The following is a 144,179-nucleotide window of genomic DNA, read 5'->3' on the forward strand; positions in this document are numbered from 1 at the left end:
GTCGCCATGACGACCATCATGACATCACCGTTGCCATGACGACCATTATGACGTCGCCATGACGACCATTATGACATCGCCGTTGCCATGACAACCATTATGATGTCATCATCGCCATTACGACCATTATGACATCATCGTCGCCATGATGACCATTATGACATCATCGTTGCCATGACGACCATTATGACATCACCGTCGCCATGGCAACCATTATGACATCATCGTCGCCATGATGACCATTATGACATCATCGTTGCCATGACGACCATAATGACATCATCGTTGCCATGATGACACTATGACATCACTGTCGCCATGACGACAATTATGACATCACCGTGTGCATGATGACCATTATGACATCATCGTTGCCATGACGACCATTATGACATCAGCGTTGCCATGACGACACTATGACATCACCGTCGCCATGGCAACCATTATTACATCATCGTCGCCATGACGACCATTAAGAAATCATCGTCGCCATGAAGACCATTATGATATCACCGTCACCATGACGACCAATATGACATCACCGTCGCCATGATGAACATCATGACATCACCGTTGCCATGATGACCATTATGACATCATTGTTGCCATGACTACCATTATGACGTCACCGTCGTCATGACGACAATCATGACATCACCGTTGCCATGACGACCATCATGACATCACCGTTGCCATGATGACCATTATGATATCACCGCTGTCATGACGACCATTAGGACGTCGTCATGATGACCATTATGACATCATTGTTGCCATGACTACCATTATGACTTCATCGTCGCCATGATGACCATAATGACATCATCGTCGCCATGACGACCATTATGATATCACTGCTGCTATGACGACCATTACGACGTCGTCATGATGACCATTATGACATCATTGTTGCCATGACTACCATTATGACTTCATCGTCGCCATGACAACCATAATAACATCATAGTCGCCATGACGACCATTATGACATCATCGTTGCCATGACGACTATTATGACATAATCGTTAACATGACGACCATTATGACGTCGTCATGTTGACCATTATGACATCATTGTTGCCATGACTACCATTATGACTTCATCGTCGCCATGACGACCATAATGACATCATCGTCGCCATGACGACCATTATGACATCATCGTTGCCATGACGACTATTATGACATAATCGTTAACATGACGACCATTATGACATCATCGTCACTATGACGATCAATATGACATCATCGTCGCCATGACGACCATTATGACATCACCGTTGCCATGATGACCATTATGACGTCGCCATGACGACCACTATGACATAATTGTTGCCATGACGACCATTATGACATCATCGTTGCCATGACGACACTATGACATCACTGTCGCCATGACGACAATTATTACATCACCATTGCCATGACAACCATTATGACATCTTCGTCGCAATGACGACAAATATGACATCATCGTCGGCATTATGTCATCATCGTCGCCATGAGGACGATTAAGAAATCATCATCGCAATGACGACCATTATGACATCATTGTTGCCATGACGACCATTATGACATCGCCGTTGCCATTACAACCATTATGATGTTATCATCGCCATGATGACCATTATGACATCATCGTCGCCATGACGACCATTATGACATCATCGTTGCCATGACGACTATTATGACATCACCGTCGCCATGGCGACCATTATGACATCATCGTTGCCATGACGACCATTATGACATCATCGTTGCCATGACGACACTATGACATCAATGTCGCCATGACGACAATTATGACATCACCGTTGCCACGACGAACATTATGACATCTTCGTCGCCATGACGACAAATATGATATCATCGTCGGCATTATGTCATCATCATCGCAATGACGACCATTATGACATTATCGTCGCCATGACGACCATTATGATCTCAACGTCGCCATGGCAACCATTATTACATCATTGTCGCCATGACGACCATTAAGAAATCATCGTCGCCATGAAGACCATTATGACATCGTCGTCACCATGACGACCAATAAGACATCACCGTCGCCATGACAACCATCATGACATCACCGTCGCCATGGCGACCATTATGACGTCGCCATGACGACCATTATGACATCGCCGTTGCCATGACGACCATTATGATGTCATCATTGCCATGACGAGCACTATGACATCATCATCGCCATGATGACCATTATGACATCACCGTCGCCATGACGACCATTATGACATCATCGTCGCCATGGCGACCATAATGACATCATCGTTGCTATGACGTCCATTATGACATCACCGTCGCCATGACGACCATCATGACATCATCATCGCCATGACGACCATTAAGACATCATCGTTGCCAGGACGACCATTTTGACATCATCGTCGCCATGATGACAATTATGACATCATCGTTTCCATGACGACCATTATGACATCATCGTTGCCATGACGACCATTATGACATCATCGTCGCCATGACGACGAATAAGAAATCATCGTCGCCATGAAGACCATTATGTCATCATCGTCACCATGACGACCAATATGACATCACCCTCGCCATGACGACCATCATGACATCGACGTTGCCATGATGACCATTATGACGTTGCCATGACGACCATTATGACATCGCCGTTGCCATGACAACCATTATGATGTCATCATCGCCATGACGACCATTATGACATCATCGTCGCCATGACGACCATTATGACATCATAGTTGCCATGACGACTATTATGACATCACTGTCGCCATTGTGACCATTATGACATCATCGATGCCATGACGACCATGATGACATCATCGTTGCCATGACGACACTATGACATCAATGTTGCCATGACGACAATTATGACATCACCGTTGCCATGACGACCATTATGACATCTCCGTCGCCATGACGACAAATATGATATCATCGTCGGCATTATGTCATCATCATCGCAATGACGACCATTATGATCTCACCGTCGCCATGGCAACCATTATTACATCATCGTCGCCATGACGACCATTAAGAAATCATCGTCGCCATGAAGACAATTGTGACATCGTCGTCACCATGACGACCAATATGACATCACCGTCGCCATGACGACCATCATGACATCACCATTGCCATGACGACCATTATGACGTCGCGATGACGACCATTATGACATCGACGTTGCCATGACAAACATTATGATGTTATCATCGCCATGATGACCATTATGACATCATCGTCGCCATGACGACCATTATGACATCTTCGTCGCCATGACGACAAATATGATATCATCATCGGCATTATGTCATCATCGTCACCATGAGGACCATTATGACATCATCATCGCAATGCCGACCATTATGACATTATCGTCGCCATGACGACCATTATGTTCTCACCGTCGCCATGGCATCCATTATTACCTCATCGTCGCCATGACGACCATTAAGAAATCATCGCCGCCATGAAGACCATTATGACATCATCGTCACCATGACGACCAATATGACATCACCGTCGCCATGACGACCGTCATGACATTACCGTTGCCATGACGACCATTATGACGTCGCCATGACGACCATTATGACATCGCCGTTGCCATGACAACCATTATGATGTCATCATCACCATGACGACCATTATGACATAAGCGTCGCCATGACGACCATTATGACATCATCGTTGCCATGACGACTATTATGACATCACCGTCGCCATGGCGACCATTATGACATCATCGTTGACATGACGACCATTATGACATCATCGTTACTATGACATCAATGTCGCCATGACGACAATTATGACATCACCGTTGCCATGACGACCATTATGACATCTTCGTCGCCATGACGACAAATATGATATCATCGTCGGTATTATGTCATCATCATCGCAATGACGACCATTATGATCTCACCGTCGCCATGGCAACCATTATTACATCATCGTCGCCATGACGACCATTAAGAAATCATCGTCGCCATGAAGACCATTATGACATCATCGTCACCATGACGACAAATATGATATCATCGTTGGCATTATGTCATCATCGTCGCCATGAGGACCATTATGACATCATCATCGCAATGACGACCATTATGACATCTTCTTCGCCATGACGACAAATATGATATCATCGTTGGCATTATGTCATCATCGTCGCCATGAGGACCATTATGACATCATCATCGCAATGACGACCATTATGACATTATCGTCGCCATGACGACCATTATGATCTCACCGTCGCCATGGCAACCATTATTACATCTTCGTCGCCATGACGACCATTAAGAAATCATTGTCGCCATGAAGACCATTATGACATCATCGTCACCATGACGACCAATATGACATCACCGTCGCCATGACGACCATCATGACATCACCGTTGCCATGACGACCATTAAGACATCGCCGTTGCCATGACAACCATTATGATGTCATCATCGCCATGACGATCATTATGACATCATCGTCGCCATGATGACCATTATGACATCATCGTTGCCATGACGACCATTATGACATCACCGTCGCCATGGCGACCATGAAGACATCATCGTTGCCATGACGACCATTATGACATAATCGTTGCCATGACGACACTATGACATCAATGTCGCCATGACGACAAGTATGACATCACCGTTGCCATGACGACCTTTATGACATCTTCGTCGCCATGACGACAAATATGATATCATCATCGGCATTATGTCATCATCGTCGCCATGAGGACCATTATAACATCATCATCGCAATGCCGACCATTATGACATTATCGTCGCCATGACGACCATTATGATCTCACCGTCGCCATGGCATCCATTATTACCTCATTGTCGCCATGACGACCATTAAGAAATCATCGTCGCCATGAAGACCATTATGACATCATCGTCACCATGACGACCAATATGACATCACCGTCGCCATGACGACCGTCATGACATCACCGTTGCCATGACGACCATTAAGACGTCGCCATGACGACCATTATGACATCGCATTTGCCATGACGACCATTATAATGTCATCATCGCCATGACGAGCACTATGACATCATCATCGCCATGATGACCATTATGACATTATCGTCGCCATAGAGACCATTATGACGTAATCGTTGCCATGACGACCATTATGACATCATCGTCGCAATGACGACCATAATGACATCACCGTCGCCATGACGACCATTATGACATCATCGTCGCCATCATGACCATTATGACATCATCGTTGCCAGGACGACCACTTTGACATCATCGTCGCCATGACGACAATTATGACATCATCGTTTCCATGACGACCATTATGACATCATCATTGCCATGACGACCATTATGACATCATCGTCGCCATGACGACAAATATGACATCACCGTCGCCATGACGACCATCATGACATCACCGTTGCCATGACGACCATTATGACGTCGCCATGACGACCATTATGACATCGCCGTTGCCATGACAACCATTATGATGTCATCATCGCCATTACGACCATTATGACATCATCGTCGCCATGATGACCATTATGACATCATCGTTGCCATGACGACCATTATGACATCACCGTCGCCATGGCAACCATTATGACATCATCGTCGCCATGATGACCATTATGACATCATCGTTGCCATGACGACCATAATGACATCACCGTCGCCATGGCGACCATTATGACATCATCATTACCATGACGACCATTATGACATCATCGTTGCCATGACGACACTATGACATCACTGTCGCCATGACGACAATTATGACATCACCGTGTCCATGATGACCATTATGACATCATCGTTGCCATGACGACCATTATGACATCAGCGTTGCCATGACGACACTATGACATCACTGTCGCCATGACGACAATTATGATCTCACCGTCGCCATGGCATCCATTATTACCTCATTGTCGCCATGACGACCATTAAGAAATCATCGTCGCCATGAAGACCATTATGACATCATCGTCACCATGACGACCAATATGACATCACCGTCGCCATGACGACCGTCATGACATCACCGTTGCCATGACGACCATTAAGACGTCGCCATGACGACCATTATGACATCGCATTTGCCATGACGACCATTATAATGTCATCATCGCCATGACGAGCACTATGACATCATCATCGCCATGATGACCATTATGACATTATCGTCGCCATAGCGACCATTATGACGTAATCGTTGCCATGACGACCATTATGACATCATCGTCGCAATGACGACCATAATGACATCACCGTCGCCATGACGACCATTATGACATCATCGTCGCCATCATGACCATTATGACATCATCGTTGCCAGGACGACCACTTTGACATCATCGTCGCCATGACGACAATTATGACATCATCGTTTCCATGACGACCATTATGACATCATCATTGCCATGACGACCATTATGACATCATCGTCGCCATGACGACAAATATGACATCACCGTCGCCATGACGACCATCATGACATCACCGTTGCCATGACGACCATTATGACGTCGCCATGACGACCATTATGACATCGCCGTTGCCATGACAACCATTATGATGTCATCATCGCCATTACGACCATTATGACATCATCGTCGCCATGATGACCATTATGACATCATCGTTGCCATGACGACCATTATGACATCACCGTCGCCATGGCAACCATTATGACATCATCGTCGCCATGATGACCATTATGACATCATCGTTGCCATGACGACCATAATGACATCACCGTCGCCATGGCGACCATTATGACATCATCATTACCATGACGACCATTATGACATCATCGTTGCCATGACGACACTATGACATCACTGTCGCCATGACGACAATTATGACATCACCGTGTCCATGATGACCATTATGACATCATCGTTGCCATGACGACCATTATGACATCAGCGTTGCCATGACGACACTATGACATCACTGTCGCCATGACGACAATTATGACATCACCGTTGCCATGACGACCATTATGACATCTTCGTCGCCATGACGACAAATATGATATCTTCGTCGGCATTATGTCATCATCGTTGCCATGAGGACCATTATGACATCATCATGGCAATGACGACCATTATGACATTATCGTCGCCATGACGACCATTATGATCTCACCGTCGCCATGGCAACCATTATTACATCATCGTCGCCATGACGACCATTAAGAAATCATCGTCGCCATGAAGACCATTATGATATCACCGTCACCATGACGACCAATATGACATCACCGTCGCCATGATGAACATCATGACATCACCGTTGCCATGATGACCATTATGACATCATTGTTGCCATGACTACCATTATGACGTCACCGTCGTCATGACGACAATCATGACATCACCGTTGCCATGACGACCATTATGATATCACCGTTGTCATGACGACCATTAGGACGTCATCATGATGACCATTATGACATCATTGTTGCCATGACTACCATTATGACTTCATCGTCGCCATGATGACCATAATGACATCATCGTCGCCATGACGACCATTATGATATCACTGCTGCCATGACGACCATTACGACGTCGTCATGATGACCATTATGACATCATTGTTGCCATGACTACCATTATGACTTCATCGTCGCCATGACAACCATAATAACATCATAGTCGCCATGACGACCATTATGACATCATCGTTGCCATGACGACTATTATGACATAATCGTTAACATGACGACCATTATGACGTCGTCATGTTGACCATTATGACATCATTGTTGCCATGACTACCATTATGACTTCATCGTCGCCATGACGACCATAATGACATCATCGTCGCCATGACGACCATTATGACATCATCGTTGCCATGACGACTATTATGACATAATCGTTAACATGACGACCATTATGACATCATCGTCACTATGATGATCAATATGACATCATCGTCGCCATGACGACCATTATGACATCACCGTTGCCATGATGACCATTATGACGTCGCCATGACGACCACTATTACATAATTGTTGCCATGACGACCATTATGACATCATCGTCACCATGACGACTATTATGATCTCACCGTCGCCATGGCAACCATTATGATATCACCGTCGCCATGACGACCATTAAGAAAACATCGTCGCCATGAAGACCATTATGACATCATCGTCACCATGACGACCAAAATGACATCACCGTCGCCATGATGACCATCATGACATCACCATTGCCATGACGACCATTATGACATCGCCATGACGACCATTATGACATCGCCGTTGCCATGACGACCAAAATGACATCACCGTCGCCATGACGACCATTATGATGTCGCCATGATGACCATTATGACATCATCGACGCCATGACGACCATTATGATCTCACCGTAGCCATGACGACCATTATGACATCAAAGTCGCCATGACGAACATTAAAAAATCATCGTCGCCATGACGACCATTATGACATCATCGTCACCATGACGACCAATATGACATCATCGTCGCCATGATGACCATTATGGCATCACCGTTGCCATGATGACCATTATGACGTTGCCATGATGACCATTATGACATCATCGTTGCCATGACGACCATCATGACATCATCGTCACCATGACGACAAATATGACATGATCGTCGCCATGATGACCATTATTACATCAACGTTGCCATGACGACCATTATGACGTCGCCATGACGACCATTATGACATCATTGTTGCCATGACGACCATTATGACATTATCGTCGCCATAGCGACCATTATGACATCATCGTCGCCATGACGACCATTATGAGATAATCGTTGCTATGACGACCATTATGACATCATCGTCGAAATGACGACCATTATGACATCACAGTCGCCATGATGACCATTATGACATCATCGTTGCCAGGATGACGAATTTGACATCATCGTCGCCATGATGACAATTATGACATCATCGTTGCCATGACGACCATTATGACTTGATTGTTGCCATGACGACAATTATGACATCATCATCGCCATGACGACCCTATGACATCACCGTCGCCATGACGACAATTATGACATCATCGTCACCATGACGACCAATATGACATCACTATCGCCATGACGACCATTATGACGTCACCGTTGACATGACGACCATGACGTCACCATGACGATCATTATGACATCATTGTTGCCATGACGACCATTATGACATCATCGTCGCCATGACGACCATTATGACATCATCGTTGCCATGACGACCATTATGACATACTCGTTGCAATGACGACCATTATGACATCATCGTCGCCATGAGGACCATTATGACATCATCGTCACAATGACAACCATTATGACATCGTGTCCATGACGACCATTATGACATTATCGTCGCCATGACGAACATTATGATGTCGCCATGATGACCACTATGACATCATCGTTGCCATGACGATCATTATGACATTATCGTCGCCTTGATGACCATTATGATCACACCATCGCCATGGCAACCATTATGACATCATCGCCGCCATGAAGACCAATATGACATCACCGTCGCCATGACGACCATCATGACATCGCCGCTGACATGACAACCATTATGATGTCATCATCGCCATGACGACCATTATGACATCATCGTCGCCATGATGAGCATTATGACATCATCGTTGCCATGACGACCATTATGAAATGACCATCGCCATGATGACCATTATGACATCATTGTTGCCATGATGACAATTATGACATCATCGTCGCCATGACGACCCTATGACATCACCGTCGCCATGACGACAATTTTGACATCATCGTCACCATGACGACCTATATGACATCACTATCGCCATGACGACCATTATGATCTCACCATCGCCATGGCAACCATTATGACATCATCGTCGCCATGAAGACCAATATGACATCACCGTCGCCATGATGACCATCATGACATCGCCGCTGACATGACAACCATTATGATGTCTTCATCGCCATGACGACCATTATGACATCATCGTCGCCATGATGACCATTATGACATCATCGTTGCCATGACGACCATTATGAAATGACCGTCACATGACGACCATTATGACATCATTGTTGCCATGACGACAATTATGACATCATCGTCGCCATGACGACCCTATGACATCACCGTCGCCATGACGACAATTATGACATCATCGTCACCATGACGACCAATATGACATGACTATCGCCATGACGACCATTATGACATCACCTTTGTCATGACGACCATTATGACGTCGCCATGACGATCATTATGACATCATTGTTGCCATGACGACCATTATGACATCAGCGGCTCCATGATGACCATTATGACATCATCGTTGCCATGACGACCATTATGACATACTCGTTGCAATGACGACCATTATGACATCATCGTCACAATGACGAGCATTCTGACATTTTCGTCGCCATGATGACCATTATGACGTTGCCATGACGACCATTATGACATCATCATTGCCATGATGACCATTATGACATCATCGTCGCCATGACGTCCATTATGACATAATCGCTGCCATGACGACCATTATGACATCATCGTCACAATGATGACCATAATGACATCATCGTTGCCATGACGTCCATTATGACATCACCATCGCCATGACGACCATTATGACATAATCGTTGCCATGACTACCATTATGACATCACCGTCGCCATGACGAGAATTATGACATCACTGTTGATACCACAACCATTATGACATCTTGATCGCCATGATGACGAATATGATATCATCGTCAGAATTATGACATCATCGTCGCCATGAGGACCATTATGACATCATCGTCGCAATGACAACCATTATGACATCGTCGCCATGATGACCATTATGACATTATCGTCGCCATGACGACCATGATGACGTCGCCATGACGACCACTATGACATCATCGTTGCCATGATGACCATTATGACATTATCGTCGCCATGACGACCATTATGATCTCACCATCGCCATGGCAACCATTATGACATCATCGTCGCCATGGAGACCATTATGACATCATCGTCACCATGACGACCAATATGACATCACCGTCGCCATGACGACCATCATGACGTCGCCATGATGACCATCATGACATCGCCGCTGACATGACAACCATTATGACGTCATCGTCGCCATGATGACCATTATGACATCATCGTCGCCATGATGACCATTACGACATCATCGTTGCGATGACGACCATTATGACATGACAGTCGCCATGGCGACCATTATGACATCATCATTGCCATGACGACCATTATGACATCATCGTTGCCATGGCGACACTATGACATCAATGTCACCATGACGACAATTATGACATCACCATTGTCATGACGACCATTATGACATCTTCGTCGCCATGACGACAAATATGATATCATCATCGGCATTATGTCATCATCGTCGCCATGAGGACCATTATGACATCATCATCGCCTTGACAAACATTATAACATCACCGTCGCCATAACGACCATTATGACGTCACCATGATGGCCATTATAACATCATCGTTGCCATGACGACCATTATGACATCATCGTCGCCATGACGACCATTATGATCTCACCGTAGCCATGACGACCATTATGACATCAAAGTCGCCATGACGAACATTAAGGAATCATCGTCACCATGACGACTATTATGACATCATTGTCACCATGACGACCAATATGACATCATCGTCGCCATGGCAACCATTATGATATCACCGCTGCCATGACGACCATTATGACATCATTGTTGCCATGACTACCATTATGACTTCACCGTCTACATGACGACCATCATGACATCACCGTTGCCATGACGACCATTATGACGTCGCCATGATGACCATTATGACATCATTGTTGCCATGACTAACATTATGACTTCACAGTCGCCATGGCGACCATTATGACGTCGTCATGACGACCATTATGACATCGCCGTTGCCATGACAACCATGATGATGTCATCATCGCCATGACGACCATTATGACATCATCATCGCAATGATGACCATTATGAAATCATCGTTGCCATGGCAACTATTATGACATCACCGTCGCCATGGCGACCATTATGACATCATCGTTTCCATGACGTCCATTATGACATCATCGTTGCCATGACGACACTATGACATCAATGTCGCCATGACGACAATTATGACATCATCGTTGCCATGACGACCATTATGACATCTTCGTCGCCATTCGCCATAACGACAAATACGATATCATCGTCGGCATTACGTCATCTTCGTTGCCATGAGGACCATTATGACATCATCATCGCAATGACGACCATTAAACATCATTGTCGCCATGACGACCATCATAACATCACCGTCGCCATGACGACCATTATGACGTCGCCATGATGACCATTATGACATCATAGTTGCCATGACGACCATTATGACATCATCGTCGCCATGACGACCATTATGATCTCACCGTAGCCATGACGACCATTATGACATCAAAGTCGCCATGACGAACATTAAGGAATCATCGTCGCCATGACGACCATTATGACATCATCGTCACCATGACAACCAATATGACATCATCGTCGCCATGGCAACCATTATGATATCACTGCTGCCATGACGACTATTATGACATCATTGTTGCCATGACTACCATTATGACTTCAATGTCGCCATGATGACCATTATGACATCATCGTCGCCATGACTACCATTATGACATCATCGTTACCATGACGACCAATATGACATCATCGTCGCCATGACGACCATTATGACATCATCGTCGCCATGACAACCATTATGACATCACCGTTGCCATGACCACCATTATGACGTTGCCATGACGACCATTATGACATTATCTTCGCCATAGCGACCATTATGACATCTTCTTCGCCATGACGACCATTATGACATCGTCGTCGCAATAATGACCATAAAGACATCATCGTTGCTATGACGTCCATTGTGACATCACCGTCGCCATGAGCACCATTATGACATCATCGTTGGCAGGTCGACCATTTTGACATCATCGTCGCCATGACGACATTATGACATCATCGTTGCCATGATGACCATTATGACATCATCATTGCCATGATGACAATTATCACTTCATCGTCGCCATGACGACCCTGTGACATCACCGTCGCCATGACGAAAATTATGACATCATCTTCACCATGACGACCAATATGACATCACTTTCGCCATGACGACCATTATGACATCAGCGTCGCCATGATGACCATTATGACATCAGCATTGCCATGATGACCATTATGACATCATCGACGCCATGACGACCATTATGACATAATCTTTGCCATGATGACCATTATGACATCATCGTCGCAATGACGACCATAATGACATCATCGTTGCCATGACGTCCATTATGACAACACTATCGCCATGACGACCATTATGACATAATCGTTGCCAGGACGACCATTTTGACATCATTGTCGCCATGACGACAAGTATGCCATCATCGTCGCCATGATGACCATAATGACATCATCGTTGTCATGACGAGAATTATAACATCACTGTTGCCATCACGACCATTATGACATCTTCGTCACCATGATGACCACTATGATATCATCATCGGCATTATGACATCATCGTCGCCATGAGGACCATTATGACATCATCGTCACAATGACGACAATAATGATATCATCATCGCCATGACGACCATTATGACATTATCGTCGCCATGATGACCATTATGACGTCGCCATGACGAACATTATGACATCATCGTTGCCATGACGAACATTATGACATCATCGTCGCCATGACGACCATTATGATCTCACCGTCGCCATGGCAACCATTATGACATCATCGTCGCCATGACTACCATTAAGAAATCATCGTCGCCATGACGACAATTAAGACATCATCGTTGCCATGACGTCCATTGTGACGTCATCGTCGCCATGACAACCATTATGATCCCACCGTCGCCATGGCAACCATTATGACATTATCGTCGCTATGACGAGCATTAAGAAATCATCGTCGCCATGAAGGCCATTATGACATAATCGTCACCATGACGACCAATATGACATCACCGTTGCCATGACGACCATCATGACATCACCGTTGCCATGACGACCATTATGACATCTTCGTCGCCATGACGACAAATATGATATCATCGTTGGCATTATGTCATCATCGTCGCCAAGAGGACCATTATGACATCATCATCGCAATGACGACCATTATGTCATCATCGTCGCCATGACGACCATTATAACTTCACGGTCGCCATGACGACCATTATGATGTCGCCAAGATGACCATTATGACATCATCGTTGCCATGATGACCATTATGACATCACCGTCGCCATGACGACCATTATGATCTCACCGTAGCCATGACGACCATTATGACATCAAAGTCGGCATGACGAACATTTAGAAATCAACGTCGCCATGATGACCATTATGACATCATCGTCGCCATGACGACCATTATGATATCAACGTTGCCATGACGACCATTATGACGTTACCATGACGACCATTATGACATCATCATTGCCATGACGACCATTATGACATCATCATTGCCATGACGACCATTATGACATCACCGACGCCATGGCGACCATTATGACATCATCGTTGCCATGACGACACTGTGACATCACTGTCGCCATGACGACAATTATTACATCACCATTGCCATGACGACCATTATGACATCTTCGTCGCGATGACGACAAATATGACATCATCGTCGGCATTATGTTATCATCGTCGCCATGAGGACGATTAAGACATCATCATCGCAATGACGAACATTATGACATCATTGTTGCCATGACTACCATTATGACTTCATCGTCACCATGACGACCAATATGACATCATCATCGCCATGACGACCATTATGACATCACCGTTGCGATGACGACCATTATGATGTCGCCATGACGACCATTATGACATCATTGTTGCCTTGACGACCATTATGACATTATCTTCGCCATAGCGACCATTATGACATCATCGTCGCCATGACGACCATTATGACATAAGCGTTGCCATGACGACCATTATGACATCATTGTCGCAATGACGTCCATTATGACATCACCGTCTCCATGACGACCATTATGACATCACCGTCGCCATGAGCACTATTATGACATCATCGTTGACAGGTCGACCATTATGACATCATCGTCGCAATGACGACCATAATGACATCATCGTTGCCATGACGTACATTATGACATCACCATCGCCATGACAACCGTTATGACATAATCGTTGCCAGGACGACCATTTTCACATCATCGTTGCCATGACGACCATTATGACATCATCGTTGCCATGACGACAATTATGAATTCATCGTCGTCATGACGACCCTATGACATCACCGTCGCCATGACGACAGTTATGACATCATCATCACCATGACGACCAATATGACATCACTTTCGCCATGACGACCATTATGACATCAACGTTGCCATGACGACCATTATGACGTCGCCATGACGACCATTATGACGTCGCCATGACGACCATTATGACATCATCGTCGCCATGACGACCATTATGACATCATCATCGCCATGACGAACATTATGTCATCATCGTCGCCATGACGAACATTATGACATCATCGTTGCCATGACGACCATTATGACATTATCATCGCCATGATGACCATTATGACGTTGCCATGATGACCATTATGACATCATCATTGCTATGATGACCATTATGACATCATCGTCGCCATGACGACCATTATGATATAATCGTTGCCATGACGACCATTATGACATCATCGTCGCAATGACGACCATAATGACATCATCGTTGCCATGACTTTCATTATGACATCACCATCGCAATGACGACCATTATGACATAATCGTTGCCAGGACGACCATTTTGACATCATCGTCGCCATGACGACAATTATGCCATCATCGTCGCCATGACGACAATTATGCCATCATCGTTGCCATGATGACCATTATGACATCATCGTTGTCATGATGACCATTATGACATCATCGTCGCCATGACGACCTTATGACATCACCATCGTCACGGCGACAATTTTGACATCACCGTTGCCATGACGACCATTATGACATCTTTGTCGCCATGACGACCATTATGATATCATCGTCGGCATTATGACATCATCGTCGCCATGAGGACCATTATGACATCATCATCGCCATGACGACCATTATGACATCACCGTTGCCATGACGACCATTATGACGTCACCATGATGACCATTATGACATGATTGTTGCCATGACTACCATTATGACTTCATCGTCGCCATGACGACCATTGTGACATCATCGTCGCCATGACGACCATTATGAAATCATCGTCACCAGGACGACCAATATGACCTCATCGTCGCCATGATGACAAATATGTTTTCATCGTCGACATTATGTCATCATCGTCGCCATGAGGACCATTATGACATTATTATCGCAATGACGACCATTATGACATCATCGTCGCCATGACGACCATTATAACATCACATTCGCCATGACGACCATTATGACGTCGCCATGATGACCATTATGACATCATCGTTGCCATGACGACCATTATGACATCATCGTCGCCATGACGACCATTATGACATCACAGTCTCCATGACGAACATTAAGGAATCATTGTTGCCATGACCACCATTATGACTTCATCGTCGCCATGACGACCATTATGACATCATTGTCGCCATGAAGACCATTATGACATCATCGTCACCATGACGACCAATATGACATCATCGTCGCCATGACGATAATTTTGACATCACTGTTGCCATGACGACCATTATGACGTCGCCATGACGACCATTATGACATCATTGTTGCCATCACAACCATTATGACATTATCTTCGCCATAGCGACCATTATGACATCATCGTCGCCATGACGACCATTATGACATAATCATTGCCATGACGACCATTATGACATCATCGTCGCAATGACGACCATAACGACATCATCGTTGCTATGACGTCCATTATGACATCACCGTCTCCATGACGACCATTATGACATCACCGTCGCCATGAGCACTATTATGAAATCATCGTTGCCAGGTCGACCATTTTGACATCATCGTCGCCATGACGACAATTATGACATCATCGTTGCCATGATGACCATTATGACATCATCGTCGCCATGACGACCATGAAGACATCATCGTTGCCAGGACAACCATTTTGACATCACCGTCGCCATGATGACCATTATGACATCATCGTCGCCATGATGACCATTATGAAATCATCGTCACCATGACGACCAATATGATATCATTGTCGGCATTATGACATCATCGTTGCCAAGAGGACCATTATGACATCACCGTTACCATGACGAACATTATGACGTCGCCACGATGAAAATTATGACATGATTGTTGCCATGACTACCATTAAGACTTCATCGTCACCATGACGACCATTATGACATCATCGTCGCCATGACGACCATTATGAAATCATCGTCACCATGACGACCAATATGACATCATCGTCGCCATGATGACCATTATGAAATCACCGTTGCCATGACGAACATTATGACGTCGCCATGACGACCATTATGACATCACCATTGCCATGACGACCATTATGACATCACCATCGCCATGGCGACCATTGTGACATCATCGTCGCCATGACGACCATTATGACATCATCGTTGTCATGACACCCTATGACATCACCGTCGCCATGACGAAAATTATGACATCACCGTTGCCATCACGACCATTATGACATCTTGGTCGCCATGATGACCAATAAGATATCATAATCGGCATTATGACATCATCGTCGCCATGAGGACCATTATGACATCATCGTCGCATTGACGACCATAATGATATCATCATCGCCATGACGAGCATTATGACATTATCGTCACCATGACAACAATTATGACGTCGCCATGACGAACATTATGGCATCATCGTTGCAATGGGGAACGTTATGACATCATTGTCGCCATGACTGCCATTATGATCTCACCGTCGCCATGGAAACCATTATGACATCATCGTCGCCATGACTACCATTAATAAATCATCGTCGCCATGGCCACCATTATGACATCATCGTCACCATGACGACCAATATGACATCACCATTGCTATGACGACCATTATGACGTCACCATGACGACCATTATGACATCGCCATTGCCATGACGACCATTATGACATCATCGTCGCAATGACGACCATAGTGACATCATCATTGCTATGACGTCCATTATGACATCACCGTCGCCATGACGACCATTATGACATCACCGTCGCCATGACGCCCATTATGACATCATCGTTGAGAGGACGACCATTATGACATCACCGTCGCCATGTCGACCATGATGACATCATCGTCGCCATGACGACCATTATGATCTCACCGTCGCCATGGCAACCATTATGACATCATCGTCGCCATGACGACCATTAAGAAATCATCGTCGCCATGAAGACCATTATGACATCATCATCACCATGACGACCAATATGACATCACCGTTGCCATGACGACCATCATGACATCACCGTTGCCATGACGACCATTATGACATCATCGTCGCCATGATGACCATTATGACCTCATCGTTGCCATGACGACCATTATGACATCACCATCGCCATGACGACCATTATGACATCACTGTCGCCATGACGACCATTATGACATCATCGTTGCCATGACGACCATTGTGACATCTTCGTTGCCATGACGACACTATGACATCACTGTCGCTATGACAACAATTATGACATCACCGTTGCCATGACGACCATTATAACATCTTCGTCGCCATGACTACAAATATGATATGATCGTCGGCATTATGTCATCATCGTCGCCATGAGGACCATTATGACATCATCATCTCAATGGCGACCATTATGTCATCATCGTCGCCATGACGACCATTATAACATCAACGTCGCCATGATGACCATTATGACGTCGCCAAGATGAACATTTTGACATCATCGTTGCCATGACGACCATTATGACATCATCGTCGCCTTGACAACCACTATTATCTCACCGTAGTCATGACGACCATTATGACATCAAAGTTGCCATGACGACCATTATGACATCATCGTCACCATGACGACCAATATGACATCATCGTCGCCATGACGACCATTATGACATCACCGTTGCCGTGATGACCATTATATTGTTGCCATGACTACCATTATGACTTCATCGTTGTCATGACGACCATTATGACATCATCGTCGCCATAACGACCATTATGAAATCATCGTCACCATGACGACCAATATAACATCATCGTTGCCATGACGACCATTATGACATCGCCGTTGCCATGACGACCATTATGACATCACCGTCGCCATGGCGACCATTATGACATCGCCGTTGCCATGACGACCATTATGACATCACCGTCGCCATGGCGACCATTATGACATCATCGTTGCCATGACGACCATTATGACATCATCGTTGTCATGACGACACTATGACATCACTGTTACCATAACGACAATTATGACATCACCGTTGCCATGACGACCATTATGACATCTTCGTCGCCATGACGACAAATATGATATCATCGTCGGCATTATGTCATCATCGTCGCCATGAGGACCATTATGACATCATCATCGCAATGGCGACCATTATGACATCATCGTCGCCATGACGACCATTATAACATCACCGTCGCCATGACGACCATTATGACGTCGCCATGATGACCATTATGACATCATCATCGCCATGACGACCATTATAATCTCACCGTAGCAATGACGACCATTATGACATCAATGTCGCCATGACGAACATTAAGGAATCATCGTCGTCATGACGACCATTATGACATCATCGTCACCATGACGACCAATATGACATCATCGTCGCCATGGCAACCATTATGATATCACTTCTGCCATGACTTTCCTTATGACGTCGCCATGATGACCATTATGACATCATTGTTGCCATGACTACCATTATGACTTCACCGTCGCCATGACGACCATCATGACATCACCGTTGCCATGACGACCATTATGACGTCGCCATGACGACCATTATGACATCGCTGTTGCCATGACAACCATTATGATGTCATGATGACCATTATGACATCATCGTTGCCATGACGACACTATGACATCAATGTCGCCATGACGACAATTATGACATCACCGTTGCCATGACGACCATTATGACATCTTCGTAGCCAAGACGACCAATATGATATCATCGTCGGCATTATGTCATCATCGTCACCATGAGGACCATTATGAAATCATCATCTCAATGACGACCATTATGACATCATCATCGCCATGACGACCATTATAACATCACAGTCGCCATGACGACCATTATGACGTCGCCATGATGACCATTATGACATCATCGTTGCCATGAAGACCATTATAACATCATCGTCGCCATGACGACCATTATGATCTCAACGTAGCCATGACGACCATTATGACATAAAAGTCGCCATGACGAACATTAAGGAATCATCATCGCCATGATGACCATTATGACATCATTGTTGCCATGACTACCATTTTGACTTCATCGTCGCTATGACGAACATTATGACATCATCGTCGCCATGACGACCATTATGACATCACCGTTGCCATGACGACCATTATGACATCGCCATGACGACCATCATGACATCATTGTTGCCATGACGACCATTATGACATTATCTTCGCCATAGCAACCATTATGACATCATTGTCGCCATGGCGACCATTATGACATAATCGTTGCCATGACGACCATTATGACATCATCGTTGCCATGACGACTACTCTGACATCATCTTTGCCATGACGACAATTATGACATCATCGTCGCAATGACGACCTTATGACATCACCATCGCCATTACGACAATTATGACATCATCGTCACCATGAAGACCAATATGACATCACTTTCGACATGACGACCATTATGACATCACCGTTACCATGACGACCATTATGACCTCACCGTTGCCATGACGACCATTATGACATCATTGTTGCCGTGACGACCATTATGACATAATCGTTACTATGATGACCATTATGACATCATCGTTGCTATGACGACCGTTATGACATCATCATCGCAATGACGACCATAATGACATCATCGTCGCCATGACGACCATTATGACATCATCATGGCCTTGACGACCATTTTCACATCATCGTCGCAATGACGACAATTACGACATCATCGTTGCCATGACGACCATTATGACATCATCGTTGCCATGACCACAATTATGACATCATCGTCGCCATGACGACACTATGACATCACCGTCGCCATGACGACAATTATGATATCATCATCACCATGACAACGAATAAGACATCACTTTCGCCATGAAGACCATTAGGACATCACCGTTGCCATGACGACCATTATGACATCATTGTTGCCATGACGACCATTATGACATCATCGTCGCCATGATGACCATTATGACATCATCGTCGCCATGACGACTATTATGACATACTGGTAGCCATGACGACCATTATGACATTATCGTCGCCATGATGACCATTATGACATCGCCATGACGACCATTATGATATCATCATTGCCATCGTGACGATTGTGATATCATCGTCGCCTTGACGACCATTATGACATCATCGTCGCCATGATGACCATTATGACATCATTATCGCCATGACGACTATTATGACATACTCGTTGCCATGACGACCATTATGACATTATCGTCGCAATGATGACCATTATCACGTCGCCATGACGACCATTATGACATCATCATTGCCATCATGACCATTGTGATATCACCGTCGCCATGACGACCATTATGACATAATCGTTGCCTGGACGAACATTATGACATCATCGTCGGAATGACGACCATAATGACATCATCGTTGCCATGACGTCTATTATGACATCACCATCGCCATGACGACCATTATGACATAATCGTTGCCAGGACGACCATTTCGGCATCATCGTCGCCATGACGACAGTTATGCCATCATCGTTGCCATGATGACCATTATGACATCATCGTTGTCATGACGACAATTATGACATCCCCGCTGCCATGACGGCCATTATGACATCTTTGTCGCCATGACGACCCTCTGACATCACCGTCGCCATGACGACTATTATGACTTCATTGTTGCCATGACGACCATTATGACATCATCATTGCCATGACGACCATTATGACATCATCATCACCATGACGACCCTATGACTTCACCGTCGCCATGACGAGAATCATGACATCACTGTTGCCATCACGACCATTATGACATTATCGTCACCGTGATGACCAATATGATATCATCTTCGGCATTATGACATCATGGTCTCAATGACGAAAATTGTGACATCATCATCGCCATAACGTTCATTTTGACATCACCGTTGCCATGACGACCATTATGACATACTCGTTGCCATGACGACAAATATGACATCATCGTCGCCATGACGACCATTATGACATCATCGTCGCCATGACGACCATTATGACATCATCATCACCATGACGACCAATATGACATCACCGTTGCCATGACGACCATCATGACATCACCGTTGCCATGACGACCATTATGACATCATCGTCGCCATGATGACCATTATGACCTCATCGTTGCCATGACGACCATTATGACATCACCATCGCCATGACGACCATTATGACATCACTGTCGCCATGACGACCATTATGACATCATCGTTGCCATGACGACCATTGTGACATCTTCGTTGCCATGACGACACTATGACATCACTGTCGCTATGACAACAATTATGACATCACCGTTGCCATGACGACCATTATAACATCTTCGTCGCCATGACTACAAATATGATATGATCGTCGGCATTATGTCATCATCGTCGCCATGAGGACCATTATGACATCATCATCTCAATGGCGACCATTATGTCATCATCGTCGCCATGACGACCATTATAACATCAACGTCGCCATGATGACCATTATGACGTCGCCAAGATGAACATTTTGACATCATCGTTGCCATGACGACCATTATGACATCATCGTCGCCTTGACAACCACTATTATCTCACCGTAGTCATGACGACCATTATGACATCAAAGTTGCCATGACGACCATTATGACATCATCGTCACCATGACGACCAATATGACATCATCGTCGCCATGACGACCATTATGACATCACCGTTGCCGTGATGACCATTATATTGTTGCCATGACTACCATTATGACTTCATCGTTGTCATGACGACCATTATGACATCATCGTCGCCATAACGACCATTATGAAATCATCGTCACCATGACGACCAATATAACATCATCGTTGCCATGACGACCATTATGACATCGCCGTTGCCATGACGACCATTATGACATCACCGTCGCCATGGCGACCATTATGACATCGCCGTTGCCATGACGACCATTATGACATCACCGTCGCCATGGCGACCATTATGACATCATCGTTGCCATGACGACCATTATGACATCATCGTTGTCATGACGACACTATGACATCACTGTTACCATAACGACAATTATGACATCACCGTTGCCATGACGACCATTATGACATCTTCGTCGCCATGACGACAAATATGATATCATCGTCGGCATTATGTCATCATCGTCGCCATGAGGACCATTATGACATCATCATCGCAATGGCGACCATTATGACATCATCGTCGCCATGACGACCATTATAACATCACCGTCGCCATGACGACCATTATGACGTCGCCATGATGACCATTATGACATCATCATCGCCATGACGACCATTATAATCTCACCGTAGCAATGACGACCATTATGACATCAATGTCGCCATGACGAACATTAAGGAATCATCGTCGTCATGACGACCATTATGACATCATCGTCACCATGACGACCAATATGACATCATCGTCGCCATGGCAACCATTATGATATCACTTCTGCCATGACTTTCCTTATGACGTCGCCATGATGACCATTATGACATCATTGTTGCCATGACTACCATTATGACTTCACCGTCGCCATGACGACCATCATGACATCACCGTTGCCATGACGACCATTATGACGTCGCCATGACGACCATTATGACATCGCTGTTGCCATGACAACCATTATGATGTCATGATGACCATTATGACATCATCGTTGCCATGACGACACTATGACATCAATGTCGCCATGACGACAATTATGACATCACCGTTGCCATGACGACCATTATGACATCTTCGTAGCCAAGACGACCAATATGATATCATCGTCGGCATTATGTCATCATCGTCACCATGAGGACCATTATGAAATCATCATCTCAATGACGACCATTATGACATCATCATCGCCATGACGACCATTATAACATCACAGTCGCCATGACGACCATTATGACGTCGCCATGATGACCATTATGACATCATCGTTGCCATGAAGACCATTATAACATCATCGTCGCCATGACGACCATTATGATCTCAACGTAGCCATGACGACCATTATGACATAAAAGTCGCCATGACGAACATTAAGGAATCATCATCGCCATGATGACCATTATGACATCATTGTTGCCATGACTACCATTTTGACTTCATCGTCGCTATGACGAACATTATGACATCATCGTCGCCATGACGACCATTATGACATCACCGTTGCCATGACGACCATTATGACATCGCCATGACGACCATCATGACATCATTGTTGCCATGACGACCATTATGACATTATCTTCGCCATAGCAACCATTATGACATCATTGTCGCCATGGCGACCATTATGACATAATCGTTGCCATGACGACCATTATGACATCATCGTTGCCATGACGACTACTCTGACATCATCTTTGCCATGACGACAATTATGACATCATCGTCGCAATGACGACCTTATGACATCACCATCGCCATTACGACAATTATGACATCATCGTCACCATGAAGACCAATATGACATCACTTTCGACATGACGACCATTATGACATCACCGTTACCATGACGACCATTATGACCTCACCGTTGCCATGACGACCATTATGACATCATTGTTGCCGTGACGACCATTATGACATAATCGTTACTATGATGACCATTATGACATCATCGTTGCTATGACGACCGTTATGACATCATCATCGCAATGACGACCATAATGACATCATCGTCGCCATGACGACCATTATGACATCATCATGGCCTTGACGACCATTTTCACATCATCGTCGCAATGACGACAATTACGACATCATCGTTGCCATGACGACCATTATGACATCATCGTTGCCATGACCACAATTATGACATCATCGTCGCCATGACGACACTATGACATCACCGTCGCCATGACGACAATTATGATATCATCATCACCATGACAACGAATAAGACATCACTTTCGCCATGAAGACCATTAGGACATCACCGTTGCCATGACGACCATTATGACATCATTGTTGCCATGACGACCATTATGACATCATCGTCGCCATGATGACCATTATGACATCATCGTCGCCATGACGACTATTATGACATACTGGTAGCCATGACGACCATTATGACATTATCGTCGCCATGATGACCATTATGACATCGCCATGACGACCATTATGATATCATCATTGCCATCGTGACGATTGTGATATCATCGTCGCCTTGACGACCATTATGACATCATCGTCGCCATGATGACCATTATGACATCATTATCGCCATGACGACTATTATGACATACTCGTTGCCATGACGACCATTATGACATTATCGTCGCAATGATGACCATTATCACGTCGCCATGACGACCATTATGACATCATCATTGCCATCATGACCATTGTGATATCACCGTCGCCATGACGACCATTATGACATAATCGTTGCCTGGACGAACATTATGACATCATCGTCGGAATGACGACCATAATGACATCATCGTTGCCATGACGTCTATTATGACATCACCATCGCCATGACGACCATTATGACATAATCGTTGCCAGGACGACCATTTCGGCATCATCGTCGCCATGACGACAGTTATGCCATCATCGTTGCCATGATGACCATTATGACATCATCGTTGTCATGACGACAATTATGACATCCCCGCTGCCATGACGGCCATTATGACATCTTTGTCGCCATGACGACCCTCTGACATCACCGTCGCCATGACGACTATTATGACTTCATTGTTGCCATGACGACCATTATGACATCATCATTGCCATGACGACCATTATGACATCATCATCACCATGACGACCCTATGACTTCACCGTCGCCATGACGAGAATCATGACATCACTGTTGCCATCACGACCATTATGACATTATCGTCACCGTGATGACCAATATGATATCATCTTCGGCATTATGACATCATGGTCTCAATGACGAAAATTGTGACATCATCATCGCCATAACGTTCATTTTGACATCACCGTTGCCATGACGACCATTATGACATACTCGTTGCCATGACGACAAATATGACATCATCGTCGCCATGACGACCATTATGACATCATCGTCGCCATGACGACCATTATGACATCATCGTCACCATGACTACCATTATGACATTATCATCGCCATGATGACCATTTTGACGTCGCCATGACGAACATAATGACATCATCATTGCCATGATGACCATTATGACATCATCGTCACCATGACGACCATTATGACATAATCGTTGCCATGACGACCATTATGACATCATCGTCGCAATGACGACAATAATGACATCACCGTTACCATGACGTCCATTATGACATCACCATCGCCATGACGACCATGATGACATAATCGTTGCCATAATGACCATTATGACATCATTGTTGTCATGACGACCATTATGACATCATCGTCGCCATGACGACCCTATGACATCACCGTCGCCATGACGAGAATTATGACATCACTGTTGCCATCACGACCATTATGACATCTTCGTCGCCATGATGACCAATATAATATCATCATCGGCATTATGACATCATCGTCGCAATGAGGACCAATATGACATCATGGTCACAATGACGACCATAATGATATCATCATCGCCATGACGACCATTATGACATTATCGTCGCCATGACGACCATTATGACGTCGCCATGACGAACATTATGACAACATCGTTGCGATGACGAACATTATGACATCATCGTCGCCATGACGGCCATTATGATCTCACCGTCGCCATGACAACCATTATGACATCACTGCTGCCATGACGACCATTATGACATCACTCTTGCCATGACTACCATTATGACGTCACCATGACGATCATTATGACATCGCCGTTGCCATAACGACCATTATGACATCATCGTCGCAATGACGACCATAGTGACATCATCGTTGCTATGACGTCCATTATGACATCACCGTCGCAATAACGACCATTATGACATCATCGTCGCCATGACGACCATTATGACATCATCGTTGCCAGGACGACCATTTTGACATCATCGTCGCCATGACGAAAATTATGACATCATCGTTGCCATGACGTCCATTATGACGTCATCGTCGCCATGACAACCATTATGATCTCACCGTCGCCATGGCAACCATTATGACATCATCGTCGCCATGACGACCATTAAGAAATCATCGTCGCCATGAAAACCATTATGACATCATCGTCGCCATGACGACCATTAAGACATCACCGTCGCCATGGCGACCATTATGACATCACCGTCGCCATGACGACAATTATGATATCATCATCACCATGACAACGAATAAGACATCACTTTCGCCATGAATATCATTAGGACATCACCGTTGCCATGACGACCATTATGACATCATTGTTGCCATGACGACCATTATGACATCATCGTCGCCATGACGACCATTATGACATTATCGTCGCCATGATGACCATTATGACATCGCCATGACGACCATTATGACATCATCATTGCCATCATGACCATTGTGATATCATCGTCGCCATGACGACCATTATGACATCATCATTGCCATCATGACCATTGTGATATCACCGTCGCCATGACGACCATTATGACATAATCGTTGCCTGGACGAACATTATGACACCATCGTCGGAATGACGACCATAATGACATCATCGTTGCCATGACGTCTATTATGACATCAGCATCGCCATGACGACCATTATGACATAATCGTTGCCAGGACGACCATGTCTACATTGTCGTCGCCATGACGACAATTATGCCATCATCGTTGCCATGATGACCATTATGACATCATCGTTATCATGACGACAATTATGACATCCGCGTTGCCATGACGACCATTATGACATCTTTGTCGCCATGACAACCCTCTGACATCACCGTCACCATGACGACAATTATGACATCATCGTTGCCATGACGAACATTATGACATCACCATCGCCATGACGACCATTATGACATAATCGTTGCCATGATGACCATTATGACATCATTGTTGTCATGACGACCATTATGACATCATCGTCGCCATGACGACCCTATGACATCACCGTCGCCATGACGAGATTTATGACATCACTGTTGCCATCACGACCATTATGACATCTTCGTCGCCATGATGACCAATATGATATCATCATCGGCATTATGACATCATCGTCGCCATGAGGACCAATATGACATCATCGTCGCAATGACGACCATAGTGATATCATCATCGCCATGACGACCATTATGATCTCACCGTCGCCATGACAACCATTATGACATCATCGTCACCATGACTACCATAAGGAAATCATCGTCGCCATGGCCACCATTATGACATTATAGTCACCATGACGACCAATATGACATCACCGTCGCCATGACAACCATTATGACATCACTGCTGCCATGACGACCATCATGACATCACTCTTGCCATGACTACCATTATGACGTCACCATGACGACCATTATGACATCACCGTTGCCATGACGACCATTATGACATCACCGTCGCCATGACGACCATTATGACATCATCGTTGCCAGGACGACCATTTTGACATCATCGTCGCCATGATGACAATTATGACATCATCGTTGCCATGACGTCCATTATGACGTCATCGTCGCCATGACAACCATTATGATCTCACCGTCGCCATGGCAACCATTATGACATCATCGTCGCCATGACGACCATTAAGAAATCATCGTCGCCATGAAGACCATTATGACATCATCGTCACCATGACGACCAATTAGACATCACCGTCGCCATGATGACCATCATGACAACACCGTTGCCATGACGACCATTATGACATCATCGTCGCCATGACGACCATTATGACATCATCGTCGCCATGACGACCATTATGACATCACCGTCGCCATGACGACCATTATGACATCACCGTCGCCATGGCGACCATTATGACATCACCGTCGCCATGGCGACCATTATGACATCATCGTCGCCATGACGACCATTATGACATAATCGTCGAAAATGACGACCATTATGACATCACCGTTGACATGACGACCATTATGACATCATCGTTGCCATGACGACACTATGACATCACTGTCGCCATGACGACAATTATGACATCACCGTTGCCATGACGACCGTTATGACATCTTCGTAGCCATGACGACAAATATGATATCATCGTCGGCATTATGTCATCATCGTCGCCATGAGGACCATTATGACATCATCATCGCAATGACGACCATTATGACATCATCATCGCCATGACGACTATTATAACATCACAGGCGCAATGACGACCATTATGACGTCGCCATGACGACCATTATGACATCATCGTCGCCATGACGACCATTATGACATCATCGTCGCCATGACGACCATTATGATCTCAACGTAGCCATGACGACCATTATGACATCAAAGTCGCCATGACGAACATTAAGGAATCATCATTGCAATGAGCACCATTATGACATCATCGTCACCATAACTAACAATATGACATCATCGTCGCCATGGCAATCATTATGATATCACCGCTGCCATGACGACCATTATGACATCACCATGATGACCATTATGACATCATTGTCACCATAACGACCATTATGACATCATCGTCACAATGACGACCAATATGACTTCATCGTCGCCATGACGACCATTATGACATCACCGTCGCCATGGCAATCATTATTATATCACAGCTGCCATGACGACCATTATGACGTCACCATGATGACCATTATGACATGAACGTTGGCATGACGACTATTATGACATCTTCTTCGCCATGACGACCAATGTGATACCATCGCCGGCATTATGACATCATCTTCGCCATGACGACCATAATGACATCACCGTCGCCATGACGACAATTATGACATTATGGTCGCCATGACGACCATTATGGCATCACCGTTGCTATGACGTCCATTATGACATCATCGTCGCCAGGACGACCATTTTGACATCATCGTCACCATGACGACCATTATGACATCATCGTTGCCATGACGACCATTATGACATCATCGTTGACATGACGACAATTATGACATCATCATCGCCATGACGACCCTATGACATCACCGTTGCCACGACGACAATTATGACATCACCGTTGCCATGACGACCATTATGACAACGTTGTCACCATGACGACCAATATGATATCATTGTCGGCATTATGACAGCATCTTCGCCATGAGGACCATTATGACATCATCGTTACAATGACGACTATTATGACATCATCGTCGCTATGACGACCATTATGACATTATGGTCGCCATCACGACCATTATGACTTTTCCATGATGACCATTATGACATCCTCATCGCCATGACGACCATTATGACATCATCGTCACCACGACGACCAATATGACATCACAGTCACCATGACGACCATTATGAATATCACCGCTGCCATGACGACCATTATGACAGCACCGCTGCCATGACGACCATTATGACAGCAACGCTGCCATGACGACCATTATGACATCACCGTTGCCATGACGACCATTATGATGTCGCCATGACGCCAATTATGACATCACCATTGCCATGACGACCATTATGACATCGCCGTTGCCATGACGACCATTATGACGTCGCCATGATGACCATTATGACATCATCGTCGCTATGATGACCATTATGACATCATCGTTGCCATGAAGACGATTATGACATAACCGTTGCCATGACGACCATTAAGACATAATAGTTGCCATGACGACCATTATGACTTCATCGTCGCCATGACGACCATTATGACATTATCTTTGCCATGACTACCATTATGACGTTGCCATGACGACCATTATGACATCATTGTTGCCATGACGACCATTATGACATCATCGTCGCCATGACGACCATTATGACATCGCCATGATGACAATTATGACATCTTTGTTGCCATGACGACTATTATGACATCAATGTCGCCATGACGACCATTATGACATAATCGTTGCCATGATGAACATTATGACATCATCGTCGCCATGACAACCGTTATAACATAATCATTAATATGACAAACATTATGACATGATCGTTGCGATGACGAACATAATGACATCATCGTTGCCATGACGTCCATTATGACATCACGGTCGCCATGACGACCATTCTGACATCATCGTTGCCAGGACGACCATTTTGACATAATCGTCGCCATGACGACAATTATGACATCGTTGACATGACGAAAATTATGACATCACCGTCGCCATGACGACCATTATGACATCACCATTGCCATGACGACCATTATGACGTCGTCATGACATGCATTATGACATCATCATCGCCATCACGACCATTATGACATCATCGTTGCCAGGACGACCATTTTGACATCATCGTCACCATGACGACCATTATGACATCATCGTTGCCATGACGACCATTATGACATCATCGTTGACATGACGACCCTATGACATCACCGTTGACATGACGACAATTATGACATCATCGTCTCAATGACAACCAATATGACATCACTATCGCCATGACGACCCTATGATATCACCGTCGCCACGACGACAATTATGACATCACCGTTGCCATGACGACCATTATGACAACGTTGTCGCCATGACGACCAATATGATATCATCGTCGGCATTATGACAGCATCGTCGCCATGAGGACCATTATGACATCATCGTCACAATGAGGACCATTATGACATCATCGTCGCTATGACGACCATTAAGACATTATGGTCACCATGACGACCATTATGACGTTGCCATGATGACCATTATGACATCCTCGTCACCACGACAACCAATATGACTTCACCATCACCATGACGACCATTATGACATCACTGCCGCCATGACGACCATTATGACAGCACCGCTGCCATGACGACCATCATGACAGCATCGCTGCCATGACGACCATTATGACATCACCGTTGCCATGACGACCATTATGATGTCGCCATGACGACCATTATGATGTCACCATTGCCATGATGACCATTATGACATCGCCTTTGCCATGACGACCATTATGACATCATCATTGCCATGATGTCCATTATGACATCATCGTCGCCATGACGACCATTATGACATAATAGTTGCCATGACGACCATTATGACATCATCGTCGCAATGACGACCATAATGACATCATCGTTGCCATGACATCCATTATGACATCACCATCGCCATGACGACCATTATGACATCATCGTCGCTATGATGACCATTATGACATCATTGTTGCCATGAAGACGATTATGACATAACCATTGCCATGACGACCATTATGACATAATTTATGCCATGACGACCATTATGACTTCATCGTCGCCATAACGACCATTATGATATTATCTTTGCCATGACTACCATTATGACTTTACCATGACGACTATTATTACATCATTGTTGCCATGACGACCATTATGACATCATCTTCGCCATGACGACCATTATGACAGCACTGCTGCCATGACGACCATTATGACAGCACCGCTGCCATGACGACCATTATGAGGTCGCCATGACGCCAATTATGACATCACCATTGCCATGACGACCATTATAACATCGCCGTTGCCATGACGACCATTATGACGTCATAGTCGCCATGACGACCATTATGACATCATCGTCGCTATGATGACCATTATGACATCATCGTTGCCATGAAGACGATTATGACATAACCGTTGCCATGATGACCATTATGACATAATCGTTGCCATGACGAACATTATGACATTATCTTTGCCATGACTACCATTATGACGTTGCCATGATGACTATTATGACATCATTGTTGCCATGACGAACATTATGACATCATCGTTGCCATGACGACCATTATGACATCGCCATGATGACCATTATGACATCATTGTTGCCATGACGACTATTATGACATCACTGTCGCCATGACGACCATTATGACATTATCGTCATTATGATGAACACTATGACGTCGCCATGACAACCATTATGACATCATCATTGCCATGATGTCCATTATGACATCATCGTCGCCATGACGACCATTATGACATAATAGTTGCCATGACGACCATAATGACATCATCGTTGCCATGACATCCATTATGACATCACCATCGCCATGACGACCATTATGACATCATTGTTGCCAGGACGACCATTTTGACATCATCGTCGCCATAACGACAAATATGCCATCATCGTTGCCATGATGACAGCTATGACATCATCGTTGTCATGACGACAATTATGACATCACCGTTGCCATGACGACCATTATGACAACGTTGTCGCCATGACGACCAATATGGTATCATCGTCGGCATTAGGACATCATCGTCGCCATGAGGACAATTATGACATCATCGTCAAAAAGATGAACATTATGACATCATCTTCGCTATGATGACCATTATGACATTATGGTCGCCATGACGACCATTATGACATCATCATTGCCATGATGACCATTATGACATCATCGTCGCCATGACGACCATTATGACATCATCGTCACCAAGACGACCAATATGACATCACCGCCGCCATGATGACCATTATGACATCACCGCTGCCATGACGACGATTATGACAGCACCGCTGCCATGTCGACCATTATGACATCACCATTGCCATGACGACCATTATGACGTCGCCATGAAGACCATTATGACATCACCATTGCCATGACGACCATTATGACATCGCCGTTGCCATGACGACCATTATGACGTCTCGTCACCATGATGACCATTATGACATCATCGTCGCTATGATGACCATTATGACATCATCATTGCCATGAAGACGATTATGACCTAACCGTCGCAATGACGACCATTATGACATAATCGTTGCCATGACGACCATTATAACTTCATCGTCGCCATGACGACCATTATGACATCATCGTTGCCATGACGACCATTATGACATCATCGTCGCCATGATGACCATTATGACATCGCCATGATGACCATTATGACATCGTTGTTGCCATGACGACTATTATGACATCATTGTCGCCATGACAACCATTATGACATAATCGTTGCCATGACGACCATTATGACATCATCGTCGCCATGACAACCGTTATGACATAATCATTAAGATGACGACCATTATGACATAATCGTTGCCATGACGAACATAATGACATCATCGTTGCCATGACGACCATTATGACATCATTGTCGCCATGACGACCATTATGACATCATCATTGCCATGACAGCCATTATGACATACTCGTTGCCATGACGACCATTATGACATCATCGTCGCCATGACGACCATTATGACATTATCGTCACCATGATGAACACTATGACGTCACCATGACAACCATTATGACATCATCATTGCCATGATGACCATTATGACATCATCGTCGCCATGACGACCATTATGACATAATCGTTGCCATGACGACCATTATGACATCATTGTCGCAATGACGACCATAATGACATCATCGTTGCCATGACATCCATTATGACATCATCGTCGCCATGAAGACCATCATGACATCACCGTTGCCATGACGACTATTATGATGTCGCCATGACGACCATTATGACATCGCCGTTGCCATGACGACCATTATGACATCTCCGCTGCCATGACGACCATTATGACATCTCCGCTGCCATGACGACCATCATGATGTCGCCATGTCGACCATTATGACATCGCCGTTGCCATGATGACCTTTATGACATCACCGTTGCGATGACGACTATTATGACATCTTCGTCACCATGACGACCAATATGATATCATCGTCGGCATTATGACATCATCGTCTCCATGAGGACCATTATGACATCATCATCACAATGATGTCCATTATGACATCATCGTCGCTATGATGACCATTATGACATCATCTTCGCCATGACGACCATTACGTTCTCATCGTCGCCATGACTACCATTATGACATCATTGTCGCCATGACGACCATTAATAAAGCATCGTCGCCATGACGACCATTGTGACATCATCGTCGCCATGACGACCATTATGACATCATCGTCGCCAAGAAGACCATTATGACATCATCGTTGCCATGACGACCATTATGACATACTCGTTGCCATGACGACCATTATGACATACTCGTTGCCATGACGACCATTATGACATCACCGTCGCCATGACGACCATTATGACATTATCATCGCCATGATGACCATTATGACGTCGCCATGACGACCATTATGACATCATCGTCGCCATGATGACCCTATGACATCACCGTCGCCACGACGACAATTATGACATCACTGTTGCCATGACGACCATCATGACAACGTTGTCGCCATGACGACTAATATGATATCATCGTCGGCATTATGACATCCTCGTCGCCATGAGGACCATTATTTCATCATCGTCACAATAACGACCATAATGACATCATCGTCGCTATGAAGACCATTATGACATTATGGTCGCCACGACAACCAATATGACGTCGCCATGATGACCATTATGACATCATCGTTGCCCTGATGACCATTAAGACATCATCGTCGCCATGATGACCATTATGACATCATCATTGCCATGACGAACATAATGACATCATCGTTGCCATGACGTCCATTATGACATCACCGTCGTCATGACCACCATTATGACATCATTGTTTCCAGGAGGACCATTTTGACATCATTGTCGCCATGACGACAATTATGACATCATCATTGCCATGACAACCATTATGACATCATCGTCGCCATGACAACCCTATGACATCACCCTCGACATGACGTCAATTATGACATCACTGTTGCCATCACGACCATTATGACATCTTCGTCGCCATGATGACGAATATGATATCATCGTCGGCTTTATGACATCATCGTCGCCAGGAGGACCATTATGACATCATCATCCCAATCACGACCATTATGACATCATCGTCGCCATGACGACCATTATGACATTGTCGTCGCATGACGACCATTTTGATGTCACCATGATGACCATTATTACATCATCGTTGCCATGGCAACCATTATGACATCATCGTCGCCATGGCGACCATTATGACGTCATCGTTGCCATGACTACCATTATGGCATCATCGTCACAATGATGACCATTATGATCTCACCGTCGCAATGGCAACCATTATGACATCATCGTTGCCATGACGACCATTAAGAAATCATCGTCACCATGACGACCATTATGACATCATCGTCACCATGACGACCAATATGACATCACCGTTGCCATGACGTCCATTATGACATCACCATCGCCGGACGACCATTGTGACATCAATCTCGCCAGGATGACCATTATGACATCATCGTTGCCATGTCGACAACTATGACATCATCATTGCCATGACGACACTATGACATCACCGTCGCCATGACGACAATTATGACATCATCGTTGCCATGTCGACCATTATGACATCATCGTTGCCATGACGACTATTAAGACATCATCGCCGCCATGATGACCCTATGACATCACCGTGGCCATGACGAGAATTATGACATCACTGTTGCCATCACAACTATTATGACATCTTCGTCGCCATGATGATGAATATGATATCATCGTCGGCTTTATGACATCATCGTCGTCATGAGGACCATCATGACATCATCGTCGCAATTACAACCATTATGACATCATCGTCGCCATGACGACCATTATGACATTATCGTCGCGATGACGACCATTTTGATGTCGCCATGATGACCATTATGACATCATCGTTGCCATGACTACCATTATGACATCAACGTCGCCATGATGACCATTATGACATCACCATCGCCATGACGACCATTATGACATCATCGTCACCATGACGACTCTATGACAACACCGTAGCCATGACGACAATTATTACATCATCGTCACCATGACGACCATTATGACATTATCGTCGCCATGACAACCATTATGACATCATCGTTTCCATGATGACCATTATGACAATATCGTCGCCTTGACGACCATTTTGATGTCGCCATGATGACCATTATGACATCACCGTTGCCATGACGACCATTATGACGTCGCCATGATGACCATTATGACATCATCGTCGCCATGATGACCATTATGATATCATCGTTGCCATGACGACCATTATGACATACCTGTTGCCATGATGACAATTATGACATCATCGTCGCCATGACGACCATTAAGACATTATCGTCTCTATGATGACCATTATGACGTCGCCATGACGATCATTATGATCTCACCGTCGCCATGACGACCATTATGGCATCACCGCTGCCATGACGACCATCATGACATCACCGTTGCCATGACGGCCATTATGACGTCGCCATGACGACCATTATGACATTGCCGTTGCCATGACGACCATTATGACATCTTCGTCGCCATGACGACCAACATGATATCATCGTTGGCATTATGACATCATCGTTGCCATGACGACCAATATGACATCATCGTCACAATGACGACCATTATGACATCATCGTCGCCATGACGACCATTATGCCATCATCTTCGACATGACGACCATTATGATCTCTTCGTCGCCATGACTACCATTATGACATCATCGTCGCCATGTCGACCATTATGACATCACCATTGCCATCACGAACATTATGACGTCACCATGACGACCATTATGACATCAATGTTGCATTGACGACCATTATGACATCATCGTCACAATGACGACCATTATGACATCAACGTCGCCATGACGACCATTATGACATCATCATTGCCAGGACGACCATTTTGACATCATCGTCACCATGACGACAATTATGAAATCATCGTTGCCATGACGACCATTATGACATCTTCGTTGCCATGACGACAAATATGATATCATCGTCGGCATCATGTCATCATCGTCGCCATGAGGACCATTATGACATCATCATCGCAATGACGACCATTATGACATGATCGTCGCCATGACGACCATTATAACGTCGCCAAGATGAACATTATGACATCATCGTTGCCATGACGACCATTATGATCTCAAAGTAGCCATGACGACCATTATGCCCTCAAAGTCGCCATGACGAACATTAAGAAATCATCATCGCCATGACGACGATTATGACATCATCATCACCATAGAGACCAATATGACCTCATCGTCGCCATGACGACCATTATGACATCACCGTTGCCATGACGACCATTATGACGTCGCCGTGATGACCATTATGACATTATCGTCGCCATGACGACCATTATGACATCATCGTCACCATGACGACCAATATGACATCATCGTCGCCATGAAGACCATTAAGACATCACCGTTGCCATGACGACCATTAAGACGTCACCATTATGACATCATTGTTGCCATGACGACCATTATGACATCATTGTCGCCATGACGACTATTATGACATCATCGTTGCCATGACGACTATTATGACATCATCGTTGCCATGTCGACCATTATGACATCATCGTTGCCATGACGACTATTAAGACATCATCGCCGCCATGATGACCCTATGACATCACCGTGGCCATGACGAGAATTATGACATCACTGTTGCCATCACAACTATTATGACATCTTCGTCGCCATGATGATGAATATGATATCATCGTCGGCTTTATGACATCATCGTCGTCATGAGGACCATCATGACATCATCGTCGCAATTACAACCATTATGACATCATCGTCGCCATGACGACCATTATGACATTATCGTCGCGGTGACGACCATTTTGATGTCGCCATGATGACCATTATGACATCATCGTTGCCATGACTACCATTATGACATCAACGTCGCCATGACGACCATTATGACATCACCATCGCCATGACGACCATTATGACATCATCGTCACCATGACGACTCTATGACAACACCGTAGCCATGACGACAATTATTACATCATCGTCACCATGACGACCATTATGACATTATCGTCGCCATGACAACCATTATGACATCATCGTTTCCATGACGACCATTATGACAATATCGTCGCCTTGACAACCATTTTGATGTCGCCATGATGACCATTATGACATCACCGTTGCCATGACGACGATTATGACGTCGCCATGATGACCATTATGACATCTTCGTCGCCATGACGACAAACATGATATCATCGTCGGCATTATGACATCATCGTCGCCATGTCGACAAATATGACATCATCGTCACAATGACGACCATTATGACATCATCGTCGCCATGACAACCATTATGCCATCATCTTCGCCATGACGACCATTATGATCTCATCGTCGCCATGACTACCATTATGACATCATCGTCGCCATGACGACCATTACGACATCACCATTGCCATGACGACTATTATGACGTCACCATGACGACCATTATGACATCATTGTTGCATTGACGACCATTATGACATCATCGTCGCCATGATGACCATTATGACATAATCGTTGCCTTGACGACCATTATGACATCATCGTCGCAATGACGACCATAATGACATAACCGTTGCTATGACGACCATAATGACATAATCGTTGTTATGACGTCCATTATGACAACACCGTCGCCATGACGACCATTATGACATCACCGTCGCCATGACGACCATCATGACATCACCGTTGCCATGACGACCATCATGACGTTGCCATGACGACCATTATTACATCGCCGTTGCCATGACGACCATTATGACATCATTGTTGCTATGAGGTCCATTATGACATGACCGTCGGCATGACGACCATTATGATATCACCATCGCCATGACGACCATTATGACATCATTGTTGCCAGGACGACCATTATGACATCACCGTCGCCATGACGACCATTATGACATCACCGTCGCCATGACGACCATCATGACATCACCGTTGCCATGACGGCCATTATGACGTCGCCATGACGACCATTATGACATTGCCGTTGCCATGACGACCATTATGACATCTTCGTCGCCATGACGACCAACATGATATCATCGTTGGCATTATGACATCATCATTGCCATGACGACCAATATGACATCATCGTCACAATGACGACCATTATGACATCATCGTCGCCATGACGACCATTATGCCATCATCTTCGACATGACGACCATTATGATCTCTTCGTCGCCATGACTACCATTATGACATCATCGTCGCCATGTCGACCATTATGACATCACCATTGCCATCACGAACATTATGACGTCACCATGACGACCATTATGACATCATTGTTGCATTGACGACCATTATGACATCATCGTCACAATGACGACCATTATGACATCAACGTCGCCATGACGACCATTATGACATCATCATTGCCAGGACGACCATTTTGACATCATCGTCACCATGACGACAATTATGAAATCATCGTTGCCATGACGACCATTATGACATCTTCGTTGCCATGACGACAAATATGATATCATCGTCGGCATCATGTCATCATCGTCGCCATGAGGACCATTATGACATCATCATCGCAATGACGACCATTATGACATGATCGTCGCCATGACGACCATTATAACGTCGCCAAGATGAACATTATGACATCATCGTTGCCATGACGACCATTATGATCTCAAAGTAGCCATGACGACCATTATGCCCTCAAAGTCGCCATGACGAACATTAAGAAATCATCATCGCCATGACGACGATTATGACATCATCATCACCATAGAGACCAATATGACCTCATCGTCGCCATGACGACCATTATGACATCACCGTTGCCATGACGACCATTATGACGTCGCCGTGATGACCATTATGACATTATCGTCGCCATGACGACCATTATGACATCATCGTCACCATGACGACCAATATGACATCATCGTCGCCATGAAGACCATTAAGACATCACCGTTGCCATGACGACCATTAAGACGTCACCATTATGACATCATTGTTGCCATGACGACCATTATGACATCATTGTCGCCATGACGACTATTATGACATCATCGTTGCCATGACGACTATTATGACATCATCGTTGCCATGTCGACCATTATGACATCATCGTTGCCATGACGACTATTAAGACATCATCGCCGCCATGATGACCCTATGACATCACCGTGGCCATGACGAGAATTATGACATCACTGTTGCCATCACAACTATTATGACATCTTCGTCGCCATGATGATGAATATGATATCATCGTCGGCTTTATGACATCATCGTCGTCATGAGGACCATCATGACATCATCGTCGCAATTACAACCATTATGACATCATCGTCGCCATGACGACCATTATGACATTATCGTCGCGGTGACGACCATTTTGATGTCGCCATGATGACCATTATGACATCATCGTTGCCATGACTACCATTATGACATCAACGTCGCCATGACGACCATTATGACATCACCATCGCCATGACGACCATTATGACATCATCGTCACCATGACGACTCTATGACAACACCGTAGCCATGACGACAATTATTACATCATCGTCACCATGACGACCATTATGACATTATCGTCGCCATGACAACCATTATGACATCATCGTTTCCATGACGACCATTATGACAATATCGTCGCCTTGACAACCATTTTGATGTCGCCATGATGACCATTATGACATCACCGTTGCCATGACGACGATTATGACGTCGCCATGATGACCATTATGACATCTTCGTCGCCATGACGACAAACATGATATCATCGTCGGCATTATGACATCATCGTCGCCATGTCGACAAATATGACATCATCGTCACAATGACGACCATTATGACATCATCGTCGCCATGACGACCATTATGCCATCATCTTCGCCATGACGACCATTATGATCTCATCGTCGCCATGACTACCATTATGACATCATCGTCGCCATGACGACCATTACGACATCACCATTGCCATGACGACTATTATGACGTCACCATGACGACCATTATGACATCATTGTTGCATTGACGACCATTATGACATCATCGTCGCCATGATGACCATTATGACATAATCGTTGCCTTGACGACCATTATGACATCATCGTCGCAATGACGACCATAATGACATAACCGTTGCTATGACGACCATAATGACATAATCGTTGTTATGACGTCCATTATGACAACACCGTCGCCATGACGACCATTATGACATCACCGTCGCCATGACGACCATCATGACATCACCGTTGCCATGACGACCATCATGACGTTGCCATGACGACCATTATTACATCGCCGTTGCCATGACGACCATTATGACATCATTGTTGCTATGAGGTCCATTATGACATGACCGTCGGCATGACGACCATTATGATATCACCATCGCCATGACGACCATTATGACATCATTGTTGCCAGGACGACCATTATGACATCACCGTCGCCATGACGACCATTATGACATCATTGTTGCCATGACGACAATTATGACATCATCGTTGCCATGACGACAATTATGACATCACCGTCGCCATGACAACAATGATGACATCATCGTCACCATGACGACGAATATGACATCTCTTTCGCCATGATGACCATTATGACATCACCGTTGCCATGACAACCATTATGACGTTGCCATGATGACCATTATGACATCATTGTTGCCATGACGACCATTATGACTTCATCGTTGCCATGACGACCATTATGACATCATCGTCGCCATGACGACCATTATGACATTATCATCGCAATGATGACCATTATGACGTCGCCATGATGACCATTATGACGTCGCCATCTTGACCATTATGACATCACCATTGCCATGATGACCATTATGACATCTTCGTCGCCATGACGACCATTATGACATCATCGTCACAATGACGACCATTATGACATCATCGTCGCCATGACGACCATTATGACATCATCTTCGTCATGACGATGATTATGATCTCATCATCGCCATGATGACCATTATGACATCATCGTTGCCATGACTACTATTACGACATCATCGTCGCTATGACGACCATTATGATCTCACCGTCGACATGGCAACCATTATGACATCATCGTCGCCATGACGACCATTATGACATCATTGTTGCCATGACTACCATTATGACATCATTGTCACCATGACGACCATTATGATCTCACGTTCGCCATGACGACCATTATGACATCACCGTTGCCATGACAGCCATTATGACGTCGCCATGACGACTATTATGACATCTTCGTCGCCATGACGACAAGCATGATATCATCGTCGGCATTATGACATCATCGTCGCCATGTCGACAAATATGACATCATCGTCACAATGACGACCATTATGACATCATCGTCGCCATGACGACCATTATGCCATCATCTTCGCCATGACGACCATTATGATCTCATCGTCGCCATGACTACCATTATGACATCATCGTCGCCATGACGACCATTACGATATCACCATTGCCATGACGACCATTATGACGTCACCATGACGACCATTATGACATCATTGTTGCATTGACGACCATTATGACATCATCGTCGCCATGATGACCATTATGACATAATCGTTGCCTTGACGACCATTATGACATCATCGTCGCAATGACGACCATAATGACATAACCGTTGCTATGACGACCATAATGACATAATCGTTGCTATGACGTCCATTATGACAACACCGTCGCCATGACGACCATTATGACATCACCGTCGCCATGACGACCATCATGACATCACCGTTGCCATGACTACCATTATTACATCGCCGTTGCCATGACGACCATTATGACTTCAATGTTGCTATGAGGTCCATTATGACATGACCGTCGGCATGACGACCATTATGATATCACTATCGCCATGACGACCATTATGACATCATTGTTGCCAGGACGACCATTATGACATCACCGTCGCCATGACGACCATTATGACATCATTGTTGCCATGACGACAATTATGACATCATCGTTGCCATGACGACAACTATGACATCACCGTCGCCATGACAACAATGATGACATCATCGTCACCATGACGACGAATATGACATCTCTTTCGCCATGATGACCATTATGACATCACCGTTGCCATGACGACCATTATGACGTTGCCATGACGACCATTATGACATCATTGTTGCCATGACGACCATTATGACATCATCGTCGCCATGACGACCATTATGACATCATCGTCGCCATGACGACCATTATGACATACTCGTTGCAAAGACGACCATTATGACATCATCGTCGCCATGACGACCATTATGACATTATCGTCGCAATGATGACCATTATGACGTCGCCATGATGACCATTATGACGTCGCCATGTTGACCATTATGACATCACTTTTGCCATGATGACCAATATGACATCTTCGTCGCCATGACGACCATTATGACATAATCGTCACAATGACGACCATTATGACATCATCGTCGCCATGACGACCATTATGACATCATCTTCGTCATGACGATGATTATGATCTCATCATCGCCTTGACGACCATTATGACATCACCGTTGCCATGACGACCATTATGATGTCGCCATGAAGACGATTATGACATCATTGTTGCCATGACGACCAATATGACATCATCGTCGCAATGATGACCATAATGACAACATCGTTGCTATGAGGTCCATTATGACATCACCGTCGCCATGACGACCATTATGACATCATCGTCGCAATGACGACCATAATGACATCATCGTTGCCATGACGACCATTATGACATCATCGTTGCCAGGACGACCATTTTGACATCATCGTCGCCATGACGACAATTATGACATCATCGTTGCCATGACGACCGTTATGACATCTTCTTTACCATGACGACAATTATGACATCACCGTCGCCATGACGACAATTATGACACCATCGTCACCATAACGACCAATATGACATCACTTTCGCCATGACGACCATTATGACATCACCGTTGCCATGACGACCATTATGACGTCGACATGACGACCATTATTACATCATTGTTGCCATGACAACCATTATGACATCATCGTCGCCATGATGACCATTATGACATCTTCGTCGCCATGACGACCATTATGACATACTCGTTGCCATGACGACCATTATGACATCATCGTCGCCATGACGACCATTATGACATTATCGCCGCCATGATGACCATTATGACGTTGCAATGATGACCATTATGACATCACCATTGCCATCTTGACCATTATGACATCATCGTCGCCATGACGACCATTATGACATAATCGTTGCCATGACGAACATTAAGACACCATTGTCGCCATGACGACCATTATGACATCATCGTCGCCATGACGACCATTATGACATCATCGTCACCATGACGACCATTATGACATCACCGTTGCCATGACGACCATTATGACGTCGCTATGACGACCATTATGACATCATCGTCACCATGACGACCATTATGACATCACCGTCGCCATGACGACCATTATGACATCAATGTCGCCATGACGACCACTATGACATCATCGTTGCCAGGATGACCATTTTGACATCATCGTCACCATGACGACAATTATGACATCACCGTCGCCATGACGACAATTATGACATTGTCACCATGACGACCCATATGACATCACTTTCGCCATGACGACCATTATGACTTACTCGTTGCCATGACGACCATTATGACATACTTGTTGCCATGATGACCATTATGACATCATCGTCGCCATGACGACCATTATGACATTATCGTCGCCATGATGACCATTATGACGTCGCCATGATGACCATTATGACATCACCATTGCCATGATGACCATCATGACAACATCGTCGCCATGACCACCATTATCACATAATCGTTGCCATGACGAACATTATGACATCATCGTCGCAATGATGACCATAATGACATCATCGTTGCCAAGACGTCCATTATGACATCACCATCGTCATGACGACCATTATGACAATCGTTGCCAGGACGATCATTTCGACATCATCGTTGCCATGATGACGATTATGACATCATCGTTGTCATGACTACCATTATCACATCTTCGTCGCCATGACGACCTATGACTTCACCGTCGCCATGACAACAATTATGACATCATTGTTGCCATAACGACCATTATGACATGATCGTTGCCATGATGACCATTATGACATCATCGTCGCCATGACGACCCTTTGACATCACCGTCACCATGACGAGAATTATGACATCACTGTTGCCATCACGACCATTAAGACATCGTCAACGACATGATGACCAATATGATATCATCATCGGCATTATGACATCATCGTCGCCATGAGGACCATTATGACATCATCGTCGCAATGACGACCATTATGACATCATCATTGCCATGACGACCATTATGACATTATCATCGCCATGACGACCATAATGACGTCGCCATAATGACCATTATGACATCACCGTTTCGATGATGACCATTATGACATCTTCGTCGCCATGAAGACCCTTTGAGATCACCGTCGCCATGACGAGAATTATGACATCGCTGTTGCCATCACGACCATTATGACATCTTCATCGCCATGATGACCAATATGATATCATCATCGGCATTTTGACATCATCGTCGCCAGGACGACCATTTTGACATCACCGTCGCCATGGCAACCATTATGACATCATTGTCGCCATGATGACCATTAAAAAATCATCGTCACCATGACGACCATCATGACATCACCGTTGCCATGACGACAATCATGACATCACCGTTGCCATGACGACCATTATGACGTTGCCATGTCGACCATTATGACATCGCCGTTGCCATGACGACCATTATGACATCGTCGCAATGACGACCATAATGACATCATTGTTGCTATGACGACCATTATGACATCACCGTTGACATGACGACCATTATGACATAATCGTTGCCATGACGACCATAATGACATCATCGTCGCCATGATGACCATTATGACATAATCGTCGCCATGACGACCATTATGACATCACCGTTGACATGACGACCATTATGACATCATCGTTGCCATGACGACACTATGACATCAATGTCGCCATGACGACCATTATGACATCACCATCGCCATGACGACCATTATGACATCTTCGTCGCCATGACGACCCTATGACATCACCGTAGCCATGACGACCTTTATGACATCACCATTGCCATGACGACTATCATGACGTCTTCGTCGCCATGACGACCAAAATGATATCATCATCGGCATTATGACATCATTGTCGCCATGAGGACCATGATGACATCATTGTTGCCATGATGACCATTATGACATCATCGTCACCATGATGACCATTATGACATCATCTTTACCAGGACGACCATTTTGACATCATCGTTGCCATGACGACAATTATGACATCATCGTTGCCATGACAACCATTATGACATCATCGTTGCCATGACGACAATTATGACATCACCATCGCCATGACGACAATTATGACATCACCGTTGCCATGACGACCATTATGACGTCGCCATGACGACCATTATGACATCATTATTGCCATGACGACCGTTATGACATCATCGTCGCCATGACGATCATTATGACATCATCGTCGCCTTGACGACCATTATGACATACTCGTTGCCATGACGACCATTATGAAATCATCGTCGCCATGACGACCATTATGACATTATTGTCGCCATGATGACCATTATGACGTCGCCATGATGACCATTATGACATCTGCATTGCCATGATGACCATTATGACATGATCGTCGCCATGACGATCATTATGACATCATCGTCGCCTTGACGACCATTATGACATACTCGTTGCCATGACGACCATTATGAAATCATCGTCGCCATGACGACCATTATGACATTATTGTCGCCATGATGACCATTATGACGTCGTCATGATGACCATTATGACACCACCATTGCCTTGACGACCATTATGACATCATCGTCGCAATGACGACCATAATGACATCATATTTGCTGTGACGTCCATTATGACATCACCGTCGCCATGACGACCATTATGACATCAATGTCGCCATGACGACCATAATGACATCATCGTTGCCATAACGTCCATTATGACATCACCATCGGCATGACGACCATTATGACAATCGTTGCCAGGACGACCATTTCGACATCATCGTCGCCATGACGATAATTATGCCATCATCGTTGCCATGATGACCATTATGACATCATCGTTGTCATGACGACCATTACGACATCTTCGTCGCCATGACGACCCTATGACATCACCATCGCCATGACGACAATCATGACAACATTGTTGCCATGACGACCATTATGACTTCATCGTTTCCAAGACGACCATTATGACATCATCATCACCATGACGACCCTTTGACATCACCGTCGCCATGACGAGAATTACGACATCACTGTTGCCATCACGACCATTATGACATCTTCATCGCCATGATGACCAATATGATATCATCATCGGCATTATGGCATCATCGCCGCCATGAGGACCATTATGACATCATCGTCGCAATGACGACCATTATGACATCATCATAGCCATGATGACCATTATGACATTATCATCGCCATGACGACCATTATGACGTCGCCATTACGACCACTATGACATCATCGTTGCCATGACGACCATTATGACATTATCGTCGCCTGACGACCATCATGATCTCACCATTGTTATGGCAACCTTTAAGACATCATCGTCGCCATGAAGACCATTATGACATCATCGTCACCATGACGACCAATATAACATCACCGTCGCCATGACGACAATTATGACATCATCGTCACCATGACGACAAATATGACATCTCTTTCGCCATGACGACCAATATGACATCACCGTTGACATGACGACCATTATGACGTCGCCATGACGACCATTATGACATCATTCTTGCTATGATGACCATTATGACCTCATCGTCGCCATGACGACCATTATGACATCATCGTCGCCATGACGACCACTATGACATTTTCGTTGCCATGACGACCATTATGACATCATCATCGCAATGACGACAATTATGACATTATCGTCGCCATGATGACCATTATGACGTCGCCATGATGACCGTTATGACATAATCGTCACAATGATGACCATTATGACATCATCGTCGCCATGATGACCATTATGACATCATCTTCGCCATGACGACCATTATGATCTCATCATCGCCATGACTACCATTATGACATCATCGTCGCCATGACAACCATTATGACACCACCGTTGCCATGACGACCATTATGACGTCGCCATGACGACCATTATGACATCATTGTTGCGATGACAACTATTATGACATCATCGTTGCCATGACGACTCTGACATCATCGTCGCAATGACGACCATAATGACATCATCGTTGCTATGAGGTCCATTATGACATCACCGTCGCCATGACGACCATTTTGACATCACCGTCGCCATGACGACCATTATGACATCATCGTTGCCAGGACGACCATTTTGACATCATCGTCGCCATGACGACAATTATGACATCATCGTTGCCATGACGAACAATATGACATCACTTTCGCCATGACGACCATTATGACATCACCGCTGCCATGATGACCATTATGACGTCGACATGACGACCATTATGACATCATTGTTGCCATGACGACCATTATGACATCATCGTCGCCATGATGACCATTACGACATCATCGTCGCCATGACGACCATTATGACATACTCGTTGCCTAGACGACCATTATGACATCATTTTCGCCATGACGACCATTATGACATCATCGCCATGATGACCATTATGACGTCGCCATGATGACCATTATGACATCACCATTGCCATGATGACCATTATGACATCATCGTCGCCATGACGACCATTATGACATAATCGTTGCCATGACTAACATTAAGACATCATCGTCGCCATGACGACCATTATGACATCATCGTTGCCATGATGACCATTATGACATCATCGTCACCGTGACGACCAATATGACATCATCTTCGCCTTGACGTATATTATGACATCACCGTTGCCATGACGACCATTATGACTTCGCCATGACGACCACTATGACATAATTGTTGCCATGACGACCATTATGGCATCATTGTCGCCATGACGACCATTATGACTTAATCGTTGCCTTGATGACCATTATGACATCATCGTCGCAATGACGACCATAATGACATCATCATTGCTATGACGTCCATTATGACATCACCGTCGACATGACGACCATTGTGACATCAATTTCGCCATGACGACCATTATGACATCATCGTTGCCAGGACGACCATTTTGACATCATCGTCGCCATGACGACAATTATGACATCATCATCACCATGACGACCAATATGACATCGCCGTTGCCATGACGACCATTATGACATCAACGCTGCCATGACGACCATCATGACATCACCGTTGAAATGACGAACATTATGACGTTGCCATGACGACCATTATGACATCGCCGTTGCCATGACGACCATTATGACATCATAGTCTCAATGACGACCATAATGACATCATCGTTGCTGTGACGTCCATTATGACATCACCGTCGCCATGACGACCATTATGACGTTGCCATGACGACCATTATGACAACGCCGATGCCATGACGACCATTATGACATCGTCGCAATGACGACCATAATGACATCATTGTTGCTATGACGTCCATTCATTATGACATCACCGTCGCCATGACGACCATTATGATATCACCATCGCCATGACGACAATTATGACATCATCGTTGCCAGGATGACCATTTTGACATCATCGTTGCCATGACGACAATTATGACATCATCGTCGCCGTGACGACCCTATGACATCACCGTAGCCATGACAACCTTTATGACATCACCGTTGCCATGATGACTATTATGACATCTTCGTCGCCATGACGACCAATATGATATCATTGTCGGAATTATGACATCATCGTCGCCATGAGGACCATTATGACATCATTGTTGCCATGACGACCATTATGACATCATCGTCGCCATGACGACCATTATGACATCATCGTTGCCTTGACGACCATTATGACATCATCGTAGCAATGACGACCATAAAGACATCATCGTTGCTATGACGTCCATTATGACATCACCGTCGCCATGACGACCATTATGATATCACCGTCGCCATGACGACCATTATGACATCATCGTTACCAGGACGACCATTTTGACATCATCGTCGCCATGATGACAATTCTGACATTACCGTCGCCATGACGACAATTATGACATTATTATTGCCATGACGACCGTTATGACATCATCGTCGCCATGACGATCATTATGACATCATCGTCGCCTTGACGACCATTATGACATACTAGTTGCCATGACGACCATTATGAAATCATCGTCGCCATGACGACCATTATGACATTATTGTCGCCATGATGACCATTATGACGTCGCCATGATGACCATTATGACATCACCATTGCCATGATGACCATTATGACATCATCGTCGCCATGACGAACATTATGACATCATCGTCGCAATGACGACCATAATGACATCATCGTTGCCATGACGTCCATTATGACATCACCATCGGCATGACGACCATTATGACATAATCATTGCCAGGACGACCATTTCGACATCATCGTCGCCATGACGACAATTATGCCATCATCGTTGCCATGATGACCATTATGACATCATCATTGTCATGACGACCATTATGACATCTTCGTCGACATGACGACCCTATGACATCACCGTCGCCATGACGACAATCATGACAACATTGTTGACATGACGACCATTATGACTTTATCGTTTCCAAGACGACCATTATGACATCATCATCACCATGAAGACCCTTTGACATCACCGTCGCCATGACGAGAATTATGACATCACTGTTGCCATCACGACCATTAAGACATCGTCAACGACATGATGACCAATATGATATCATCATCGGCATTATGACATCATCGTCGCCATGAGGACCATTATGACATCATCGTCGCAATGACGACCATTATGACATCATCATTGCCATGACGACCATTATGACATTATCATCGCCATGACGACCATAATGACGTCGCCATAATGACCATTATGACATCACCGTTTCGATGATGACCATTATGACATCTTCGTCGCCATGAAGACCCTTTGAGATCACCGTCGCCATGACGAGAATTATGACATCGCTGTTGCCATCACGACCATTATGACATCTTCATCGCCATGATGACCAATATGATATCATCATCGGCATTTTGACATCATTGTCGCCAGGACGACCATTTTGACATCACCGTCGCCATGGCAACCATTATGACATCATTGTCGCCATGATGACCATTAAAAAATCATCGTCACCATGACGACCATCATGACATCACCGTTGCCATGACGACCATCATGACATCACCGTTGCCATGACGACCATTATGACGTTGCCATATCGACCATTATGACATCGCCGTTGCCATGACGACCATTATGACATCGTCGCAATGACGACCATTATGACATCATTGTTGCTATGACGACCATTATGACATCACCGTTGACATGACGACCATTATGACATAATCGTTGCCATGACGACCATAATGACATCATCGTCGCCATGATGACCATTATGACATAATCGTCGCCATGACGACCATTATGACATCACCGTTGACATGACGACCATTATGACATCATCGTTGCCATGACGACACTATGACATCATTGTCGCCATGACGACCATTATGACATCACCATCGCCATGACGACCATTATGACATCTTCGTCGCCATGACGACCCTATGACATCACCGTAGCCATGACGACCTTTATGACATCACCATTGCCATGACGACTATCATGACGTCTTCGTCGCCATGACGACCAAAATGATATCATCATCGGCATTATGACATCATTGTCGCCATGAGGACCATGATGACATCATTGTTGCCATGATGACCATTATGACATCATCGTCACCATGATGACCATTATGACATCATCTTTACCAGGACGACCATTTTGACATCATCGTTGCCATGACGACAATTATGACATCATCGTTGCCATGACAACCATTATGACATCATCGTTGCCATGACGACAATTATGACATCACCATCGCCATGACGACAATTATGACATCACCGTTGCCATGACGACCATTATGACGTCGCCATGACGACCATTATGACATCATTATTGCCATGACGACCGTTATGACATCATCGTCGCCATGACGATCATTATGACATCATCGTCGCCTTGACGACCATTATGACATACTCGTTGCCATGACGACCATTATGAAATCATCGTCGCCATGACGACCATTATGACATTATTGTCGCCATGATGACCATTATGACGTCGCCATGATGACCATTATGACATCTGCATTGCCATGATGACCATTATGACATGATCGTCGCCATGACGATCATTATGACATCATCGTCGCCTTGACGACCATTATGACATACTCGTTGCCATGACGACCATTATGAAATCATCGTCGCCATGACGACCATTATGACATTATTGTCGCCATGATGACCATTATGACGTCGTCATGATGACCATTATGACACCACCATTGCCTTGACGACCATTATGACATCATCGTCGCAATGACGACCATAATGACATCATATTTGCTGTGACGTCCATTATGACATCACCGTCGCCATGACGACCATTATGACATCAATGTCGCCATGACGACCATAATGACATCATCGTTGCCATAACGTCCATTATGACATCACCATCGGCATGACGACCATTATGACAATCGTTGCCAGGACGACCATTTCGACATCATCGTCGCCATGACGATAATTATGCCATCATCGTTGCCATGATGACCATTATGACATCATCGTTGTCATGACGACCATTACGACATCTTCGTCGCCATGACGACCCTATGACATCACCATCGCCATGACGACAATCATGACAACATTGTTGCCATGACGACCATTATGACTTCATCGTTTCCAAGACGACCATTATGACATCATCATCACCATGACGACCCTTTGACATCACCGTCGCCATGACGAGAATTATGACATCACTGTTGCCATCACGACCATTATGACATCTTCATCGCCATGATGACCAATATGATATCATCATCGGCATTATGACATCATCGCCGCCATGAGGACCATTATGACATCATCGTCGCAATGACGACCATTATGACATCATCATAGCCATGATGACCATTATGACATTATCATCGCCATGACGACCATTATGACGTCGCCATTACGACCACTATGACATCATCGTTGCCATGACGACCATTATGACATTATCGTCGCCTGACGACCATCATGATCTCACCATTGTTATGGCAACCTTTAAGACATCATCGTCGCCATGAAGACCATTATGACATCATCGTCACCATGACGACCAATATAACATCACCGTCGCCATGACGACAATTATGACATCATCGTCACCATGACGACAAATATGACATCTCTTTCGCCATGACGACCAATATGACATCACCGTTGACATGACGACCATTATGACGTCGCCATGACGACCATTATGACATCATTCTTGCTATGATGACCATTATGACCTCATCGTTGCCATGACGACCATTATGACATCATCGTCGCCATGACGACCACTATGACATTTTCGTTGCCATGACGACCATTATGACATCATCATCGCAATGACGACAATTATGACATTATCGTCGCCATGATGACCATTATGACGTCGCCATGATGACCGTTATGACATAATCGTCACAATGATGACCATTATGACATCATCGTCGCCATGATGACCATTATGACATCATCTTCGCCATGACGACCATTATGATCTCATCATCGCCATGACTACCATTATGACATCATCGTCGCCATGACAACCATTATGACACCACCGTTGCCATGACGACCATTATGACGTCGCCATGACGACCATTATGACATCATTGTTGCGATGACAACTATTATGACATCATCGTTGCCATGACGACTCTGACATCATCGTCGCAATGGCGACCATAATGACATCATCGTTGCTATGAGGTCCATTATGACATCACCGTCGCCATGACGACCATTTTGACATCACCGTCGCCATGACGACCATTATGACATCATCGTTGCCAGGACGACCATTTTGACATCATCGTCGCCATGACGACAATTATGACATCATCGTTGCCATGACGAACAATATGACATCACTTTCGCCATGACGACCATTATGACATCACCGCTGCCATGATGACCATTATGACGTCGACATGACGACCATTATGACATCATTGTTGCCATGACAACCATTATGACATCATCGTCGCCATGATGACCATTACGACATCATCGTCGCCATGACGACCATTATGACATACTCGTTGCCTTGACAACCATTATGACATCATTTTCGCCATGACGACCATTATGACATCATCGCCATGATGACCATTATGACGTCGCCATGATGACCATTATGACATCACCATTGCCATGATGACCATTATGACATCATCGTCGCCATGACGACCATTATGACATAATCGTTGCCATGACTAACATTAAGACATCATCGTCGCCATGACGACCATTATGACATCATCGTTGCCATGATGACCATTATGACAACATCGTCACCGTGACGACCAATATGACATCATCTTCGCCTTGACGTATATTATGACATCACCGTTGCCATGACGACCATTATGACTTCGCCATGACGACCACTATGACATAATTGTTGCCATGACGACCATTATGGCATCATTGTCGCCATGACGACCATTATGACTTAATCGTTGCCTTGATGACCATTATGACATCATCGTCGCAATGACGACCATAATGACATCATCATTGCTATGACGTCCATTATGACATCACCGTCGACATGACGACCATTGTGACATCAATTTCGCCATGACGACCATTATGACATCATCGTTGCCAGGACGACCATTTTGACATCATCGTCGCCATGACGACAATTATGACATCATCATCACCATGACGACCAATATGACATCGCCGTTGCCATGACGACCATTATGACATCAACGCTGCCATGACGACCATCATGACATCACCGTTGCAATGACGACCATTATGACGTTGCCATGACGACCATTATGACATCGCCGTTGCCATGACGACCATTATGACATCATAGTCTCAATGACGACCATAATGACATCATCGTTGCTGTGACGTCCATTATGACATCACCGTCGCCATGACGACCATCATGACGTTGCCATGACGACCATTATGACAACGCCGATGCCATGACGACCATTATGACATCGTCGCAATGACGACCATAATGACATCATTGTTGCTATGACGTCCATTCATTATGACATCACCGTCGCCATGACGACCATTATGATATCACCATCGCCATGACGACAATTATGACATCATCGTTGCCAGGATGACCATTTTGACATCATCGTTGCCATGACGACAATCATGACATCATCGTCGCCATGACGACCCTATGACATCACCGTAGCCATGACAACCTTTATGACATCACCGTTGCCATGATGACTATTATGACATCTTCGTCGCCATGACGACCAATATGATATCATTGTCGGCATTATGACATCATCGTCGCCATGAGGACCATTATGACATCATTGTTGCCATGACGACCATTATGACATCATCGTCGCCATGACGACCATTATGACATCATCGTTGCCTTGACGACCATTATGACATCATCGTAGCAATGACGACCATAAAGACATCATCGTTGCTATGACGTCCATTATGACATCACCGTCGCCATGACGACCATTATGATATCACCGTCGCCATGACGACCATTATGACATCATCGTTACCAGGACGACCATTTTGACATCATCGTCGCCATGATGACAATTCTGACATTACCGTCGCCATGACGACAATTATGACATTATTATTGCCATGACGACCGTTATGACATCATCGTCGCCATGACGATCATTATGACATCATCGTCGCCTTGACGACCATTATGACATACTAGTTGCCATGACGACCATTATGAAATCATCGTCGCCATGACGACCATTATGACATTATTGTCGCCATGATGACCATTATGACGTCGCCATGATGACCATTATGACATCACCATTGCCATGATGACCATTATGACATCATCGTCGCCATGACGAACATTATGACATCATCGTCGCAATGACGACCATAATGACATCATCGTTGCCATGACGTCCATTATGACATCACCATCGGCATGACGACCATTATGACATAATCATTGCCAGGACGACCATTTCGACATCATCGTCGCCATGACGACAATTATGCCATCATCGTTGCCATGATGACCATTATGACATCATCATTGTCATGACGACCATTATGACATCTTCGTCGACATGACGACCCTATGACATCACCGTCGCCATGACGACAATCATGACAACATTGTTGACATGACGACCATTATGACTTTATCGTTTCCAAGACGACCATTATGACATCATCATCACCATGAAGACCCTTTGACATCACCGTCGCCATGACGAGAATTATGACATCACTGTTGAGATCACGACCATTATGACATCTTCATCGCCATGATGACCATTATGATATCATCATCGGCATGATGACATCATCGCCGCCATGAGGACCATTATGACATCATCGTCGCAATGACGACCATTATGACATCATCGTTGCCATGACGACCATTATGACATACACGTTGCCATGACGACCATTATGACATTATCGTCTCTATGACGACCACTATGACATTATCGTCGCCATGATTACCATTATGATGTCGCCATGACGACCATTATGACATCACCATCGCCATGACGACCATTATGACATTATCGTTACCAGGACGACCATTTTGACATCATCGTCGCCATGATGACAATTCTGACATTACCGTCGCCATGACGACAATTATGACATTATTATTGCCATGACGACCGTTATGACATCATCGTCGCCATGACGATCATTATGACATCATCGTCGCCTTGACGACCATTATGACATACTAGTTGCCATGACGACCATTATGAAATCATCGTCGCCATGACGACCATTATGACATTATTGTCGCCATGATGACCATTATGACGTCGCCATGATGACCATTATGACATCACCATTGCCATGATGACCATTATGACATCATCGTCGCCATGACGAACATTATGACATCATCGTCGCAATGACGACCATAATGACATCATCGTTGCCATGACGTCCATTATGACATCACCATCGGCATGACGACCATTATGACATAATCATTGCCAGGACGACCATTTCGACATCATCGTCGCCATGACGACAATTATGCCATCATCGTTGCCATGATGACCATTATGACATCATCATTGTCATGACGACCATTATGACATCTTCGTCGACATGACGACCCTATGACATCACCGTCGCCATGACGACAATCATGACAACATTGTTGACATGACGACCATTATGACTTTATCGTTTCCAAGACGACCATTATGACATCATCATCACCATGAAGACCCTTTGACATCACCGTCGCCATGACGAGAATTATGACATCACTGTTGAGATCACGACCATTATGACATCTTCATCGCCATGATGACCAATATGATATCATCATCGGCATGATGACATCATCGCCGCCATGAGGACCATTATGACATCATCGTCGCAATGACGACCATTATGACATCATCGTTGCCATGACGACCATTATGACATACACGTTGCCATGACGACCATTATGACATTATCGTCTCTATGACGACCACTATGACATTATCGTCGCCATGATTACCATTATGATGTCGCCATGACGACCATTATGACATCACCATCGCCATGACGACCATTATGACATTATCGTTGCCATGACGACCATTATGAGATCATCGTCGCCATGACTACCAATATGATCTCACCGTCACCATGACGACCATTATGACATCATCGTCGCCATGACGACCATTAAGAAATAATCGTCGCCATGACGACCATTATGACATTATCGTCGCCCTGACGACCATTATGACGTCGCCATGACGACCATTATGACATCACAGTCGCATGACAACCATTATGACGTCGCCATGATGACCATTATGACGTCGCCATGATGACCATTATGACATCATCGTTACCATGACGACCATTATGACATCATCGTCGCCATGACGACCATTATGATCTCAGGGTAGCCACGACGACCATTATGACATCATTGTTGCCATGACTACCATTGTGACTTCATCGTCACCATGACGACCATTATGACATCATCGAAGCCATGACGACCTTTATGGCATCACCATCGCCATGACGACCATTATGATATCACCGTCGCCATGACAACCATTATGACATCATCGTTGCCAGGACGACCATTTTGACATCATCGTCGCCATGTCGACAATTATGACATCATCGTTGCCATGACGACAATTATGACATCATCGTCACAATGACAACCAATATGACATCACTTTCGCCATGGCGACCATTATGATATCACCGTTGCCATGACAACCTTTATGACGTCGCCATGACGAACATTATGACATCATTGTTGCCATGACGGCCATTATGACATCATCGTCGCCATGACGACCATTATGACATCATCGTTGCCATGACGACCATTATGACATACACGTTGCCATGACGACCATTATGACATCACCATCGCCATGACGACCATTATGACATCATAGTTGCCAGGACGACCATTTTGACATCATCATCGCCATGACGACAATTATGCCATCATCGTTGCCATGACGACCATTATGACATCATCGTTGCAATGACGACCATAATGACATCATCGTCGCCATGATGTCCATTATGACATCACCGTCGTCATGACGACCATTATGACATCATCATTGCCATGACGACCATTATGACATCATTGGCGCCATGTCGACCCTATGACAACACCGTCGCCATGACAACAATTATGACATCACCATTGCCATGACGTCAATTATGACATCTTCATCGCCATGACGACCATTATGACATCATCATCGCAATGACGACCATTATGACATCACTGTCGCATGATGACCATTATGACATCACCGTCGCCATGACGACCATTATGACGTCGCCATGATGACCATTATGACATCATCGTTGCCATGACGACCATTATGACATCATCGTCACCATGACGACCATTATGATCTCAGGGTAGCCATGACGACCATTATGACATCACCGTTGCCATGACGACCATTATGACGTCGCCATGATGACCATTATGACATCATCGACGCCATGACGACCATTATGACATCATCGTCACCATGACAACCAATAAGACATCATAGTCACAATGACGACCATAATGACATCGTCGTTGCTATGACGTCTATTATGACATCACCATCACCATGACGATCCTTATGACATCACCGTCGCCATGACAACCATTATGACATCATCGTTGCCAGGACGACCATTTTGACATCATTGTCGCCATGTCGACAATTATGACATAATCGTTGCCATGACGACCATTATGACATACACATTGCCATGACGACCATTATGACATCATCGTCGCCATGACGACCATGATGACATCATCGTTGCCAGGACGACCATTTTGACATCATCGTCGCCATGACGACAATTATGCCATAATCGTTGCCATGACGACCATTATGACATCATCGTCGCAATGACGACCATAATGACATCATCGTTGCCATGATGTCCATTATGACATCACCGTCGTCATGACGACCATTATGACATCATCATTGCCATGACGACCATTATGACATCTTCATCGCCATGACGACCAATATGATATCATTGTCGGCATTATGACATCATCGTCGACATGAGTTCCTTTATGACATTATCGTCGCCATGATGACCATTATGACATCGCCATGACGACCATTATGACATTATCGTTGCCATGACAACCATTATGACATCATCGCCGCCTTGACTACCATGATGATCTCACCGTCACCGTGAAGACCATTATGACATCATCGTCACCATGACGAGCATTAAGAAATAATCGTCACAATGACAACCAATTTGACATCACATTCGCCATGACGACCATTATGACATCACCGTGAAGAGCATTATGACATCATTGTCGCCATGACGACCATTATGACATCATCGTTGCCATGACGACTATTATGACATACACGTTGCCATGACGACCACTATGACATTATCGTCGCCATGATGACAATTATAACGTCGCCATGATGACCATTATGACATCACCATCGCCATGACGACCATTATGACATCATCGTTGCCATGACGACCATTATGACATCATCATCGCAATGACGACCATTATGACATCACCGTCGCATGACGACCATTATGACATCACCGTCGCCATGACGACCATTATGACGTCGCCATGATGACCATTATGACATCATCATTGCCATGACGACCATTATGACATCATCGTCGCCATGACGACCATTATGATCTCAGCGTAGCCATGACGACCATTATGACATCACCGTTGCAATGACAACCATCATGACATCGCGATGATGACCATTATGACTTCATTGTTGCCATGACGACCATTATGACATCATTGTCGCCATGACGACCATTATGACATAATCGTTGCCATGACGACCAATATGACATCATAGTCGTAATGACGACCATAATGACATAATCGTTGTTATGACGTCCATTATGACATCACCATCACCATGACGACCATCATGACATCACGTTCGCCATGATGACCATTATGACATCATCGTTGCCAGGACGACCATTTTGACATCATCGTCGCCATGTCGACAATTATGACATCATCGTTGCCATGAAGACCATTATGACATCATCGTGGCCATGACAACAATTATGACATCATCTTAGCCATGACGACCATTAAGACATCACCGTCGCCATGACATCCATTATGACATCACCGTCGCCATGACGACTATTATCACATCACCGTCGCCATGACGACAATTATGACATCACCGTTGCCATGATGACCATTATGACATCTTCGTCGCCATGATGACCAATATGATATCATCGTCGGCACTATGATATCATTATCGGCATTATGACATCATCGTCGCCATGAGGACCAATATGACATCATCGTCGCAATGACGACCATTATGACTTCATCGTCGCCATGACGACAATTATGACATTATCTTTGCCATGACTAACATTATGACATCGTCATGATGACCATTGTTACATCATTGTTGCCTTGATGACTATAATGACATAATCGTTGCCATGACGACCATTATGACATCATCGTCGCCATGACAACCGTTATGACATAATCATTAACATGACGACCATTATGACATCACCGTCACCATGACGACCATTATGACATCATCATTACCAGTACGACCATTTTCACATCATCGTTGCCATGACGACAATTATGACATCATCGTTGCCATGACGACCATTAAGACATCATCGTTGCCATGACGACCATTATGACATCATTGTTGCCATGACGACCATTATGACAGCGCCTGGCGACCATTATGACATTATCGTTGCCATGACGACCATTATGACATCATCTTTGCCAGGATGACCATTTTGACATCATCGTTGCCATGACGACCATTATGACATCATCATCACCATGAAGACCATTATGACATCTTCGTCGCCATGACGACCAATATGATATCATCGTCTTCATTATGACATCATCGTCGCCATGAGGACCATTATGACATCATCATCGCAATGACGACCATTATGACTTCATCGTTGCCCTTAGACCATTGCGACATTATCGGCGCCATGATGACCATTATGACGTCGCCATGACGACCATTATGACATCATTGTCGCCATGACGACTATTATGACATAATCATTGCCATGATGACCATTATGACATCATCGTCGCCATTACAACCATTATGACATAATCATTAACATGACGACCATTATGACTTCATCGTTGCCATGACGGCCATAATGACATCATTGTTGCCATGACTTCCATTGGGACATCACGGTCGCCATGATGACCATTATGACATCATCGTTGCCAGGACGACCATTTTGACATTATCGTCGCCATGATGAACATAATGACATCTTCGTTGCCATGACGTCCATTATGACATCACCGTCACCATGACGACCATTATGACTTCATCGTTGCCAGTACGACCATTTTCACATCATCGTCGCCATGACGACAATTATGACATCATCGTTGCCATGACGACCATTAAGACATCATCGTTGCCATGACGACCATTATGTCATCATCGTCGCCATGACGACCCTACGACATCACCGTCGCTTTGACGACAATTATCACATCATCGTTGCCATGTCTACCATTATGACATCATCGTTGCCATGACGACGATTATGACATCATCGTCGACATGACGACCCTATGACATCACCATCATCATGACGAGAATTATGACATCACTGTTGCCATCACGACCATTAAGACATCTTCGTCGCCATGATGACGAATATGATATCATCGTCGGCTTTATGACATCATTGTCACCATGAGGACCATTATGACATCATCGTCGCAATTTCGACCCTTATGACATGATCGTCGCCATGACGACCATTATGACATTAACGTCGCCATGACGACCATTATGATGTCGCCATGACGACCATTCTGACATCATCATTGTCATGACGACCATTATGATCTCACCGTCGCCATGGCAACTATTATGACTTCATCGTCGCCATGACGACCATTAAGAAATCATCGTCGCCATGACGTCCTTTATGACATCATCGTCACCATGACGACCAATATGACGACCAATATGACATCACCGCCGCCATGACGACCATCATGACATCACCGTTGCCATGACGACCATTATGACGTCGCCATGACGACCATTATGACATCGCCTTTGCCATGACGACCATTATGACATCATCGTCGCCATGATGACAATTATGACATCATCCTTGCCATGACGACCATTATGACATCACCGTCGCCATTATGATCATTATGACATCATCGTTGCCATGACGACCATTATGACATCATCGTCACCATGACGACCATTATGAGCTTACCATCGCCATGACGACAATTATGACATCACCGTTGCCTTGACGACCATTATGACATCTTCGTCGCCATGACGACAAATATGATATCATTGTCGGCATTATGACATCATCGTCGCCATGACAACCATTATGACATCACCTTCGCAATGACGACCATTATGACGTCGCCATGACGATCATTATGACATCTTCGTCGCCATGACGACCATTATGACATACTCGTTGCCATGACGACCATTATGACATCATCGTCGCCATGACGACCATTATGACATCATCGTCACCATGATGACCAATATGACATCATCGTCACCATGACGACCATTATGACATCACCGTTGCCATGACGACCATTATGACGTCGCCATGACGACCATTATGACATCACCGTCGCTATGATGACCATTATGACATCATCGTTGCCATGACGACCATTACGACATATTCGTCGCCATGACGACCAATATGATATCATTGTCGGCATTATGACATCATCATCGCCCTGAGGGTCATTATGACATCATTGTCGCAATGACAACCATTATGACATCATCGTTGCCATTACGACCATTATGACATTATCGTCGCCATGACGACCATTATGACAGCGCCTTATGACCATTATAACATTATCGTTGCCATGACGACCATTGTGACATCATCTTTGCCAGGACGACCATTTTGACATCATCGTTGCCATGACGACCATTATGACATCATCGTCGCCATGACGACCATTATGACATCATCGTTGCCATGACGACAATTATGACATCATCGTCGCCATGATGACCATTATGACATCTTCATCGCCATGACGACCAATATGATATTATCGTCGGCATTATGATATCATCATCGTCATTATGACATCATCGTCGCCATGAGCACCATTATGACATCTCCCTAACTACCATTATGACATCACCGTCGCCATGACGACCACTATGACGTCGCCATGACCACCATATGACATCACCGTCGCCATGACGACAATTATGACATCACCGTTGCGATGACGACCATTATGACATCGTCGCCATGAGGACCATTATGACATCATCGTCGCCATTATGACCTTCATGACATCATCATTGAAATGACGACCATTATGACATCACTGTCGCCATGACGACCATTATGACATCATTGTTGCCAAGACGACCATTATGACATCATCGTTGCCATGACGACACTATGACATTATTGTCGCCATGACGACAATTATGACATCTCCGTCGCCATGACGATCATTATGACATCTTCGTCGACATGACGACAAATATGATATCATCGTCGGCATTATGTGATCATCGTCGCCAAGAGGACCATTATGACATCATCATCGCAATGACGACCATAATGACATCATCGTTGCTATGACGTCCATTATGACATCACCGTCACCATGACGTCCATTATGACATCACCGTCACCATGATGTCCATTATGACATCACCGTCACCATGACGACCATTATGACATCACCGTCGCCATGACGACCATTATGACATCATCATTGCCAGGATGACCATTATGACATCATGGTTGCCAAGACGACTATTATGACATCATCGTCACCATGATGACCAATAAGACATCACTGTCGCCATGACGTCCATTATGACATCACCGCTGCCATGACGATCATCATGACATCACCGCTGCCATGACGACCATCATGACATCACCGTTGCCATGATGAACATTAAGAAATCATCATCGCCATGACGACCATTATGATCTCAGCGTAGCCATGACGACCATTATGACATCAAGGTCGCCATGACGAACATTAAGAAATCATCGTCGCCATGATGACCAATATGACATCATCGTCGCCATGATGACGACCATTATGACATCGCCATGACGACCATTATGACATCACTGTTGCCATTACGACCAATATGACATCGCCATTGCCATAACGACCATTATGACGTCATCGTCGCCATGACGCACATTATGACATCATCGTCGCTATGATGACCATTATGACATCATCGTTGCCATGAAGTCGATTATGACATCACCGTCGCCATGATGAAAATTATGACATAATCGTTGCCATGACGACCATTATGACATCATCGTCGCCATTATGACCTTCATGACATCATCATTGCCATGACGACCATTATGACATCACTGTCGCCATGACGACCATTATGACATCATTGTTGCCAAGACGACCATTATGACATCATCGTTGCCATGACGACACTATGACATTACTGTCGCCATGACGACAATTATGACATCTCCGTCGCCATGACGATCATTATGACATCTTCGTCGACATGACGACAAATATGATATCATCGTCGGCATTATGTGATCATCGTCGCCATGAGGACCATTATGACATCATCATCGCAATGACGACCATAATGACATCATCGTTGCTATGACGTCCATTATGACATCACCGTCACCATGACGTCCATTATGACATCACCGTCACCATGATGTCCATTATGACATCATCGTCACCATGACGACCATTATGACATCACCGTCGCCATGACGACCATTATGACATCATCATTGCCAGGATGACCATTATGACATCATTGTTGCCAAGACGACTATTATGACATCATCGTCACCATGATGACCAATAAGACATCACTGTCGCCATGACGTCCATTATGACATCACCGCTGCCATGACGATCATCATGACATCACCGCTGCCATGACGACCATCATGACATCACCGTTGCCATGATGAACATTAAGAAATCATCATCGCCATGACGACCATTATGATCTCAGCGTAGCCATGACGACCATTATGACATCAAGGTCGCCATGACAAACATTAAGAAATCATCGTCGCCATGATGACCAATATGACATCATCATCGCCATGATGACGACCATTATGACGTCGCCATGACGACCATTATGACATCACTGTTGCCATTACGACCAATATGACATCGCCATTGCCATAACGACCATTATGACGTCATCATCGCCATGACGCACATTATGACATCATCGTCGCTATGATGACCATTATGACATCATCGTTGCCATGAAGACGATTATGACATCACCGTCGCCATGACGAAAATTATGACATAATCGTTGCCATGACGACCATTATGACATCATCGGAGCCATGACGACCCTATGACATCACCGTCGCCATGACAACAATTAAGACATCACCGTTGCCATGACGACCATTATGAGATCTTCATCGCCATGACGACCAACATGATATCATTGTCGGCATTATGACATCATCATCGACATGAGGGCCATTATGACATCATCATCGCAATGACAACCATTATGACATCATCGTCGCCATGACGACCATTATGACATTATCTTCGCCATGACGACCATTATGAAATTATCTTCGCCATGATGACCATTATGACATTATCGTTGCCATGATGACCATTATGACATCATCGTCGCCATGACGACCATTATGACATTATCGTCGCCATGACGACCATTATGACGTCGCCTTGATGACCATTATGACATTATCGTTGCCATGACGACCATTATGACATCATCGTCGCCATGACGACCATTATGACATAATCGTCGCCATGACGACCATTAAGAAATCATCGTCGCCATGACGGCCATTATGACATTATCGTCGCCCTAGTGACCATTATGACTTCGCCATGACGACCATCATAACGTCATTGTTGCCATGACGACCATTATGACATCATCGTCGCCATGACAAATATTATGACATCACCGTCGCCATGACGTCCATTATGACATCACCGTCGCCATGACGACAATTATGACATCACCGTTGCGATGACGACCATTATGACATCTTTGTCGCCATGACGACCAATATGATATCATCTTCGGCATTATGATATCATCGTCGACATTATGACATCATCGTCGCCATGAGGACCACTATGACATCATCGTCGCCATGATGACCATTGTGACATCATCGTTGCCATGACGACCATTATGACATCATCGAAGCCATGATGACCATTATGACATCATCGTTGCCATGACGACCATTATGACATCATCATTGCCATGACGACCATTATGACATCAACGTCGCCATGGAGAACAATATGACATCATCGTCGCCATGACGACCATTATGACATCACCACTGCCATGCCGACCATTATGACGTCGCCATGACGACCATTATGACATCAATGTTGCCATGACGACCATTATGACATCATCGTTGCCATGACTTCCATTATGACATCGCCATCGCCATGACGACCACTATGACAACGTTGTCGCCATGACGACCAATATGATATCATCTTCGGCATTATGACATCATCGTCACAATGACGACCATTATGACATCATCGTTACTCTGACGACCATTATGACATTATGGTCGCCATGACGACCATTATGACATTATGGTCGCCATGACGACCATTATGACATTATGGTCGCCATGACGACCATTATGACATTATGTTCGCCATGACGACCATTATGACGTCCGTCGCCATGATGACCATTATGACATCATTGTTGCCATGATGACCATCATGACATCACCGTCGTCATGACGACCATCATGACATCACCGTCGCCATGACGACCATTATGACATCAACGTTGCCATGTTGACCATTATGACGTCGCCATGATGACAATTATGACATCACCGTTGCCATGACGACCATAATGACATGGCCGTTGCCATGACGACCATTATGACGTCATCGTTGCCATGACGACAATTATGACATCATCGTCGTTATGATGACCATTATGATATCATCGCTGCCATGACTACAAATATGACATCATCGTCGCCATAACGACCATTATGACATCGCCATGATGACCATTATGACATCATTGTTGACATGATGACCATTATAACATCACCATTGCCATGATGACCATTATGTCATCATCGTCGCCATGACAACCATTATGACATAATCGTTGCCATGACGACCATTATGACATCATCGTCGCAATGACAACCATAATGACATAATCGTTGCCATGACGTCCATTATGACATCACCATAGCCATAACGACCATTATGACATCATTGTTGCCAGGACGACCATTTTGACATCATCGTCGCCATGTTGACAATTATGCCATCATCGTTGCCATGATGACCATTATGACATCATCGTTGTCATGACGACCATTATGACATCATCGTTGTCATGACGACCAATATGACATTGTCGTCACCATGACGACCATTATAACGTCACCATGACGACCATTATGACATCATCATCGCCATGACGACCATTATGATCTCACCGTCACCATGACGACAATTATGACATAATAGTCGAAATGTCGACCATTAAGAAATCATCGTCGCCCTGACGACCATTATGATTTCGCCATGACGACCATCATAACGTTATCGTTGCCATGACGACCATTATGACATCATCATTTCCATGACAACCATTATGACATCACCGTCACCATGACGTCCATTATGACATCACCGTCGCCATGACGACCATTATGACATCATCATTGCCAGGACGATCATTTTGACCTCATCATTGCCATGACGACCATTATTACATCATCGTTGACATGACGACCATTAAGACATTATCGTTACCATGACGACCATTATGACATCATAGTCGCCATGACGACCCTATGACATCACCGTCGCCATGACGACAATTATGACATCACCGTTGCGATGACGACCATTATGACATCATCGCCATGAGGACCATTATGACATCATCGTCGCCATTATGACCATTATGACATCATCATTGCCTTGACGACCATTATGACATCACTGTCGCCATGACCACCATTATGACATCATTGTTGCCATGACGACCATTATGACATCATCGATGCCATGACGACACTAAGACATTACTGTCGCCATGACGACAATTATGACATCACCGTCGCCATGACGACCATTATGACATCTTCGTCGCCATGACGACAAATATGATATCATCGTCGGCATTATGTCATCATCGTCGCCATGAGGACCATTATGACATCATCATCGCCATGACGACCATTATGACATCATCGTTGCAATGATGACCATTATGACATCATCGTCGCCATGACGACCATTATGATCTCACCGTCACCATGACGACAATTATGACATAATAGTCGAAATGTCGACCATTAAGAAATCATCGTCGCCCTGACGACCATTATGATTTCGCCATAACGACCATCATAACGTTATCGTTGCCATGACGACCATTATGACATCATCATTTCCATGACAACCATTATGACATCACCGTCACCATGACGTCCATTATGACATCACCGTCGCCATGACGACCATTATGACATCATCATTGCCAGGACGATCATTTTGACCTCATCATTGCCATGACGACCATTATTACATCATCGTTGACATGACGACCATTAAGACATCATCGTTATCATGACGACCATTATGACATCATAGTCGCCATGACGACCCTATGACATCACCGTCGCCATGACGACAATTATGACATCACCGTTGCGATGACGACCATTATGACATCGTCGCCATGAGGACCATTATGACATCATCGTCGCCATTATGACCATTATGACATCATCATTGCCTTGACGACCATTAAGACATTACTGTCGCCATGACGACAATTATGACATCACCGTCGCCATGACGACCATTATGACATCTTCGTCGCCATGACGACAAATATGATATCATCGTCGGCATTATGTCATCATCGTCGCCATGAGGACCATTATGACATCATCATCGCCATGACGACCATTATGACATCATCGTTGCAATGATGACCATTATGACATCATCGTCGCCATGACGACCATTATGATCTCACCGTCACCATGACGACAATTATGACATAATAGTCGAAATGTCGACCATTAAGAAATCATCGTCGCCCTGACGACCATTATGATTTCGCCATGACGACCATCATAACGTTATCGTTGCCATGACGACCATTATGACATAATCGTTGCCATGACGACCAACATGACATCATCGTCGCAATGACGACCATAATGACATCACCGTTGCTATGACGTCCATTATGACATCACCGTCGCCATGACAACCATTATGACATCATCGTTGCCAGGACGACCATTTTGACAGCATCGTCGCCATGACAACAATTATGACTTCATCGTCGCCATGACGACCATTATGACATAATCGTCGCCATGACGTCCATTATGACGTCGCCATGACGACCATTATGACATCATCATCGCCATGACGACCATTAAGAAATCATCGTCGCCATGACGACCGTTATGACATCATCGTCGCCATGACGACCATTATGACATCATCGTCGACATGACGACCATTATGACATCATCGTCACCTTGACGACCATTATTACATCGCCATGATGACCATTATGATATCATTGTTGCCATAATGACTATAATGACATCATCGTCACCATGATGACCAATATGACGTCACCGTCGCCATGACGACCATTATGACATCAACGTTGCCATGTTGACCATTATGACGTCGCCATGATGACAATTATGACATCACCGTTGCCATGACGACCATAATGACATGGCCGTTGCCATGACGACCATTATGACGTCATCGTTGCCATGACGACAATTATGACATCATCGTCGTTATGATGACCATTATGATATCATCGCTGCCATGACTACAAATATGACATCATCGTCGCCATAACGACCATTATGACATCGCCATGATGACCATTATGACATCATTGTTGACATGATGACCATTATAACATCACCATTGCCATGATGACCATTATGTCATCATCGTCGCCATGACAACCATTATGACATAATCGTTGCCATGACGACCATTATGACATCATCGTCGCAATGACAACCATAATGACATAATCGTTGCCATGACGTCCATTATGACATCACCATAGCCATAACGACCATTATGACATCATTGTTGCCAGGACGACCATTTTGACATCATCGTCGCCATGTTGACAATTATGCCATCATCGTTGCCATGATGACCATTATGACATCATCGTTGTCATGACGACCATTATGACATCATCGTTGTCATGACGACCAATATGACATTGTCGTCACCATGACGACCATTATAACGTCACCATGACGACCATTATGACATCATCATCGCCATGACGACCATTATGATCTCACCGTCACCATGACGACAATTATGACATAATAGTCGAAATGTCGACCATTAAGAAATCATCGTCGCCCTGACGACCATTATGATTTCGCCATGACGACCATCATAACGTTATCGTTGCCATGACGACCATTATGACATCATCATTTCCATGACAACCATTATGACATCACCGTCACCATGACGTCCATTATGACATCACCGTCGCCATGACGACCATTATGACATCATCATTACCAGGACGATCATTTTGACCTCATCATTGCCATGACGACCATTATTACATCATCGTTGACATGACGACCATTAAGACATTATCGTTACCATGACGACCATTATGACATCATAGTCGCCATGACGACCCTATGACATCACCGTCGCCATGACGACAATTATGACATCACCGTTGCGATGACGACCATTATGACATCATCGCCATGAGGACCATTATGACATCATCGTCGCCATTATGACCATTATGACATCATCATTGCCTTGACGACCATTATGACATCACTGTCGCCATGACCACCATTATGACATCATTGTTGCCATGACGACCATTATGACATCATCGATGCCATGACGACACTAAGACATTACTGTCGCCATGACGACAATTATGACATCACCGTCGCCATGACGACCATTATGACATCTTCGTCGCCATGACGACAAATATGATATCATCGTCGGCATTATGTCATCATCGTCGCCATGAGGACCATTATGACATCATCATCGCCATGACGACCATTATGACATCATCGTTGCAATGATGACCATTATGACATCATCGTCGCCATGACGACCATTATGATCTCACCGTCACCATGACGACAATTATGACATAATAGTCGAAATGTCGACCATTAAGAAATCATCGTCGCCCTGACGACCATTATGATTTCGCCATAACGACCATCATAACGTTATCGTTGCCATGACGACCATTATGACATCATCATTTCCATGACAACCATTATGACATCACCGTCACCATGACGTCCATTATGACATCACCGTCGCCATGACGACCATTATGACATCATCATTGCCAGGACGATCATTTTGACCTCATCATTGCCATGACGACCATTATTACATCATCGTTGACATGACGACCATTAAGACATCATCGTTATCATGACGACCATTATGACATCATAGTCGCCATGACGACCCTATGACATCACCGTCGCCATGACGACAATTATGACATCACCGTTGCGATGACGACCATTATGACATCGTCGCCATGAGGACCATTATGACATCATCGTCGCCATTATGACCATTATGACATCATCATTGCCTTGACGACCATTAAGACATTACTGTCGCCATGACGACAATTATGACATCACCGTCGCCATGACGACCATTATGACATCTTCGTCGCCATGACGACAAATATGATATCATCGTCGGCATTATGTCATCATCGTCGCCATGAGGACCATTATGACATCATCATCGCCATGACGACCATTATGACATCATCGTTGCAATGATGACCATTATGACATCATCGTCGCCATGACGACCATTATGATCTCACCGTCACCATGACGACAATTATGACATAATAGTCGAAATGTCGACCATTAAGAAATCATCGTCGCCCTGACGACCATTATGATTTCGCCATGACGACCATCATAACGTTATCGTTGCCATGACGACCATTATGACATAATCGTTGCCATGACGACCAACATGACATCATCGTCGCAATGACGACCATAATGACATCACCGTTGCTATGACGTCCATTATGACATCACCGTCGCCATGACAACCATTATGACATCATCGTTGCCAGGACGACCATTTTGACAGCATCGTCGCCATGACAACAATTATGACTTCATCGTCGCCATGACGACCATTATGACATAATCGTCGCCATGACGTCCATTATGACGTCGCCATGACGACCATTATGACATCATCATCGCCATGACGACCATTAAGAAATCATCGTCGCCATGACGACCGTTATGACATCATCGTCGCCATGACGACCATTATGACATCATCGTCGACATGACGACCATTATGACATCATCGTCACCTTGACGACCATTATTACATCGCCATGATGACCATTATGATATCATTGTTGCCATAATGACTATAATGACATCATCGTCACCATGATGACCAATATGACGTCACCGTCGCCATGACGTCCATTATGACATCACCGTCGCCATGACGTCCATTATGACATCATCGTTGCCAGGAAGATCATTTTGACATCATCGTTGCCATGACGACAATTATGACATCATCGTCGCCATGACGACCATTATGACATAATCGTCGCCATGACGTTCATTATGACGTCGCCATGACGACCATTATGACATCATCGTCGCCATGACGACCATTATGACATCTTCGTCGCCATGACGACCATTATGACATCATCGTCACCTTGACGACCATTATTACATCGCCATGATGACCATTATGATATCATTGTTGCCATAATGACTATAATGACATCATCGTCACCATGATGACCAATATGACGTCACCGTCGCCATGACGTCCATTATGACATCACCGTCGCCATGACGACCATTATGCCATCATCGTTGCCAGGAAGATCATTTTGACATCATCGTTGCCATGACGACCATTATTACATCATCGTTGACATGACGACCATTATGCCATCATCGTTGCCAGGAAGACCATTATGACATCTTCGTCACCATGACGACAAATATGATATCATCGTCTGCATTATGCCATCATCGTCGCCATGAGGACCATTATGACATCATGATCGCAATGACGACCATTATGACATCACCGTCGCCATGACGACCATTATGACATCACCGTCGCCATGACGACTATTATGACGTCGCCATGACGACCATTAAGACATAATCGTCGCCATGACGACCATTATGACATAATCGTTGCCATGACGACCATAATGACATCACAGTTGCTATGACGTCCATTATGACATCACCGTAGCCATGACGACCATTATGACATCATCGTTGCCAGGACGACCATTTTGACATCATCGTCGCCATGACGACCATTATGACATAATCGTCGCCATGACGTCCATTATGACGTCGCCATGACGACCTTTATGACATCATCGTCGCCATGATGACCATTAAGAAATAATAGTCGCCATGACGACCATTATGACATCATCGTCGCCATGACGACCATTATGACATCATCGTCGCCATGACGACCATTATGACATCATCGTCACTATGACGACCATTATCACATCGCCATGATGACCATTATGATATCATTGTTGCCATGACGACTATTATGACATCATCGTCACCATGATGACGAATATGACGTCACCGTCGCCATGACGTCCATTATGACATCACCGTCGCCATGACGACCATTATGCCATCATCGTTGCCAGGAAGATCATTTTGACATCATCGTTGCCATGACGACCATTATTACATCGTCGTTGACATGACGACCATTACGACATCATCGTTACCATGGCGACCATTATGACATCATCGTCGCCATGACGACCCTATGACATCACCGTTGCGATGACGACCATTATGACATCGTCGCCATGAGGACCATTATGACATCATCGTCGCCATTATGACCATTATGACATCATCGTTGAAATGACGACCATTATGACATCATCGTTGTCTTGACGACACTATGACATTACTGTCGCCATGACGACAATTATGACATTACCGTCGCCATGACGACCATTATGACATCTTCGTCACCATGACGACAAATATGATATCATCGTCTGCATTATGCCATCACCGTTGCCATGACGACCATTATGACATCACCGTCGCCATGACGACCATTATGACATCATTGTTGCCATGACGACCATTATGATATCATTGTCGCCATGACGAACATTATGACATCATCGTCGCCATGACGACCATTATGACATAATCATTGCCATGACGACCAATATGACATCATCGTCGCAATGACGACCATAATGACATCATCGTTGCTATGACGTTCATTATGACATCACCGTCGCCATGACGACCATTATGACATCATTGTTGCCATGACGACCATTATGACATCATTGTCGCCATGACGACCATTATGACATCATCGTCGCCATGATGACCATTAAGAAATCATCGTCGCCATGACGACCATTATGACATCATCGTTGTCATGACGACCATTATGACATCATCGTCGCCATGACGACCATTATCACATCGCCATGATGACCATTATGACGTGATTGTTGCCATGACGACTATTATGACATCATCGTTACCATGACGACCATTATGACATCTTTGTCGCCATGACGACCCTCTGACATCACCGTCGCCATGACGACAATTATGACATCACCGTTGCGATGAAGACCATTATGACATCGTCGCCATGAGGACCATTATGACATCATCGTCGCCATGAGGACCATTATGACTTCATTGTTGAAATGACGACCATTATGACATCATCGTTGGCATGACGACACTATGACTTCATTGTTGAAATGACGACAATTATGACATCATCGTTGCCATGACGACCATTATGACATCATCGTTGCCATGATGACCATTATGACATCATCGTCGCCATAACGACCATTATGACATCATCTTCGCCATCATGAGAATTATGACATCACTGTTGCCATCACAACCATTATGACATCTTCGTCGCCATGATGACCTATGTGATATCATTGTCGGCATTATGACATGATTGTCGCCATGAGGACTATTATGACATCATCGTCACAATGACGACCATTATGACATTATCGTCGCCATGAGGACCATTATGACATTATCGTCGCCATGAGGACCATTATGACGTCGCCATGACGACCATTATGACATCATCGTCGCCATTACGACCATTATGACATTATCGTCGCCATGACGTCGCCATGACTACCATTATGACATCATCGTCGCCATGGCAACCATTGTGACATCATCGTCGCCATGACGACCATTAAGAAATCATCATCGCAATGACGTCCATTATGACAACACCGCTGCCATGACGATCATCATGACATCATCGTCGACATGACCACCATTATGACATCGCCGTTGCCATGACGACCATTATGACATCATCATCGCCATGATGACAATTATGATATCATCGTTGCCATGACGACCATTATGATATCTTCATCGCCATGACGACCATTATGACATCATCGTTGCCATGACGACCATTATGACATCATCGTCGCCATGACGACCATTATGACATCGCCATGATGACCATTAAGACACCATTGTTGCCATGACGACCAATATGACATCACCGTCGCCATGACGTCCATTATGACATCACCGCTGCCATGACGACCATCATGACATCACCGTTGCCATGACGACCATTAAGACATTATCGTCGCAATGACGACCATTATAACATCATTGTCGCCATGACGACCATTATGACATCACCGTTGCCATGCCGACCATTATGACGTCGCCATGACGACCATTATGACATCATTGTTGCCATGATGACCATTATGACATCATCGTCGCCATGACGACCATTATGACATCAACGTCGCCATGACGACCTTTATGACATAATCGTTGCAATGGTGAGGATAATGACATCATCGTCGCCAGGACAACCATTTTGACATCATCGTTGCCAGGACAACCATTTTGACATCATCGTCGCCATGACGACAATTATGACATCATCATTGCCATGACGACCATTATGACATCATCGTTGCCATGACGACAATTATGACATCATCGTCGCCATGACGACAATTATGACATCACCATTGACATGACGACTATTATGACATCTTTGTCGCCATGACGACCAATTTGATATCATCGTCGGCATTATGACCAATATGACATCATCGTTGCCATGACGACAATTATGACATCATCGTCGCTATGACGACAATTATGACATCATCGTTGCCGTGACGACCATTATGACATCATCGTTGCCATGACGACCATTATGACATCGCCATGATGACCATTATGACATCATTGTTGCCATGACGACTATTATGACATCATTGTCGCCATGATGACCATTATGACATCATCGTCGCCATGAGAACCATTATGACATAATCGTTAACATGACAACCATTATGACATCATCGTCGCCATGACGACCATTATGACATTATTGTCGCCATGACGACCATTACGATGTCGCCATGACGACCGTTATGACATCATCGTCGCCATGGCAACCATTATGAAATCATCGTCGCCATGACGACCATTATGACATCATCGTCGCCATGACGACCCTATGACATCATCGTTGCCATGACGACCATTATGACATCATCGTTGCCATGACGACCATTATGACATCACCGTTGCCATGACGACCATTATGACGTCGCCATGACGACCATTATGACATCATTGTTGCCATGATGACCATTATGACATCATCGTCGCCATGATGACCATTATGACATCAACGTCGCCATGACGACCTTTATGACATAATCGTTGCAATGACGACGATTATGACATAATCGTCGCCAGGACAACCATTTTGACATCATCGTTGCCAGGACAACCATTTTGACATCATCGTCGCCATGATGACAATTATATCATCATTGCCATGACGACCATTATGACATCATCGTTGCCATGACGACAATTATGACATCATCGTCGCCATGACGACAGTTATGACATCACCATTGACATGACGACTATTATGACATCTTTGTCGCCATGACGACCAATTTGATATCATCGTTGACATTATAACTATTATGACATCATCGTTGCCATGACGACAATTATGACATCATCGTCGCTATGATGACAATTATGACATCATCGTTGCCGTGACGACCATTATGACATCATCGTTGCCATGATGACCATTATGATATCATTGTTGCCATGACGACTATTATGACATGATTGTCACCATGATGACCATTATGACATCATCGTCGCCATGAGAACCATTATGACATAATCGTTACCATGACGACCATTATGACATCATCGTTGCCATGACGACCATTATGACATTATTGTCGCCATGATGACCATTACGATGTCGCCATGACGACCATTATGACATCATCGTTGCCATGATGACCATTATGACATCATCGTCGACATGACGACAATTATGACATCACCATTGACATGACGACTATTATGACATCTTTGTCGCCATGATGACCAATTTGATATCATCGTCGTCATTATGACCATTATGACATCATCGTTGCCATGACGACAATTATGACATCTTCGTCGCTATGACGACAATTATGACATCACCGTTGCCGTGACGACCATTATGACATCATCGTTGCCATGACGACCATTATGACATCGCCATGATAACCATTATGACATCATTGTTGCCATGACGACTATTATGACATCATTGTCGCCATGATGACCATTATGACATCATCGTCGCCATGAGAACCATTATGACATAATCGTTAACATGACAAAAATTATGACATCATCGTCGCCATGACGACCATTATGACATCATCGTCGCCATGATGACCATTATGACATAATTGTCGCCACGACGACCATTATGATCTCACCGTCGCCATGGCAACCATTATGACATCATCGTCGCCATGACGACCATTATGACATCATCGTCGCTATGACGACCCTATGACATCACAGTCGCCATGACAACAAATATGACATCAACGTTGCCATGACGACCATTATGACATCATCGTTGCCATGACGACCATTATGACATCACCGTTGCCATGACGACCTTTATGACATAATCGTTGCAATGACGATGATTATGACATCATCGTCGCCATGACGACCATTATGACATAATCAGTGCCAGGACTACCATTATGACATCATCGTTGCCAAGACGACCATTATGACATCATCGTTGCCATGACGACCATTATGACATCATCGTCGCCATGACGACCCTATGACATCACAGTCGCCATGACGACAATTATGACATCATCGTTGCCATGACGACCATTATGACATCATCGTTGCCATGATGACCATTATGACATCATCGTCGCCATGATGACCAATATGACATCACCGTCGCCATCATGAGAATTATGACATCACTGTTGCCATCACAACCATTATGACATCTTTGTCGCCATGATGACCTATATGTTATCATTGTCGGCATTATGACATCATTGTCGCCATGAGGACCATTATGACATCATCGTCACAATGACGACCATTATGACATCACTGTCACCATGAGGACCATTATGACATTATCGTCGCCATGACGACCATTATGACGTCGCCATGAAGACCATTATGACATCATCGTCGCCATTACGACCATTATAACATTATCGTCGCCATGACGACCATAATGACATCATCGTTGCTATGACGTTCATTATGACATCACCGTCGCCATGACGACCATTATGACATCATTGTTGCCATGACGACCATTATGACATCATTGTCGCCATGACGACCATTATGACATCATCGTCGCCATGATGACCATTAAGAAATCATCGTCGCCATGACGACCATTATGACATCATCGTTGTCATGACGACCATTATGACATCATCGTCGCCATGACGACCATTATCACATCGCCATGATGACCATTATGACGTGATTGTTGCCATGACGACTATTATGACATCATCGTTACCATGACGACCATTATGACATCTTTGTCGCCATGACGACCCTCTGACATCACCGTCGCCATGACGACAATTATGACATCACCGTTGCGATGAAGACCATTATGACATCGTCGCCATGAGGACCATTATGACATCATCGTCGCCATGAGGACCATTATGACTTCATTGTTGAAATGACGACCATTATGACATCATCGTTGGCATGACGACACTATGACTTCATTGTTGAAATGACGACAATTATGACATCATCGTTGCCATGACGACCATTATGACATCATCGTTGCCATGATGACCATTATGACATCATCGTCGCCATAACGACCATTATGACATCATCTTCGCCATCATGAGAATTATGACATCACTGTTGCCATCACAACCATTATGACATCTTCGTCGCCATGATGACCTATGTGATATCATTGTCGGCATTATGACATGATTGTCGCCATGAGGACTATTATGACATCATCGTCACAATGACGACCATTATGACATTATCGTCGCCATGAGGACCATTATGACATTATCGTCGCCATGAGGACCATTATGACGTCGCCATGACGACCATTATGACATCATCGTCGCCATTACGACCATTATGACATTATCGTCGCCATGACGTCGCCATGACTACCATTATGACATCATCGTCGCCATGGCAACCATTGTGACATCATCGTCGCCATGACGACCATTAAGAAATCATCATCGCAATGACGTCCATTATGACAACACCGCTGCCATGACGATCATCATGACATCATCGTCGACATGACCACCATTATGACATCGCCGTTGCCATGACGACCATTATGACATCATCATCGCCATGACGACAATTATGATATCATCGTTGCCATGACGACCATTATGATATCTTCATCGCCATGACGACCATTATGACATCATCGTTGCCATGACGACCATTATGACATCATCGTCGCCATGACGACCATTATGACATCGCCATGATGACCATTAAGACACCATTGTTGCCATGACGACCAATATGACATCACCGTCGCCATGACGTCCATTATGACATCACCGCTGCCATGACGACCATCATGACATCACCGTTGCCATGACGACCATTAAGACATTATCGTCGCAATGACGACCATTATAACATCATTGTCGCCATGACGACCATTATGACATCACCGTTGCCATGCCGACCATTATGACGTCGCCATGACGACCATTATGACATCATTGTTGCCATGATGACCATTATGACATCATCGTCGCCATGACGACCATTATGACATCAACGTCGCCATGACGACCTTTATGACATAATCGTTGCAATGGTGACGATAATGACATCATCGTCGCCAGGACAACCATTTTGACATCATCGTTGCCAGGACAACCATTTTGACATCATCGTCGCCATGACGACAATTATGACATCATCATTGCCATGACGACCATTATGACATCATCGTTGCCATGACGACAATTATGACATCATCGTCGCCATGACGACAATTATGACATCACCATTGACATGACGACTATTATGACATCTTTGTCGCCATGACGACCAATTTGATATCATCGTCGGCATTATGACCAATATGACATCATCGTTGCCATGACGACAATTATGACATCATCGTCGCTATGACGACAATTATGACATCATCGTTGCCGTGACGACCATTATGACATCATCGTTGCCATGACGACCATTATGACATCGCCATGATGACCATTATGACATCATTGTTGCCATGACGACTATTATGACATCATTGTCGCCATGATGACCATTATGACATCATCGTCGCCATGAGAACCATTATGACATAATCGTTAACATGACAACCATTATGACATCATCGTCGCCATGACGACCATTATGACATTATTGTCGCCATGACGACCATTACGATGTCGCCATGACGACCGTTATGACATCATCGTCGCCATGGCAACCATTATGAAATCATCGTCGCCATGACGACCATTATGACATCATCGTCGCCATGACGACCCTATGACATCATCGTTGCCATGACGACCATTATGACATCATCGTTGCCATGACGACCATTATGACATCACCGTTGCCATGACGACCATTATGACGTCGCCATGACGACCATTATGACATCATTGTTGCCATGATGACCATTATGACATCATCGTCGCCATGATGACCATTATGACATCAACGTCGCCATGACGACCTTTATGACATAATCGTTGCAATGACGACGATTATGACATAATCGTCGCCAGGACAACCATTTTGACATCATCGTTGCCAGGACAACCATTTTGACATCATCGTCGCCATGACGACAATTATGACATCATCATTGCCATGACGACCATTATGACATCATCGTTGCCATGACGACAATTATGACATCATCGTCGCCATGACGACAGTTATGACATCACCATTGACATGACGACTATTATGACATCTTTGTCGCCATGACGACCAATTTGATATCATCGTTGACATTATAACTATTATGACATCATCGTTGCCATGACGACAATTATGACATCATCGTCGCTATGATGACAATTATGACATCATCGTTGTCGTGACGACCATTATGACATCATCGTTGCCATGATGACCATTATGATATCATTGTTGCCATGACGACTATTATGACATGATTGTCGCCATGATGACCATTATGACATCATCGTCGCCATGAGAACCATTATGACATAATCGTTACCATGACGACCATTATGACATCATCGTTGCCATGACGACCATTATGACATTATTGTCGCCATGATGACCATTACGATGTCGCCATGACGACCATTATGATCTCACCGTCGCCATGGCAACCATTATGACATCATCGTCGCCATGACGACCATTATGACATCGCCATGATAACCATTATGACATCATTGTTGCCATGACGACTATTATGACATCATTGTCGCCATGATGACCATTATGACATCATCGTCGCCATGAGAACCATTATGACATAATCGTTAACATGACAAAAATTATGACATCATCGTCGCCATGACGACCATTATGACATCATCGTCGCCATGATGACCATTATGACATAATTGTCGCCACGACGACCATTATGATCTCACCGTCGCCATGGCAACCATTATGACATCATCGTCGCCATGACGACCATTATGACATCATCGTCGCTATGACGACCCTATGACATCACAGTCGCCATGACAACAAATATGACATCAACGTTGCCATGACGACCATTATGACATCATCGTTGCCATGACGACCATTATGACATCACCGTTGCCATGACGACCTTTATGACATAATCGTTGCAATGACGATGATTATGACATCATCGTCGCCATGACGACCATTATGACATAATCAGTGCCAGGACTACCATTATGACATCATCGTTGCCAAGACGACCATTATGACATCATCGTTGCCATGACGACCATTATGACATCATCGTCGCCATGACGACCCTATGACATCACAGTCGCCATGACGACAATTATGACATCATCGTTGCCATGACGACCATTATGACATCATCGTTGCCATGATGACCATTATGACATCATCGTCGCCATGATGACCAATATGACATCACCGTCGCCATCATGAGAATTATGACATCACTGTTGCCATCACAACCATTATGACATCTTCGTCGCCATGATGACCTATATGATATCATTGTCGGCATTATGACATCATTGTCGCCATGAGGACCATTATGACATCATCGTCACAATGACGACCATTATGACATCACTGTCACCATGAGGACCATTATGACATTATCGTCGCCATGACGACCATTATGACGTCGCCATGAAGACCATTATGACATCATCGTCGCCATTACGACCATTATGACATTATCGTCGCCATGACGACCATTATGATCTCACCGTCGCCATGGCGACCATTATGACATAATAGTCGCCATGACGACCATTATGACATCACCGTCGCCATGACGAACATTATGACATAATCAGTGCCTTAACTACCATTATGACATCATCGTTGCCATGACGACCATTATGACATTATCGTCGCCATGACGACCCTATGACATCACAGTCGCCATGACAACAATTATGACATCATCGTTGCCATGACGACCATTATGACATAATCGTCGCCATGACGACCATTATGACATCACCGTCGCCATGACGACCATTATGACATAATCGCTGCCATGACTACCATTATCACATCATCATTGCCATGACGACCATTAGGACATTATCGTCGCCATGACGACCCTATAACATCACAGTCGCCATGACAACAATTATGACATCATCGTTGCCATGACGACCAATATGACATCACCGTCGCCTTCATGAGAATTATGACATCACTGTTGCCATCACAACCATTATGACATCTTCGTCGCCATGATGACCTATATGATATCATTGTCGGCATTATGACATCATTGTCGCCATGAGGACCATTATGACATCATCGTCACAATGACGACCATTATGACATCATCGTCACCATGAGGACCATTATGACATTATCGTCGCCATGACGACCACTATGAAGTCGCCATGATGTCCATTATGACGTCACCGCTGCCATGATGACCATGATGACATCACCGTTGCCATGACGAACATTATGACGTCGCCATGACGACCATTATGACATCATCGTTGCCATGACGACCTTTATGACATCATCATCATCACCATGCCGACCATTATGACATCATCGTTGCCATGACGACCATTATGACATCACCGTTGCCATGACGACAATTACGACATCATCGTTGCCATGACGACCATTATGACATCTTCGTCGCCATGACGACCATTATTATCTCATCGTCGCCATGACGACCCTTTGACATCACCGTCGCCATGACGACAATTACGACATTATCGTTGCCATGACGACCATTATTATCTCATCGTCGCCATGACGACCCTTTGACATCACCGTCGCCATGATGACCATTAAGACATCATTGTTGCCATGACGACCAATATGACATCACCGTCGCCATGACGTCCATTATGACATCACCGCTGCCATGACGACCATCATGACATCACCGTTGTAATGACGACCATTATGACGTCGCCATGACGACCATTATGACATCATTGTTGCCTTGACGACCATTATGACATCATCGTCGCCCTGACGACCTTATGACTTCAACGTCGCCATGACGACCATTATGACAATCGTTGCCATTACGACGATTATGACATCATTGTCGCTACGATGACCATAATGACATCATCGTTGCCAGGACAACCATTTTGACATTATCGTCGCCATGGCAACCATTATGACATCATCGTCGCCATGACGACCATTAAGAAATCATCGTCGCCATGACGACCATTATGACATCATCGTCACCATGACGACCATCATGACATCACCGTTGCCATGACGACCATTATGACGTCGCCATGACGACCATTATGACATCGCCGTTGCCATGACGACCATTGTCACATCATCATCGCCATGATGACAATTATGACATCATCGTTGCCATGACGACCATTATGACAACATCTTCGCCAGGACGACCATTATGACATTATCGTCGCCATGACGACCATTATGACGTCGCCATGCGACCATTATGACATCATCTTTGCCATGACGAACATTATGACATCATTGTCCCCATGACGACCATTATGATCTCACCGTCGCCCTGGCAACCATTATGACATCATCGTCGCCATGACGACCATTATGACATCACCGTGGCCATGACGTCCATTATGACATCACCATCGCCATGATGACCATTATGACATAATCAGTGCCAGGACTACCATTATGCCATCATCGTTACCAAGACAACCATTATGACATCATCGTTGCCATGATGACCATTATGACATCATCGTCGCAATGCGACCCTATGACATCACAGTCGCCATGACGACAATTATGACATCATCGTTGCCATGACGACCATTATGACATCATCGTTGCCATGATGATCATTATGACATCATCGTCACCATGACGACCAATTTGACATCACCGTCGCCATCATGAGAATTATGACATCATTGTTGCCATCACAACCATTATGACATCTTCGTCGCCATGATGACCTATATGATATCATTGTCGGCATTATGACATCATTGTCACCATGAGGACCATTATGACATTATCGTCGCCATGACGACCATTATGACGTCGCCATCAAAACCATTATGACATCATCGTCGCCATTACGACCATTATGACATTATCGTCGCCATGACTACCATTATGATCTCACTGTCGCCATGGCGACCATGATGACATAATCGTCGCCATGACGACCATTATGACATCACCGTCGCCATGACGACCATTATGACATAATCAGTGCCATGACTACCATTATGACATCATCGTTGCCATGACGACCATTATGACATTATCGTCGCCATGACGACCCTATGACATCACAGTCGCCATGACAACAATTATGACATCATCGTTGCCATGACGACCATTATGACATCATCGTTGCCATGATGACCATTATGACATCATCGTCGCCATGACGACCAATATGACATCACCGTCGCCATCATGAGAATTATGACATCACTTTTGCCATCACAACCATTATGACATCTTCGTCGCCATGATGACCTATATGATATCATTGTCGGCATTATGACATCTTTGTCGCCATGAGGACCATTATGACATCATCGTCACAATGACGACCATTATGACATCATTGTCACCATGAGGACCATTATGACATTATCGTCGCCATGACGATCACTATGAAGTCGCCATGATGTCCATTATGACATCAACGCTGCCATGATGACCATCATGACATCACCGTTGCCATGACGAACATTATGACGTCGCCATGACGACCATTATGACATCGCCATTTCCATGACGACCATTATGACATCATCATCGCCATGATGACAATTATGACATCATCGTTGCCATGACAACCTTTATGACATCATCATCATCACCATGACGACCATTATTACATCATCGTTGCCATGACGACCCTTATGACATCACCGTCGCCATGACGACAATTACGACATCATCGTTGCCATGAAGACCATTATGACATCTTCGTCGCCATGATGACCATTATGACATCATAGCTGCCATGACGACTATTATGACATCATCGTCGCCATGACGACCATTATGACATCGCCATGATGACCATTAAGACATCATTGTTGCCATGACGACCAATATGACATCACTGTCGCTATGACATCCAATATGACATCACCGCTGCCATGACGACCATCATAACATCACCGTTGCCATGACGACCATTATGACATTATCGTCGCCATGACGACCATTATGACATCATTGTCGCCATGACGACCATTATGACATCGCCATGACGCCCTTTATGACATCATCGTCGCCATTGCGACCATTATGACATTATCTTCGCCATGACGACCATTATGACGTCGCCATGACGACTATTATGACATCATCGTCGCCATGGCAACCATTATGACATCATCGTCGCCATGACGACCATTAAGAAATAATCGTCGCCATGACGACCATTATGACATCATCGGCACCATGACGACCAATATGATATCACCGTCGCCATGACGTCCATTATGACATCACCGCTGCCATGACGACCATCATGACATCACCGTTGCCATGACGAACATTATGACGTCGCTATGACGACCATTATGACATCGCCGTTGCCATGATGACCATTATGACATCATCATCGCCATGATGACAATTATGACATCATCGTTGCCATGACGACCTTTATGACATCATCATCACCATGACGACCATTATGACATCATTGTTGCCATGACGACCATTATGACATCATCTTCACCTTGACGACCCTATGACATCACCGTCGCCATAACGACAATTATGACATCATCGTTGCCATGACAACCATTATGGCATCTTCGTTGCCATGACGACCATTATGACATCACCGTCGCCATGCGACCATTATGACATCATCTTTGCCATGACGAACATTATGACATCATTGTCCCCATGACGACCATTATGATCTCACCGTCGCCCTGGCAACCATTATGACATCATCGTCGCCATGACGACCATTATGACATCACCGTGGCCATGACGTCCATTATGACATCACCATCGCCATGATGACCATTATGACATAATCAGTGCCAGGACTACCATTATGCCATCATCGTTACCAAGACAACCATTATGACATCATCGTTGCCATGATGACCATTATGACATCATCGTCGCAATGCGACCCTATGACATCACAGTCGCCATGACGACAATTATGACATCATCGTTGCCATGACGACCATTATGACATCATCGTTGCCATGATGATCATTATGACATCATCGTCACCATGACGACCAATTTGACATCACCGTCGCCATCATGAGAATTATGACATCATTGTTGCCATCACAACCATTATGACATCTTCGTCGCCATGATGACCTATATGATATCATTGTCGGCATTATGACATCATTGTCACCATGAGGACCATTATGACATTATCGTCGCCATGACGACCATTATGACGTCGCCATCAAAACCATTATGACATCATCGTCGCCATTACGACCATTATGACATTATCGTCGCCATGACTACCATTATGATCTCACTGTCGCCATGGCGACCATGATGACATAATCGTCGCCATGACGACCATTATGACATCACCGTCGCCATGACGACCATTATGACATAATCAGTGCCATGACTACCATTATGACATCATCGTTGCCATGACGACCATTATGACATTATCGTCGCCATGACGACCCTATGACATCACAGTCGCCATGACAACAATTATGACATCATCGTTGCCATGACGACCATTATGACATCATCGTTGCCATGATGACCATTATGACATCATCGTCGCCATGACGACCAATATGACATCACCGTCGCCATCATGAGAATTATGACATCACTTTTGCCATCACAACCATTATGACATCTTCGTCGCCATGATGACCTATATGATATCATTGTCGGCATTATGACATCTTTGTCGCCATGAGGACCATTATGACATCATCGTCACAATGACGACCATTATGACATCATTGTCACCATGAGGACCATTATGACATTATCGTCGCCATGACGATCACTATGAAGTCGCCATGATGTCCATTATGACATCAACGCTGCCATGATGACCATCATGACATCACCGTTGCCATGACGAACATTATGACGTCGCCATGACGACCATTATGACATCGCCATTTCCATGACGACCATTATGACATCATCATCGCCATGATGACAATTATGACATCATCGTTGCCATGACAACCTTTATGACATCATCATCATCACCATGACGACCATTATTACATCATCGTTGCCATGACGACCCTTATGACATCACCGTCGCCATGACGACAATTACGACATCATCGTTGCCATGAAGACCATTATGACATCTTCGTCGCCATGATGACCATTATGACATCATAGCTGCCATGACGACTATTATGACATCATCGTCGCCATGACGACCATTATGACATCGCCATGATGACCATTAAGACATCATTGTTGCCATGACGACCAATATGACATCACTGTCGCTATGACATCCAATATGACATCACCGCTGCCATGACGACCATCATAACATCACCGTTGCCATGACGACCATTATGACATTATCGTCGCCATGACGACCATTATGACATCATTGTCGCCATGACGACCATTATGACATCGCCATGACGCCCTTTATGACATCATCGTCGCCATTACGACCATTATGACATTATCTTCGCCATGACGACCATTATGACGTCGCCATGACGACTATTATGACATCATCGTCGCCATGGCAACCATTATGACATCATCGTCGCCATGACAACCATTAAGAAATAATCGTCGCCATGACGACCATTATGACATCATCGGCACCATGACGACCAATATGATATCACCGTCGCCATGACGTCCGTTATGACATCACCGCTGCCATGACGACCATCATGACATCACCGTTGCCATGACGAACATTATGACGTCGCTATGACGACCATTATGACATCGCCGTTGCCATGATGACCATTATGACATCATCATCGCCATGATGACAATTATGACATCATCGTTGCCATGACGACCTTTATGACATCATCATCACCATGACGACCATTATGACATCATTGTTGCCATGACGACCATTATGACATCATCTTCACCTTGACGACCCTATGACATCACCGTCGCCATAACGACAATTATGACATCATCGTTGCCATGACAACCATTATGGCATCTTCGTTGCCATGACGACCATTATGACATCATCGTTTCCATGACGACCATTATGACATCGCCATGATGACCATTAAGACATCATTGTTGCCATGACGACCAATATGACATCACTGTCGCCATGACGTCCATTATGACATCACCGCTGCCATGACGACCATCATAACATCACCGTTGCCATGACGACCATTATGACATTATCGTCGCCATGACGACCATTATGACATCATCGTCGCCATGATGACCATTATGACATCAACGTCGCCATGACGACCATTATGACATCAACGTCGCCATGACGACCATTATGACATCATCGTCGCCATGACGACAATTATGACATCATCATTGCCATGACGACCATTATGACATCATCGTTGCCATGACGACAATTATGACATCATCGTCGCCATGACGACAATTATGATATCACCGTTGACATGACGACTATTATGACATCTTCGTCGCCATGACAACCAATTTGATATCATTGTCGGCATTATGACCATTTTGACATCACCGTTGCCATGACGACAATTATGACATCATCGTTGCCATGACGACAATTATGACATCATCGTAGCTATGATGACAATTATGACATCATCGTTGCCATGACGACCATTATGACATCATCGTTGCCATGACGACCATTATGACATCGACATGATGACCATTATGACATCATTGTTGCCATGATGACTATTATGACATAATTGTTGCCATGACGACCATTATGACATCATCGTCGCCATGAGAACCAATATGACATAATCGTTAACATGACGACCATTATGACATCATCGTTGCCATGACGTCAATTATGACAACACCGTCGCCATGACGACTATTATGACATCATCGTTGCCAAGACGACCATTATGACATCATCGTCGCCATGACGACCATTATGACATCACCGTCGCCATCATGAGAATTATGACATCACTGTTGCCATCACAACCATTATGACATCTTCGTCGCCATGATGACCTATATGATATCATTGTCGGCATTATGACATCATTGTCGCCATGAGGACCATTATGACATCATCATCACAATGACGACCGTTATGACATCATCGTCGCCATGAGGACCATTATGACATTATCGTCGCCATGACGACCATTATGACATCACCATGACAACCATTATGACATCATCGTCGCCATGACGACCATTATGACATTATCGTCGCCATGACGACCATTATGACATCATCATCGCCATGGCAACCATTATGACATCATCGTCGCCATGACGACCATTTAGAAATCATCGTCGCCATGACGGCCATTATGACATCATCGTTACCATGACGACCAATATGACATCACCGTCGCCATGACGAACATTATGACATCGCAAAGACGACCATTATGACATTGCTGTTACCATGACGACCATTATGACATCATCATCGCCATGAAGACAATTATGACATCATCGTTGCCATGACGACCATTATGATATCATCATCACCATGACGACCATTATGACATCATCGTTGCCATGACAACTATTATGACATCATCGTCGCCATGACGACCCTATGACATCAACGTCGCCATGACGACAATTATGATATCATCGCTGCCATGACGACCATTATGATATCTTCGTCGCCATGACGACCATTATGACATCTTCGTCGCCATGACGACCATTATGACATCATCGTTGCCATGACGACAATTATGACATCATCATCGCCATGACGACAATTATGACATCTTCGTCGCCATGACGACTAATTTGATATCATCGTCGACATTATGTCCATTATGACATCACCGTTGCCATGACGACAATTATGACATCATCGTCGCCATGACGACAATTATGACATCACCGTTGCCATGACGAGCATTATGACCTCTTTGTCGCCATGACGACCAATATGATATCATCGTTGGCATTATGATATCATCAACGGCATTATGACATCATCGTCGCCATGATGACGATTATGACATCATCGTCGCAATGATGACTATTATGACTTCATCGTCGCCATGACGACAAATATGACATGATCATTGCCATGAAAACCATTATGACATCGTTGCCATGACCACAATTATGACATCATTTTCGGCATTATGACATCATATTTGACATAACGACAATTATGACATCATCGTCGCCATGACGACAATTATGACATCACCGTTGCCATGACGACCATTATGACATCTTTGTCGCCATGACGATCAATACGATATCATTGTCGGCATTATGATATCATCGACAGCATAATGACATCATCGTCGCCATGAGGACCATTATGACATCATCGTCGCAATAATGACCATTATGACTTCATCGTCGCCATGACGACAAATATGACATGATCGTTGCCATGACGACCATTATGACATCATCGTTGCCATGACGACAATTATGACATAATCGTCGCCATGACGACAATTATGACATCACCGTTGACATGACGACCATTATGACATCATCGTTGCCATGACGACAATTATGACACCATCATCGCCATGACGACAATTATGACCCCATCATCGCCATGACGACAATTATGACATCTCCGTCGCCATGACGACCAATTTGATATCATCGTCGGCATTATGACCATTATGACATCATCGTTGCCATGACGACAATTATGACATCATCATCGCCATGACGACAATTATGACATCTTCGTTGCCATGACGACCAATTTGATATCATCGTCGGCATTATGACCATTATGACATCATCGTTGCCATGACGACAATTATGACATCATCGTCGCCATGACGACAATTATGACATCACCGTTGCCATGACGACCATTATGACATCTTTGTCGCCATGACGACCAATATGATATCATCGTCGGCATTATGATATCATCGACGGCATTATGACATCATCAATGCCATGAGGACCATTATGACATCATCGTCGCAATGATGACCATTATGACATCATCGTCGCCATGACGACAAATATGACATGATCATTGCCATGACGACCATTATGACATCCTCGTTGCCATGACGACAATTATGACATCATTGTCGCCATTATGACCATTATGACATCATCTTTGACATGACGACAATTATGACATCATCGTCGCCATGACGTCAATTATGACATCATCGTCGCCATGACGACAATTATGACATCACCGTTGCCATGACGACCATTATGACATCTTTGTCGCCATGACGATCAATATGATATCATCGTCGGCATTATGATATCATCGACAGCATTATGACATCATCGTCGCCATGAGGACCATTATGACATCATCGTCGCAATGATGACAATTATGACTTCATCGTCGCCATGACGACAAATATGACATGATCGTTGCCATGACGACCATTATGACATCATCGTTGCCATGACAACAATTATGACATCATCGTCGCCATGACGACAATTATGACATCACCGTTGACATGACGACCATTATGACATCATCGTTGCCATGACGACAATTATGACACCATCATCTCCATGACGACAATTATGACATCTTCGTCACTATGACCACCAATTTGATATCATCGTCGGCATTATGACTATTATGACATCATCGTTGCCATGATGACAATTGTGACATCATCGTCGTCATGACGACAATTATGACATCATCGTCGCCATGACGACCATTATGACATCATCGTTACCATGACAACCATTATGACATCGCCATGATGACCATTATGACATCATTGTTGCCATGACGACTATTATGACATCGTCGCCATGACAACCATTATGACATAATCGTTAACATAAGGACCATTATGACATCATCGTTGACATGACGACCATAATGACATCATCATTGCCATGACGACCGTAATGACATCACCGTTGCCATGATGACCATTATGACATCACCGTCACCATGACGACCATTTTGACATCATCGTCGCCATGACGACAATTACGACACCATCGTTGCCATGACGACCGTTATGACATCATCGTTGCCATGATGACGAATATGATATCATCGTCGGCTTTATGACATCATCGTCGCCATGAGGACCATTATGACGTCATCGTCACATTCACGACCATTATGACATCATTGTCGCCATTACGACCATTATGACATCATCGTTGCCATGACGACCGTTATGACATCATCGTTGCCATGATGACAATTATGACATCACTGTCGCCATCCTGAGAATTATGACATCACTGTTGCCATCACAACCATTATGACATTATCGGCGCCATGACGACCATTATAACGTCGCCATGACGACCATTATTACATCATCGTTGCCATGACGACCATTCTGACATCATCGTCACCATGACGATCATTATGATCTCACCGTCGCCATGGCAACCATTATGACATCATAGTCACCATGACGACCATTATGACATCACTGTCGCCATGACGTCCATTATGACATCACCGTCGCCATGTCGACCATTATGACATCACCGTCTCCATGACGACCATTATGACATTATCGTCGCCATGACGACAATTATGACATCAACGTTGCCATGACGACCATTATGACATCTTCGGCGCCATGACGACTTAAATGATATCATCGTCGGCATTATGATATCATTGTCGTCATTATGACATCATCGTCGCCATGAGGACCATTATGACATCAGCGTCGCAATGACGACCATTATGACTTCATCGTCGCCATGACGACAATTATGACATTATCTTCACCATGACGACCATTATGACGTCGCCATGGCGACCATTATGACATCATCGTTGCCATGACGACCATTATGACATCATCGTTGCCATGACGACCATTATGACATCGCCATGATGACCATTATGACATCCTTGTTGCCATGACGACTATTATGACATCATTGTCGCCATGACGACCATTATGACATAATCGTTGACATGATGACCATTATAACATCATCGTCGCCATGACAACCGTTATGACATAATCATTAACATGACGACCATTATGACATCATTGTTGCCATGACGAACATAATGACATCATCGTTGCCATGACTTCCATTATGACACCACCGTCGCCATGACGACCATTATGACATCTTCGTTGCCAGGACGACCATTATGACATCACTGTCGCCATCCTGAGAATTATGACATCACTGTTGCCATCACAACCATTATGACATCTTCGGCGCCATGATGACATATATGACATCATTGTCGGCATTATGACATCATTGTCGCCATAAGGACCATTATGACATCATCGTCACCATGACGACCATTATGATCTCACCGTCGCCATGACAACCATTATGACATCATAGTCGCCATGACGACCATTATGACATCACTGTCGCCATGACGTCCATTATGACATCACCGTCGCCATGACGACAATTATGACATCACCGTTGCCATGACGACCATTATGACATCTTCGGCGCCATGACGACCTATATGATATCATCGTCGGCATTAGGATATCATTGTCGTCATTATGACATCATCGTCGCCATGAGGACCATTATGACATCAGCGTCGCAATGACGACCATTATGACATCATCGTTGCCATGACGACCATTATGACATCATCGTTGCCATGATGACCATTATGACATCATCGTCGCCATGACGACCAATATGACATCACCGTCGCCATCATGAGAATTATGACATCACTGTTGCCATCACAACCATTATGACATCTTCGTCGCCATGATGACCTATATGATATCATTGTCGGCATTATGACATCTTTGTCGCCATGAGGACCATTATGACATTATCGTCGCCATGACGACCACTATGAAGTCGCCATGATGTCCATTATGACATCACCGCTGCCATGATGACCATCATGACATCACCGTTGCCATGACGAACATTATGACGTCGCCATGACGACCATTATGACATCGCCATTTCCATGACGACCATTATGACATCATCATCGCCATGATGACAATTATGACATCATCGTTGCCATGACAACCTTTATGACATCATCATCATCACCATGACGACCATTATGACATCATCGTTGCCATGACGACCATTATGACATCACCGTCGCCATGACGACAATTACGACATCATCGTTGCCATGAAGACCATTATGACATCTTCGTCGCCATGATGACCATTATGACATCATCGCTGCCATGACGACTATTATGACATCATCGTCGCCATGACGACCATTATGACATCGCCATGATGACCATTAAGACATCATTGTTGCCATGACGACCAATATGACATCATTGTCGCCATGACGTCCATTATGACATCACCGCTGCCATGACGACCATCATAACATCACCGTTGCCATGACGACCATTATGACATTATCGTCGCCATGACGACCATTATGACATCATTGTCGCCATGACGACCATTATGACATCGCCATGACGCCCTTTATGACATCATCGTCGCCATTACGACCATTATGACATTATCTTCGCCATGACGACCATTATGACGTCGCCATGACGACTATTATGACATCATCGTCGCCATGGCAACCATTATGACATCATCGTCACCATGACGACCAATATGACATCACCGTCGCCATGACGTCCATTATGACATCACCGCTGCCATGACGACCATCATGACATCACCGTTGCCATGACGAACATTATGACGTCGCTATGACGACCATTATGACATCGCCGTTGCCATGATGACCATTATGACATCATCGTTGCCATGACGACCTTTATGACATCATCATCACCATGACGACCATTATGACATCATCGTTGCCATGACGACCATTATGACATCATCGTCACCATGACGACCCTATGACATCACCGTCGCCATAACGACAATTATGACATCATCGTTGCCATGACAACCATTATGGCATCTTCGTTGCCATGACGACCATTATGATATCATCGTTTCCATGACGACCATTATGACATCGCCATGATGACCATTAAGTCATCATTGTTGCCATGACGACCAATATGACATCACTGTCGCCATGACGTCCATTATGACATCACCGCTGCCATGACGACCATCATAACATCACCGTTGCCATGACGACCATTATGACATTATCGTCGCCATGACGACCATTATGACATCATCGTCGCCATGATGACGGTTATGACATCAACGTCGCCATGACGACCATTATGACATCAACGTCGCCATGACGACCATTATGACATCATCGTCGCCATGACGACAATTATGACATCATCATTGCAATGACGACCATTATGACATCATCGTTGCCATGACGACAATTATGACATCATCGTCGCCATGACGACAATTATGACATCACCGTTGACATGACGACTATTATGACATCTTAGTCGCCATGACGACCAATTTGATATCATTGTCGGCATTATGACCATTATGACATCACCGTTGCCATGACGACAATTATGACATCATCGTTGCCATGACGACAATTATGACATCATCGTAGCTATGATGACAATTATGACATCATCGTTGCCATGACAACCATTATGACATCACCGTTGCCATGACGACCATTATGACATCTTTGTCGCCATGACGATCAATATGATATCATCGTCGGCATTATGATATCATCGACAGCATTATGACATCATCGTCGCCATGAGGACCATTATGACATCATCGTCGCAATGATGACAATTATGACTTCATCGTCGCCATGACGACAAATATGACATGATCGTTGCCATGACGACCATTATGACATCATCGTTGCCATGACAACAATTATGACATCATCGTCGCCATGACGACAATTATGACATCACCGTTGACATGACGACCATTATGACATCATCGTTGCCATGACGACAATTATGACACCATCATCTCCATGACGACAATTATGACATCTTCGTCACTATGACCACCAATTTGATATCATCGTCGGCATTATGACTATTATGACATCATCGTTGCCATGATGACAATTGTGACATCATCGTCGTCATGACGACAATTATGACATCATCGTCGCCATGACGACCATTATGACATCATCGTTACCATGACAACCATTATGACATCGCCATGATGACCATTATGACATCATTGTTGCCATGACGACTATTATGACATCGTCGCCATGACAACCATTATGACATAATCGTTAACATAACGACCATTATGACATCATCGTTGACATGACGACCATAATGACATCATCATTGCCATGACGACCGTAATGACATCACCGTTGCCATGATGACCATTATGACATCACCGTCACCATGACGACCATTTTGACATCATCGTCGCCATGACGACAATTACGACACCATCGTTGCCATGACGACCGTTATGACATCATCGTTGCCATGATGACGAATATGATATCATCGTCGGCTTTATGACATCATCGTCGCCATGAGGACCATTATGACGTCATCGTCACATTCACGACCATTATGACATCATTGTCGCCATTACGACCATTATGACATCATCGTTGCCATGACGACCGTTATGACATCATCGTTGCCATGATGACAATTATGACATCACTGTCGCCATCCTGAGAATTATGACATCACTGTTGCCATCACAACCATTATGACATTATCGGCGCCATGACGACCATTATAACGTCGCCATGACGACCATTATTACATCATCGTTGCCATGACGACCATTCTGACATCATCGTCACCATGACGATCATTATGATCTCACCGTCGCCATGGCAACCATTATGACATCATAGTCACCATGACGACCATTATGACATCACTGTCGCCATGACGTCCATTATGACATCACCGTCGCCATGTCGACCATTATGACATCACCGTCTCCATGACGACCATTATGACATTATCGTCGCCATGACGACAATTATGACATCAACGTTGCCATGACGACCATTATGACATCTTCGGCGCCATGACGACTTAAATGATATCATCGTCGGCATTATGATATCATTGTCGTCATTATGACATCATCGTCGCCATGAGGACCATTATGACATCAGCGTCGCAATGACGACCATTATGACTTCATCGTCGCCATGACGACAATTATGACATTATCTTCACCATGACGACCATTATGACGTCGCCATGGCGACCATTATGACATCATCGTTGCCATGACGACCATTATGACATCATCGTTGCCATGACGACCATTATGACATCGCCATGATGACCATTATGACATCCTTGTTGCCATGACGACTATTATGACATCATTGTCGCCATGACGACCATTATGACATAATCGTTGACATGATGACCATTATAACATCATCGTCGCCATGACAACCGTTATGACATAATCATTAACATGACGACCATTATGACATCATTGTTGCCATGACGAACATAATGACATCATCGTTGCCATGACTTCCATTATGACACCACCGTCGCCATGACGACCATTATGACATCTTCGTTGCCAGGACGACCATTATGACATCACTGTCGCCATCCTGAGAATTATGACATCACTGTTGCCATCACAACCATTATGACATCTTCGGCGCCATGATGACATATATGACATCATTGTCGGCATTATGACATCATTGTCGCCATAAGGACCATTATGACATCATCGTCACCATGACGACCATTATGATCTCACCGTCGCCATGACAACCATTATGACATCATAGTCGCCATGACGACCATTATGACATCACTGTCGCCATGACGTCCATTATGACATCACCGTCGCCATGACGACAATTATGACATCACCGTTGCCATGACGACCATTATGACATCTTCGGCGCCATGACGACCTATATGATATCATCGTCGGCATTATGATATCATTGTCGTCATTATGACATCATCGTCGCCATGAGGACCATTATGACATCAGCGTCGCAATGACGACCATTATGACATCATCGTTGCCATGACGACCATTATGACATCATCGTTGCCATGATGACCATTATGACATCATCGTCGCCATGACGACCAATATGACATCACCGTCGCCATCATGAGAATTATGACATCACTGTTGCCATCACAACCATTATGACATCTTCGTCGCCATGATGACCTATATGATATCATTGTCGGCATTATGACATCTTTGTCGCCATGAGGACCATTATGACATTATCGTCGCCATGACGACCACTATGAAGTCGCCATGATGTCCATTATGACATCACCGCTGCCATGATGACCATCATGACATCACCGTTGCCATGACGAACATTATGACGTCGCCATGACGACCATTATGACATCGCCATTTCCATGACGACCATTATGACATCATCATCGCCATGATGACAATTATGACATCATCGTTGCCATGACAACCTTTATGACATCATCATCATCACCATGACGACCATTATGACATCATCGTTGCCATGACGACCATTATGACATCACCGTCGCCATGACGACAATTACGACATCATCGTTGCCATGAAGACCATTATGACATCTTCGTCGCCATGATGACCATTATGACATCATCGCTGCCATGACGACTATTATGACATCATCGTCGCCATGACGACCATTATGACATCGCCATGATGACCATTAAGACATCATTGTTGCCATGACGACCAATATGACATCATTGTCGCCATGACGTCCATTATGACATCACCGCTGCCATGACGACCATCATAACATCACCGTTGCCATGACGACCATTATGACATTATCGTCGCCATGACGACCATTATGACATCATTGTCGCCATGACGACCATTATGACATCGCCATGACGCCCTTTATGACATCATCGTCGCCATTACGACCATTATGACATTATCTTCGCCATGACGACCATTATGACGTCGCCATGACGACTATTATGACATCATCGTCGCCATGGCAACCATTATGACATCATCGTCGCCATGACGACCATTAAGAAATAATCGTCGCCATGACGACCATTATGACATCATCGTCACCATGACGACCAATATGACATCACCGTCGCCATGACGTCCATTATGACATCACCGCTGCCATGACGACCATCATGACATCACCGTTGCCATGACGAACATTATGACGTCGCTATGACGACCATTATGACATCGCCGTTGCCATGATGACCATTATGACATCATCGTTGCCATGACGACCTTTATGACATCATCATCACCATGACGACCATTATGACATCATCGTTGCCATGACGACCATTATGACATCATCGTCACCATGACGACCCTATGACATCACCGTCGCCATAACTACAATTATGACATCATCGTTGCCATGACAACCATTATGGCATCTTCGTTGCCATGACGACCATTATGATATCATCGTTTCCATGACGACCATTATGACATCGCCATGATGACCATTAAGTCATCATTGTTGCCATGACGACCAATAGGACATCACTGTCGCCATGACGTCCATTATGACATCACCGCTGCCATGACGACCATCATAACATCACCGTTGCCATGACGACCATTATGACATTATCGTCGCCATGACGACCATTATGACATCATCGTCGCCATGATGACGGTTATGACATCAACATCGCCATGACGACCATTATGACATCAACGTCGCCATGACGACCATTATGACATCATCGTCGCCATGACGACAATTATGACATCATCATTGCCATGACGACCATTATGACATCATCGTTGCCATGACGACAATTATGACATCATCGTCGCCATGACGACAATTATGACATCACCGTTGACATGACGACTATTATGACATCTTAGTCGCCATGACGACCAATTTGATATCATTGTCGGCATTATGACCATTATGACATCACCGTTGCCATGACGACAATTATGACATCATCGTTGCCATGACGACAATTATGACATCATCGTAGCTATGATGACAATTATGACATCATCGTTGCCATGACGACCATTATGACATCATCGTTGCCATGACGACCATTATGACATCGCCATGATGACCATTATGACATCATTGTTGCCATGATGACTATTATGACATAATTGTTGCCATGACGACCATTATGACATCATCGTCGCCATGAGAACCATTATGACATAATCGTTAACATGATGTCCATTATGACATCATCGTTGCCATGACGTCAATTATGACAACACCGTCGCCATGACGACTATTATGACATCATCGTTGCCAAGACGACCATTATGACATCATCGTCGCCATGACGACCATTATGACATCATCGTCGCCATCATGAGAATTATGACATCACTGTTGCCATCACAACCATTATGACATCTTCGTCGCCATGATGACCTATATGATATCATTGTCGGCATTATGACATCATTGTCGCCATGAGGACCATTATGACATCATCATCACAATGACGACCGTTATGACATCATCGTCGCCATGAGGACCATTATGACATTATCGTCGCCATGACGACCATTATGACATTGCCATGACGACCATTATGACATCATCGTCGCCATGACGACCATTATGACATTATCGTCGCCATGACGACCATTATGACATCATCATCGCCATGGCAACCATTATGACATCATCGTCGCCATGACGACCATTTAGAAATCATCATCGCCATGACGACCATTATGACATCATCGTCACCATGACGACCAATATGACATCACCGTCGCCATGACGAACATTATGACATCGCAAAGACGACCATTATGACATTGCTGTTACCATGACGACCATTATGACATCATCATCGCCATGAAGACAATTATGACATCATTGTTGCCATGACGACCATTATGATATCATCATCACCATGACGACCATTATGACATCATCGTTGCCATGACAACTATTATGACATCATCGTCGCCATGACGACCCTATGACATCAACGTCGCCATGACGACAATTATGATATCATCGCTGCCATGACGACCATTATGATATCTTCGTCGCCATGACGACCATTATGACATCTTCGTCGCCATGACGACCATTATGACATCATCGTTGCCATGATGACAATTATGACATCATCATCGCCATGACGACAATTATGACATCTTCGTCGCCATGACGACCAATTTGATATCATCGTCGACATTATGTCCATTATGACATCACCGTTGCCATGACGACAATTATGACATCATCGTCGCCATGACGACAATTATGACATCACCGTTGCCATGATGAGCATTATGACATCTTTGTCGCCATGACGACCAATATGATATCATCGTTGGCATTATGATATCATCAACGGCATTATGACATCATCGTCGCCATGATGACGATTATGACATCATCGTCGCAATGATGACTATTATGACTTCATCGTCGCCATGACGACAAATATGACATGATCATTGCCATGAAAACCATTATGACATCGTTGCCATGACCACAGTTATGACATCATTTTCGGCACTATGACCATTATGACATCATATTTGACATAACGACAATTATGACATCATCGTCGCCATGACGACAATTATGACATCACCGTTGCCATGACGACCATTATGACATCTTTGTCGCCATGACGATCAATACGATATCATCGTCGGCATTATGATATCATCGACAGCATAATGACATCATCGTCGCCATGAGGACCATTATGACATCATCGTCGCAATAATGACCATTATGACTTCATCGTCGCCATGACGACAAATATGACATGATCGTTGCCATGACGACCATTATGACATCATCGTTGCCATGACGACAATTATGACATAATCGTCGCCATGACGACAATTATGACATCACCGTTGACATGACGACCATTATGACATCATCGTTGCCATGACGACAATTATGACACCATCATCGCCATGACGACAATTATGACACCATCATCGCCATGACGACAATTATGACATCTTCGTCGCCATGACGACCAATGTGATATCATCGTCGGCATTTTGACCATTATGACATCATCGTTGCCATGACGACAATTATGACATCATCATCGCCATGACGACAATTATGACATCTTCGTTGCCATGACGACCAATTTGATATCATCGTCGGCATTATGACCATTATGACATCATCGTTGCCATGACGACAATTATGACATCATCATCGCCATGACGACAATTATGACATCACCGTTGCCATGACGACCATTATGACATCTTTGTCGCCATGACGACCAATGTGATATCATCGTCGGCATTTTGACCATTATGACATCATCAATGCCATGAGGACCATTATGACATCATCGTCGCAATGATGACCATTATGACATCATCGTCGCCATGACGACAAATATGACATGATCATTGCCATGACGACCATTATGACATCCTCGTTGCCATGACGACAATTATGACATCATTGTCGCCATTATGACCATTATGACATCACCTTTGACATGACGACAATTATGACATCATCGTCGCCATGACGATAATTATGACATCACCGTTGCCATGACGACCATTATGACATCTTTGTCGCCATGACGACAATTATGACACCATCATCGCCATGACGACAATTATGACATCTTCGTCACTATGACCACCAATTTGATATCATCGTCGGCATTATGACCATTATGACATCATCGTTGCCATGATGACAATTGTGACATCATCGTCGCCATGACGACCATTATGATATCATCGTCGCCATGACGACCATTATGACATCATCGTTACCATGACAACCATTATGACATCGCCATGATGACCATTATGACATCATTGTTGCCATGACGACTATTATGACATCGTCGCCATGACAACCATTATGACATAATCGTTAACATAACGACCATTATGACATCATCGTTGACATGACGACCATAATGACATCATCATTGCCATGACGACCGTAATGACATCACCGTTGCCATGATGACCATTATGACATCACCGTCACCATGACGACCATTTTGACATCATCGTCGCCATGACGACAATTACGACACCATCGTTGCCATGACGACCGTTATGACATCATCGTTGCCATGATGACGAATATGATATCATCGTCGGCTTTATGACATCATCGTCGCCATGAGGACCATTATGACATCATCGTTGCCATGATGACCATTATGACATCACTGTCGCCATCCTGAGAATTATGACATCACTGTTGCCATCACAACCATTATGACATTATCGGCGCCATGACGACCATTATAACGTCGCCATGACGACCATTATTACATCATCGTTGCCATGACGACCATTCTGACATCATCGTCACCATAACGATCATTATGATCTCACCGTCGCCATGGCAACCATTATGACATCATAGTCACCATGACGACCATTATGACATCACTGTCGCCATGACGTCCATTATGACATCACCGTCGCCATGTCGACCATTATGACATCACCGTCGCCATGACGACAATTATGACATTATCGTCGCCATGACGACAATTATGACATCAACGTTGCCATGACGACCATTATGACATCTTCGGCGCCATGACGACTTAAATGATATCATCGTCGGCATTATGATATCATTGTCGTCATTATGACATCATCGTCGCCATGAGGACCATTATGACATCAGCGTCGCAATGACGACCATTATGACTTCATCGTCGCCATGACGACAATTATGACATTATCTTCGCCATGACGACCATTATGACGTCGCCATGACGACCATTATGACATCATCGTTGCCATGACGACCATTATGATATCATCGTTGCCATGACGACCATTATGACATCGCCATGATGACCATTATGACATCCTTGTTGCCATGACGACTATTATGACATCATTGTCGCCATGACGACCATTATGACATAATCGTTGACATGATGACCATTATAACATCATCGTCGCCATGACAACCGTTATGACATAATCATTAACATGACGACCATTATGACATCATTGTTGCCATGACGAACATAATGACATCATCGTTGCCATGACTTCCATTATGACACCACCGTCGCCATGACGACCATTATGACATCTTCGTTGCCAGGACGACCATTATGACATCACTGTCGCCATCCTGAGAATTATGACATCACTGTTGCCATCACAACCATTATGACATCTTCGGCGCCATGATGACATATATGACATCATTGTCGGCATTATGACATCATTGTCGCCATGAGTACCATTATGACATCATCGTCGCCATGACAACCATTATGACATCATAGTCGCCATGACGACCATTATGACATCACTGTCGCCATGACGTCCATTATGACATCACCGTCGCCATGACGACAATTATGACATCACCGTTGCCATGACGACCATTATGACATCTTCGGCGCCATGACGACCTATATGATATCATCGTCGGCATTATGATATCATTGTCGTCATTATGACATCATCGTCGCCATGAGGACCATTATGACATCAGCGTCGCAATGACGACCATTATGACTTCATCGTCGACCTGACGACAATTATGACATTATCTTCGCCATTACGACCATTATGACGTCACCATGACGACCATTATGACATCATTGTTGCCATGGCGACTATTATGACATCATCGTTGCCATGATGACCATTATGACATCTTCGTTGCCATGATGACCATTATGACATCCTTGTTGCCATGACGACTATTATGACATCATTGTCGCCATGACGACCATTATGACATAATCGTTGACATGATGACCATTATAACATCATCGTCGCCATGACAACCGTTATGACATAATTATTAACATGACGACCATTATGACATCATCGTTGCCATGACGAACATAATGACATCATCGTTGCCATGACTTCCATTGTGACACCACCGTCGCCATGATGACCATTATGACATCTTCGTTGCCAGGACGACCATTATGACCTCATCGTCGCCATGATGACCCTATAACATCACCGTCGCCATGACGACAATTATGACATCATCGCTGCCATGACGACAATTATGACATCATCGTTGCCATGACAACCATTATGACATCATCGTTGCCATGACGACCATTATGACATCATCGTCGCCATGACAACCGTTATGACATAATTATTAACATGACGACCATTATGATATCATCATTGCCATGACGAACATAATGACATCATCGTTGCCATGACTTCCATTATGACACCACCGTCGCCATAACGACCATTATGACATCTTCGTTGCCAGGACGACCATTATGACATCATCATCGCCATGTTGACCCTATAACATCACCGTAGCCATGACGACAATTATGACATCATCGCTGCCATGACGACAATTATGACATCATCGTTGCCATGACGACCATTATGACATCATCGTTGCCATGAGGACCATTATGACATCATCGTTGCCATGACGACCATTATGACATTATCGTTGCCATGTTGACCATTATGACATCGTCGTTGCCTTGACGACCATTATGACATCTTCATCGCCATGACTACCCTATGACATTACTGTCGACATGATGAGAATTAGGACATCACTGTTGCCATCATGACCATTATGACATCTTCGTCGCCATGGTGACGAATATGATATCATCGTCAGCTTTATGACATCATCGTCGCCATGAGGACCATTATGACATCATCGTCACAATCACGACCATTATGACATCATTGTCGCCATTACGACCATTATGACATTATCGTCGCCATGACGACCACTATGACATCATCGTCGCCATGGCAACCATTATGACATCATCGTCGCCATGACGACCATTAAGAAATCACCGTCGCCATGACGACCATTATGACATCATCGTCACCATGACGACCAATATGACATCACCGTCGCCATGACGTCCATTATGACATCACCGCTGCCATGACAACCATTATGACGTCGCCATGACGACCATTATTACATCGTCGTTGCCATGACGACCATTATGATGTAATCGTCGCCATGACGACCATTATGACATCAGCATCGCCATGATGACAATTGTGACATCATCGTTGCCATGACGACCATTATGACATCATCGTTGCCATGATGACCATTATGACATCTTTGTCGCCATGACGACAAATATGATATCATCGTCGGCATTATGACATCTTCGTCGCCATGAGGACCATTAAAACATTATCGTTGCAATGATGACCATTATGACATCATCGTCGCCATGACGACCATGATGACATCATCGTCGCCATGACGACCATTATGATCTCACCGTCGCCATGATGAACAATATGACATCATCGTCACCATGATGACCATTATGACATCACCTTTGCCATGACGACCATTATGACGTCGCTGTGTCGAACATTATGACATCACCGTCGCAATGATGACCATTATGACATCATCGTTGCCATGACGACCATTATGACATCATCGGCGCCATGACGACCCTATGACATCACCGTCGCCATGACGACCCTATGACATCACTGTTGCCATGACGACCATTATGACATAATCGTTGCAATGACGACGATTATTACATCATCGTCGCAATGATGACCATAATTACATCATCGTTGCCAGGACAACTATTTTGACATCATCGTCGCCATGACGACAATTATGACATCATCATTGCCATGACGACCATTATGACATCATCGTTGCCATGACGACAATTATGACATCATCGTCTCCATGACGACAACCATGACATCACCGTTGACATGACGACTATTATGACATCTTCGTCGCCATGACGACCAATTTGATATCATCATCGGCATTATGACTAGAGATGAGCGTTGTTCTACTCGAACTGTTCGCCAATCTCAAATTCGAGCTGTTTTGGGCGGTGTTCGAGCCTTTCGGCGAACACGAACAATTTGAGAAAAATTCGGCTGTTCGAGGTTATGTTCGATAACTGTTCGTGCACCAAAATCATAACTGGATTTTTTCTCAGTAATGATGAAAATTAATGTTAATACGCAGTTTGAGTGTACAGCGGGGTGGGGGGAGGGGCAGGGGATGGATCTCTGCAGGAACAATGAAGATCTCCATTTTTTTTTCTCTTTCCCGCATTTGCAGTGGGGAGGTGCAATCTGTCAGCCTATCAGCAGCGCACACACGGAGCGAAGTGCTTTTTTTCACACAAGCAAGGGCATGTGTCATTGGCAGTGTATGTCACATGTCCTTGCCCTATAAGACCAAGCCATTTTCCCCGCCGCAAACCATTTTCTCACTGCTGCAGCTGCGTGTTAGACGGCACCACTGTTGCTGTGTGCGCTATACCTTGTTAATTTCAAGCCAATTTTCGCACAAATCTACAGATAGCTTGGGAGTAGGGAATAGTTGTGATTGCAGTCCTTTTAAGGACTAGGTTACAGCATTTCCTACGACTTTTATCAGGCAGGTCTGTGCTCTTAAATAGATAGATTGTGGGAGTAAAGACTAATTGTAATTGGAGTCCTTTTCAGGACTAGGTTACATCAGTTCCTATCAGTTTTTGCCAGGCAGGTCTGTGCCAGTGCTGTGCAAGTTTTTTTCACAGCATTTGGCTGAATCTAGCAAAGCTAATCCTTTTTGGCCTATTGCAGAGTGTGTTAGTCAGTGGAGTAGCCTATCTGTGTTACAAGATATACCACCTGTGTATAGAATACCAATTTTTTTACTGCACCTAGTGAAGTAAAATCTTTTGGGCATAGCATCATTCTATTAGTCCATCTATACTGACCTCCATCAGGTTGTAAATTGAATATAATTTTTTTCTGCATCTATCTCTGAAAAAATATTGGGCTTCTAGCTGTGTGTGGGACTTGTTCTATTAATCCATCTATACAGACCTCCATCAGGTTGCAAACTGAATATATTTTTTTCTGCATCTACCTCTGAAAAAATATTGGGCTTCTAGCTGTGTGTGGGACTTGTTCTATTAATCCATCTATACAGACCTCCATCAGGTTGCAAACTGAATATATTTTTTTCTGCATCTAGCTCTGAAAAAATATTGGGCTTCTAGCTGTGTGTGGGACTTGTTCTATTAATCCATCTATACAGACCTCCATCAGGTTGCAAACTGAATATATTTTTTTTCTGCATCTACCTCTGAAAAAATATTGGGCTTCTAGCTGTGTGTGGGACTTGTTGTATTAGTCAATCTATACTGACCTCCATCAGGTTGCAAACTGAATATATTTTTTTCTGCATCTACCTCTGAAAAAATATTGGGCTTCTAGCTGTGTGTGGGACTTGTTCTATTAATCCATCTATACAGACCTCCATCAGGTTGCAAACTGAATATATTTTTTTCTGCATCTAACTCTGAAAAAATATTGGGCTTCTAGCTGTGTGTGGGACTTGTTCTATTAATCCATCTATACAGACCTCCATCAGGTTGCAAACTGAATATATTTTTTTCTGCATCTACCTCTGAAAAAATATTGGGCTTCTAGCTGTGTGTGGGACTTGTTCTATTAATCCATCTATACAGACCTCCATCAGGTTGCAAACTGAATATATTTTTTTCTGCATCTACCTCTGAAAAAATATTGGGCTTCTAGCTGTGTGTGGGACTTGTTCTATTAATCCATCTATACAGACCTCCATCAGGTTGCAAACTGAATATATTTTTTTCTGCATCTACCTCTGAAAAAATATTGGGCTTCTAGCTGTGTGTGGGACTTGTTCTATTAATCCATCTATACAGACCTCCATCAGGTTGCAAACTGAATATATTTTTTTCTGCATCTACCTCTGAAAAAATATTGGGCTTCTAGCTGTGTGTGGGACTTGTTGTATTAGTCCATCTATACTGACCTCCATCAGGTTGCAAACTGAATATATTTTTTTCTGCATCTACCTCTGAAAAAATATTGGGCTTCTAGCTGTGTGTGGGACTTGTTCTATTAATCCATCTATACAGACCTCCATCAGTTTGCAAATTGAATATAATTTTTTTCTGCATCTAACCCAGCCAATAGTTTTGGCCTAATACCACAGTTTGGCTACTCAGCTCTGCTCGGTTCCCATCCATTGTTTTTTTGTGCAAACAACTCCAGAGTTGTGAATTAGTTAACCACCAAAATGAGTGGAAAAAGGCCTGCTGCTGGTGGAAAGGGGAATAGGCGTGTTGGGAAGGGGAAAAAAGGTTGTGTCCGTGGGGTAGGTGTTAAAGCAACAGTAACATCTGCAGAAGAAAGACCATCTTCCAGCCAAACTAAAATGTCTACTTCTTTTAGCGGACAATGTGATAAGATCCCTTTCTTACTTCCACGCCAATCGCTACAAATTCCAGATGAGGCACAAAAACAGCAGGTGCTTCAACGGATATCAAGTGCTCCTTTAAGTGGGCTCTCCTCCACATCAACTTCAACATCACAAATACTCCAGTCCTCAAAGGTGTCACCCCAATCGCACTTGCTTCCTCACAGCTCCCAAATCTCCAGCTGCCCGTCTGAGTATGAGGTTGAACAGATGGTTGAGTCTGCAGAGCTGTTTACTCATACTATAGCCTGGGAATCAGAGGTCGGCTCCAGCGCTTCTGTGAATCCAGACGATGAAATGATCTGCACTGATGCCCAGAATCTTTATGAGTCGGATCCAGGACCAGACGCAGAAGGTTCTGACCATAATGTAGACCCTCATTCCCAAACTGTAACTCCTGTTGGTGGAGACAATGAGGAAGACGATGATAAGACTCAAATACCTGATTGGAGCGACAACTTTAGTTTTTTGTCAGGGCAGGAACAGGTTGGCTCTGAGGACGACGGGTGTGAAAACGCACAGGGTGATGATGATGAGGTTGGAGATCCCACTTACTGTCAAACCACAGTCAGCCAAGAGATGAGGTCAGCAGAGGAGGTGGAGGAAGATGCTAGTGACGGCGAGGTCAGGTTGCGCCTTCCTGGACAGAGACGTAGTACTGGAAGCACGTCAACAACTGCATCCTCAAACACAACTCTGCCTCTCACCACAAGTCGTGGTGGCTCTTCAGGTCGCATGGGTGCTAAGCCTTGCATAGCCTGGGCATTTTTTCAGATCGATAAAGATGACCCAACTCGTGTTATCTGTAACATTTGTCAGCAAAAGTTAAGTAGAGGCCAAAAAATACATAGTTTGAGTACTTCATGCATGAACCGGCACATGGACATGAAGCATAAGTTGCAGTGGGAAGCTCAGTATGCTACAATGCGGCCTAGTCGGCCGGGCCAACCACCGTCTGCCATATCTTGTGCATCCGCGGCCTCTTCATCCTCTGTGACTGGGGGGACAGCAGTCACACCTGTTTTGGGGCGCAGACCTGCCACCTCATTACACGCAACAGCCAGCGTGATTGGCAGGTCATCATTTTCTTTGGAGGTGGTAACACCAGCTGGTGTTGAGCGCTGTCCGACATCGATAGCACCACCTTTGGATCAAGGCAACCTAACATGTCCGCCTGCATCTTCCTCACAGACCGGCAGTTTGCCGGGGACACCCTTATCAACCCCGTCTAAGCACAATAGCCAGCCCTCGGTCCCTCAGATGTGGACAAGTAAAAGACCATTTCCTCCTAGCCATGAGAAAGCTAAGAGGTTGAATTTCACCATCTGCAAGCTCTTGGCTACAGAAATGCTGCCTTTCCGCCTGGTGGACACAGAGGATTTTCGAGACCTTATGTCCGTCGCAGTGCCCCAGTACCAGATGCCCAGTCGGCACTACTTCTCAAAGAAAGGTGTGCCTGCGCTCCACCAGCATGTCGCACACAACATCACCGCTTCTTTGAGAAACTCTGTGTGTGACAGGGTGCATTTCACCACAGACACTTGGACGAGTAGGCATGGACAGGGGCGTTACATGTCGCTGACTGGGCACTGGGTAACTATGGTGACAGCAGGACAAGGGGCTGCTGTCCAAGTCTTGCCGTCCCCACGAGTTGTGCGTCAATCCCCTTTATGTCAAAGTTCCTCCACTGCTTCTGCCTCCTCAACCTCCTCTCGGTCTTCCACCTGCACCCAAAGCCTGTCTGGTCATGCCACAAGCTTTCTAACTGCGCAGAAGGGATCCTGCACACCTCCTTACTATGCTGGCAGTAGGGCTCAACGTCATCAGGCAGTTTTTACATTGAAATGTCTGGGAAATGTGAGTCACACAGCTGAGGAGTTGTGGTCAGCTCTGGAGAACCAATTTCATGAATGGTTGTCTCCACTGGACCTGAAACCAGGGAAGGCCGTGTGCGACAATGCTGGAAACCTGGGTGCGGCCCTTCGCCGGGGCAATGTCACACACGTGCCTTGTATGGCTCACGTGTTGAACCTGGTTGTCCAGCAATTTTTAGCCCACTATCCCAGACTAGATGGCCTTCTGCAGAGGGCACGGTCGCTGTGTGCTCACTTCCGCCGTTCGCATCCCGCAGCTCAGCTACTTACATCTCTACAGAAGTCGTTGGGCCTACCACTTCACCGGCTAAAATGCGATGTGCCTACCCTGTGGAATTCAACTCTGCACATGTTGCAGCGACTGTGGCAGCACCGACAAGCCCTGGTGCAATACATTCTGACATATAGCCTGGGCCAACGAGATTCAGAGGTGGGGCAAATCATGCTGGAGGAGTGGTCTCAGATCAGGGACCTATGCACCCTTCTGCACAGTTTTGAAATGGCGATGAAGATGTTTAGTGCTGACGATGCCATTATCAGCATGACTATTCCAGTGATTTACATGCTGGAGCACATGTTAAACAGAATTCGGAGTCAGGTGGTGGCACAAGAGGAGGTGGAGGAAGTAGAGGAGGAGGAGTTGTATGCGGAAGGGCTAACATCTGCAAGGTCCAGACGGTCGGCAGCACCAAGGCGGCAGGCATGTGAGGGTGGGGGAGATGGTTTTACCAGGGCGCATGGTAGCAGCCAAACTAGTGAGGAAGGTGCAGGAGCCCAGGAAGAAGTGGAGGACGAACTGATGGAAGACTCATCAGATGAGGGAGACCTTGATCACATTTCTGTTGTGCGAGGTTGGGGGGAGAGGACAGAGGAAGGAAGCATGATTGTTACCTCGCCACCAACACAACAGGGACTTGGTGCTCCTGGATGCGCAACACACATGAGTGCCTTCTTGCTGCACTACCTGCAACATGACCCTCGAATTGTGAGAATTAGAAATAATCCTGACTACTGGGTTGCCACACTGTTAGATCCCCGGTACAAAAGTAAATTTGCAGAAATTATTCCTGCCATAGAAAGGGATGCACGCATGCAGGAGTATCAGCAGAGACTGTTGCAGAATCTTACATGTGCTTTTCCACAAAATACCAGTGGTGCATGTAGTGAATCTCACAGTTCCAACTTGCCAACCATGGGACCGTCAAGTGTTCAGCACTCAAACCGTAACAGAACCACAGTATCTGCTGGTAACATCAATTTTGCAGAATCATTTCACCACTTTTTTAACCCATCCTTTGCAAGGCCACAGGAGACAAGAAATCTGACACATAGTCAACGCCTAGAGACGATGGTACAGGAGTATCTCCAAGTAAACATTGAAGCCACGACTGTGTCACTGGACCCTTGCTCTTTTTGGGCTTCCAATCTGGATAAATGGCCGGAGCTAGCCACTTACGCCTTGGAGATCTTGTCATGCCCCGCAGCCAGCGTTCTGTCTGAACGTGTGTTCAGCGCTGCTGGTGGTGTGCTGACAGATAAGCGCTCGCGGCTCTCCACTGATAATGTAGACAGACTCACGTTCATAAAGATGAACAAATCATGGATCCGAAACGACTTTTCTACCCCTGTGTCATCCTGGGGAGAGTAAAAGATTGATGATTGGTTAAAATCACCCTACCAACCGTTTTAAGCTTTCAAATTAGTAATCATGTTTATCTGTATCTTGGCTGGAAAATAATTTGGGCTTTGTAGCAGTGTGCAGCACTGATTCTATTAGGCCATCTATAATAAGCTCCACCAGATTTAAAATTATTAATCATGTTTATCTGTATCTTGACTGGAAAATAATTTGGGCTTTGTAGCAGTGTGCAGCACTGATCCTATTAGGCCATCTACACTAAAGCTTCACCAGATTTAAAATTAATAATAATTTTTAGCTGCATCTAGCCCGGAAAATAATTTTGTGGCTCCGAGATGCGCAAGACACATAAGTGCCTTCTTGCTGCACTACCTGCAGCATGACCCTCATATTGTCAGAATTCGAAGTAATCATGACTACTGGGTTGCCACACTCTTAGATCCCCCAAACTTTTCGATCAACCTTTTCATTTTAATAAAGACCAAAAAAATGGTCATTTTTGAAATTATAAGCATTAGCAGGTTGTTAGAAACTGAAATCAAACAGTTTTCAACTCAAAACTTTATTCTAGGTGATGTTACATTTTCACATAGGACCCCTTGTTCGAAAGGAGCTTCTGAACTCTCTCGTCCATTGAATTTGTCAGGTTTTGGATGGTTTCTGCTTCAATTGTTTTGCATGAGGACAGAATACCCTCCCAGAGCTGTTGCTTAGATGTGAACTGCCTCCCGCCATCATAGACACTCCTTTTAATGATGCTCCAAAGGTTCTGAATGGGGTACAGGTCAGGGGTGCATGGGGGTCACACCATAAGTTTGTCCCCTTTTATGCCCATATCAGCCAGAGATGCAGATGTTTTATGTGCAGCATGAGATGGTGCATTATCATTCAGAAAAATGATCTTGCTGTGAAATACACGGTTCTTCTTCTTGAACCATGGCAGGAAGTGCTGTTTGAGAAAATCCACATACATTATGGAGTTCATCTTTAGCGCCTTCAGGGATCCTAAAGGGGCCGACAATCTCTCTCCCCATGATTCCAGCCCAAAACATTACTCCACCTCCTCCTTGTTGGCGCTGTAGCCGTGTTTGCGTGGGGTGTCCATCAACCAGCCATCCTCCACTCCATCCATCTGGACCATCGAGCGCTGCACGGCACTCATCCGTGAACAAAACAGTTTTGAAATCAGTCTTCATGTAATGTTTGGCCCACTGGAGCCGTTTCTGCTTGTGTGAAGTGGATAGAGGAGGTCGACAGGATGGCGTATGCACAGCTGCAAACCTCTGAAGGACCCTGCATCTTGTTGTTCGGGGGACGTTGGAGGCACAAGCAGCTTCAAAAACTTGTCTGCTGCTATGACAAGGCTTTTTTGCCGCTGCTCTTTCAACCTGACGTAATTGCCTGTAGGAAAGAGTCCTCAATTTGCCCTTATCAGCACTCACACGTGTGTACTGTGAATCAGCTACATACTTCTTGATTGCCAAGACACTTCATCCTGATCATCGCACAATGTTGATTGTAGTCATGCCTTGACCTAAACACTCCACAATTTGTTGCTTCTCAGCAGCCGACACATCCTTTTTCTTTCCCATTTTGGCAGAAAATGTAGGCTGCTTAATAATGTGAGACAACCTTCTTAAGTAGTCTTGCCTTTCATTGGACACACCTGCCAAACTAATTAGCACAGGTGTCTGCAATTGCTTACAGTGATATAAAGAGCCCTAACACACATCACCATCGATGAGTTTAACTGACAAACAATCAAAGTCTTCCCTTATCACTCCTAAACACTTTTTGCATAATAATTTGGAACGCAGTGTACATGTGCTTTTCCACAAAACACCAGTGGTTCACGTAGTGAATCTTACAGTTCTAACTTGCCAACCGTGGTCTGTATGGAGTTGTTCAATAAAGGGCCCAAAATTAAGATAACATAGATGGGAGAGGTCTCTATGAATAGGAATTCCTAAGTATTTGATACCCTGTGAGGGCCAGGCAAAGGGAAAGTTGGACTGGATGGAATCCTATATGGATTTGGGGAGGGAGACATCAAGGGCCTCAGACTTCGCTGCATTGATTTTAAAATTTGACCATGTAACAAAGTGATCTATTTCAGCCATAACAGCATGGATGGATATATGTGATTGAGTGATATATACTAGGACATCATCAGCAAATAGAGAGCACTTGTACTCGGTGCCTCCCACCTCAATCCACCTAATATTGGGGTTATGGCGAATTGATGAGAGCAGGTGCTCCGTCACTAGGATGTATAAGAGAGGGGACAGAGGACATCCCTGCCTTGTCCCATTGGTGATTGTGAAAGGTGATGAAAATGTTCTGATGCACCCCCTGGGCCTTGGGACACCCGGAGCCGGACCCTTTTTGGTGGATGCTGGTGGTTGTAGTCTTCGTGGCGGCGACCCGGTTCCGTGGCTCAGGGTGGTCAAACCAGTGGCGGAACTATTTATGTGGTTTTGATGTTTAAATGTCCGACTACGCCACCCGTGGATTGCGGTCAGAGTGAACCGCCGCTGCAGGGCAGACCGCTGAGGCTGGTGTTGTGGGTGCAGCAGAGCGTAGCATAACTCCCCACGGGAGGAGTATAGCCTCAGGGCAGTGTATGCGGAGGATGGGGGTGATGGTGCAGGGCAGCAGCAGTAACGACACGGAGTCAGTGATGCAGTCCAGGGCCTTTACTCACAGTTCTTATTATCCAGACCACGTCTGCAGGTAACGGCTGCCCACGTCGTACTGTGCTCACCAGGTGAGGGGCTCAGAGAACTCCCAGATAACTTTGGAGCGCTTCACAGGACCCCCTTTGTGTGTCCTTTGTCTGGCCTTTCTTACCAACCCTTCTGTCCGGCTGCCTCGGGCCTCCTCTTGGTAAACTTGGCGCCAGTTTCCCTGACCCTATGTGGTGCCTTCCTAGCGGGTGTAGCGAGGGGCTGCGCCACATAAAATGTCACAGCCTCCGGTTTCTAGCTGAGGGTCGTTTCCTGCCTCCACTAGTTTCGGGGACCGGTCTCCCCCTTTGGCCTGACCCCTCCACGCAGGTGGATTTGGGCGTGCGGTGGCGACTCGCCCGTCCGCACCCCTGGGATCCCTTCATTCCTCGTTCCTGGAGCCTTCTCCGCTCCTCTTCCTTCCTTCTCCCTCTTCCAGGCCTGGGCCTCTGTTACTAGGCCCGCCTCCGGAGCAGAGCTCATGCAGAGCCCTGCTCCCTGCCACTTCTGCTCAGACTTCTCTGCACTGAACTAAGATGGTGCCCACCTTTTATACTCCCTTCTCAATGCACCCAGGAACTGCTTCCTCCCTGCTCCTGCAGTACAGGGTTCCCCTTCCTCAGTGTTCCCTCCCCCCACTCCAGCCAGGGACAGGGACTGTCGTGCCCATCTCAGAGGCATATTGGTCGCCCTGCCCCACGGCAATGTGGTGTAATGCATGCAGGTGTCGGGTCCTGATCCACACTCAATCCTTACCTGAGAGTGAGATATCACACCTCTGGGTGAGGTGCAATACCTCTGTAGCAACCGAGCCCTCAGGGTGCTAGAGTTATATTTATCTTCAGCCTAGGTGACGTATTGTGATACAGGGCCGTGATTTTGGCTATAAAAGGGTCCCCTAGACCCCTACCCCAAGCTTTTTAAGAGAATCATATATGGCGTGCCAGGAGACTCTATGGAATGCTTTCTCAGCATCCAACGAGAGTATCTAATTACAAATTTTTAACTGCATCTAGCCCAGGAAATACTTTGTGCCTAGTAGCAGTGTCTGCTAGTCAGCGGATTATCCCGGCTGTTAAGCAAGCTACACCACCTGTAGTTTAGACACTTAATTTTTTCAAAGGAAATGCTTCGGGACCATGGGATACTCAGTGAAGAGCATCAGGAGGCACCCCAAGGCATAGGGGCTGGGACTGGCAGTAGGATGCCTTGCGGTGGACAGCCGAGCTCGATCCTTATAAAAGCTTTTTAACTGCAGCAGCTTTAGTGGACGCTACTGGAGCTGGAATTACGCGGCTGCTGGCATGAGACTTGCCCCCAATAGATCCTTGTAAAGGGATTTAAAGTGTATTCATTCAAATTAGAGAGACAATTTAAATTAAAAAGCTTAGAGCTGCCTCCACCACAGGGGAACTCGCTCGACCCACCAGAGGACAGGCACCAGTATTGGGAGAGGGGGGCTGGCCATCAGGGTTCACCGCGGCTCTGGCACAAACCCGGCGATACGGAGGTGGCACGGGCAGGAGCGGACTGGCCGTGTCGGCTTCTCACTTTTTGTATTTTAGAAGGGCATGACATGCCTATATCTGTGTCTCCCCCTCCTTTTACTCCTCCACCTCTTTTATTTTCGCATGACTATATGTACTTGTCACTTTTCCATGTGTTAGTTATGTCTTCTGAGCAGTTTGTCAGCTTTTGGACACCTTTGAAGGTGTTTTCTATGTGTTTCTATGTGTTTTTGTTTGCCTGCCATTGGTTTTAACGGTGTTCGAAGGTGTTCGACGAACAGTTCGGCGAACACACGGGTGTTCGACGAACCGAACCGAACTCGAACACTACGGGGGTGGCTCAACACGAATTATGACCACTATGACATCATCGTTGCCATGACGACAATTATGACATCATCGTCGCTATGACGACAATTATGACATCATCGTCACCAAGACGACCATTATGACATCATCGTTGCCATGACGACCATTATGACATCGCCATGATGACCATTATGACATCATTGTTGCCATGACGATTATTATGACATCATTGTCGCCATCACGACCATTATGACATCATCGTCGCCATGAGAACCATTATGACATAATCGTTAACATGACGCCAATTATGACATCATAGTTGCCATGACGTTAATTATGACAGCACCGTCGCCATGATGACAATTATGACATTGTCGTTGCCAAGACGACCATTATGACATAATCGTTGCCATGACGACCATTATGACATCATCGTCGCCATGACGACCATTATGACATTATTGTCGCCATGACGACCATTATGACGTCGCCATGACGACCATTATGACATCATCGTTGCCATGATGACCATTATGACATCATCGTCGCCATGACGACCATTATGATCTCACCGTCGCCATGGCAACCATTATGACATCATCGTCGCCATGACGACCATTATGACATCACCGTCGCCATGACGTCCATTATGACATCACCGTCGCCATGACGACCATTATGACATAATCAGTGCCAGGACTACCATTATGACATCATCGTCGCCATGACGACCCTATGACATCACAGTCGCCATGACAACAATTATGACATCATCGTTGCCATGACGACCATTATGACATAATCGTTGCCATGATGACCATTATGACATCATCGTCGCCATGACGACCAATATGACATCACCGTCGCCATCATGAGAATTATGACATCACTGTTGCCATCACAACCATTTTGACATCTTCGTCGCCATGATGACCTATATGATATCATTGTCGGCATTATGACATCATTGTCGCCATGAGGAGCATTATGACATCATCGTCACAATGACGACCATTATGACATCATCGTCACCATGAGGACCATTATGACATTAATGGTCGCCATGACGACCACTATGATGTCGCCATGACGACCATTATGACATCATCGTCGCCATTACGACCATTATGACATTATCGTCGCCATGACGACCATTATGACGTCGCAATGACGACCATTATGACATCATCGTCGCCATGGCAACCATTATGACATCATCGTCGCCATGGCGACCATTATGACATCACTGTCGCCATGACGTCCATTATGACATCACCGCTGCCATGACGACCATCATAACATCACCGTTGCCATACCGACCATTATGACATTATCGTCGCAATGACGACCATTATGACATCATCGTCGCCATGAGGACCATTATGACATCAACGTCGCCATGACGACCATTATGACATAATCGTTGCCATGACGACCATTATGACATCATTGTTGCCATGACGACCATTATTACATCATCGTCGCCATGACGACCATTATGACATCAACGTCGCCATGATGACCATTATGACATTATCGTCGCCATGACGACCATTATGACGTCACCATTATGACATCATCGTTGCCATGACGACCATTATGACATCATCGTCACCATGATGACCATTATGATCTCACCGTCGCCATGGCAACCATTATGACATCATCGTCTCCATGACGACCATTATGACATCACCGTCGCCATGACGTCCATTATGACATCACCGTCGCCATGACGACCATTATGACATAATCAGTGCCATGACTACCATTATGACATCATCGTTGCCATGACGACCATTATGACATTATCGTCGCCATGACGACCCTATGACATCACAGTCGCCATGACAACAATTATGACATCATCGTTGCCATGACGACAATTATGACATCATCGTCGCTATGATGACAATTATGACATCATCGTTGGCATGACGACCATTATGACATCATCGTTGCCATGACGACCATTATGACATCGCCATGATGACCATTATGACATCATTGTTGCCATGGTGACTATTATGACATCATTGTTGCCATGACCACCATTATGACATCATCGTCGCCATAAGAACCATTATGACATAATCATTAACATGACGACCATTATGACATCATAGTTGCCATGACGTCAATTATGACATCACCGTCACCATGACGACCATTATGACATCATCGTTGCCAGGACGACCATTTTGACATCATCGTCGCCATGACGACTATAATGACATCATCGTTGCCAAGACGACCATTATGATATCATTGTTGCCATGACGACCATTATGACATAATCGTCGCCATGACGACCATTATGACATTATCGTCGCCATGACGACCATTATGACATTATCGTCGCCATGACGACCATTATGACGTTGCCATGACGACCATTATGACATCATCGTCGCCATGACGACAATTATGACATCATCGTTGCCATGACGACCATTATGACATTATCGTCGCCATGACGACCATTATGACATTATCGTCGCCATGACGACCATTATGACGTTGCCATGACGACCATTATGACATCATCGTCGCCATGACGACAATTATGACATCATCGTTGCCATGACGACCAATATGACATCACCGTCGCCATGACGTCCATTATGACATCACCGCTGCCATGACGACCATCATGACATCACCGTTGTCATGACGACCATTATGACGTCGTCATGATGACCATTATGACATCATTGTTGCCATGACGACCATTATGACATCATCGTCGCCCTGACGACCTTATGACTTCCACGTCGCCATGACGACCATTATGACATAATCGTTGCCATGACGACGATTATGACATAATCGTCGCAATGATGACCATAATGACATCATTGTTGCCAGGACAAACATTTTGACATCATCGTCGCCATGACGACAATTATGACATCATCATTGCCATGACGACCATTATGACATCATCGTTGCCATGACGACAATTATGACACAATCGTCGCCATGACGACATTTATGACATCACCGTTGACATGACGACTATTATGACATCTTCGTCGCCATGACGACCAATTTGATATCATCGTCGGCATTATGACCATTATGACATCATCGTTGCCATGATGACAATTATGACATCATCGTCGCTATGACGACAATTATGACATCATCGTTGCCGTGACGACCATTATGACATCATCGTTGCCATGACGACCATTATGACATCGCCATGATGACCATTATGACATCATTGTTGCCATGACGACTATTATGACATCATTGTCGCCATGACGACCATTATGACATAATCGTCGCCATGAGAACCATTATGACATAATCGTTAACATGAGGACCATTATGACATCATCGTTGCCATGACGTCAATTATGACAGCACCGTCACCATGACGCCAATTATGACATCATAGTTGCCATGACCACCATTTTGACATCATCGTCGCCATGACGACAATTATGACATCATCGTTGCCAAGACGACCATTATGACATCATCGTTGCCATGACGACCATTATGACATCATCGTTGCCATGACGACCATTATGACATCATCGTTGCCATGACGACCATTATGACATCATCGTCGCCATGACGACCATTATGACATTATTGTCGCCATGACGACTATTATGACGTCGCCATGACGACCATTATGACATCATCGTTGCAATGATGACGATTATGACATCATCATCGCCATGACGACCATTATGATCTCACCGTCGCCATGGCAACCATTATGACATCATCGTCGCCATGACGACCATTATGACATCACCGTCGCCATGACGTCCATTATGACATCACCGTCGCCATGGCGACCATTATGACATAATCAGTGCCAGGACTACCATTATGACATCATCGTTGCCAAGATGACCATTATGACATCATCGTCGCCATGACGACCCTATGACATCACAGTCGCCATGACAACAATTATCACATCATCGTTGCCATGATCACCATTATGACATCATCGTTGCCATGATGACCATTATGACATCATCGCAGCCATGACGACCAATATGACATCACCGTCGCCATCATGAGAATTATGACATCACTGTTGCCATCACAACAATTATGACATCTTCGTCGCCATGATGACCTATATGATATCATTGTCAGGATTATGACATCATTGTCGCCATGAGGACCATTATGACATCATCGTCACAATGACGAAAATTATGACATCATCGTCACCATGAGGACCATTATGACATTATCGTCGCCATGACGACCACTATGACGTCGCCATGACGACCATTATAACATCATCGTCGCCATTACGACCATTATGACATTATCGTCGCCATGACGACCATTATGACGTCGCCATGACGACCATTATGACATCATTGTCGCCATGGCAACCAATGTGACATCATCGTCGCCATGACGACCATTAAGAAATCATCGTCGCCATGACGACCATTATGACATCATCGTCACCATGACGACCAATATGACATCACCGTCGCCATGATGTCCATTATGACATCACCGCTGCCATGACGACCATCATAACATCACCGTTGCCATGACGAACATTATGACGTCGCCATGACGACCATTATGACATCGCCGTTGCCATGATTACCATTATGACATCATCATCGCCATGATGACATTTATGACATCATCGTTGCATGACAACCTTTATGACATCATCATCACCATGACGACCATTATGACATCATCGTTGCCATGACGACCATTATGACATCATCGTCGCCATGACGACCCTATGACATCACAGTCGCCATGACAACAATTATGACATCATCGTTGCCATGATGACCATTATGACATCATCGTTGCCATGATGAGTATTATGACATCACCGCTGCCATGACGACCATCATAACATCACCGTTGCCATGACGAACATTATGACGTCGCCATGACGACCATTATGACATCGCCGTTGCCATGATTACCATTATGACATCATCATCGCCATGATGACATTTATGACATCATCGTTGCATGACAACCTTTATGACATCATCATCACCATGACGACCATTATGACATCATCGTTGCCATGACGACCATTATGACATCATCGTCGCCATGACGACCCTATGACATCACAGTCGCCATGACAACAATTATGACATCATCGTTGCCATGATGACCATTATGACTTCATCGTTGCCATGATGACCATTATGACATCATCGTCGCCATGATGACCATTATGACATCATCGTCGCCATGACGACCAATATGACATCACCATCGCCATCATGAGAATTATGACATCACTGTTGCCATCACAACCATTATGACATCTTCGTCGCCATGATGACCTATATGATATCATTGTCAGGATTATGACATCATTGTCGCCATGAGGACCATTATGACATCATCGTCACAATGACGACCATTATGACATCATCGTCACCATGAGGACCATTATGACATTATCGTCGCCATGACGACCACTATGACGTCGCGATGACGACCATTATGACATTATCGTCGCCATGACGACCATTATGACGTCGCCATGACGACCATTATGACATCATCATCGCCATGGCAACCAATATGACATCATCGTCGCCATGACGACCATTAAGAAATCATCGTCGCCATGACGCCCATTATGACATCATCGTCACCATGACGACCAATATGACATCACCGTCGCCATGACGTCCATTATGACATCACCGCTGCCATGACGACCATCATGACATCACCGTTGCCATGACGAACATTATGACGTCGCCATGACGACCATTATGACATCTCGGTAGCCATGATGACCATTATGACATCATCATCGCCATGATGACAATTATGACATCATCATTGCCATGACGACCTTTATGACATCATCATCACCATGACGACCATTATGACATCATCGTTGCCACGACGACCATTATGACATCATCGTCGCCATGACGACAATTATGACATCATCGTTGCCATGACGACCATTATGACATCTTCGTCGCCATGACGACCATTATGACATCATCGTTGCCATGACGACCATTATGACATCATTGTTGCCATGATGACCATTATGACACCACCGTCGCCATCATGAGAATTATGACATCACTGTTGCCATCACAACCATTATGACATCTTCGTCGCCATGATGACGTATATGATATCATTGTCGGCATTATGACATCATTGTCGCCATGAGGACCATTATGACATCATCGTCACAATGACGACCATTATGACATCATTGTCACCATGAAGATCATTATGACATTATCGTCGCCATGACGACCATTATGACGTCGCCATGAAGACCATTATGACATCATCGTCGCCATTACGACCATTATGACATTATCGTCGCCATGACGAACATTATGATGTCGCCAAGACGAGCATTATGACATAATCGTCGCCATGGCAACCATTATGACATCATCGTCGCCATGACAACCATTAAGAAATCATCGTCGCCATGATGACCATTATGACATCATCGTCACTATGACGATCAATATGACATCACCGTCGCCATGACGTCCATTATGACATCACCGCTGCCATGACGACCATCATGACATGCCCGTTGCCATGACGACCATTATGACGTCGCCATGACGACCATTATGACATCGCAGTTGCCATGACGACCATTATGACATCATCATCGCCATGATGACAATTATGACATCATCGTTGCCATGACGACCATTATGACATCATCATCGCCATGATGACAATTATGACATCACCGTTGCCATGACGACCATTGTGACATCTTCGTCGCCATGACAACAAATATATCATCGTCGGCATTATGACATCATCTTCTCCATGAGGACCATTATGACATTATCGTCGCAATGACGACCATTATGACATCACGGTTGCCATGCCGACCATTATGACGTCGCCATGATGAGCATTATGACATCATTGTTGCCATGATGACCATTAAGACATCATCGTCGCCATGACGACCATTATGACATCATCGTCGCCATGACGACCATTATGACATAATCGTTGCCATGACGACCATAATGACATCATCGTTGGCAGGATGAAAATTTTGACATCATCGTCGCCATGACGACAATTATAACATCATCGTTGCCATGACGACCATTATGACATCATCGTTGCCATGACGACAATTATGACATCTTCAACGCCATGACGATCAATTTGATATCATCGTCGGCATTATGATATCATCGACGGCATTATGACATAATCGTCGCCATGAGGACCATTATGACATCATCGTCGCAATGATGACCATTATGACTTCATCGTCGCCATGACGACAAACATGACATGATCGTTGCCATGACGACCAATATGACATCATAGTTGCAATGACGACAATTATGACATCATCGTCGCCATGACGACAATTATGACATCACCGTTGACATGACGACCATTATGACATCATCGATGCCATGATGACAATTATGACATCATCATCGCCATGACGACAATTATAACATCTTCGTTGCCATGACGACCAATTTGATATAATCGTCGGCATTATGACCATTATGACATCATCGTTGCCATGACGACAATTATGACATCATCGTCGCCATGACGACAATTATGACATCACCGTTGCCATGATGACCATTATGACATCTTTGTCGCCATGACGACCAATATGATATCATCGTCGGCATTATGACATCATCGTCGCCATGAGGACCATTATGACATCATCGTCGCAATGATGACCATTATGACATCATCGTCGCCATGACGACAAATATAACATGATCGTTGCCATGACGACCATTATGACATCCTCGTTGCCATGACGACAATTATGACACCATTGTCGGCATTATGACCATTATGACATCATCTTTGACATGACGACAATTATGACATCATCTTCGCCATGACGACAATTATGACATCACCGTTGTCATGACGACCATTATGACGTCGCCATGACGACCATTATGACATCATTGTTGCCATGACGACCATTATGACATCATCAATGCCATGACAACCATTATGACATCATCGTCGCCATGACGACCCTATGACATCACCGTCGCCATGACGACAATTATGACATCATAGTTGCCATGACGACCATTATGACATCAACGTCGCCATGACGTCCATTATGACATCACCGCTGCCATGACGACCATCATGACATCACCGTTGCCATGACGAACATTATGACGTCGCCATGACGACCATTATGCCATCGCCGTTACCATGACGACCATTATGACATCATCATCGCCAAGATGACAATTATGACATCATCGTTGCCATGACGACCATCATGACATCATCATCACCATGACGACCATTATGACATCATCGTTGTCATGACGACCATTATGATATCATCATCGCCATGATGACAATTATGACATCATCGTTGCCATGACGACCATCATGACATCATCATCACCATGACGACCATTATGACATCATCGTTGCCATGACGACCCTATGACATCACCGTCGCCATGACGACAATTATGACATCATCGTTGCCATGACGACCATTATGACATCTTCGTCGCCATGACGACCATTATGACATCATAGTTGCCATGACGACCATTATGACAACATCGTGGCCATGACAACCATTATGACATCTTCGTCGCCATGACGACCATTATGACATCATAGTTGCCATGACGACCATTTAGACATCATTGTTGCCATGACGACCAATATGACATCACCGTCGCCATGACGGCCATTATGACATCATCGTTGCCCTGACGACCTTATGACATCAACGTCGCTATGACGACCATTATGACATAATCGTTGCCATGATGACGATTATGACATCATCGTCGCAATGATGACCATAATGACATCATCGTTGCCAGGACAACCATTTTGACATCATCGTCGTCATGATGACAATTATGACATCATCATTGCCATGACGACCATTATGACATCATCGTTGCCATGACAACAATTATGACATCATCATCGCCATGACGACAATTATGACATCACCATTGACATGATGACTATTATGACATCTTCGTCGCCATGACGACCAATTTGATATCATCGTCGGCATTATGACCATTGTGACATCATCGTTGCCATGACGACAATTATGACATCATCGTCGCTATGACGACAATTATGACATCATCGTTGCCGTGACGACCATTATGACATCATCGTTGCCATGACGACCATTATGACATCGCCATGATGACCATTATGACATCATTGTTGCCATGATGACTATTATGACATCATTGTCGCCATGACGACCATTATGACATCATCGTCGCCATGAGAACCATTATGACATAATCGTTAACATGACGTCCATTATGACATCATCGTTGCCATGACGTCAATTATGACATCACCGTCACCATGACGCCAATTATGACATAATCGTTGCCATGACCACCATTTTGACATCATCGTCGCCATGACGACAATTATGACATCATCGTTGCCAAGACGACCATTATGACATCATCGTGGCCATGACGACCATTATGACATCACCATGATGACCATTAAGACATCATTGTTGCCATGACAACCAAAATGACATCACCGTCGCCATGACGTCCATTATGACATCAACGCTGCCATGACGACCATCATGACATCACCGTTGTCATGACGACCATTATGACGTCGCCATGACGACCATTATGACATCATTGTTGCCATGACGACCATTATGACATCATCGTCGCCCTGACGACCTTATGACTTCAACGTCGCCATGACGACCATTATGACATAATCGTTGCCATGACGACGATATGACATCATCGTCGCAATGATGACCATAATGACATCATCGTTGCCAGGACAACCATTTTGACATCATCGTCGCCATGACGACAATTATGACATAATCATTGCCATGATGACCATTATGACATCATCGTTGCCATGACGACAATTATGACATCATCTTCGCCATGACGACAATTATGACATCACCGTTGACATGACAACTATTATGACATCTTCGTCGCCATGACGACCAATTGATATCATCGTCGGCATTATGACCATTATGACATCATCGTTGCCATGACGACAATTATGACATCATTGTCGCTATGACGACAATTATGACATCATCGTTGCCGTGACGACCATTATGACATCATCGTTGCCATGACGACCATTATGACATCGCCATGATGACCATTATGACATCATTGTTGCCATGACGACTATTATGACATCATTGTCGCCATGACGACCATTATGACATAATCGTCGCCATGAGAACCATTATGACATAATCGTTAACATGACGACCATTATGACATCATCGTTGCCATGACGACAATTATGACAGCACCGTCACCATGACGCCAATTATGACATCATAGTTGACATGACCACCATTTTGACATCATTGTCGCCATGACGACAATTATGACATCATCGTTGCCAAGACGACCATTATGACATCATCGTCACCATGACGACCATTATGACATTATTGTCGCCATGACGACCATTATGACGTCGCCATGACGACCATTATGACGTCGCCATGACGACCATTATGACATAATCGTTGCAATGATGACCATTATGACATCATCGTCGCCATGACGACCATTATGATCTCACCGTCGCCATGACAACCATTATGACATCACCGTCGCCATGACGTCCATTATGACATCACCGTCGCCATGGCGACCATTATGACATAATCAGTGCCAGGACTACCATTATGACATTATCGTTGCCAAGACGACCATTATGACATCATCGTCGCCATGACGACCCTATGACATCACAGTCGCCATGACAACAATTATCACATCATCGTTGCCATGATGACCATTATGACATCATCGTAGCCATGACGATCAATATGACATCACCGTCGCCATCATGAGAATTATGACATCACTGTTGCCATCACAACCATTATGACATCTTCGTCGCCATGATGACCTATATGATATCATTGTCAGGATTATGACATCATTGTCGCCATGAGGACCATTATGACATCATCGTCACAATGACGACCATTATGACATCATCGTCACCATGAGGACCATTATGACATTATCGTCGCCATGACGACCACTATGACGTCGCCATGACGACCATTATAACATCATCATCGCCATTACGACCATTATGACATTATCGTCGCCATGACGACCATTATGACGTCGCCATGACGACCATTATGACATCATTGTCGCCATGGCAACCAATATGACATCATCGTCGCCATGACGACCATTAAGAAATCATCGTCGCCATGACGACCATTATGACATCATCGTCACCATGACGACCAATATGACATCACCGTCGCCATGATGTCCATTATGACATCACCGCTGCCATGACGACCATCATGACATCACCGTTGCCATGACGAACATTATGACGTCGCCATGACGACCATTATGACATCGCCGTTGCCATGATGACCATTATGACATCATCATCGCCATGATGACAATTATGACATCATCGTTGCCATGACGACCTTTATGACATCATCATCACCATGACGACCATTATGACATCATCGTTGCCATGACGACCATTATGACATCATCGTCGCCATGACGACCCTATGACATTACAGTCGCCATGACAACAATTATGACATCATCATTGCCATGATGACCATTATGACATCATCGTTGCCATGATGACCATTATGACATCATCGTTGCCATGATGACCATTATGACATCATTGTCGCCATGACGACCAATATGACATCACCGTCGCCATCATGAGAATTATGACATCACTGTTGCCATCACAACCATTATGACATCTTCGTCGCCATGATGACCTATATGATATCATTGTCAGGATTATGACATCATTGTCGCCATGAGGACCATTATGACATCATCGTCACAATGACGACCATTATGACATCATCGTCACCATGAGGGCCATTATGACATTATCGTCGAGATGACGACCACTATGACGTCGCCATGACGACCATTATGGCATTACCGTCGCCATGACGACCATTATGACGTCGCCATGACGACCATTATGACATCATCGTCGCCATGGCAACCAATATGACATCATCGTCGCCATGACGACCATTAAGAAATCATCGTCACCAAGACGACCATTATGAGATCATCGTCACCATGACGACCAATATGACATCACCGTCGCCATGACGTCCATTATGACATCACCGCTGCCATGACAACCATCATGACATCACCGTTGCCATGACGAACATTATGACGTCGCCATGACGACCATTATGACATCGCGGTTGCCATGATGACCATTATGACATCATCATCGCCATGATGACAATTATGACATCATCGTTGCCATGACGACCTTTATGACATCATCATCACCATGACGACCATTAGGACATCATCGTTGCCATGACGAAAATTATGACATCATCGTCTCCATGACGACCCTATGACATCACCGTTGCCATGACGACAATTATGACATCATCGTTGCCATGACGACCATTATGACATCTTCGTCGCCATGACGACCATTATGACATCATCGTTGACATGACAACCATTATGACATCATCGTTGCCATGATGACCATTATGACATCATCGTCGCCATGACGACCAATATGACATCACCGTCGCCATCATGAGAATTATGACATCACTGTTGCCATCACAACCATTATGACATCTTCGTCGCCATGATGACCTATATGATATCATTGTCGGCATTATGACATCATTGTCGCCATGAGGACCATTATGACATCATCGTCACAATGACGACCATTATGACATCATTGTCACCATGAAGACCATTATGACATTATCGTCGCCATGACGACCATTATGACGTCGCCATGAAGAGCATTATGACATCATCGTCGCCATTACGACCATTATGACATTATCGTCGCCATGAGGAACATTATGACGTCGCCAAGACGACCATTATGACATAATCGTCGCCATGGCAACCATTATGACATCATCGTCGCCATGACAACCATTAAGAAATCATCGTCGCCATGACGACCATTATGACGTCGCCATGATGAGCATTATGACATCATTGTTGCCATGATGACCATTAAGATATCATCGTCGCCATGACGACCATTATGACATCATCGTCGCCATGACGACCATTATGACATAATCGTTGCCATGATGACCATAATGACATCATTGTTGGCAGGAAGAAAATTTTGACATCATCGTCGCCATGACGACCATTATGACATCTTCAACGCCATGACGATCAATTTGATATCATTGTCGGCATTATGACCATTATAACATCATCTTTGACATGACGACCTTTATGACATCTTTGTCGCCATGACGACCAATATGATATCATCGTCTGCATTATGATATCATCGACGGCATTATGACATAATCGTCGCCATGAGGAACATTATGACTTCATCGTCGCCATGACGACAAATATGACATGATCGTTGCCATGACGACCAATATGACATCATAGTTGCCATGACGACAATTATGACATCACCGTTGACATGACGACCATTATGACATCATCGTTGACATGACGACCATTATGACATCATCGATGCCATGATGACAATTATGACATCATCATCGCCATGACGACAATTATAACATCTTCGTTGCCATGACGACCAATTTGATATCATCGTCGGCATTATGACCATTATGACATCATCGTTGCCATGACGACAATTATGACATCATCGTCGCCATGACGACAATTATGACATCACCGTTGCCATGGTGACCATTATGACATCTTTGTCGCCATGACGACCAATATGATATCATCGTCGGCATTATGACATCATCGTCGCCATGAGGACCATTATGACATCATCGTCGCAATGATGACCATTATGACATCCTCGTTGCCATGACGACAATTATGACATCATTGTCGGCATTATGACCATTATGACATCATCTTTGACATGACGACAATTATGACATCATCTTCGCCATGACGACAATTATGACATCACCGTTGTCATGACGACCATTATGACGTCGCCATGACGACCATTATGACATCATTGTTGCCATGACGACCATTATGACATCATCAATGCCATGACAACCATTATGACATCATCGTCGCCATGACGACCCTATGACATCACCGTCGCCATGACGACAATTATGACATCATAGTTGCCATGACTACCATTATGACATCAACGTCGCCATGACGTCCATTATGACATCACCGCTGCCATGACGACCATCATGACATCACCGTTGCCTTGACGAACATTATGACGTCGCCATGACGACCATTATGACATCGCCGTTGCCATGACGACCATTATGACATCATCATCGAAATGATGACAATTATGACATCATCGTTGCCATGACGACCATCATGACATCATGATCACCATGTCGACCATTATGACATCATCGTTGCCATGACGACCATTTTGATATCATCATCGCCATGATGACAATTATGACATCATCGTTGCCATGACGACCATCATGACATCATCATCACCATGACGACCATTATGACATCATCGTTGCCATGACGACCCTATGACATCACCGTCGCCATGACGACAATTATGACATCATCGTTGCCATGACGACCATTATGACATCTTCGTCGCCATGACGACCATTATGACATCATAGTTGCCATGACGACCATTATGACAACATCGTGGCCATGACGACCATTATGACATCGCCATGATGACCATTAAGACATCATTGTTGCCATGATGACCAATATGACATCACCGTCGCCATGACGTCCATTATGACATCACCGCTGCCATGACGACCATCATGACATCACCGTTGTCATGACGACCATTATGACGTCGCCATGACGACCATTATGACATCATCGTTGCCATGATGACCATTATGACATCTTCGTCGCCATGACGACCATTATGACATCATAGTTGCCATGACGACCATTATGACATCACCGTCGCCATGACGACCATTATGACATCGCCATGATGACCATTAAGACATCATTGTTGCCATGACGACCAATATGACATCACTGTCGCCATGACGTCCATTATGACATCACCGCTGCCATGACGACCATCATAACATCACCGTTGCCATGACGACCATTATGACATTATCGTCGCAATGACGACCATTATGACATCATCGTCGCCATGATGACCTTTATGACATAGTTGTTGCCATGACGACCATTATGACATCATCGTTGCCATGACGACCTTTATGACATCATATTTACCATGACGACCATTATGACATCATCGTTGCCATGACGACCCTATGACATCACCGTCGCCATGACGACAATTACGACATCATCATTGCCATGACGACCATTATGACATTATCGTCGCCATGACGACCCTAAGACATCACAGTCGCCATGACAACAATTATGACATAATCAGTGCATGACGACCATTATGACATCATCGTCGCCATGACGACCCTATGACATCACCGTCGCCATGACTACCATTATGACATCATCGTTGCCATGACGACCATTATGACATTATCTTTGCCATGACGACCCTATGACATCACAGTCGCCATGACAACAATTATGACATAATCAGTGCTATGACGACCATTGTGACATCATCGTTGCCATGATGACCATTATGACATCATCGTCGCCATGACGACCAATATGACATCACCGTCGCCTTCAAGAGGATTATGACATCACTGTTGCCATCACAACCATTATGACATCTTCGTCGCTATGATGACCTATATGATATCATTGTCGGCATTATGACATTATTGTCGCCGTGAGGACCATTATGACATCATCGTCACAATGACGACCATTATGACATCATCGTCACCATGAGGACCATTATGACATTATCGTCGCCATGACGACCACTATGACGTCGCCATGACTTCCATTATGACATCACCTCTGCCATGATGATCATCATGACATCACCGTTGCCATGACGAACATTATGATGTCGACATGACGACCATTATGACATCGCCGTTGCCATGACGACCATTATGACATCATCATCGCCATGATGACAATTATGACATCATCGTTGCCATGACAACCTTTATGACATCATCATCATCACCATGACGACCATTATGACATCATCGTTGCCATGACGACCTTTATGACATCATCATCACCATGACGGCCATTATGACATCATCGTTGCCATGACGACCTTTATGACATCATCGTCGCCATGACGACCCTATGACATCACCGTCGCCATGACGACAATTACGACGTCATCGTTGCCATGACGACCGTTATGACATCTTCGTCGCTATGACGACCATTATGACATCATCGTTGCCATGACGACTATTATAATATCATCGTTGCAATGACGACCATTATAACATCATCGTTGCCATGACGACCATTATGACATCTTCGTCGCCATGACGACCATTATGACATCATAGTTGCCATGACGACCATTATGACAACATCGTGGCCATGACGACCATTATGACATCGCCATGATGACCATTAAGACATCATTGTTGCCATGACGACCAATATGACATCACTGTCGCCATGACGTCCATTATGACATCACCGCTGCCATGACGACCATCATAACATCACCGTTGCCATGACGACCATTATGACATTATCGTCGCAATGACGACCATTATGACATCATCGTCGCCATGACGACCATTATGACATCATCGTCGCCATGATGACCTTTATGACATCAACGTCGCCATGACGACCATTATGACATAGTTGTTGCCATGACGACCATTATGACATCATCATTGCCATGATGACCATTATGACATCATCGTTGCCATGGCGACCATTATGACATCATCGTCGCCATGACGACCCTATGACATCATTGTCGCCATGACGACCATTATGACATCGCCATGATGACCATTAAGACTTAATTGTTGCCATGACGACCAATATGACATCACTGTCGCCATGACGTCCATTATGACATCACCGCTGCCATGACGACCATCATAACATAACCGCTGCCATGACGACCAATATGACATTATCGTCGCCATGACGACCATTATGACATCATCGTCGCCATGACGACCATTATGACATCATCGTCGCCATGACGACCATTATGACATCAACGTCGCCATGACGACCATTATGACATAATCGTTGCCATGACGACCATTATGACATCATCGTCGCAATGACGACCATAATGACATAATCGTTGCCAGGACAACCATTTTGACATCATCGTCGCCATGACGACAATTATGACATCATCATTGCCATGACGACCATTATGACATCATCGTTGCCATGACGACAATTATGACATCATCGTCGTCATTACGACAATTATGACATCACCGTTGACAAGATGACTATTATGCCATCTTCGTCGCCATGACGACCAATTTGATATCATCGTCGGCATTATGACCATTATGACATCATCGCTGCCATGACGAAAATTATGACATCATCATCGCTATGATGACAATTATGACATCATCGTTGACATGACGACCATTATGACATCATCGTTGCCATGACGACCATTATGACATCGCCATGATGACCATTATGACATCATTGTTGCCATGATGACTATTATGGCATCATTGTTGCCATGACGACCATTATGACATCATCGTCGCCATGAGAACCATTATGACATAATCGTTAACATGACGACCATTATGACATCATCGTTGCCATGACGTCAATTATGACATCACCGTCACCCTGACAACCATTATGACATCATCGTTGCCAGGACGACCATTTTGACATCATCGTCGCCATGACGACTATTATGACATCATCGTTGTCAAGACGACCATTATGATATCATCGTTGCCATGACGACCATTATGACACCATCGTCGCCATGACGACCATTATGACACTATCGTCGCCATGACGACCAATATGATCTCACCGTCGCCATGGCAACAATTATGACATCATCGTCGCCATGACGACCATTCTGACATCACCGTCGCCATGACGACCATTATGACATAATCAGTGCCCGGACTAACATTATGACATCATCGTTGCCATGATGACCATTATGACACCATCGTTGCCATGACGACCATTATGACATCACCATCATGAGAATTATGATATCACTGTTGCCATCACAACCATTATGACATCTTCGTCGCCATGATGACCTATATGATATCATTGTCGGCATTATGACATCATTGTCGCCATGAGGACCATTATGACATCATCGTCACAATGACGACCATTATGACATCATCGTCGCCATGAGGACCATTATGACATTATCGTCGCCATGACGACCATTATGACATCGCCATGACGACCATTATGACATCATCGTCGCCATTATGAAGATTATGACATTATCGTCGCCATGACAACCATTATGACGTCGCCATGACGACCATTATGACATCATCGTCGCCATGGCAACCATTATGACATCATCGTCACCATGACGACCATTAAGAAATCATCGTCGCCATGACGACCATTATGACATCATTGTCACCATGACGACTATCATGACATCACCGTCGCCATGACGATCATTATGACATCACTGCTGCCATGACGACCATCATGACATCACCGTTGCCATGACGACCATTATGACGTCGCCATGACGACCATTATGACGTCGCCATGACGACCATTATGACATCATCATCACCATGATGACAATTATGACATCATCGTTGCCATGACGACCATTATGACATCATCTTCGCCATGACGACCATTATGACATTATCGTCGCCATGACGACCATTATGACGTCGCCATGACGACCATTATGACATCATCGTTGCCATGACGACCATTATGACATCATCGTCGCCATGACGACCATTATGATCTCACCATCGCCCTGGCATCCATTATGACATCATCGTCGCCATGACGTCCATTATGACATCACCGTCGCCGTGACGACCATTATGACATAATCAGTGCCAGGACTACCATTATGACATCATCGTTACCAAGGCGACCATTATGACATCATCGTTGCCATGACGACCATTACGACATCATCGTCGCCATGACGACCTATGACATCACAGTTGCCATGACGACAATTATGACATCATCGTTGCCGCGACGACCATTATGACATCATCGTTACCATGATGACCATTATGACATCATCATCGCCATGACGACCAATATGACATCACCGTCGCCATCATGAGAATTATGACATCACTGTTGCCATCACAACCATTATGACATCTTCGTCGCCATGATGACCTATATGATATCATTGTCGGCATTATGACATCATTGTCGCCATGAGGACCATTATGACATCATTGTCACCATGAGGACCATTATGACATTATCGTCGCCATGACGACCATGATGACGTCGCCATGAAGACCATTATGACATCATCGTCGCCATGACGACCATTATGACACTATCGTCGCCATGACGAACATTATGACCTCGCCATGACAACCATTATGACATCATCGTCGCCATGACGACCATTAAGAAATCATCGTCACCATGACGACCATTATGACATCATCGTCTCCATGACGACCAATATGACATCACCGTCGCCATGACGTCCATTATGACATCACCGCTGCCATGACGACCATCATGACATGCCCGTTGCCATGACGACCATTATGACATCATCATCGCCATGATGACAATTATGACATCATCGTTGCCATGACGACCATTATGACATCATCATCGCCATGATGACAATTAAGACATCACCGTTGCCATGACGACTATTGTGACATCTTCGTCGCCATGACAACAAATATATCATCGTCGGCATTATGACATCATCTTCTCCATGAGGACCATTATGACATTATCGTCGCATTGACGACCATTATGACATCAAGGTTGCCATGCCGACCATTATGACGTCGCCATGATGAGCATTATGACATCATTGTTGCCATGACGACCATTAAGACATCATCGTCGCCATGACGACCATTATGACATAATCGTTGCCATGACGACAATTATGACATCATTGTCGCAATGACGACCATAATGACATCATCGTTGCCATGACGACAATTATGACATCTTCAACGCCATGACGATCAATTTGATATCATTGTCGGCATTATGACCATTATGACATCATCTTTGACATGACGACAATTATGACATCATCGTCGCCATGACGACAATTATGACATCATCTTCGCCATGACGACAATTATGACATCACCGTTGCCATGACGACCATTATGACATCTTTGTCGCCATGACGACCAATATGATATCATCGTCGGCATTATGATATAATCGACGGCATTATGACATCATCGTCGCCATGGGGACCATTATGACATCATCGTCGCAATGATGACCATTATGACATCATCGTCGCCATGACGACAAATATGACATCCTCGTTGCCATGACGACAATTATGACATCATTGTGGGCATTATGACCATTATAACATCATCTTTGACATGACGACAATTATGACATCATCTTCGCCATGACGACAATTATGACATCACCGTTGCCATGACGACCATTATGACATCTTTGTCGCCATGACGATCAATATGATATCATCATCGGCATTATGATATCATCGACAGCATTATGACATCATCGTCGCCATGAGGACCATTATGACATCATCGTCGCAGTGATGACCATTATGACTTCATCGTCGCCATGACGACAAATATGACATGATCGCTGACATGACGACCATTATGACATCATCGTTGCCATGACGACAATTATGACATCATCGTTGCCATGACGACAATTATGACATCATTGTTGCCATGACGACCATGAAGACATCGCCATGATGACCATTATGACATCATTGTTGCCATGACGACTATTATGACATCATTGTCGCCATGCCGAATTTTATGACATGATCGTCGCCATGACAACCATTATGACATAATCGTTAACATACCGACCATTATGACATCACCGTCGCCATGACGACCATAATGACATAATCGTTGCCATGACGACCGTTATGACATCATCGTTGCCATGATGACCATTATGATATCACCGTCACCATGACGACCATTTTGACATCATCGTCGCCATGACGACAATTACGACATCATCGTTGCCAAGATGACCATTATGACATCATCGTTGCCATGACGACGGTTATGACATCATCGTTGCCATGATGACCATTATGACATCACCGTCACCATGACGACCATTTTGACATCATCGTCGCCATAACGACAATTACGACATCATCGTTGCCAAGATGACCATTATGACATCATCGTTGCCATGACGACCATTATGACATCATCGTCGCCATGATGACAATTATGACATCACCATTGCCATGACGACCATTGTGACATCTTCTTCGCCATGACAACAAATATATCATCATCGGCATTATGACATCATCTTCTCCATGAGGACCGTTATGACATTATCGTCGCAATGACGACGATTATGCTATCACGGTTGCCATGCCGACTATTATGACGTCGCCATGATGAGCATTATGACATCATTGTTGCCATGATGACCATTAAGACATCATCGTCGCCATGACGACCATTATGACATCATCGTCGCCATGACGACCATTATGACATAATCGTTGCCATGACGACCATTATGACATCATTGTCGCAATGACGACCATAATGACATCATCGTTGGCAGGATGAAAATTTTGACATCATCGTCGCCATGACGACAATTATAACATCATCGTTGCCATGACGACCATTATGACATCATCGTTGCCATGACGACAATTATGACATCTTCAACGCCATGACGATCAATTTGATATCATTGTCGGCATTATGACCATTATGACATCATCTTTGACATGACGACAATTATGACATCATCGTCGCCATGACGACAATTATGACATCACCGTTGCCATGACGACCTTTATGACATCTTTGTCGCCATGACGACCAATATGATATCATCGTCGGCATTATGATATCATCGACGGCATTATGACATAATCGTCGCCATGAGGACCATTATGACATCATCGTCGCAATGATGACCATTATGACTTCATCGTCGCCATGATGACCAATATGACATCATAGTTGCCATGACGACAATTATGACATCATCGTCGCCATGACGACAATTATGACATCACCGTTGACATGACGACCATTATGACATCATCGATGCCATGATGACAATTATGACATCATCATCGCCATGACGACAATTATAACATCTTCGTTGCCATGACGACCAATTTGATATCATTGTCGGCATTATGACCATTATGACATCATCGTTGCCATGACGACAATTATGACATCATCGTCGCCATGACGACAATTATGACATCACCGTTGCCATGATGACCATTATGACATCTTTGTCGCCATGAAGACCAATATGATATCATCTTCGGCATTATGACATCATCGTCGCCATGAGGACCATTATGACATCATCGTCGCAATGATGACCATTATGACATCATCGTCGCCGTGACGACCATTATGACATAATCAGTGCCAGGACTACCATTATGACATCATCGTTACCAAGGCGACCATTATGACATCATCGTTGCCATCACGACCATTATGACATCATCGTCGCCATGACGACCTATGACATCACAGTTGCCATGACGACAATTATGACATCATCGTTGCCGTGACGAGCATTATGACATCATCGTTACCATGATGACCATTATGACATCATCATCGCCATGACGACCAAATGACATCACCGTCGCCATCATGAGAATTATGACATCACTGTTGCCATCACAACCATTATGACATCTTTGTCGCAATGACGACCAATATGATATCATCGTCGGCATTATGACATCATCGTCGCCATGAGGACCATTATGACATCATTGTCGCAATGATGACCATTATGACATCATCGTCGCCATGACGACAAATATGACATGATCGTTGCCTTGACGACCATTATGACATCCTCGTTGCCATGACGACAATTATGACATCATTGTGGGCATTATGACCATTATGACATCATCTTTGACATGACGACAATTATGACATCATCTTCGCCATGACGACAATTATGACATCACCGTTGCCATGACGACCATTATGACATCTTTGT

Source organism: Phyllobates terribilis, unplaced genomic scaffold (genome assembly GCF_046119375.1).
Source record: "Phyllobates terribilis strain yellow unplaced genomic scaffold, ASM4611937v1 Scaffold_75__1_contigs__length_6962009, whole genome shotgun sequence".
NCBI lineage: Eukaryota > Metazoa > Chordata > Amphibia > Anura > Dendrobatidae > Phyllobates > Phyllobates terribilis.